Source organism: Cervus canadensis, chromosome 6, assembly GCF_019320065.1.
Source record: "Cervus canadensis isolate Bull #8, Minnesota chromosome 6, ASM1932006v1, whole genome shotgun sequence".
Lineage (NCBI taxonomy): Eukaryota > Metazoa > Chordata > Mammalia > Artiodactyla > Cervidae > Cervus > Cervus canadensis.
This window is the reverse complement of record NC_057391.1, coordinates 95,538,316-95,680,854: the sequence shown is the minus strand read 5'-3', so window position 1 is coordinate 95,680,854 and position 142,539 is coordinate 95,538,316. Positions and strand designations below refer to the sequence as shown.

Here is a 142,539-nt window from a genome sequence, read left to right as displayed (position 1 = left end):
CCCAGACAGTGTTATTAATCATGAGCAGATGGACCTGCCAGGAGTCCACTAAGCGCGTCCTTATTGTTAAGGTAGGACAAGTATTTATATCGGAAAACTGATGTGGAGCTTGATCTTTAGGGGACAGGACCACCAACCAATACATGCAGATTTTTTGTGTGTGTGGACAGAAGGTACTTTTGACATTCAGTTTTGCTATATAGAAACAGAATGAGTAAATGAACTTTTTTTTTTTTTTTTGCAAGAGGTAAGTAAAAGATTCAATTTGATTCTTCTAGAGGGGGGGAAAAAGGAGTTGAAAGTAGGTCTTCATTTTGCAGTCATCATCTGTACGAATTCTGAAAAGACAAATAATCATAACTTTCAGTTACCTTCAAAAGCAGCTTTAATGAACGTAACATCTCTAGTCTGCTAAGGGAAAAGCCCTCGCTGCAGCAGTTAACTTGCTCACAGACCCTAGAGGGAGGACCGTCACAGAGCAAGCTGAGGAGAGGCGGTGTCTTACCTTCGTAGTTGACTTGCCCGTCTCCATCGATGTCCGCTTCTCTGATCATCTCGTCTACTTCCTCGTCTGTCAGCTTCTCTCCCAGGTTTGTCATGACGTGGCGCAGTTCTGCGGCGCTGATGTATCCATTGCCATCCTGCGAACACGCCGCACTGTCAGGGGCAGGGACTCGGTGCCGCGTGGCAAGCAGGGCTCTGACCGAAGCGCTGCCCCTGTGTGCACGTGCCGGCTCTCGCGCTCCCCCTCCACCACTAAACACATGCAGGCAGGAGAAGCCGCAGGGGCTTTTACAAAGCAAAGGAGTGGCAAGTCACAGCCAAGAAATCCGGTTCAAAATTTCTCTGCTATTTTTTATGCTTACTCTCTTATGATAAGGTTACTGCAATAAGTCAAGATATTTGAAAGTGAGATTACAGGCGGTGAGGCAGGTAGGTAAAGTGTTCTAACTAGGAAAGCACGTGAAAGCTTCTACAAATGATGGGAAAGTCGTATTTCACTACAGTTAGCAATGCAGACACAGGGTTACCTTGTCAAAGACTCGGAACGCCTCGCGGATTTCTTCTTCACTGTCGGTGTCTTTCATTTTTCTAGCCATCATAGTCAAAAATTCTGGGAAGTCAATGGTGCCATTACCTCAAATTAAAAAACAAAACCTTGTGTAAAATAAGTGCTCCAGTTAATGCCACTCAAGAGAGGTAATTTTAGAATCACTTTATAGAACAGTAAACATTTGTAAGACAAACTGATGAACTGCTTTATCAGGTTGAATTACCTTAGATCTAAACTATTCAAAAACTTCCCAGGGCAATTTCACATGATTCATGTAATTCAAACTGGTAATCAATGGCCAGGACAGCATTTAATGATGCAAAGGAAGCTGTACACACAGCTTCTCGGCCACTGAAAGGTTTGTACAGTTCAACGGGGCGGGGGGGGAGGCCACAGCAGTGCTGGCTGAAATCTTTCCACTCCCAAGGGAGGCACCTGAGACCGCCTTCCCCCAAGTCAGGGAGATCCCTCGGATCCAAGTCTGCCTACACTAGTGATGCTGGTGAAGACCCATCACTGAGCCACCGAGGTTTTTAAGGAAACACGCAAATGGGAAAGACATGAGTGGGGAAAAGGTGACTCTCATGCGAGGGGCCATGAATGCAGGAGTCTTCTCCAGGAGGCGCTTCTCAGACACTTTATGGGAAGTCACCTAACTGTTTTCTCCCAACTCGGTATCTTTATTTCCTACTAAGGGCATGGGCTCGGAAGTGTTTCCTCAGCTCAGATCATTAACAATCAGGGAACTGTCAGCAGAATCTGTTCTGTGGCCAGTATTCCAAACTCCTCCTTTAAAACCAACAGCCGAATACGCCAGAGACGAGCCACCAGATCAACAGTGTGACTTGAACAGAAATAAAAATTAAGTTAAAAGGAAAAAAAGCCTTACGTCAAGTTCCTCTTTTTCACCAGTACCTTTAAAACAAAGTAATAATTCACAGATTCCTTCAAAGCGTTTTGGCCTCCAAATATTTAAAGCATTATTGATGTTCATGGCAAAAATCAGTTGTCTGAAATGATCTCTTATAGCCCTATAGCGATGTCCTTCAGCATTTCAACATATTCATTCACTGCGAATGTTAGATTCTATAGCTTGAGAAAACTTCCCCTCCTTGTTCCATACAATCGGAGGGCCTAATACATTTTGCCAGTCCCCAGACAGTTTCCTGGGCTAGACTATAAGAGAGCCACCCTATGTTCCCAGATGGCTGATTACCTTAGCAGTCAAATGAGACAGAACTATGAATAAACCTCTTTCTCCAAATTATTAACGATGAAAACAGTCTTTAGAAGTAGCTCAAATGGACTCAAACCACTGTTAAAGAGCTGACTCCAAACCCCTGCTTCTAAATATATGTGACCCGCAGTGTTAACTGTTTTATCACATTATACCATACTTTTTTTGTTATACCATATTTTTAAATGGCTACTATCAAGCTGATCAAGAAAGTCTAGATCCAAACTGTTCATTCCTATTTCATCTTTTCAAAATTTACTAATGTTCTACAATGTTATGTTTATAGATTTAATTAATTTACTTAAATGTATTACATAAACCAAACCTACTAATTTAATACTGTTTCCAAAGCACATGGTTCTTCTTTGGGGGGAGAGGGTAGTGATTAAAAACTACTTACTGATAGAAGCAAACAGTAAAACGGTCTCCTGTCCACTGCTCTGGAATCCAGAGAACAAATGACCGAACAGCCATTTGCTTCTGGCTCCGCGTCCTCCTAGTAGCTTCTATAAATCTAGTTCCTTTGGTCATCATGCACCCCACCTCCAAGCCTCACGTGATCCCTGAAATTCTCTTCAATAAACACATCGACAGCTCACACTGTACTCACTTTTATACATTAACATCTAAGAAGGTTCTTCCCCCACTTCACTTGGGGTTTGTCTCCTGAGATGACCAAGCTTTTTTAAAAGGTCTATGGCTATTTATTTTTACTTTCCCCATAGTACTCAGTGCAGACTCATGGGCCAGTTGATAAAAGACTGAGCTACAGGTCATGGCAAGCAAAAAAGAACAATACTGTGATCTGATCCAGGAAATGTTCTGGACAGCAAGCAGGGCTAGAGGCAGGCCTGAAATCTTCTATTTTAATTGTCAACAGCTGTAAGGAAACCACAGACAGGATCTTTCACACTTGCCTTGCTCTCGACACCTCAAAGACAACCTGGTAACGTGTCTGAACTTGAATTACACAACACTGCACTCCTTCACAGTTCCAAAGCCCTTACCATCAGCGTCCACCTCGTTGATCATGTCCTGCAATTCGGCTTCTGTTGGGTTCTGACCCAACGACCTCATGACGGTTCCAAGTTCCTTGGTTGTGATGGTGCCATCACCATCTTTGTCAAATAGGGAGAAAGCTTCCTTGAATTCTGAAAACACAAGTTTACCTTTTAGAATGAATGTCTTCACCCAACCCAGTCACAGCACGCCCATCCCCTGAACTTGCCAAAGCAAGCCAAGTTGTGCAAGTTAACAGAAACCACTTGCTCTTTATCTGCTGAAACAAAGACCACAGCAGTCACGTTGGACACGCCCTCACACAGAACACACGTCACTCCAGGCAACCAGTTCCATAAAACAAAATTCCCACATTTTTAAAGGCTAAGCTTCAACACAGTTTAGTGCCAGGTCCAATCCGACAAGGGAAGGTGGGTCCGCATGCTCCCTGAAGGTCCCTTCCTGTGACTTCTCCACAGCCGTAAGAACGCCTTGTTTCACAGCAACAGGAGAGGCAGGTCCCAGAAATGGACAATCCCTGGCAACCAGTGTGTTCTCTCTGCATGGCATTCAGAGTATTTCAAAGGCAATCCTGGTTTCCTGAAGAGAAACCATCTCAAAAACCCCTCCAGGGACTTCCCTGGCAGTCCAGTGGTTAAGACTCTGTACTCCCAATGCAGGGGGCACAAGTTCAATCCCTGGTTGGGGAACTAAGATGTGGCATGCCACATACCGAGGTCAAAAAATCACAAAAAAGTCCTCCAAGGAACATTAAAAGCTAAAATCTACACTAACTTCATTCCCTTCCCGATGATTACGGTGGTCTTCACTATCCTCCTCACCCATTCCCATTTAGAATAGCAAGCACAAGCTTTCATGGTGCGTTACAAAGAGGCGTAAGAATTCTAAACTACCTTTCTGAATAGCAGGCTCCATGCAGTCTCATTCCATACAAAGCCTAGCACACCTTGAAGTACCCCAGAGTGTAACAATTGTGTATCCTTAGTTCCACTTACTTTTACATTATCTGACAATCTTTACAAAGACTGACAAGGAGTAACATTTAACCTAAATATCTCTGCTTGTTGTGTGCGTTTAAATAAAGTCCTCAGAAAACTGCTCAGACTAAGGGGAGAGGGAAGAGTCACCAGAACTGAGTCTACCCAGTCCTGGTCTGCCGAGACCCCCTGTAGTCATCCACTTACCAGCAATCTGCTCTTCCGTCAGCTGATCAGCCTGCATAGAAAGAGAAAAGGTTATAATTCAACCTACGGGAGACTGGAGTCAGCACTGCTTTTCCAATTAAGTCTTTTAATAGTGATCTTTCTCAGCTGTGAAAATTTCAGCCATGTCATTTAAGAGAAACAATTAGAATGCAGGGAACCCTTTATCTGTTTTAAAAACAAAGGATGACAAGTTAGAGACAAAGTCTCACTTCAGGTTTTCTTCTCTGGGCCTACCGGCTCTCTGCTCTGCGGTGGGTCTAACGAGGAGAGTCAGTTCATCATTTGAGAAATGGCACCTCTAGTGGCAACAGGCCCACTGCAGCAGCCGCAGGGCCCGGCTCTGGGAAGAAGAGCGCCACCTACTGCACGGAGACGCCGCGATCCCCGCGGCCATCCACCGAGGGACCCAACCTGCCGCGGCTGTCCCTGCAGCCAGGACCCGGGCCAGGTCAGGCTTTCAGTGCACCTTGCGCACCGCTGCGGGCACTCCAAATCTCCAAACTGGCGTTACATAATGGCATTGGCTTGGATTAACAGGCTTTCATATCTATTTTATGAGATACAATTAAGTGGAAAAAATATACATACAGCAATGGGTTATCCTACCAACTTCATTTCCATGCTTTCCAATCACTTAAATTAGGCAGTTATTTGTTAAAAGCCTACCATTTAGAACAACTAAATGTCCTTCCTTAAATTATCCTATGATTCAAAAGTCGGGGGGGGGGGGAATAATGGAACGGTCCTACAATTGAGCTGTTACAAAACTGCAAAAATGAAGTACACAGAAACTACATAATAATTATGAGATTGTACCCTCTTTTTTTGAGAGGAACTATTAACTTTGTTAGAGGATATCTACTCTACCCATTTTAAGAGTGATCTAAGAGCTGCTCCTAATAAACACACTTTACTAGAGGAGGTAATGGCCACGAAGGTAATTCTCACTTGCATTATTTGGTCTCTGCAACGCTGATCTTGTGCCTCCAGCCATGGGAATTCGGCATCTCAAGGACAGTTAACATGTATTTTTATTTTAATGAAGGATGTCTTAACGAAGCCAGTTCCAAAACAAGTTCTAGTAGAAAGCTGATGGTAGTTTATCCGAACTCAAATGAAAACTTTCACAATAAGAATGATGTTCCAACATATTGACTTAAGGAGGAAACTTTTTTTTCAAATTAGAACTGTCTCCTCTCCTCCCTACCCCAGAAATGGCACGCCGGTTTTCTTACACCGAAGAAAGGAGACACGAGGATTTATGTAATGCTAGGACTACGTCTCTGCCTCGTACAACAGGAAGCGCTGCCGGCCACACCTCGCAAGAAGCTGTCACCTCGCCGGGGGAAGTGTCCTCTGAGAGTGGAGATCGAGGTTGTCGGCCCGTCTCGACACAGAAGGACACGCTCACCGCCACAACGCGTCGGCCTCGGGGCAGAGGTGCGCGGGCCCCGCCGAGAGCCGCCTCCCCGCCCCGCCGAGCCAGAAAGACGGGGGGTGATGTCAGCCCTGCCGGCTGGGGGATGGCACACCCGGAGAGGCGCACGGGCGCATCTGGCCGCCCGGGAGCTGCAGAGGCGGCGGAAACGGGGAGGGCATCTCCTCTCGGACGGGAGGGACCGAGGGCCGGAGAAAAGTGCCGGGCGAGGTGGCCCCGGGAGCAGGGTGCGGGGCGCCTCTCCTTCCAGGCCAGGGAGACCCCCACACCCGCCACGGGCGGGGCCCGAGCTCGCCCCGCGCCTCCCACCCGCTTCTGCCCTGCGCGCCGCCACCTCCCCCGGAGCACAAACTTCGCGTCTCCACTGGAGACCGCGGCGCGCGCCAGCGCTCCTCCCCGCCCCCCGCCCCAGTTAGCGCGGCCGAGTGCCTCCCGCGGGGGGGAGGCCCGCCTGGTGCCCCGCTCGCCTCCACCACCGCGCGGGGCGGGTCTGCAGGGGCGCCAGCCGCCGCGACGCGGGGCCCCGGGCCGCCGCAGGGCCCCGCCCGGGCAGAGCTGCCGGCCCGCCGCTTCCGCCCCCGCCGCCCCCCGCCCCGCGCCTTCCTGCCCCCACCCCACCCTCCCCGGCTCCTTCCTTCCCGACCCACGCCCGCGCCGCGCCGCGCCCCCCGGGAGGGAGGCGGGAGGAGCGCCCCGAGGGGACGGCGGCGGTCCCGCGCCCCGGCCGCGGCGACGTGCGCCACCGGCTCGCTCCGGCCCATTCATTCTCCGCCGCCCGCAAGCCGGAGTCGGGCCGCGGCCCCGCCCGGCCCCCAACCCCTAGAGCAGCCCGGGGGCGGACGGCGGAGCGGGCGGGTGCGGGGGCCTCGGCGCGGCCAGAACCCCCGCCGGGGGCCGGGCGCGGCCAACCCCGGCCCCACGACGGGCCGGAACGTAAACGGTGCTGCCCGGTCGAGAAAACCGGGAGGCAAACCCAGAGCGCGTCCTGAGCCGCAGCGGCTGCGCAACACCCGGAAGCCAGGAAAAGCCACCCGCGAGGGAAAGACGGGGAAAGAGACAGGATCGGGAGAGCCCGGGCAGGCGGCCGCGGCGCCGACACTGGCCGCGCCCCACCTACCATGGTGCGAGCGAGGCAGGGAGGCCGAGAGAGCGAGGGTGGCCGCGCCGGGGCCGGGACCGCAGGGCGCCTCCGCTACAGCTGCTGCCGGGGCGCCGTGTGCGCTGAGTGCTGTGCCGTCGCCGACCGCCGCCGCCAACTGCGCTAACGGCTCCGCGCCCGCCAGGCTACCGACACCACCGCCGCGCCGCGAGCCTGCGCCCCGCGGTATATATAGGGCGCCGCGTATCCCTCCGCCGCCGCGCCGCCGCCTCGCCCTGCGCCGCGCCGCGAGGGCTGGGCCTTGCTGCCTGGCCCCGCCTCCGGCCCCGCCCCCAGCCCTGGCCCCGCCCCCGCCGCGCCCGGCCTCCCGCCGACCCTGCGCGCGCGCGCGCGCCGACGGCGGGGCTGGGACCCCCGGCGCGGAGAGACGGGGAGGGGTGCGGGGCGCGTGCCCCGAAGAGTGCCCGCAGGGCCAGGACGGAGACAGAGCGGCTGCGTAGCCGACGGGGGGCGGCTCCGGCTTCAGAAGCCCCTGCCCCTCGCCCCAGGCGCACCCCGCCGGCGAGACCCCCTCCTCCCCTTCCTAACCCCACCACCAGCCCCTCGCATCTCGCGCCCCGGGGCAGCGGGCTGGCCCTGGCCTCGCGGTCTCCCGCTGGCCCCCGCCGCTGGGGAGACGTGGGCAATTCTAGGGTGGGGGCGGCCGCACGTTCGGCAGCCGAGGACAGGGGTCTGGAGGAAGCAAGCGTCCTCGCGCGAGAAACTGCTTAGACGTTTGCTTTTCAAGTAATGTCGAAGACAAATGAATATATATGCTCGGTTGCTAAATCCGTGTCATGCTCATATGTTTAGCCAGCTTTACCTTAATGTTTTTACATTTCCACTGAATTTATTTTTTTTGTATGTTTGAATAATCTCCCTCTCCTACTGTTATTTTTTTTTCCCCTATGGAAAACACTACTCATCCTGACCCTAGTCTTACTGAAATCAGTGTACCTGTACATCTTCTGTAGACTTGCAAACCCCATGCTTTGATTTGTGTGTGTGTGTGTTAGTTACCTGGTCCTAAGAGATCAGATCTTTATTCGTAGATCTACAGAAACAAAGAAGGAAAAAAATAGATACATAGAATTCCCTAGATTAGAGTTGGAACACACAGTTTAATTGACTCTACTATGGAGCTTGACCATTTTTAAATGCACAATCTTAATTATATTTCTTTTCAAGTAGTATTTTCATCTAAAATTTACTCATATTTTCAATTTTCTGTATACCAGAAAAAGGACCATATCAGTTAGAAATGCAAAGTCCAGAACTTTGTAAAAATCTTGACAAAATGCTGCAGTTTCTTTTCTTGCCAAGGCAGAGCACAGAATCTGATCTTTTGTTTACAGGGCCTGGCAACAGTTGAAAGTTATTATTTGCATACTCTTTCAGAGAATGTGGCAAAGTGTGTGACTGACAACCTCTGCTAGAAAAGGCTTTGCTTGGTTATGCTTGTTTCTGGCTTTGACACAGCCTGCAGAAAAGATGTTTTAAGACAATGGAAAATGTTTGGGTACATTGTAGGTGCCCAGGACTTGTGTGATGGCCTCAGACAAATATCTATGGAACTGTTCTTACTAATATGCCTTCTAGAATGTGGTAGAAAGGGGGAACCAGCTGTGCAATTTAAAGGGAGGCTGCCACAGAGAGCCAGGGAATGGTGCTGCCTTCCCTCTGCAGATGAGAAAGATAGCATCCACTGTACGTGATTATCACCATCATCCTGTCTTCCTGGGCGGAAACTTGAGTGGGAATAAACTGTATGTTAATAGGAGAGTTGGAAATAGGGGGAAAGGGATGAATACAAAGTCAATTAAAAGAATATTCAGTAATACAGTGAGTTACAGTCTAAATGGCCAAATATGCTAAGGGAATTGGTATTCTTTTGCCATGCTTTTCATACAGCAGTTAGTTAAATACATTTTAAAATTTGGTATACATTGTATAAGAAGAAGGAAAAATGGCCTAGAGATGAAATGTGTTTAATTCTTAAAGGTTTATTGGGTTCTGATAGTCTTCTGCTCCTTATAATTAAGTTGCTAGAATCTATGGTTTTGAAAACCAGGCAATTTCTAAAATAATGTTTCTTCTTCCATCATTTAACCTATTTCACCCAAATAAAACACTTTGAAACTTTATCATGACTTTATTTGCTAAAGACTGTATTTCAAAGTCATCTTAACTTATTATAGTAAAATTCATTATTGTGATTCTTTACATTTTACCAGCTAGAGTTCTCTTTTGATAATTCTTTATTAAAGTACAGCTTTCAAGTCTATCGGATTTGTAATGAGGTCATGCTTTACTCAGTTTTATGGCAGTTTGACACATTGAAATATAAGAAGGTCAAGTGACTTGCCCAAGATCTTGCCATGAATCAGAGATGGAGCATAAAATAGAGTGTGAGCCCTTATTCAGGGACTCTAAGATTAGATTATGTATTGATGAAACTAATATCTGAAAATTGAAAATGTACCATGTGAAGATTTATGTATTTCCTGAAGCAGGTTCTTCTGACCACCTGGATGATCACTGGGTTTTCATTAAAGATTTAAGTGAATAAACTTTCTAATTTATGAAAAGACCAGGAATCAAGAAATCCCTTGGATTGCAAGGAGATCCAACCAGTCCATCCTAAAGGAAATCAGTCCTGAATATTCATTGGAAGGACTGATGTTGAAGCTGAAACTCCAATACTTTGGCCACCTGATTCTAAGAGCTGACTTACCTGAAAAGACCCTGATGCTGGGAAAGATTGAAGGCAGGAGGAGAAGGGGACGACAGAGATGAGATGGTTGGATGGCATCACCAACTCGATGGACATGAGTTTGAGTAAACTCCGGGGGTTGGGGATGGATAGGGAAGCCTGGCGTGCTGCGGTCCACGGGGTCGCAAAGAGTCGGACACGACTGAACGACTCAACTAAACTGAACTGAAGCCACATTGCTGTGAAGTCATTGGCAGGTGGATTCGTCACCATTAAGCCACCCTGGCGGCAGTCCACGGGGTCTCAAAGAGTTGGCATGACTGAGCACAGCACTGCACTGTGAAGTCATAGTTTACTGAGAGTCAACAGACTATGGAATATTTCATGATATTGAGAGAGAATGACTATTTACATAAGTGAAAGTGTTACTTGCTCAGTCCTGTTCCTTCTTCGTGCCCCCACAGACTGCAGCCCACCAGGCTCCTCTGTCCACAGGATTCTCCAGACAAGAATACTGGAGTGGATTGCCATTCCCTTCTCCAGGGCATCTTCCCGGCCCAGGGACTGAACCCGGGTCTCCTGCATTACAGGCAGATTCTTTACTGTCTGAGCCACTGGGGAATAAAGTAATGTTAAATTGAAGAAAAATAGAAAGAATGCAACCCCAAGTCAGGAATCTCAAATTTTAATATCATTTTTGTCACTAACCTGATCACCCATTTGAGTCCAACAGAAAAAATACAAATGTAATCAATGTACATATTCAGGGGTAAGACAGGTTTGGATTTAATCTAGAAATTCCTTCCAACTGTAAACCCTGTCCCTGAGATTATAATATATATGATTGTAATATACATGTATAATATGTGTTATCATATATGTCATATGTATGTGTACACACAAACATACTGAAGGTGAAGAGGGCAAATGGAGAAATGGAAATAGCTTAAAGATTAACATTTGATGGGACTTCCCTGGCAGTCCAGCAGTTGAGACTCCAGGCTTTTAATGCAGGGGGCACAGGTTTGATCCCTGGTTGGGGAACTAAGATCTCATATGCCCTGTGGCATAGCCAAAAATTAAAACAAAAACAAACAAAAAAAAACATTTGCTGAGCATTTGGCTACCTGATGCAAGGAACTGACTCATTGGAAAAGACCCTGATGCTGGGAAAGATTGAAGGCAGGAGGAGAAGGGGACGACAGAGGATGAGATGGTTGGATGACATCACTGACTCAATGGACATGAGTTTGAGTAAGGTCCGGGAGTTGGTGATGGACAGGGAGGCCTGGCGTGCTGCAGTCCATGGGGTTGCAAAGAGCTAAGTAACTGAACTGAACTGACCATTGGCTATGGCCAGGCCCTGTGCTAACTGTATCATTCCATCCTCCTGCCCATGCTGTGAGGCCAGCGTCATTATCCTTATGTAGAAACCGAGGCACTGAGAGACTCAGCGATTTGCTTAATTTAAGTGTTGAAACGAAAAAAATCTATTTCAGAGGACCAAGCATGTAAGCACTACACTATATCTCTTGTAATTTAATAGAATTAATTTTTAATTTTTTTGGAAGAAAATAAGATTAAAATTTGATTTTTTAAGAAATACTTCTTACCCAGGGATTTAAAATTAAAATAAGATCATAGGAATGTAGTAATAGCTGTACCTACCACACCAGGAGCAGAGTGTATAAGAAAAAGCAAAACATTCACTTTATGATGCTTCCTGGCCAGAGGACATTTTTGATTTTGCAAATGAGATCTAACAGGTGAGGAGATTTGCTCACCATCAAACATGTAGTTGACAACTCTATGCTTTCATTGAAAGAGATAACCGAGAACTCTCTAATCCCAGTTCTACTCCATGATGCATCTCTCGGAGTTGGTATTTTATTTTTGTAAATGTTTTTATTTATTATTTATGGCGGTGCTGGGTCTTTGCTGCTGCTCCGGCTTCTCTCGAGCTGCAGCGGGCGGGGGCCTCTCTCCAGCTTGACGCACAGGCTTCTCACTGTGCTGGCTTCTCTGCTGGGGAGCGTGGGCTTTAGGGCGTTCGGACTTGAGCAGCTGGGACACGTGGGCTCAGCAGTTGTGGCTACCAGGCTCTAGAGCACAGGCTCAGCAGTCCTCCGCGGCACGTGGGATCGTCCCAGATCAGCGACTGAACCCCTGCCTCCTGCATCGGGAGCCAGATGTTTCACCACTGAGCCACCAGGGAAGCTGAGGAGTTGGTATTTTAAACTAAATAGAGAGAAATGGATAAATGGGTAGGCAGGTAGGTAGATAGACAGATCTTGTAGCCTTCATGGAGCTTACACTGTTCTGAGAAAATGACTCTGTATGTGTGTGGGGGCAGTGGGGTCGGGGGAGAGAGGTGGATGCTTGGCTTGATGGTTTTTATGAAGTAACAAGTCTAAATTCATTCACTATAACCATTGGCTGTTGTGTCTTCATAGATGGATTATCTAGTTAGAGAATTTTCTTTAAGAAATTTGCAGTCCCAAACTGGCGCTATCTCACAGGAAAGAAATCTTGCCTTCGACCTCTCCGCCATCCACAGCCGCCTCTTTCTCTGTCCCATGGTCCAATATAATTTGATGATGATCCACCATTTGGGATTTTCTTCCTCACTAATCATCTCCAATAGCCAGAACAAGCTCCTGCTGTTTGTGTGTGGATTTGCATTTTATTAAATGTTGTACAGGATTATTATATAAGCTTTACTATCTCTATCAATAACAAAATACCTCATTATTTTTCCACTTAAAATTTTGCTATTACAATATCTTTTTTTTTTTGCTATTATCCTTTATGAATGGCTCAGGTAAAGAAGTCAGGGATAATTCTAACATTACATTTAAATTTGAAATGTGTTACCATCATAAGTAAATAAGTGAGTTTTAAGCCATGACTTATTACCATGAGAAAAACATTATCAATTTTAGCATGTCTATTTTGCATGCATGCATGCTTAGTCACTCAGTTGTGTCCAACTCTTTGCAACCCCATGGACTGTAGCCCACCAGGCTCCTCTGTCTATGGGACTTTTTTTCAGGCAAGAATACTGGAGTGGGCTGCCATTCCCTTCTCCAGGGGATCTTCCTGACCCAGGCATCTAACCTGTGTCTTGTGCATTACAGGCGGATTCTTTACCTGCTGAGCCATCAGGGAAGCCCTATGTCTATGTAGAGTCCCAGAATTTTAAGTGAGTCATAACCAGACCACTGCACACCCTGCGATGTGTTTCAGCTTGCAGCAGTCCTCAGCATATTAATGATCCAAAGAGAAACAGCACCATTCCCCTTGAATGTGTGCCCCATTCTTGTTTGTTTTTAAATTCCTTTGTACAGTAGAGGACAAGTCTTGCCCAACATTCATAGCGCTTGTGCTTGTTTTGCTAGTAGCGGTGGTAACGGATCTGCAATATTCCCTCCACCTGGTCCACCCTTGGGACCAAGGTCATGAATATGCAACACAGCCAGCTGAGGTCAGGGATAGAGAACAGAGCAAAATAACCAACAAGGAACGAGCCTGGACCCCTGACTCGGGCCTCATTAGCTCTATGCTTTGCATGCATGCTCAGTCACTTCAGTCATGTCCGACTCTTTGCGACCCCATGGACTGTGGCCCACCACCTGTAGCTCCCCTGTCCCTGGGATTCTCTAAGCAAGAACACTGGAGTGGGTTGCCATGTCCTTCTCCAGGAGACCTGTGTTTTAATGGACTGAGATCTCAAGTCACAGGCAGCCAAGGGACCAAGTATGTGTATTCAAATTCCAAAATGCCCAGTGGGAGAAGATCATAGTTTTTTTTGCCTTAGTTGTTTACACTAAACTCAGACTGTTTTTTTAAAAAAATTGCTCTGACCAATCGAGCAAAGTGTTCTCTAAGCCATATTAATTTTGGAAACTTCCTGAGTCACCATTCTCCCCATTAATCCAAACATCAAGTGCCAAAGTTACTTCAATCAACATCTGAACAGTAAGCAACAATGTCTCATTTCTACCACTGTGTGCTAGAGTTGGGGACACTAGAGAGCATGTTTAAGACATTCAGGCAACAATAGGCATTTAGCAGTTTACAGATGATTTAACAACTAGGTCAGCGGAGGGCTCTGTGGCCACAGTGGTAAGCTGGAATGGTAGGTTTTGGGGTGACTCAGTTTGCCTGAAGGGCAGAGCCAGTGGTCAGCACAAATTGGTACTTTCATTGAGGTCCTGATATGCAGAAAACTGGACCACAACGATAAATCAGAGAAACTGATGCTGATGGTGGATTATACCAAAAGAATGGGCCTCACCAATGCCAACAGAACTAAGATCTACTCTGGTGACTGTGTGGTTTGGTTTTGACTCATAACGAGTAACTTTGTCCTGCCTCTGGAGCTGTGGTGTCCACTAGCCATGAGCGACATGTGGCTATCGAAATCAAAATGAATTACACTTTAAGTTTAGTTCCTTTGTTTCACTAGCCACTGTCAAGCACTCAGTAGGCTCACAGGGTTAGTAGGGTTACCTAGCGGTTACCTAGTTGAACAGTGTAGACCATTTCCATCATCAGGGAAGTCTTCTTGGGCTGCACTAAGCTATACTGAGAACCCCATTCTAGAACTTTAAGAAAGAAAAAAGGAAGGAACATCCATGTTTACCTGGATCAAGAATCCTGCTGCTGCTGCTAAGTCGCTTCAGTCGTGTCCGACTCTGTGTGACCCCATAGACGGCAGCCCACCAGGCTCCCCCATCCCTGGGATTCTCCAGGCAAGAACACTGGTGTGGGTCGCCATTTCCTTCTCCATCAAGAATCCTGAGGGTCCCCCAAATTTTTAGTCTCACATGTGTTATTCTTTGTTCATCCCTGACGACTTTGTTCCCTTCTGATCCATCCAGCACACAGTCACCAACGTAGTTTCATACAGTCTCTTCTCTGCTCAGAACTTTTCAGAGGCTCCCCAGTGCCTGCAGGAGATAAAATGTAAAGTCCTTGTGTCTAGCATTCAAAGCCATTCAACACATTGTTAATTAACTTTTTCAGCATTACTTTCGTTATCCTACAAACATGGACTTTCTGCTTCAAATTGGTTTCCCCTCTGACCCCTGCATACGCATTGTGTCCTCCCAACGCACTGCCTTTTCCATGACATTCCCAGTGTCCAGATACCTGTCCAGATCCATGAGTGTGTGTGCCCGCATGTGCGCGTGCTCAGTCATGTCTGACTCCTTGCAACGCTATGAACTGCAGCCCAGCAGCCTCCTCAGTCCATGGGATTTTCCAGGCAAGAATACTGGAGTAGGTTGCCATTTCCTTCTCCATGGGATCTTCCCAACTCAGGCATCATACCCCTGTCTCCTGAGCCTCCTGCAGTGGCAGGCAGATTCTTTACCACTGAGCCACCTGGGAAGGTGAAAGTCGCTCAGTCGTGTCCGACTCTTTGCGACCCCAGCTGAGCCACAAGGGAAGTCACAAGGGAAGCCCCGTCCATTTCATTACCACCTATCTAAATCCCACCAGTCCTTCATGTCCTGTTTAAATCACATATCTTTCACATTTTCCCAGTGATCATAGCTCTAAGTAGTACTTCCCTGGTGATCCGGCGGTTAAGACTTCACCTTCCAGGGCAGGGAGTGCGGGTTCAATCCCTGGTGGTCGCTCAGACCGTAAAGAGTCTGCCTGCAGTGTGGGAGACCTGGGTTCTATCCCTGGGTCAGGAAGATCCCCTGGAGGAAGGAATGGCAACCCACTCCAGTCTTCTGGCCTGGAGAACTCCATGGACAGAGGCGCCTGCCAGGCTGCAGTCCATGGGGTCACAGAGAGTCGGACACGACTGAGCGAGTAACGCTGTAGTTCAAAATAGTTCTTCCTGTCTCCTTAATTCCTACACCTTTTACCCATTTAAAGTGAAGAGGAACTAAAAAGCCTCTTGATGAAAGTGAAAGAGGAGAGTGAAAAAGTTGGCTTAAAGCTCAACATTCAGAAAACTAAGATCATGGCATCTGGTCCCATCACTTCATGGCTAATAGATGGGGAAACAGTGTCAGACTTTATTTTGGGGGGCTCCAAATTCACTGCAGATGGTGATTGCAGCCATGAAATCAAAAGACGCTTACTCCTTGGAAGGAAAGTTATGACCAACCTAGATAGCATATTAAAAAAGCAGAGACATTACTTTGCCAACAAAGGTCCATCTAGTCAAGGCTATGGTTTTTCAACTGGTCATGTATGGATGTGAGAGTTGAACTAGAAAGAAAGCTGAGCACTGAAGAATTGATGCTTTTGAACTGTGGTGTTGGAGAAGACTCTTGAGAGTCCCTTGGACTGCAAGGAGATCCAACCAGTCCATCCTGAAGGAGATCAGGCCTGGGTGTTCATTGGAAGGACTGATGCTGAAGCTGAAACTCCAATACTTTGGCCACCTCATGTGAAGATTTGACTCATTGGAAAAGACCCTGATGCTGGGAGGGATTGGGGGCAGGAGGAGAAGGGGACGACAGAGGATGAGATGGCTGGATGGCATCACCGACTTGATGGACATGAGCTTGAGTAAACTCCGGGAGTTGATGACGGACAGCGAGGCCTAGCGTGCTGTGGTTCCTGGGGTTGCAAAGAGTTGGACAAGACTGAGAGACTGTACTGACTGACTGAACTGACTTGATATTATATTTTCATATATTCCATCTCCTCATACTAGCAGAAGCTACCATCTTATACTCTGAACTCAGCTCAGTACCTGGTAATAAATATCAATAGATTATTTAATTGATTACTGCTGAGCTCAATTCACTATTGGGCTAGAGAGGATATGAGAAATGAACTTTCCAAAGCAGAGAGAAAAGGAAAAGGAAGTCCTCTGCTTTAATCCCGCCACCGGAACTACCACCGGAAACGAGACTCCCTAGAGTACAGTGGGTCATACTCCCTCAGGAATAGGCTGGACTGTTCCTGCCTTGATTCTGACCCGTACCCTTCTACAGCCCTGAACAAGTACCTACCTGGGCTGAGCCTTCCTTTCTTTGGCAGTTCTTTCCCTACTTTCATGTGACTGGATCCATTCCCAGCTTCCTGTGTGGAGAAAATACGGCCAAAGGCAGGTTGTTGAACAGAAAAACTGGGCCTATCTCTGTCCAAGTCCAGTGAAGATGCTTTTGAGTTTTATTCATTCTAAGTAGAGACTCTGAGTCATTGGCTAATAGACCAACTCTAGGCACCACCAGAGGATGACTGGATCGTTTTGGCCACTGGGAAGATTTGCCTTCAGGAGAGTTTTCAAGCTATACCACGAGTACTGGTGGGCGCCTTTCTTCCCACATTCTCCCCTATAAACCAAAGCGAGGCACAGAAATTTTGTCTTCTCTCAGTGAAGAAAGAAGGTTTTGTTATTTTTATTGTTCTGACAAAGTAAACAGTTATTTCCCAAGAAAGGGACAATATTGTGCAATATTATCTGCCAGGTTAAATGACTATTTCCTTAGCCAGTTAACCACAGACTCAGCCATGGGCTTGTGTGAGGGTTACCTAGGAGAAAAGAATGTCAAATTAGTTTGTAAACAATAAAGACCTAAACAAACTGTGGTTGTTCATAATATTTTATAACATCAATCAGCTAAATATGGCAAAGGTCAGATAAAAGGCAATTCAGAATCAGTCAGGGAATCAAGCAGTTTCGGTTAATTCCACAATCCAGCAGTGGGAAGATGCAAGGCTTCCCATTTTTCAGCGCCCCCCATGGGCTGGTACCCAGGGCAACAAGCCCTCGCAGCCTCATTTGCTCCACCACACCACTGGAATGCTGCTGAGTCATCACCCTCTCCTAGAGCAGCCAAAGAAATTGGTGACTCAGAGAACTGATTTATAGTTTCACGTTTCACTGCTCTAGCTCTCCTCTGACACACACAGTTTCCTTGTTGCACCTGTTTCACACAAAGCTTGAAACCTAGGTGTTAAGTCACTCAGTCATGTCCTACTCTCTGTGAATCCATGGACTGTAAATTCTCCATCCATGGAATTCCCCTTTACCTGTGGAATTCTCCAGGCAAGAATACTGGAGAGGGTAGCCATTCCCTTCTCCAGGAGATCTTCTTGACCCAGGGATCGAACCCAGGTCTCCCGCATTGCGGGCAGATTCTTTACTGTCTGAGTCACCAGAAAATGACCTTAAAACTGAATAGCAGCAAAATATAGAAGCCATGCTTTAAATGGTCTATTGACATAGTGATTCTAATAGAGGCATTTCTGACTTTCAAATACTAAAGAAAGGTCAAAAACTGATCAAAGCCATTCAGGACTCTGTACCTGTGGGAACTCTGTATTTTGAGGTACTTTGAGGTTTCAACCTCTGTTTTGTGTGGTGATACCACAGGCCCTCACAAAGCCATTTTTTACTTTCTAAACTCTGTTGCTTGTAACATTTGCAAGGTAGTCAGCTAGGTTAGAGGGTTAGGCATTGCTAAAGTCATGGAACAAGCTTTTCTTTCTGTGAAAAAGCACCATACTCTGAACAAGTTCAGTTATACCTGTTTTAATCAACTAAAGAAAAAAACCAAGTTTTTAGGAACCAGCTTATAAGTTGCATAGTGAAAAATGAAGATATAACCATGATTATTCTTTACTAGCATTTTGAATATCCTGAAAAACACTTCAGAAGGTTGTGAAAGAATTATAATTATATAACTACCTTTGCTTTTATTTATTACTCATCTCAAAAAAATGAGCTTTGTACAACACTGCAAATCAACTATACTTCAATTTAAAAATAATTAGCTTCTCTGAGCTGTTTTAGGAATAAAAAAGGGGACCTCTGCTAGCCTGAAGAAGCTGTAAGTAAATATGATAAAGCTTAACAAGAGGAAAGTGTCAGCAATTTAAATGAAGGTCAAAGATTTTAAACAAGCTGTATAGATAAGGCCTAGCACAGAGAACAATTCAGGACAGCCAATCCCTAAATGGAATCACAAAGTCCAAAGAAAAGTCATCCTGAGATTTTCCATCACTTGGAGGCCTTGCAGATGATAACATTCCTCTGCTCCCCTTAAAATGATTAATCTTTGATTAAAATGTTTTCAAAGGTCAAAGGAAAGTTCAGTCTAGTAAGATCCTAAAGGCTGCTCTGTCCTGAACTTGTATTTCTTGGAACGTAGTTTTCTTATCTGAAAATTGGAAAAGGGGACCCAGATGGACTTTGGTTCCTCCCAGATTTAGAATTTTATGATTCTAAATATGTTGCTTGTGAAACTTGTGAGGAACTTGTACCGAATTCCCTAGTAACTAGGAGACCCCTGGAGGTGTGGCTACAAATAGAGGTCACAGGGGACTTGACTCAAGATTTACATCTTTTTATAAATGGTAAAAATTAAGACCATTATAGAGTTCTTACTCTGTTGAATTATAGTTAAAATACTTAGAACAGACTAGGCCATGTTTACTCCAACTGATCAATCCTGGACATTTATTTCCAAAAATTGCCAAAAATAATCAAAAGCTGGGTAGAGGACATTATCTCTTTGCAAAGAACAGAAAAGCAACAATAAAAGGGGAAAGTAAGCATTTTTGAATGAGTCAGATTTTTTACAAAATCATTTTCTTCTACATCTGTATTGTTTGAAGAACATAATAGACTATACAAAGGGAAGCTTGGAAATAAACCCTGCTATTTTAAAAAATAATGTCCCATAACGATGATATTTCCTTAATTTAAAAGTGGAGAAAATTCAAATGGGAAAACAAAAAAACTGGTGTTGAAAGAAGAAACTATCCTTTCTATATGATAGATTCTCAGTAAGTACTGGTTGATCGATTTTTTGGAACCTTTCATATCCAGGTTTTCTTTCTACCTCTGTCTTAATTATTTGCTCATGTATTCCTTCAATAACCTTTATTGAGCTTATGGAAATGAAATTCACCAAACACTGAGAATATGAAAATAAATTTGATAGGTCCTGTCCTTGAGAAGCTCACAGTTTAGCGAGCTAGTTTTCTGACCACCAAAAAGTAGTGGGTTTAACATGTACCAGGACTTAAGTAAGCTCAGAGGAGTATTTTGTGGCACAGTGATTCACATGAAGATAAGCCTGGGATGCACTTTACGGTAAACCGAACTTCTTGGTAAATGGGGACTCTCCCTCCAGTGTGATAATAAATGTAAAAGGGACTTTCTGAGTCATCTCACAGTACAGCAAAAGCTCCAGAAGATGGGGTGTTACTATAGCACTAGCTTGGGAGACAGACAACCTGGCTTCTAGTCTGTGCTCTGCTCCTCAGGCGCGGGGCGACTGCAGGAAGGTGGATTGACCTTTCTGGATCTCAGACAGCTCACTGAAGAACGGGATGAGGGGTCTCCGGACAGACTCTGCACTAGGCAGACTGTGGGACCAGGTAGTTGGATGGCATCACCGACTGGATGGACATGAGTCTGAACAAGCTTCGATGATGGACAGGGAGGCCTGGCCTGCTGCAGTCCATGGGGTTGCAGAGTCGGACACGACAGAGCGACTGAACTGACTGAACTGATGGCTCATCTGACAGGTTATCTCGCCAAGCCTTCTCTAGCTAGAAGTCTTCCCTAAGGACTCAAGAAACTGCCCCTTGGTCTACCCAGGAGCTAACCGTCGGTTCTGTCCCCGGGCCCCCAGGCCGGCCCCTGGGGCGTCCCCCTCCGGCCCGGCCGGCTCCGGAAACCCGCGCCCGCGGGACGAGGTAAAAAAAAAACACGTGAGGGAAACGAAAACGGGTCTCTCTGAAACAAAGGTGCCCGCGAGTGCGCTCCCGGGAAGCTCGGCCTCCGCCTGTAAACAGGAAGGGTCGCCTTCGAAGGCCGAGTCAGGGTTTCGAGGTAAGGGGATGTTTTTCCTCATCTCTCCGGCGGCCCCTGACTGAAGGTGTCGTACGAGCCATCAGGGGCGCGACCTCACCGAGCCTGGAGGCAGGGCGAGGATGGCTCGAGATTGCCCCTCGGAGGGCCAAGAGCAAGGCAAAGGAATCCACTCCTCTCTATACAACTACTCGCCTCCCGTAGCTCCGGGAGCCAGAGGACAGCCGAGCCTCGCGCCGAAGCCTTTCAAGCGCGCGCGCTCGCGGGGCGGGGCGGGGCGGGGCGGGGCGGAGCGGGGCGGGGCGGGGGCACTATATCTCCCGGCGGAGGAGCACACGAAATCGTGACTCACAGCCTCCAAAACGCGCTGCCCTGGAGCCGGTTGCTTAGCTGGCGCTGCCGAGGCTGCTTTCCTCGCTCAATCAGAGAAGGGCGCTCTGATTGGCCAGCGCGACCCTGCAGTGGTTGGCCGGAAAGAGTCGAGGCGCCTGATTGGCCGCGCCGCACCTGCAATGCGTCAAGCCGCGGTGGGCGTGGAGGGCTTCCGCGTGAACGGCTGTGGGCCGAGGGGCCGCCGGCCGCCCAGAGTGGGAGCGGCTGCGCCTGTGGCCGCCATCTTTACTAGGGGCGGCGCGGGCGCCCCGGTATCGTCGGGGTTTCTCACGGTGCCCTTGGGCCGGTAGAGAAAGGCTCTGCGACAGAAGTTTTGTGTGTTGGGGGGTGGCGGGGGGGGGTGAGGTTCTCTTCCCTTTTTACGTTGCGGTGGGCCGCCTCGTGTGTGCGTAGGTCCCAGGAGGCGGCGGGGGCAGAACTGGAGGGCTGGCGGCGCCCCTGGGTGAGGCGGGCCTGGTAGGAGACCGAGGCCGCTGCCCTCAGACCGCTGGGTGTGCACTCCGTCGCGGGCGCCGGGAGGGTGCTTTGACTCCATTTCTAGGCGCGACAGGGAGATTCGCCCCCTGGGCATCTTGCTCGCGCTGGAAGGCAGTTCTGGAAATCTCTCCCGAATACGTCATGTTTCTTGCTCATGCCGAGCGCGGTCCCCGCCTGCAGGGAATGCGTTTTGTTTTTTTGTTAAGAGCTGTAACTCCTAACAGCCGTCTTAGAAACTATTTACCGGCTCCAGAGATCGTGGCCTGCGGGAGCGAAACGGAGTTTGCCTGACAGACACGCTGCGAGACGTTGGCTGAACATTATTTTGATCGTACCAGTTTGGTTGCCTTTTTAGGCAACTATTGTGTTTGTGTGTGCATCCGGCTTTCGTTCGTCTCTGATATCCACCCCTGCAAAAAAGAAGAAAAAGCCCGCTTTTTTTTTTCAATTTCTCTTTTACTGTAGCAAAAGTGGTCGTGGTTCAGGAACCCCTTCGGTGGATATGGGTGAAGAAAAAGAGCTATGTTCCCTGGGTGAATTAGTGCTAGAGAAATGGGAAAAGGCCACGGTCGTCTGCTTTAGTGGGAGCGATGTCTTGGTTGGGTTTTATTTGAGCCGCGTAAGTGCGGCGTGGCTATCCAAAGGTGAATTCTTTGGAGCTGCCTCGAGGTGTGGGCGTTGCCATGGCTGCAGGGTGAATTGCAGGGCCAATAAACGCAGCAACGCCAGGCCGCTCCCTTGTATGAAGTCCTAGTAGTGATTGACTACCCAGGTTTGTGTATCCAGGCTTTCACCTTTCCCATCCCTTTCCAAGATGCTGGACTGATCCTTACAGTCACGTGGGTCTGTGTTGATTGCAGTATTGACCAAGGTAGGCACAGCCTCTGCCTTACAAGATTTTCTAATTAGAGACTGCGGTTGGGAGCATGGGTTTGATACCATTTGCCATCCAGTTTGATCTGTAAGTTATTGTTCCTCTTAGTTAATCATACCAATTTTGAACACTTAACCATTGGCTTTTACGCGTTTTCCCATAGGCCTCACTTTACCTTAGGGTGCCTTCTGCCTAAAGCTAACATTGCATTTTACTGTGTATTAGTATAATGCCAGTTCATGGACACTGCAAAAGAAAGACAACTGCAGTTTTGCATCATCTCCATGTAGCAAGAACTCGTGCCGCTGTGGGACACGCAGTAATTCAGTATTCTTTAGCAGCTGCGCTGCTGGGAGTCAGCCACTTGGCTTGCACTGTGAGAGAGAGGGAAGGACGAAGTCTTCCAGAGCCTTGGTTTCTTCTGTAGTGTGAAGAGAACCAAGTCTGTCTCACAACCCCTGTGAGCGTTGCATAAGATAAAAATGTGCCAGGACTTGGTAAATGGTAGAACTATTGACAATACTATTCATCTGCTAAAGCATTGGAGTGCCCATAACTGTCTGACCTTGTGATAGGAAGATTTTCCTTCAATATTTTCTGCTTTGTGGGAAGAACAGATGGACAAACTCAGATCTAAAATAAACCTTAAATGGCCTGGTGTTTTTCTTAATTGAAGCATAGTATTAATATAGCCTTGTTAGCATGCAGTACCAGATTTGAGGGCCCTTAGGGTGACTAGCTAGCTCATCAGTTTGCCTTGGTCTTTCCTGGTTTTAGCATCAAAGGCACATGTCCTAGAAAGCCCCATGTCCTAGAAAGCCCCTCTGTCCCAGGCAAACCAGGACACTTGGTCACCCTTGGATTGTTTTCATTGTCACAAAGTGGGAGGATGAACAGAATAGGAAATGAAGATTCCAACTATGTAGAGGCAATTAGATTTCCCTGCAGCTGGAGGCCACTGAGCTCAAGAAAAGGGATATCCTTGTGTGAGACGAGTGTGGGGTGGGGCCTGAAACATAGCATGTCCCAGTCAAACATAATTTTATCCATCTTTATTCTTTCTTCTCTCAGTCCCCACACAGAATTTTGCTTTTATATTTTTGAAGTTTCTTATTTAATGCGAATCTTCATCTCTGGTAATGAATGAAAGTCGCTCAGTTGTGTCTAACTCTTTGCGACCCCATGGACTATACAGTTCATAGAATTCTCCAGGCCAGAATCCTGGAGTGGGTAGCCTTTCCCTTCTCCAGGGGATCTTCCCAACCCAGGAATTGAACCGGGGTTTCCTGCATGGCAGGCGGATTCTTTATCAACTGAACTATGAGGGAAGCCCAATCTCTGGTAAAGGCTTTCCCAAACGGTTCATCACTTGAGTGCAGAAGTACTTGTTTATGTCGTGGACCCGTTCGCTAGTCTGATGCAGCCTAATGCTGCTGCACTGCACTTAGAGGCTAGTGAAGGTAGATGTTCTGCTTTTCCACCCACGTTGATGGACCTGAATTATCTCCATGTAGGCCAGGTTCAGAACCCTGCTCCCTCTTCCTCACCCCGCTGCAGTTCTCTTTCCAGTCTCCTCCTTTATTCTCTTTCACCTTTGCATTCTTGCCATTATATGTCACCAATATAGTTCAAGACTGTTTTCTAACTATTGCAAAAGTTGGTCTTTCTCCCCTAGTTCCGTCTTATGCCCAGCTGATGGAGTGGTGTTTCTAAAGCATACATATGACTATATGATTTTTGTCCTCAACCGCCCATGGCTTCCTTTGGCCTTTTGGCTTAAGTCCAGTTTCCTTAGGAATTCCTACCGGGTCTTTCTATAATCTGACCTTTCAGTCCTAATAACCCACTACCCTTTACATCTGCTAAATTTCAGCCATACGGACTGTTCTTCAGTCTTTTCCCCCTCCATCTTTTATTCAGGTTGCTTTCTGGGCCTAGATTTCTGATTTCCATCATCTCTGCCTAACAGAGTTTTGATATCCTTAAAGACTTCAGATGCAAAGTTGGCTGATATAACCTCTCCCCCAGCTGGCCCCTCAGTGCTTAATCTTACCCTCTCTGTTCTCACTGTCTGGTGGGAATACTTGATTACTCATTCCGTAAATGGTTTTCAAGTCTCTTGTGAGTGTGGCCCTATAGCGTGGCCTCTCGAGGCCCTGGGGATATAAAACTGATTTGAACCTTGGTTTTTAAGGACTTACATTTTAGGTTGGGAGGTAATGTGACCCTAAGTAACACTTTTTTTCAAGGTGAAAGAAGACAAGTATCAGGCATCCAGAATGAGAACTCACTTTGCTAGAGCTTTGTGGAGGAGGTGGCATCCGCACTCACTTGGTGGGTCAGCAACTGCCATGGATGTACACTGGGAAGGCCTTCCATACAGAGGGACTGCAAGGAACGGAGCAACCGAGCTGAAAAGACCAGGGGCTGTTAAAGAAGGAGAAGTTGTCTGTTACTAAGGGGCCTCGTGGGAGACAGGCTGGAGGCAAGTTGGTTAAGGCTAGATAGAGAATGGCCACACACTGCAGGCCAGAAGATAAGACTCTCCTGTGTGCATGGAATCCATTGCAGAGTTTTGACAAGAGACTGACCGAGTCAGAGGTGGATTAATAATTACGTGGCGGCAAAGTGGTAGGTGAATTTTACCGAGAGACACTGTGGACAGAGTGATGAAAACAACGAGAATAATGGCAAACACAAGGTGCCATGCAATATCCTTACTTGCAGTATCTCATTTATAGCTCATAAAAACCTTATTATTCATTCCTTTTCACAAATAAATTGAGGTTAGAGAGTATAAATAACTTGCCTGGCTTCACCCATGGTGACAGAGCTGGAAGTTGAACTCATGTACTGTATACAGTAGTTGGTCCACGAATTAGCCTTAAAGTGTTAGCAGTGAGATTAGAGAAGGTCCAGGAAATGATACTTGTTCACTTACAGTACTTTATGTACCTTGAGGTGAAGAATAAAAAAGCAACAGATATTAGTATGGTTGGGCTGAATTCTGGACTGTCTTCTCCAGTGTTGGTTTCAGCATATATCTCCTACATGTTTTTCTATATGAAAAAGATAAGATCAGTAAGCAAAATGTGTTGTTCCAGTTTTACGAAAACTCATGATACCCAAATGAGGAAAGGGTATAGATGCCTCAGAAACATCACAGAGGAAGAGTGCCGACAGCCTGGCTTGGAGATGTGCCAGGTTATGCTTCCAGATACGACTCTTGATGGGGTGTGTTTCCTGAATGTGAACTAAAATTTTTCAAGGGATTTGCCTGCGGCAGAAAGACTTTGAGCTAGTACCCACTAAGATTTAACGGGTTCAGAGCACTGGAGGGGTAATTTTCCTACGCTCCGGTCACATCAGCATCCCTCACCTCCACCACTGTAGGTGCTCAGTTGTGTCTGCCTCTCTGCAACCGCAGCCCGCCAGGCTCCTCTGTCCACGTGGGCTTTTTCAGTCAAGAAGACTGGAGTGGGTTGCCATTTCTTCCTCTCCACAATACCCCCTCCCCCCCAAAAAATTGGTAAAATTAATGAAGAAGAGCTTCAAGAACAATTGCCCTTCAAGAACCGCTGGGTTATTTTGTGTTCTCCTTGGTGCTCTCTTCCCTACCAGCTAAGATGGTCAAAAGAGAAGCAGGGAGAAGGAATTTTCATTTATTCCAACCCCTTCTATTCCACCTCTTCCTACCCTTTGTGCTTCTGGTTTTGTCAAAAATCCTTCAAACCTAGGAAATGCTTTTCCTCTTCAGTAATTCTAGTATACATTTTAGGAGTTTCCCTGGTGACTCAGTGGTTAAAAAAAATCCTCCTGCTAATGCAGGAGGCGAGGGTTCTATCCCTGAGAGGATCCCACATGCCTCAGGGCAACTGAGCGCATGCAACACGACTACTGAGCCTGTGTTCTAGAGCCTCGGGGCCACAGTCGCTGAGCCCATGCGCCTGAGACCCTGTGCTCTGCAACAAAGGAAGCCACCGTAATGGGAAGCCTGCACACTGCAGCCAGAGAGTAGCCCCTGCTTGCCGCAGCTAGAGAAAGCTAGGGAAGCTGTGAAGACCCAGCACAGCCAAAAATAATTAATAAAATTAAAAAAATAATTCTAGTATGCATTTTCGAATACCCTGGCTACCTTTTCCCCTTTGCTAATACTCTTGCCTAATTTGTGTGTTTTTATCATTCTGATTAGATTATAAGTTCATTAAAAACTGAAAATACCTTTTAAAAAACTCTGCCTGCACCATTGTCCTGCATATAGTAATCACTCAACCTTGATTCGTCATCTTTCTTCTTGTTTTTTCTGGTTTTTCTAGTCAACACATCTCTGATGATAACGTTGAAAATTCAATGACACTCTAGAAAAAGGTTATTCATTCAAGATTCATTCCACACTGTTTATTAAATTCATTCTATGTGTCAGATACCCTTGAGTGTGAGGGCTTATTACTCTCTCCTGCGGTCATGGTTATTAATGGTTTTTGGGTCATCAACACCTTTGAGAGTCTAATAAAAGCCATAGAAACCTCCCAGTAAAACATATAAAATAATTCTGCAACTCCTGTCAGAGTCTAGACTTTCAGACTTGAAGTCTGAAAAGCCTGCTCGGTGTGATATGTTTAGACTTTACCACTGTATGGTAACATGTGATGTATCTGTGTAGGCATTCATGTGTAGTACAGTTGACTAAATGTATAAGTCACACTATACTACTAGAAATAGTTCAATACTTGTTGGTTTTTAGTCATAAGACTTTAAAGCAAAGATAGGTATCTTTTGCTACTGAAATTTGGGAGGCAAAATATAGCATCACTTTTTTCATTACAGTAAAAGTTCTGATTTGTCACTGGTACAAGCATTTTTCAAATTATAATATGCCATGTTAGTAAACCTAGTCTTTGAAGTTTTTAAGTTCTGGTTTCTCTTGTTTTAAATTTTGTGTAACCCGAAATATATATAATTAAATTCAGGTAAGCACTGGAGTACATAAACGAGATATTTCACAGAGCATTTTCACATGAGATCTAGTACAATTGATGTTTTGATCAATGTTTGTTTATTATCTTGAAAAAATATTTTCATTGAAGAGAATGAATAGTGATTGCATGAGTTATTTGCAGAACAGTTTACCAGTGGGTTTTTTATATTCCCTTGTGCTGTTCTTCCTAATTAGCATCAGGAACAGTTAGAACTGGACATGGAACAACAGACTGGTTCCAAATAGGGAAAGGAGTTTGTCAAGGCTGTATATTGTCACCCTGCTTATTTAACTTATATGCAGAGTACATCATGAGAAAAACAGGGCTGGATGAAGCACAAGCTGGAATCAAGATTGCCGGGAGAAATATCAATAACCTCAGATATGCAGATGACACCACCCTTATGGCAGAAAGTGAAGAAGAACTAAAGAGCCTCTTGATGAAAGAGGAGAGTGAAAACGTTGGCTTAAAGCTCAACATTCAGAAAACTAAGATCATGGCATCTGGTCCCATCACTTCATGGCAAATAGATGGGGAAACAGTGGCTGACTTTATTTTTTGGGGCTCCAAAGTCACTGCAGATGGTGATTGCAGTCATGAAATTAAAAGACACTTACTCCTTGGAAAGTTATGACCAACCTACACAGCATATTAAAAAGCAGAGACATTACTTTGTCAACAAAGGTCGTCTAGTCAAGGCTATGGTTTTTCCAGTGGCCTTTGTGGTTTTTCCAGTGGAGGTAAGAGTTGGACTACAAAGAAAGCTGAGCGCAGAAGAACTGATGCTCTTGAACTGTGGTGTTGGAGAGGACTCTTGGGAGTCCCTTGGACTGCAAGGAGATCCAACGAGTCCATCCTAAAGGAGATCAGTTCTGGGTGTTCATTGGAAGGACTGCTGTTGAAGCTGAAACTCCAATACTTTGGCCACCTGATTCGAAGAACTGACTCATTGGAAAAGACCCTTATGCTGGGAAAGATTGAAGGCGGGAGGAGAAGGGGATGACAGAGGATGGGAAGGTTGGATGGCATCACCGACTCAACGGACATGAGTTTGAGTAAACTCCGGGAGTTGGTGATGGACAGGGACGCCTGGCATGCTGTGGTTCATGGGGTCGCAAAGAGTCTGACACGACTGAGTGATTGAACTGAACTGAACTTGCTAAATTTTGTTACAGAAAGACTGATAAAGCCTGTTATCTGGAACCTGAAATTTATGAATTTGTGTAAAACTCGTGTGTGTAAAAGGTGTAGTGAGGGAACATGAGCTGTCACTTGAGAAATTCTTCTCTGTGTATATTATTAATGGTGGTATAACTGGATACCAAGCCAAGTTTACTAATGTCTACAACTCTTTACTTCTACCTGAAAACCTGTTGCAGTGATTATTATTTCAGCAAGACAAGGCTGTTGAGATTTCCCAAAAGGATGCAATTTCCAGTGGCCTTTAGTAATCCAGTATGACAGATTTCTTTACTGCTGGACGAGGTCTATTTTAAATGGTAACATGATCTAATTAAAACATAAAGAAGCTGGTGCAAACATCATCAATGTCATCAGTGAGTATTATTGAGGTTTTTACTTGGGCAAAGCATTCTGAAAGTACTGAACTTGCAAAGAATTACGCATAGCTCTGCCCTTATTCTCACAACTACACTGTAACCTGCATGCAGGCAGGGACCATGGTTTTCTTTCTTTATTTAGTTACATTTATATTTGCTTACACCCTCAATATTTACAACAGTCTGGCATATAATAGTTGCTAAATAAATAAAGGTTGAACATCTGAATCAACAACTATTAAAATAGTTGAGAAATAGGAGAGAAAGAGAAATGAAAGAAAAATTCTATTTTGTAATGTAGCTTTTAAAAGGGAAAATGCTATATATGTTCTTTTAAAACATCTTTATTATCTGATATTTGATAAATGTAAAATAGTATATAGTAAATGTAAACTTTTAAGCATATTAAAATAAGCCCCAGTGAATGCACTGCCTACTCAGATAACCAGAAAGTCACCAATAGCATCCTCCTGCCTTCCCCCTCAGCCCAAACTGCAGTCTCAATTCAGGGGCATTTTACCTGTGAGATGTGTAAATCATAAATAAGGATTTACAGAAGACAAAATCTATGTAATTCTTTACTAAGAATTACACATTTAATGATTGAAAAATATATTTATTAATAATCATATGGAAAATCATTTATTACCAGACTCTTTGAATTCTTTAACAAATAGTAAGCAGGGTTATTTGTATGTGCTAAATCCTGGGGACATCAGAATAGGCTACCTGTGCACTCAGGGAAGGCACATATTAGAGTTCATTTTTTTGTTTGTTTTGCTTTTCCTCCCCTCTTTTGGTGTTGAATTTCAAATTCAATTTTTTGAAATAAACAGTAGAAAATTCTGAAGGAGATGGGAATACCAGACCACCTGACCTGCCTCTTGAGAAACATATATACAGGTCAGGAAGCAACAGTTAGAACTGGACATGGAGCAACAGACTGGTTCCAAATAGGAAAAGGAGTATGTCAAGGTTGTATATTGTCACCCTGCTTATTTAATTTATATGCAGAGTACATCATGAGAAACGCTGGGCTGGAGGCAGCACAAGCTGGAATCAAGATTGCCAGGAGAAGTATTAATAACCTCAGATATGCAGATGACACCACCCTTATGGCAGAAAGTGAAGAAATAAAGAGCCCCTTGATGTAAGTGAAAGAGGAGAGTGAAGGAGTTGGCTTAAAGCTCAACATTCAGAAAACTAAGATCATGGCATCCAGTCCATCACTTCATGGCAAATAGATGGGGAAACAGCTAACTTTACTTTTTGGGGCTCCAGAATCACTGCAGATAGTGATTGCAGCCATGAAATTAAAAGACCCTTACTCCTTGGAAGGAAAGTTATGACCAACCTAGACAGCATATTAAAAAGCAGAGACATTACTTTGCCAACAAAGATCTGTCTAGTCAAGGCTGTGGTTTTTCCAGTAGTCAGGTATGGATGTGAGAGTTGAACTATAAAGAAAGCTGAGCACAGAAGAATTGATGCTTTTGAACTGTGGTGCTGGAGAAGACTCTTGAGAGTCCCTTGGACTGCAAGGAGATCCAGCCAGTCTCTCCTAAAGGAGATCAGTCCTGGTTGTTCATTGGAAGGACTGATGTTGATGCTGAAACTCCAATACTTTGGCCACCTGATGCGAAGAGCTGACTCATTTGAAAAGTGCCTGATGCTGGGAAAGATTGAGGGCAGGAGGAGAAGGGGATGACGAGGATGAGAAGGTTGGATGGCATCACCGACTCAGTGGACATGGGTTTGGGTGGACTCCAAGAGTTGGTGATGGACAGGGAGGCCTGGCGTGCTGCAGTTCCTGGGGTCACAAAGAGTCGGACACGACTGAGCAACTGAACTGAACTGAATTTTGGAAATGTCATTTTTTGGGGGAAATTTAATTGCTTTTCTATTTGTTGTGTATGTTTTCTATTTCATAGTCTCAAAATTGTCTAATTATTTGGGGTATGCTTTTACATAGAATCTTAGTGAAACTTCATGTGAATTGTCTGTGAAGAGATTTTAAGTTATAACACTGGCTATTGGTAAAGATTTGCTAAAGCAGAATATAAAAATAAAGATGCAAGCCACAGCAGAATGACATTATAGCAACATTTATGCTATCAAATAAGAATTCCTCTACCAATGATTGCTAGGAGCATCCTTTTCTACAGTACATAGAATACTGTATTAAGTCTAGTATCATAAACTCAAATTCCAGAGAATATAGTATTGTCAGTGAATAGGCTTTCTTGCCAGGACAATTTTGCCCTTCCATTAATCTTTCTACTTCTGGTTTCCATTGTAGTTCTACATGCAGCCATCAAAAAAGTTGTCTTTCTGATTTCTTTCTTTTAATTTTTTATTTTGACAATTTCAGACTGACAGAACAGTTCCATGGGCAGTGCAAAGAATCCTCATGTACCCTTTATTTCCCAAATGTTAACATTTGCCACAATGGCACATTCGTGTATGTTCTCTTGTGCTCGCTCTTTCTTGCGGCAGACATAATAACTTTGTCCCTAAACATTTCAGTGTATAGTTCCAAAACTAAGGTCATTCTATCACATAATTATAGTGCAATGATCAAAATCAGAAAGAGGACGTAATAACATAACGTCCAGTTTACAGTCTTCACTCAGTGTTTGCAGGTTGTCCCAGTGCAGGTGGTTACAGCGAAGTGAGATCCCAGATCACGCGTTGTGTCCAGCGGTCGTGTCTCTATTCTCAGGTAACCTGAAGTCCCTCCTCAGGCTGTGTTTTTCATGACATTGATTAATTTACAGATTTCTAGCCCATCAATATGCTGAGAATTTTTAAGGAAGTAAGTATATTTCAAGTAGCAATCACTGTCAGGATATCTAGAAAAAAGTTTAGGCGCTAAATATTTTATGTTACATTCATTAAAAGGGCTTCCCTGGTGGCTCAGATAGTAAAGAATCTGCCTGCAATGCGGGAGGCCTGGGTTTAACCCCTGGCTTGGGAAAATCCCCTGGAGAAGGGAATGGCAACCCACTCCAGTATTCTGGCCTGGAGAATCCCATGGACAGAGGAGCCTACAGTCCATGGGGTCGCAAAGAGTGGGACACAACTGAGCAACTTTGACTTCACGTTCATTAAAAAATTATGAATTATGACTTCCCTGCTGGTCTAGTGGTTAAGGATCTGCCCTGCAATGCAGGCGACGTGGGTTTGATCTCTGGTCGAGGAACTAAGACCCCACACGCCTCAGAGCAACTGCGCCCACACCCTGCCACTGCTGTATCTGCGCCCCAACAAAAGAGGCTGCACAACACGAGGAAGATGCTGAGGGCTGTCGCCGAGACCCCACACAGCCAAAGAAGCAATCAAAATTTAAGAGAACTATGCCAGAGATGGGAGAGCAAAAGATGAGAAAAAACAATTTAGAATTCTGTCTCTGCTGACCTTGGGCAAAGCGCTGAAATCTAGACTCTGGTTGGTTTCCTTATATGGAGAAAGGCAAGACTAAAATAGGTGATGGGAAGATTTCTTCTGGCTGTAGTATTTTATGATTCGTTATGAACTAATAGAAGGCATTCGCTCGTTAACAGTTCCCTTGCTTCTTAATTTACAAATTTAATCTGATGGATACGCTTAATATTATTACTAGCCACACACTGCTGATAATATGCAATATGTGTTTCAAGGCAACCAGTATTCATACACTTCTAAGACTATCACTATGAAATCCAGGCCTGCCATCTTATGGATCCTAAATGGTACTACCAAAATACAGGGTAGTTAGTGTCAGGAGATGATTTTCGAACAAATCAAGAGAATACCTACTTATGTATATGTAGCTTACTTCCAAAGGAGTTTAAACTACTTTGAAATTTATTTTCTTTGATAATTCTTAATTTAGCTTTCTAGGAAAGAATCCAAGTAAATCTAAGAACATCCTGCCTCCAGTTTTTGGGTTTTTTTTACTTCTCGATCTATTTCATTTTACTTTATTCATTTGTTTTTGGCTGGGCTGGGTCTTCACTGTTGCATGAGAGCTCTCTCTCGTTGTGGCAGGCAGAGCCTGCTCTTCGTCGCCGTGTGCAGGCTTCTGATTGTGCTTGGGGGCGTCTCTCGTGGAGCACGGGCTCCAGGTGATTGGACTCGGTAGTGGCGATGCACGGGTTTAGTTGCTCTGTGGCACGTGGAATCTTCCCAGACCAGGGATCGAACCCATCTCCCCCGCATTGGCAAGCAAATGCTTGCCAATTTTAATTGTTTATGGATCCCAATAATTATTTTCTTGGCAGCATTTAATTTCATTTTCGAAGTTTAATTTTCCTAAATAGCTATAGGTCGTTCCTTTGCTTTTGAAACTGTTTGAAACAAGAGAATGGCTCTTTGAAGTGATTGTGGGCAAGTGCTGGCATGCATATTTCATGAACGCTGTGATCAGCTACTCATCCATGGTTTTAAAGTGTAACAGCCTTCCTTTTTCCTTTTTATATAGCTATAGATTATGAGAGTTGATGGTTTCCCACTGCAACGAGGATGAGTGTTTGTGGAATTCACTCCTTCCGTCTCCTGCTAGTATTTATCTTCTGTCATGTAAAGGATCCAAAACACAGAGCTTTTGTCCACAGTGAACACGGGAGAGTTAGTAGGAAACAATTTTCAACTCTTTCAAAGCTGTAACTTTAAAATATTGCAAATAAAACGACCAAGGAAAAGAGACTCTGGTTCCTAAGTAGATTATAGAATTTATCTCTAGTTGAATTTTGTTTTGTCCCAAACAAATCCAAATAAAATTGTTATGCCCCCCTCAACTTCCGACTAATATACAATTTGAGACACCAAAATGATCTAAGGATTAATTTTGAAGACCATTCTGAAATTTTACGTGGGGCAAGAATGGTAATTCTCTTTAAGGTTGCTGATCTCATGAAGCTTTTTAAACCATGCTCTATTTCCCACTGGTTTTCAATTTATTTTCAATATCCTTCAGTATTTGTGGAGCTTCTAACCCCTTTCAAGTTGAAAAATATCATGGTGTGGCAGAAGGCAGCGTTTGGACACGGCTGATGGTGCAAGCCCTTGCTATAACTAATTGTCTTCAGAATGGAGCCTTAAAGCCCGAATCAAACAGCAGCAGCCACTGTCAATCACAGAACAGTGGGGAGGTCCAGCCAAACCTTTCTAGCTTCTCAGGGGGGCCCCCTTTTTGCTGAATAGAGGTGTTGGCTGAGATTGCCTTCTTCTTGCTGCCTCTTGGAAGGTAAATGCTTTTGCTACTCATCTCAAATTTAATTATCAGATCCCCTTTCTTTAGAATTTTCTGTCTTGTTTTGACTAAGCCCTATCAGTGAATTTCAGGAAATAGTGTGAAGTCTTATTTGCACATTGAACCCAATCAGAAGCCTGTGACCTCTATATTTTTCTGTTTATTTTGGTTACGTATTTTAAGATTTTTATGAATATTTAAAATGTTTTAAAATTCTGATCAAAGTTAAAAGTTTTCTTTTTAGTTCACTTAACACATGTTTGAGAAAGCTTTTGGTTTTTACTTCCAGATGCTCAGCTCATGTTCCAGAATTTCAGAATCATCTATATTTGCTTTTACTCTTAAAATAAACTGTCATTATAAAACTAAATGACTATACCATGTGCCAACAATATATTTTATAGAAATGAGATTGTTCATAAAAATGAGTCACTGTAGGAAAGATACCTCACAAATAAGTGTTCTGTGAAGTAAAAGTTTCACTAAAAAAGGTGAAGATTGAAATAACTCTAATGCTTAAACCTGGTTTTGGGGAAAGACTGTAACTGTGTAATTCACATGTTGAAATTTAAGTGCGTAGCTGTCTATTACATTTCAAAGTCTAGCTTAATTATACTCCTGCCATAGGAATATTCCAGAGGCCATGAGTCCAAGATAAAATCATTGCCAATTTTGTGCCTTTTGCTTAAACATGCAATTAAGTAATTCTTTAGGGAATTACTTCTGGAAGAAAAAGTTACCAGTCTAAAATTTAAATGGAGCCAACTGGTTTTATAGGGCTTCCCTGTGGCTCAGATGGTAAAGAATTTGCCTGCAATGTGGGAGACCCAAGTTGGATCCCTGGATTGGGAAGATCCCCTGGATAAGGGAATGGCTGCTCACTCTAGTATTCCGGCCCAGAGAATCCCATGGACAGAGGAGCGTAGTGGGCTAGAGTCCATGGGGTCCCAAAGAGTCAGACACAACTGAGCGACTACACTTTCACCTGGTTTTATAGAGCTCCACGGGCTTCCCAAGCGGGGCAGTGGTAAAGAATCTGCCTGCCAATGGAGGAGATGCCAGAGATATGGGTTGGATCCTTGGGTTGGGAAGATCTCCTGGAGGAGGAAATGGCAACACACTCCAGTATTCTTGCCTGGAAAATTTCAAGGACAGAGAGGCCTGGCGGTTACAGTCCATGGAGTCACAAACAGTCGGACACAACTGAACATACACACATAAGTAGTAAGATGTATATCAGTTTTTAAAATCTTGAGTATAATTGCTCAATAATGGAATAATTTGGCTATAAAAGAAGTAAACTAGACCGTTGCTCCTGTGAAAACTCAAGCATAAGTGGAGGTCACTGCTAGAAATTTTGTAGAATGTGTTTTTTCACTGGATATGCTCGGAGTTCACTTCTAACTCTAAAAGTCTAAGATTTTAGTAAACTGTAGACCAGTCCTTTAAGTAATAACCTTAACACTTTCAGAGAGTATGAATGGGAGGCATTTGGGGGATATTTAGCCATTATTCTGGAAACATATCCTGAGTTGGGGGAGCGAAGAAAAATCTTTACCCCTTTCTGTTGCCGTTAAAGTCGTGTCAACAGTAGAGAAAAAGAAGTTGAACTCCTGTAGCTCTACAAATGCTTTATAAAAGAAATTACTCATTTCAACATTCTCTGCTATTTCTGCTCATCTTCAGCAAGTCCTTTTTAATAAAACATAAAGATCATTTCCTGTCATTGTTGGATGCTAAAGTTTGACCTCCCCTAAAAGATGACTGCTCTTTATTAACTGGCTGTGTGCGGTGGCCTGTACCTTGTGGGATCTGGATGTTGATCAGTGATGAAGATTTTTCCATTTTAATTTCAGAAGAAGTACCTTGTGCTCAGAACTGAAGGGCTTGATTCTTCCCTTCTGGGTGGGTGCCAGCTACATGTCCTCTCACCGTCCCCCAGCATCGTCTCAGTTCAGTTCAGTTCAACCGCTCAGTCGTGTCTGACTGTTTGCGACCCCATGGACTGCAGCATGCCAGGCCTCCCTGTCCTTCACCAACACCCGGAGTTTACTCAAACTCATGTCCATTGAGTCGGTGATGCCATCCAACCATCTCATCCTCTGTCGCCCTCTTCTCCTCCTGCCTTCAATCTTTCCCAGCATCAGAGTCTTTTCAAATCAGTCAGTTCTTTGCATCAGGTGGCCAAAGTATTGGAGTTTCAGCTTCAGCGTCAGTCCTTCCAATGAACACCCAGGACTGATCTCCTTTAGGATGGACTGGTTGGATCTCCTTGCAGTGCAAGGGACTCTCAAGAGTCTTCTCCAACACCACAGTTCAAAAGCATCAATTCTTCAGCGCCCAACTTTCTTTTTAGTCCAACTCTCACATCCATACATGACTGCTGGAAAAACCACAGCTTTGACTAGATGGACCTTTAATGGCAAAGTAATGTCTCTGCTTTTCAATATGCTGTCTAGGTTGGTCATAACTTTCCTTCCAAGGAGCAAGCGTGACTGCAGATGCAGTCACCGTCTGCAGTGATTTTGGAGCCCCCAAAATAAACCTGTCACTGTTTCCACTGCTTCCCCATCTGTTTGCCATGAAGTGAAGGGACCAGATGCCGTGATCTTAGTTTTCTGAATGTTGAGCTTTAAGCCAACTTTTTCACTCTCCTCTTTCACTTTTACCAAGAGGCTCTTTAGTTCTTCTTCACTTTCTGCCATAAGGGTGGTGTCCTCTGCACATCTGAGGTTAATGATATTTCTCCCAGCAATCTTGATTCCAGCTTGTGCTTCTTCCAGCCCAGTGTTTCTCATGATGCACTCTGCATATAAGTTAAATAAGCAGGGTGACAATATACAGCCTTGACGTACTCCTTTCCCTATTTGGAACCAGTCTGTAGTTCCATGTCTAGTTCTAAGTGTTGCTTTCTGACTTGCATACAGATTTCTCAGGAGGCAGGTAAAGTGGTCTGGTATTCCCATTTCTTGAAGAATTTTCCACAGTTTGTTATGATCCACACAGTCAAAGGCTTTGGCATAGCCAAATTGACTATTGGCATAGTCAATAAAGCACAAGTAGATGTTTTTCTGGAACTCTCTTGCTTTTTCCAATGATCCAATAGATGTTGGCAATTTAATCTCTGGTTCCTCTGCCTTTTCTAAATCCAGCTTGAACATCTGTAAATTCACGGTTCACCTACTGTTGAAGCCTGGCTTGGAGAACTCTGAGCATTACTTTGCTAGAGTGTGAGATGAGCAATTGTTCAGTAGTTAAAACATTCTTTGGCATTGCCTTTCTTAGAGATTGGAATGAAAACTGACTTTTTTTCTGTCCTGTGGCCACTGCTGAGTTTTCCAAGTTTGCTGGCATATTGAGTGCAGCACTTTCACAGCATCATCTTTTAGGATTTGAAATAGCTCAGCTGGAATTCCATCACCTCCACTAACTTTGTTCATAGTGATGCTTCCTAAGGCCCACTTGACTTCACATTCCAGGATGTCTGGCTCTAGGTGAGTGATCACACCATCATGGTTGTCTGGGTCATGAAGATCTTTTTTGTACAATTCTTCTGTGTATTCTTGCCACCTCTTCTTAATATCTTCTGCTTCTGTTAGGTCCATACCATTTCTGTCCTTTATTGTGCCCATCTTGGCATGAAATGTTCCCTTGGAATCTCTCATTTTCTTGAAGAGACCTCTAGTATTTCCCATTTTGTTGTTTCCCTCTATTTCTTTGCATTGATCTCTGAGGAAGGCTTTCTTATCTCTCCTTTCTATTCTTTGGAACTGCAGCTTCTTCAGCATTACTGGTTGGGGCATAGGCTTGGATTACTGTGATATTGAATGGTTTCCCTTGGAAATGAACAGAGATCATTCTGTTGTTTTGAGATGGCATCCAAGTACTGCATTTTGGACTCTTTTGTTGATTATGATGGTTACTCCATTTCTTCTAAGGGATTCTTGCCCACAGTAGTAGATATAATGGTCATCTGAGTTAAATTCATCCATTCCAGTCCATTTTAGTTCACTGATTCCTAAAATGTCGATGTTCACTCTTGCCATCTCCTGTTTGACCACTTTCGATTTGCCTTGATTCATGAACCTAGCATTCCAGGTTCCTATGCAATGTTGCTCTTTACAGCATCAGACCTTGCTTCTATCACCAGTCACATCCACAGCTGGGTGTTGTTGCTTTGGCTCTGTCTCTTCATGCTTTCTGAAGTTATTTCTCCACTGTTCTCCAGTAGCATGTTGGGCACCTACAGACCTGGGGAGTTCATCTTTCAGTGTCCTGTCTTTTTGCCTTTTCATACTGTTCATGGGGTTCTCAAGGCAAGAGTACTGAAGTGGTTTGCTATTCCCTTCTCCAGTGGACCACATTTTGTCAAAACTCTCCACCATGACCCGTCCGTCTTGGGTGGCCCCACATGGCATGGCTCGTCATTTCATTGAGTTAGACAAGGCTGTGGTCCATGTGATCAGATTGATTAATTTTCTGTGATTGTGGTTTTCAGTCTGTCTGCCCTCTGATGGAGAAGGATAAGAGGCTTATGGAAGCTTCCTGATGGGAGAGACTGACTGAGGGGAAACTGGGCCTTATTCTGATGGGTGGGGTGCTCAGTAAATCCAATTTTCTGTTGATGGGCGGGGCTGCGTTCCCTCCCTGTTATTAGTGTTAACAGTGAAAGTGAAAGTCGCTCACTTGTGTCAGACTCTGCAGCCCCATGGACTATACAGTCCATGAAAATCTCCAGTCCAGAATACTGGAGTGGGTGTCTGTACCCTTGTCCAGGAGATCTTCCCAATCCAGGGATTGAACCCAGGTCTCCTGCATTGCAAGCAGATTCTTTACCAGCTGAGCCATAAGGAAGCCCCAGCATCATCTAGTTGAATAGAAATGTTTCCCTGGCTGCCTGTGCATGCCAGGTGTCAGTGAGGCGTGTGTTAGAATTCTCTGGGAAGGGTGCTTCAGTCGTGTCCGACTCTTTGCGACCCTGTGGACCGTAGCCTGCCAGACTCCTCTGTCCGTGGGATTCTCCAGGCAAGAATACTGGAGTGGGTTGCCATGCCCTCCTCTAGGTGATCTTCTCAACCCCCGGATCAATCCCTAGTCTCTTAGGTCTCCTGCATTGGCAGGCAATTTTTTACCACTAGTGCCACGTGGGAAGCCCCTTGTTGACACTTGGTAAGTGGTAATCTTGCAGTTTATTTCTGACCAGTGGTAAGCTGACTCTTAACAAAACCATGACATAAGAAAGGTTATTTTTCACACCAGTCACCCTGGCTCCCATCATCAGGTCACAGCTCCCATCTTCAGACATTCAGAGTCGTGATTTAGTGTTTCTCCCCCTCTCCCGCAGCTTACTTTCTGGGGAGGGTGTTATTAACATGCTAATGAAAATTTAGGTTAATGTCTTATCTCTCTCAGGGATGTGTGCATTTCAAACTTTTCTTCTTATGAATGGATAGCGTCAGCTGACAGCAGAGGTATTTGGGGGCCCTTCTGGAAATTACTTCTTGTTAAACTATCTCCCTGATTGTCTGCTAAGGTCTTAGTCTCCAGTCCCAACTCCAGCATGCCCCTCAGATTTCTTTCTCTGGTTCATTTATTCAGCAAATATTTGTATGTGTGATGTGCTAGGCTGGGCACAGGGTGTACCACAAGAAAGTAAAGAAAGGCACAGTTCCTACTGCAGTGGACTTTATAGTCTAATGAGAGGTTCTGTCAAATAATTGTATAAATAAATGTCAAGTTAAAACTGTAGGAAGTGCTAGGAAGGGGAGAACAGAGTGCCCTATACGTATAATAAGGGCTTCAGCCAGAAGATCCAGGACATATTCCCTGGGAAAGTCCTGGAATGAGACAAAAGAATTGATAAGATATGTTGTTTTCCTAGGATTGCCATGAGAAAGTACTGTGGTGACCCAAGGACAAAAGAGCAGATAAAACCAAGGAGGGTCTTGAACCTCAGGAAAAACCAGACCCTTATCGCCCTTCCCTCCCCCATGTTGTTACTATTAACAGAACAGAATCACCTGTCTCCCCTCCGTCCCCACAGGGAGGAGGTATTTGCCCTGCTCTCCCCCACCCAGTATACCTGCCTCATCCAACCAGCAAATGACCCGCAAGACCCTTGTACCCTGGGTATAAAAGTGGACTAAGGACCCCTGTTCGACATCGGTCCTCCCTTGAGCTGGCCCGCTGTTCTAACAATGTCTCCCACTCTAATAAACTTTATTTTCCTCTCATTCTGTCTCGTGTCTGGAAATTCTTTTCCAACCCGCGCCCGGACCATGACAAGTACCAAAAATTGGGTTGTTTAAAACTCCAGAAATGTATCATTTCGTGACTCTGGAGGTTGGAAGCCTGGAATTGAGGTGTCAGCAGGGCCGTGCGCTCTCTGACGGTTCTGGGGGAGAACTTTGTCTCTGCCAGCTTCCAGTGTGCGCTGGCAACCTCAGGTGTGTTTGGCTTGTGGGTGCAGAGCTCGAGGCACGTGGCCGTCTTCTCTTCTGTCTTCACATTGCCTTCCCTATGGCCTTGTCTGTCTCTGCCCAGATGGCCCCTTTGGAATAAGAACATCGGTCCTATGGGATTAGGACCCACCCTAATGACCTCGTTTTAAACTTGATCACCTCTATAATAGTTTCCCTGCTGGTTCAGAGGGTGAAGCATCTGCCTGCAGTGCGGGAGACCTGGGTTCAATCCCTGGGTGGGAAAGATCCCCTGGAGGAGGACATGGCAACCCACTCCATTATTCTTGCCTGGGAAATCCCTTGGATGGAGAAGCCTGGCTGGACTACAGTCCATGCGATCGCAAAGAGTCGGACATGACTGAGCGACATCACTTTCACCTCTATAAAGACCCTGTATTCAAACCAGGTCACATTCTTGGGACCTGGGGGTTGGAGCTTCATCATATCTCTTTAGGGGCCAGAATTCAACCCATAACAGGAGTCGGAGTAGAGGAACAGAAGAGTGTTCTAGGCATGGGACGCAGTACACGCCGAGAGGAAGCGTGGCCTCCGAGTTTTACAGAGCAAGGGGACGTGTGGTGCCAGAGGAAGCTGGAATGGAAGTAAAGAGTAGTGGTTAGGCCTGCGTTAGGGACTTTGGTCAAAATGTGAAAGCAGTGCAGCTTCACTGGAGAATTTCAGCAGGTATTAGACATGATCCGATCTGCACTTTGAGAAAATCCCCCTGGCTGCAGTATGCAGAGCGGGTTGGTGACCCCAGAAAGGGTGCAAGTGCACCGCTTAGGAAGCTTCTGCAACAGAGCAGGTGAGAGAAGAAGGGGTGTAGAGGGAACTGGTTGCAGAAAGTAAAATCCGTGAGCCTCAATGATCGACCAGATGGAGGATGGAGGAGGCAATGGTCAAGGATGATTCCGTCCTAGATTTCTGACTCATTTGCCTAAATGCACTAATGAAGCAGGTTAGGGGCAAAATTGGGAGATCAGTTTGGGTATGTTAGGCCCGGGGTGCCCCGCTTGGAATCGTCGGCATTTATAGATCTGGGGCTTAGAGGGAAGGTCCCAGCTGAAGATGAAAATCAGAATCACTGGCATGTATGTGATAACTGACGGTGTGCAAGAAAGCCCGCAGGGGGACGAGGAGAGGGCTGAGGGCAATGATGGGAGAACGCCCACAGAGGAAATTAAGGCTGAGCAGCCAGAGGGGGGAGGGGGAAACCAGAGAGCAGGTGGCTTCAGAGAAGCCGGGAAGAAAGAGGGAGGGGTCCAACAGAGCCGAGAGAGTCCAAGCCTCCCTGGGAGGCAGGAACGCGGAAGTGATCCATGAGCTTCAGCCAGGCTGAAGGGGTCTGAGGAGTGGGAGGAAGGGGATGAAGACCTCTGCACGGACACCCGCACTTTGGGACTTGCCCGGTGGTCCGGTGGTTAAGAATCCAGCTTCCAATGCAGGGGACACAGGTTTGATCCTCGAGTAGGCAGCTAATCCTGCATGCCAGCGGGGCGGCTCAGCCCAGGGGCCACGACCAGAGAGGCCAGCACGCTGTCGCTGTGTAGAAGCAGAGCAGACGGCCAGCGTCTGCATGTTTTCCTACAAGTGTCCACGCAAATCATTTTTCCCTCCTCTCACCCCTGGGCAAGGGGAGGGTGGCAAGTGGGAAGTAAGTGACATTTTCTAGAACAAGACCTATAAAAGGTGGCGGCCGCAGCGGTGTTCGTCCACTGCTTGCACGCCCCCCCGCCCGTTTCCTGTGTGTTTCCCTCGTCGACAGGAGTCAGCCTCCGAGGAGCAGGGTCCCTCCTTGTGACCGCTGACGGAGGGGCGCCCACGGCCTCCCTCCCGGGGGCTCCCCATGCCTCTCTCTCAGAGGGCCCTGGGAACTGGGCTGATGCTTCAGGCCAGGGCAGGTGTTTCCTGCTCCTGTCTAAGAGACTCTAATCTGGCACCTGCTGTAAATATAAGACCCAAAGGCCAAGTCTTCAGTCAATCAGTTTGCTAAGATACACCCCCGTGGCAAAAGTGAAAGTTACTCAGTGGTGTCCAACTCTGCGACCCCGTGGACTGTAGCCCGCCAGGCTCCTCTGTCCATGGGATTCTAGGCAAGAACACTGGAGTGGGTAGCCTCTCCCTTCTCCAGGGGATTTTCCCAACCCAGGGATAGAACCCAGGTCTCCCACATTGCAGGTGGATTCTTTACCATCTTAGCCACCAGGGAAGCTAATCATTTCCACTTTGAAAAATAAAACTGTGATTTTCAGTCACTTCAAGGCACATCTTTTGTATTTTTATTCTGAGGCAGTAAAAAAAAGAAGTTTTATATATATATATATATATATATTTTTTTTTTTTCCCCATGCCATGGTCTAATTATGCCCAACCCAGCACAAAATCCACCTAGTCCTCTTCATGAGGGTGATGATTCTTTTTGTCCTATTCCCCATGTCTGGCTCCTTCTATCTTTTAAAATTCTGAGTTGACTTGGTCCTTAACATAAGCGGTCCTGGGGCTCCTCCTGTGCTCCATCCTGCATTTCACGGACAAGGCTTCACGTCATGGGCGTGAACCTGTGGACCAGCCTTCGGCCTCACCTGCTGGTAAAAACTGAACCCGAGCTGGAGGCAGGTCAGGAACATGCTGGTTCACACTGGTGTAAATGGGCTTAGGGTTTCTGCGAAAGTCTTCCTTTCTTATACTTTTATTTTTCTCTTGAAAATATTGCATAAACATTTCCTGTATTTCTTTTTACTGTAAAAGATTTTTTAAAATATGAAGTGTTTAAAGCAAGATATAAGAAAAATGTATCTGCTATCTCTCTTCCCTGCACTCCCCTTATCAACTCCATTTGTGATTTCCTTAGTGGGATTTACATCTTTTCAAAATCGTTTCTGGGTACAAACACTTAAATGTTCTAAAGGTATACTATATATTACATATATAAGTCTGTATATGTTTATTTTACATATCTTTATATATGTATATAGCCCCATGGGAAGATGACTCAGTGATGAAGAATCTGCCTGCCAATGCAGGAGACGCCAGAGACACGGGTTTGATCTCTGGGCCAGGAAGATGCCCTGGAGGAGGAAATAGTAACCGGTTCCAGTATTCTTACCTGAGAAATCCCATGGACAGTGTAGCCTGTTGGGCTCCAGTCTATGGGGTCGCAAAGAGTCAGACTTGACTTAAAGATGGAGCATGAATGCATATGTGTATATATATATACATATTTTATATATTTATCATATTATATTTTATATATAATACATATAAATGTGTACATAGGTATATTACATAGATATATATACACATTCATGATGGTTCTTTTTACATGAGCAAGATCAAATCATACATATCATTCTATGACTTGGTTTTAATTAATATATTTTTGCAGACTTTCCCTCCCTCTCTGCAAAGTGTTCCATAATATATATGTATCATTCTGTAACCAGCTTCCTATTGATATTTTTGCTGTAATTGATAATACTGCAGTGGTCAGTGTTTCTCTTACTTTTTGTCCATATGCAGAAGTATTTCTTTCAGTTAGATTCAAAGAAGTGGTATCCCGGGCACATGCATTCAGATTTTCAGAAGACGTCGGTAGCATCCTTTCTCCTCCACATGTTCGTTCACGTGGTGCTGCCTGGAACTCCCCATCCTGGCTGGACTAACCCTCCCAGCTTCTCAGGGAAGGAGCCAGCGTGGGGGCTGGGGCCTGGTGGGCGGCATGGCCCACACTGCTGGAGTAGTTCCTTCAGACAGAGAGCAGAGAAAGCTTGGAACCGTGGCAAAAGCAAAAGACCAGGAAGAGCTGCCAACACAGGTACAATCTTGGTTTGCTTGCATGTAAATTAACTTCTTCTAAGGCTTTACCCAGTGGTATAAGCTGGGATAACTGGCTAAACTGTATTTAGGAAAAAAATAAAGTTTGGTTTCTATTCTACACCATACCTTGTGTGCAATTTCAGATAAATTAAAAAATTTAGTAGTTATCTGTTTGGGGAGGAATTATCACTGATTTTCATTTTATTACTCTTGATTGTCTATAGCTTCTGAATATTTCACGTATTATTAAAGTTATGTTTTGAAGAATTGAATATCTTCCATGTACTATTTCTAATTCATCAATCTCTCTTTAACTCTAAAATTATTAGAACACTACCCTCTTTCGTAGAATCTCCTATTTGAGGGTCATTTTTTGGGAAATCTTTGGTAAGTAGAGGTGATAAGTCTTGCCTTAAAAATGTGAAAGAATAGACCTAGACAAAAGAAAACCTTTGTAATAAAATTGTATTATGATTTATGACATGAGACACATTGTATAATGTTTAAATGGATCCTAGAAATACAGACATGCTCCCAGAAATACATTGTGAGTATATTTCTGGCTCATTATTATGCGTAAGTAAATACTGTTGTCAATGTCCAGGAATGTAACAAATATTAACACCACTCTTTTAACTCCCCCAAATATTTATGGATTATATTGTGAATTAAGAAAAACCATATCGGGATGGGGAACACGTGTAAATCTATGGCTGATTCATATCAATGTATGACAAAACCCACTGAAATGTTGTGAAGTAATTAGCCTCCAACTAATTAAAAAAAAAGAAAAAAAAAGAAAAACCATATCACTTTCATTTGTTAGCCTTTCTTGAACTGAGAATTAGTTCACTCATGCAATTTACTTTTTTTTAAATTTACTTTTAATTTACTTGGTTTTACTCAAAACTATTTTTCTGCAAATTAAAACTGAGCTCTCCTTGCAGAAGGATATCCCTCAGACGCCCTGAACATGACTCATTCCCCCTCTTGTTCTCATCTTTGATCGTGGCTGCAGGATATGCTTTCCAGTGAAGATGGTTTTGCTTATCAAGTCCTCAAAGAAAAGTGTCATTTCCATGTGGATGAATAGTCAGTTTTAATTAGTTTATTATTTGGGGTTTGATGAAAGACTTTCATGGATATTTGAGATACCCAAGTGGAGGACAATTGTTAGACAGTCACGTACTCTTTATTCTATACACTTTATGTGGGGCCTACTGGGTGCCAGACTCTGTGCAGCGCCACCCACTGCCTCAGTCCTCTGTTCCCTCACGCCGACTGGGTGCTGAGTGTGGTGTCAGACCCTGAGGACCTGTCCTGAGAGGACCAGTCCTGACAGGTCCAGTGCTGAGAGGGGACCAGTCCTGACAGGTCCAGTGCTGAGAGGGGACCTGTCCTGAGGGGACCAGTCCTGAGAGGGGACCAGTCCTGAGAGGACCAGTTCTCAGAGAACCAGTCCTGAGAGGGGACCAATCCTGAGAGAGAATCAGTCCTGAGAGAGGACCTGTCCTGAGGGGACCAGTCCTGAGAGGGGACTTATCCTGAAAGGGGACCTGTCCTGAGAGGACCAGTTCTGAGATGGGACCTGTCCTGATAGGGGACCTGTCCTGAGAGGACCAGTCCTGAGAGGGGACCTGTCCTGATAGGGGACCTGTCCTGAGGGGACCAGTCCTGAGAGGGGACCAGTCCTGAGAGGACCAGTTCTCAGAGAACCAGTCCTGAGAGGGGACCAATCCTGAGAGAGAATCAGTCCTGAGAGAGGACCTGTCCTGAGGGGACCAGTCCTGAGAGGGGACTTATCCTGAAAGGGGACCTGTCCTGTGAGGACCAGTTCTGAGATGGGACCTGTCCTGATAGGGGACCTGTCCTGAGAGGACCAGTCCTGAGAGGGGACCTGTCCTGAGAGGGGACCAGTCCTGAGAGGGGACTTATCCTGAGAGGGGACCAGTCCTGAGAGGGGACCTGTCCTGAGAGGACCAGTTCTGAGAGGGGATCAGTCCTGAGGGGACCTGTTCTGAGGTGGCCATGTTGCTCTTCACCCTCGCTGGGCTCCCTGTGCCCCAGATGCAGAGGAGCGCCGACAGGGACCCTGAGCAAAGTTCGCGGGGGCAGCGGAGTGGGGAGTGGGCTCCGAAAGGCTGAGGGGTTGAGAGGAGTTTTCTGAGTCCCACAGCATGAGAACAGGCTTTGTCGTGAAGGTGAGGTTATCACCCTGAGGGCAATGCCAGAGAAGGAGATGCTGGAGCTGGGCAGGGGCCCAGGGATGGAGGAGGGGAGAGGACAGCACAGTGTGTGCTGAAGGTCAGACACGCAGTCCTGGTCCCTGCCTTTGGGAGGTCAGAAAAACGGGAAAAAGCCCACATCCCCAGGAGTCCAGTGGCTTCACTCCGCACTCCTATTGTAGGGAGCCCAGGTTCAATCCCTGATCAGAAAACTAGATTCCACATGCTGCAATTAAAGATCACGCAGGCCTCGACTGAGACCCAGTGCGGCCAAATAAATAAATGAATGTTAAAAAAATAAATAGAGGGCTTCGCTGGTGGCTCAGTGGTGAAGAGTCCGCCCTCCAACACAGAAGACACGGGCTTGATCCCTGGTCCGAGAAGATCCCTCGTGCTGCGGAGCACCGAGGCCTGTGTGCTGCAACAACTGAGCCCAGAGCTACAACGACCGAGCCCAGGACCGCAGCGACCGAGCCGTGTGCAGCAACTGCAGGAGCCTGTGCGCCCTGGCGCCTGTGCTTTGCAACAGGAGAGGCCCCCGCAAAGGGAAGCCTGCGAACAGCAGCTGGAGGGTGCCCCCCACCCTGCCCCCTGCTTGCTGCAACTAGAGAAAAGCCCGAGCAGTAATGAAGACCCGGCACAGCCAAAAATAAAAAATAAATAAAATTTTAAAATAAACAAAAATTAAAAATATATTGAAAATAATATAATAAATAAATTCCAAGGCTTTGTGACTTGGGGGTCTTCCTTAACTTTTCCTGTGTGTGTGTGTGTGTGTGTGTGTTTTAATAATTTTATTTACAGGAATAGTTAAGGAAGACTCCCAAGTCACAAAGCCGTGGAATTTCCCTGGGAGGGTGGGTATCGGTAATGTCCCAGGACATGGGGACAGGCTTGGTAGAAATGAACACTTTGAGGTTTGTGAGAACCTGGCTGAGTATACAACAGTTCGAAGGTAGTGGAGAGGCTGGCCCAGAGAAGGTTTGAGAGGCGTCTGTGCCTAAGAGCTTCACTTACGTAAGAGTTAGAAAAGAGCCTAATGTCTTAGACTCTCAGACTCTCATTCTAATGATTAGACTGACAGAGCCACTCTCTCATTTCCATTGTTTCAAATGACTTATCCCATAAAGGGACACTGCCAGCAGTGGGTAATCACAGCCCTATAACTGAATTCTATCATCTGGGGAGTTTGGAAATGTAGTGTCCTAGGTCCTAACCCTGGAGAAGATTCAGTGAGTGAGACAGACAGAGACATTTCATGTTCACCAGATATCCACCCTCTTCACCTTTCTTCTCAGCTCTTGGCAGTGGATGAGGTCATGCGACAGGTTCTGGCCGATAGACGATGAGTCGATGTGCCAGGAGTCACCCTGATGGGCTTCACCTGCTGCATCAACAGCAAGAGGCCTCATCTCCATGGTGGAGCCACCAGAGAGAAACAACCTGTGTCCCTGAGCCCTGGTGAAAATGAGACGCCCAGAAGGACTCTCAGAGCTAGAAGGAAACCTTTCAAGGTGGACTCACTGACTGTCTAGTTTGTGTCTATTTCTGCAGCATGGTCTGGCCAGTCCTGGCCAGTACAGCCTGACTTCTGCCTGCCAGAAACCAGTTTTACAAATGTACACTATTGGTGATTCTGGGGCAGTGGCCCACGGACCACACTTTGTGACGAGTGACCACACTGGCCTATTGTGATAGCGTAAGTCACATGGGTACCTTAGACTCTTCCTCAACACCCAGAATGTTAGATCTTCCATAAAGGAGGTTTGGCTAGCAAAGGGTGCACTCTTTGAAATGTTAATGATGTATGTCATTGAAGGAAGCATGATTCATTGGAGTGATTAATATATTGGTCACAGTTTGTTGAGCATTTGCTATGTGCCAGGCAAAGTAGATAGGATTGTACACAGGCAGAAAGTGGTACAGTAGGATTTGAGCCCAATTCTGTCTGATTCCAAACTTTTGCTTTGACTCATATGCTCTTAATTTGCAAACTCTACTCCCCTAACCTTTTAGAGCTAGGGTCCTGTGATTGAGGGTGACTTTAGTGCCACTTTGTGGATTGTGGCTCCGATGATAAAGAATCTGCCTGCAGTGCGGGAGACCTGAGTTCAGTCCCTAGGTTGGGAAGATCCCCTAGAGAAGGAAATGGCAACTCACTCCAGTCTTCTTGCCTGGAGAATCCCATGGACAGAGGAGCCTGGCGGGCTGCAGTCCATGGGGTCTGTACACGACTGAGGGACTTCACTTTCTTTAGTGCCGCCATCAGAATGACTTGCAAAGGCTGTGGTAATACTCAGTGTTGTGTAACATTAAATAATAAACATTTTCTTAAACCTACTTTATGATTTTCAGCTAAGCATTTTTCAGGGTTTGAAGACAGTTATCTAGCATCCTTTCAACTTCCCTAACAGTAAATGAAGGTTTTTGATTCCCGAGAGCTGCAAAGGAAGTTTGCTGTGGGGTTACAATTCCTTCTGTGGGGATCCCAGACTCTATTGAATTTGTGTATCAATAAACCAAACTGACAGCAAATAATTCCTGGATCCGTAACAGGTCTCTATGCATTGATCATATGTCAAAAAGTCCCAGAAATAGTCTCCACAGAGGAAGACAAATAAGAAATGATTTCACTTACACATGAAACCTGAACAAGCCAAGCCCAAGGAAACAGAGTATACCAGTGTCTGCCAGGAACTGGGGTGTTGTGGGGGGATGAGATGTCGATCAAAGGGCACAGCCTCCCGGTCGTGAATGTGAATGAGTTCCAGGGACTGCTGTGCGGCGTGGAGGCTGCAGTATGGTTCACAGTCCTGTATTGTCTATGCTTCCCCGGTGGCTCGGCTGGTGAAGAGTCTGCCTTCGAGGCAGAAGACCTGGGTTCCATCCCTGGGTTGGGAAGGTCCCCTGGAGAAGGGAATGGCAACCCACTCCAGTATGCTTGCCCAGAGAATTCCATGGACAGACAATGAGGTCACAAAGAGTTGGACACGACTGAGTGGCTCACACGCACATTGTATATTTGAAAGTTACTAAGAGGGTAGGTCTTAAATGTCCTTACCATAAATACACACACACAAATGGTAATTATGTGAGATGATTAACCTTACTGTGGTATTTTGCAATATAAATGTGTATCAGATTATCATATGATACCCCTTAAACTTATACATGTTATATGTCAATTATCTTCTTTTTATTGATTTTATTTATTTTGGCTGGGTTGGGTCTTTTTTGCTGCGAGTGGGCTTTCTCTAGTTGTGGTGAGCAGGGGCTCCTCTCTAGCAGCGGCTTCTCGTTGCAGGGGCTTCTCGCTATGGAAGTGTGGGCTCTATGGCTCCCAGGCTCAGGAGTTGTGGCACTCGGGCTTAGTTGCCCCATGGCCCGTGGGATCTTCCTAGTTCTGGGATCGAACCCATGTCCTCTAAATTGGCAGATACATTCTTAACCACTGGACCACCAGGGAAGTCTAATTATCTTTTAATAAAGCTGAAAAATGGTCTCCAGATGAACAGTCTATATAGTTCATCCTCTCTTGATTCTCAACAACGCAGTGTTCTCATCTACTTAAAAGTAGAACTGTCTCTCCTTGTGCTACTAGACCCAAGTCTTCTCCCAAGTCATGTAGTTTTGCATTTTGCTCCTTCTCCTGGGAAGGTGCCAGGACAACCTGATTCATGGATGCACAGTGAACAGCCACAGCCACTCAGAACCAGAGCTCAACTAATCAGTGGATGGCAAAGCAGGAAGTGGAAATGCTTAAGTAATCATAACAACAACAACAGCAAAAAAATACCTTTAATGTTTTCTCAGTAAAAGAAACTGTTGTCCCAACAGACCATGGATGTGCTTTTTAAACTCGGTTAAATGTCAGATCAGCTAACAGGGTCCAACATTGACAAGCATTCAAAGGGACTTTTTCTTATCAACAGAGAATCTTGTTGCAAAATCATTGTCTACAGTTGTTGGTACTCTTGTTAGAAACCTTGACTAAAAGGCCCTCTGGGTCTATTTTTCCCTTGACTTCCCTTCAGAAATGGGTAGCATGGAGGGAAACGTTACCGTGGGATACCATGCCAGGAAAAATTATTTACCCTGCTGTTGCTACAAAACTTGGCTAGTTGGTTGATATAATTTAATGCCAACTCCCAGAGTAATCAAAAATTAGAAGAATGATTTAGCACCGGCTGATTTTATTTTCTAGGTCTCCAAAATCACTGCAGACGGTGACTGCAGCCACAAAATTAAAAGATGCTTGTTCCTCGGAAGGAAAGCTATGACAAGCCTAGACAGCATATTAAAATGCAGAGAGAACATTTTGCTGACAAAGGTCCATATAGTCAAACCTGTGGTTTTTCCAGTAGTCATGTATGAATATGAAAACTGGACCATGAAGAGGGCTGAGTGCTGAAGAATTGATGCTTTCGAATTGTGCTGGAGAAGACCCTTGAGAGTCCCTTGGACTGCAAGGAGATCAAACCAGATAATCCTAAAGGAAATCAAGCCTGAATATTCATTGGAAGGCCTGATGTGAGGCTGACACTCCAATACTTTGGTCACCTGATGCGAAGACCCTGATGCTGGGAAAGACTGAGGGCAGGAGGAGAATGGGGCGACAGAGGATGAGACAGTTGGATGGCATCATCGACTCAATGGACACAAGTTTGAGCAAACTCCAGGAGATAGTGAAGGACAGGAAATCCTGGTGTGCTGCTGTCCATGGGGTCGAAAAAAGTTGGATACAACTTAGCATCTGAACAACGACATGAAATATCAGGGCTTCTTAGGCAGCACTAAGGTTAAAGAATCTACCTGCCCATGCAGGAGACGTGGGTTTGATCCCTGGGCTGGGAATATGCCCTGGAGAAGGAAATGGCAAACCACTCCAGTATTCTTGCCTGGAAAATCCCATGGACAGAGGAGCCTGGCAAGCTACAGTCCATGGGGTCACAAAGAGTCAGACACGACTTAGCGACTAAATAGAACAAACATAAAATATTTCCAAGTATGATTTGCTCAAGTTCCATTTTCAAACAAATGGTCCTGGAAGAAAATTACTCCTGCTGTTCCAAAGGGTCCCATCCAGGAACCCACATCTTGCCTGCCGTGAGAAGCCACAGAGACAGGAATTTATCCCGGGTGGAAAGTTCACTGAACATGCTGTGCTGACTATTTGAAAATTACTTGTTCCAAAAGCCCTTCAGAAACCAGTAATTCTATTAGCTTGGCTTCTGGAATGGTTTCCTACCTGCAGTAAAAAGTAATTATGACTGTCAGCCAGCAAATAATTGCTCCAATGTCTAAATGAATGGCGAGTTTTCTCTGGAAGAAATAACTGTTCCTCAGTGAGTCAGCTCAGCCCATGTCTCAGCTTCAGTTGCTGATGACCTGGGCCACCTGCCTGAACCAAAGAGGAGAGAGGAAAGGGCCGCGGGAGCTCTAATTGGTGGAAACAAGGCAGGATGGGGACTCTCCAAAGCCTGTGAGCTGCCAGGCTTTTGTGAGCCAGCCAAAGGAGCCCTCGGCCATCACGGCTCTTGAGGCTCATGAAGACACGGCACCTGAGGCAGCTTTCAGGTCAAAGACTTGGTCACTGACAGGGAAACCGAGTCCCATAAAACTGAGCTCCCTTACGGAATTTATGATTAACCTCTCCATTCAAAACCTCAGTCCCTTTCCTGTCCCCTCTGACCTCAGTTCTTTGCCAACTGAACACTTCATCAGAGTCAGATGACGAAGATCGCTGTTGTCGCTAACTCTAACATAGTAAAATTGCTGTTAGCCAGATCATTGCTAACAGAAAGTCTTAGGGCAAGATGAGCTCACAGATGCCTGAACCATGGATCATCTGGCCAGAGAATCGCAAACAGAGACATCCTGACTCCCGAAACAACGATTAGGAAATGTCACAGAAATGTCACAAGAAGATGATTAATTCCAGGTTCTTTGTTCTTCCCCTTGAACACAGTCCTGACTCAGAGACCAAGATGGAGTGGATCTGAGATTGATTTCCTACTCCCTTGCGTGGTGGTGGTTTAGTCGCTCAATCGTGTCTGACTCTGTGTGACCCCCTGGGCTGTAGCCCACCAGACTGCTCTGTCAGTGGGATTTCCCGGACAAGAATACTGGAGTAGGTTGATATTTCCTTCTCCAGGGGATCTTCCTGACCCAGGGATCAAACCCGGATCTCCTACCTTGCAGGCGGTTTCTTGATCGACAGCCACCAGAGAAGCCCTTGCTGCAAGTAAATGCTGCTGCTGTGAGCACATGCTGTCGGAGTTTGGCTTTCTGTGCGGTGGGCCTCACTCTAGAACAGCATCGAAAACTGCTGTCGCCCCGGCCTCCTCCTCCCATCCTCTGCCAGGCTCACTGCATTTTCAAGGGAGTCTAGTAGACAGGAGTCCTGCGCCCACAGCCGGGTGATGTTGGCAAGGGGCATCCAAGACCGTTTCCAGAGGAAAGGAATGGAAAGGTTTGGCAGGGGCAGGAGGTCACTTTGTGAAAGGGAAACTTCCAGTCGACTGGAGCCAGGCTTTCCCCATCATCCTCAAAGGCCCAGGTGCTCAGGAGTCCTGAGGCACCACACCCTCACTTCCCGAGCGGCCGGCTCCCCCACGTCACTGTCAGCTGGCCGCACGGGGAGTCAGCACTCGTCCTCTGGATCAGGGTGCGGTCCCAGCTTTTGGATCTTCCAGGCATCTGCCTCGTCACGTGTGCGACGAGAAGAGCCGTGATGGCCGAGGGCTCCTACTTGGAATTTCTCTAGATGTGGGGCAGAGCTGGGCGGTGTGGTCTGAACACTGATGGGCTGCTAGGAAGCCAGCTTTGGGGCTGAGGATGTTTCAAGGACTCCCGGGATTTCCTGATGGTCCACTGGCTAAGGCTCCGTGCTCCCAGTGCTGGGGGAACCGGGTTCCATCTCTCGTCAAAGAACTAGATCTCGCCTGTCACAACTAAGAGTTCGCGTGCCCCAACTAAAAGGTCCTGCTTGCCCCAAGTAAGACCCGGCGCAGCCAAATACATAAATGTTTGTTTTAAAATAAATAAATAAAAATAAAGAGCTCGGCCTTCCCTGGTGGTGTGGTGGATGAGACTCTGCCTGCCGACGCAGGGGACGTGAGTTTGACCTCGGGTCTGGGAAGGTCGCAGCCAGCCTGTGAGTGACAGCCACTGACCCTGCGCCCTGGAGCCTGGGAGCCCCACCTCCTGACGCCCGTGCTCCCAGAGCCCGCGCGCCACAGCACGGGGGACGCCGCAGTGAGGAGCCCGTGCAAGCCTGCGCACAGCAGCCGAGACCCAGAGCCGCCAAGTCAATAAGCAAATACGCCCGAAAAACAAATGAATAAAAATCAGGGGCTCCTGTGCGTGGCGGTCCAAAGAGCACAGCGAAGCCCTGCGGGGACGGGCGGGGAGTCCAGAACCTGCCTTCAGCTTGGTGGCCGCTCGGTGATCAGGCAGAAGCAGCCTAGGGGAGGCTCTGTGCCTCGAGGCCGGGACCCCGGTCGGCTGCCGCTGACAGACGCGCCCAGCCCCGGCTCCGCCGGTTGTCCTCCGCAGCTGGAGACAAGCGCCGGTGGAACGCGGCATCGCCCGGGGCCTGGAGGAGGCACAGCCCCGCCTGCCGGGCCGCCCGCGTCCTGCTTGTTCCGCCGGCGCAGTGACCCCTACTTGGGCGGCTCCCAGCTGCCTGCCTCGGTAGCAGCCTCTTCCGCTGTGCGCCGGCCTGTTTCTTGTTCTCTCTGCGGCCCTAGTTTAATATTAATATTGACTCATAATATTAAACACCTAGCTTAACTGCGGACACAGTTTCTCCTTAGAGACCAACAGTGATGGTTCAGAATGTGTTGCTAGGAAGACGTGAATTCTTTCCTAAATAATTATGCCTGGGGTGAGTTGCATGGGTAACAGTAATTAAGGAAACGCTTGTGATACTGAGTTACTAATCATTAACGCAACGTGTACTTTTCCTCTCTCTACTGTAGATTGACTTTATCATCATATCCCTGAAAAAGGTTAATAGAAAGATGTATATTTAATAGACACCTGTTAAGGATGTCAATTGACTTTTTGTTCACCGCTTTAAACCACTTTCAACTCCAGTTGAAAGTTTTTCTAAATTATAATTTTTGAGGCAAAGACTAGGGAAATAATTCACATACTTTTTGCAAAGTACTTTGTTCACAATATTTTGCAGGCAAATTTTAACCGTATGAAGCTCCCATGCCCCCATCAGATGTCTTGTGTCAAATGTAACATTGCACATTTTTTCTGTAAGGGTTCAAATGGGCTCTTTGCAGAGCCCGGGCCCGGCCCCTGAGTGCTGCAGACACACTGGGCTTAAACACTTGACTATTTTCGCTTGTGTTTACCTTGGAGAGCTCTTTCACTCGCAAGGTTGAAACCTTGGAGAGCTCTTCCTTTTTCAAGGTTTTCAACTCCATGGAGACGTTTCCAGTCCTGTAGACCCCAGGGCCCACATGTTGTGTGTTTGGCTGGTCCTTGAACTGTGGGGTGGGGATGGGTGTGGGGAGAGACAGGGGATGCGTTCTAGGCAGGGAAGCAGCTAATTAGGAATAAGAGGGGTGTGGTAGAAGCGCTGAGTGGCTCCTGTGGGCTGGAGGATGGGAGAGAATCAAGGATGGTGACCCTCCTGTTCCACTGATGGTCTGTGGAGTGGTATTAGTAAGCAGGAAGGACAGTGAGGTCAGGGGGTCAGCCCAGAGGCTGCCTGACTGTTGCAAGTATAACTTAAGGAGAGTATCGATTAAAATGACAGGCCATTTCCAGCCCTGTGGATCAGAGGGTCATGGACCCTTTGAGAATATAATGAAAACCATGGGTGATTCCCAGAAAAATATTCACACATGTACCAAGTGTGATGTGTGACCTTGGAGGGCTGGTTCATGGATTCCCGTAGGGGATTTGGGATCCCCAAAGAATACAGGAATGTTTGCAGTGAAATTGGTCGGAGTCAGTAGGGAGACTCTGGGAAAGAAGGAAACACATTTTCAGACAACGGGACAGGTGAGTGAGGTGTGCTCGGGACACCTGACACCTGTCTGGGGCTGTGGGGAAAGGCCAGGCAGCCTAGCTGGAGGTGAGGACCTGAGTCATTTGATTCCATTACAAAGAGTTTACATTTTGAGAATGAACGGGTTCCCTGAATAAACAATAAGCAGAAAGCAATCGAGTATTTCCCAATATAAATGCTAGAGGCAATATTTATGCAGATGATCCTCCTAGAGGAGTTTGCAATCCTTGTGATAAAAGTCACACAAAAGAAATAGACACTAAGTGAATCCTTAAGTAAGTGCGTTCATTCATATTCATAATGAAGCTTAAAAATTAAATGTAAGATGAAGGCTACATAAAGATCAGGATAAAAGCTGACCATCTAAAATCATAGTTACTAAGACAAGCTTAAGGTGAACAGGTACATCAAGAGGTCTCAGGCTGTCAACGCTGCTTTCACAGCGTCTGCAAGGGAAGGGGTGGTGGCAGGTCAGCTCAGCAGGCCTCTGCCATCCGGGCTTCTCTGCCGATGTCACCCCCAGTTGGCAGCTGGGGCAGCAGCATCTTTTGACCCCGTCTCCTGCAGTCCAGGTGGGGCATTTGGGGACTGACCTCTTGGGAGCAAACATGTAGCAGTAAGCTGCTCTCCCGGAAGAGATAAGGGGAAATGATGTGATTAGTTCCCCAAGTATCCAGGGCTGCTGTCCACTCTCTGCAAGAAATCACAACTCTGACATTTGTTTGGGGAATTCACTACTTCTAACTGGGGCCAAAGTGAGCCACCTGTCTTGGAGACTAAGGGTGGGACATATCCCTGAATCTTCCCTCGGTCACCCTCCCAGGTTGTTGCCACCTTCTTGCAGGGTCTGGAGGTCACCAGGCAGGCTGTGCAGGGCCCTGAGTAGGTCTAGGGTGGAGCTGACCACAGTATATCCACAAGTCACCCAAGCTGGAGATGAAAGAGTTGTGACTTTCTAGGTACCTTTATGGAGAAGGCAATGGCACCCCACTCCAGTTCTCTTGCCTGGAAAATCCCGTGGATGGAGGAGCCTGGTAGGCTGCGGTCCATGGGGTCACTAAGAGTCGGACATGACTGAGCGACTTCACTTTCACTTTTCACTTTCCTGCATTGGAGAAGGAAATGGCAACCCACTCCAGTGTTCTTGCCTGGAGAATCCCAGAGACGGGGGAGCCTGGTGGGCTGCCGTCTATGGGGTTGCACAGAGTTGGACACGACTGAAGAGACTTAGCAGCAGCAGCAGCAGGTACCTTTAACCTCTGTTCACTACAACCTATGCTGGGTCTTTTCATCCAGGCTCTTCAGATAACCCAAAAGCAGAGACTTTAAAACGAATTTCCTGGGTACTTCCGGGTAGTGATTTACTCGCCAAGATACTTGTGCCACTTTCCAGGGGCTGCGTCGCTTTTAGGACCCATTTGGTGGTTATGGCACAGAAAGTCTAATAGCTCTTCTGCTCCTCACAGCTTGCAACAACTGGATCCTGTGGCTTATTTGTTTTTACAGCACTTATCTCTGATCAGAGAACAGCGAATGACAAGAGAGGTGACTCAAGCCAGGGATTCCAGTGTCTGGTCATGTTAATGGATGAACCATCTTATCGGATGAACTGTAACTGTACAACCTTCATATGAAAAGACCCTGATGCTGGGAAAGATTGAAGGCAGGAGGAGAAGGGGACAACAGAGGATGAGATGGTTGGATGGCATCACTGACTCAGTGGACATGAGTTTGAGTAAAGTCCGAGAATCGGTGATGGACAGGGAGGCCTGGCGTGCTGCGGTCCATGGGGTCGCAAAGAGTTGGACATGACCGAGCGACTGAACTGAACTGAATTGAACTGAATGTTTGGAGTGACGACTCTGAGATACATACCATCCTGCTTTACTGAGGAAGGATCAGGTAAGAAATCCACCAGGTCTTATAAACGTTATTTACAAGAGTTGACGTAGGGCTTCCCTGGTGGTCCAGTGATAAGCGTCTGCCTTGCGATGTAGGGTACGCTGGTTCTCGCTCTCGGCCGGGAAGGTCCTGCATGTGGTGGGGCAACGAAGCCCGTGAGCCACGACACGTGAGCCTGCGCTCTGGAGCCTGCATGCCACGGCCGCTGACGGCCTTGTGCCCGAGAGCCTGCGCTTTGTGAAAAGAGAAGCCCCTGCCAGGAGAGGCCCGTCCATGGTAACCAGAGAGCTGCCCCTGTGCAGCAACCAAGACCCAGAGCAGCCAAAAGACACATTTGTAATAGATATATATTTTAAAGAGAGTTGATATAAAATAAGATTTTCTTCTTGACTCAAAAGCAAAATTTCCTGAACTGCCTTGCTCTTCTCGGCTGGAGGAAGCAGGGCCGGCATGGTGCAGACCTGTCCTGGGTGAGGAGCTGCAGGAGGGGTTTATACAGGCCTCATCAAAGGGCTGGTTCAAATCAAGGAGGGGGCGGGAGACTGTGACCATCAGAGAGGCCACCCTGAGCGTAGGTGCAAGGGTCTATGCTCTGCTCAGTCGTGTCTGACTCTCTGTGACCTCATGGACTGTAGCCCGCCAGGCTCCCCTGTCCCTGGGATTCTCCAGGCAAGAATACTGGAGTGGGCTGCCCTGCCCTCCTCCAGGGGATCTTCCCCACCCAGGGATCGAACCTGGGTCAGGAAAGATTGTAAGCAGGGAACAGGATTGGGGAAAAGAAAGGAGGGGTCATGAGACTTCCCTGGCAGCCCAGTGGTTAAGACTCCATGCTCCTGATGCAGGGGGCATGGGTTCAGTCCCTAGTTGGGAAACTGAGATCCTGAATGTAGCAGAGCACAGCCTGAAGAAAAGCGGCGGACGGCAGGGGAGGGAGGTGGTCAGGCCAGGTGGATGCTTGTACGACAGATAGTGACTGAGGACCAGCCCTGTGCCCAAGGAGGTGATGGCTTTGCAGGGGCACCTGTTCTAATTGGAGGTGACCAAAGGACTGAGGGCAGATTCACCAGCTAAGAGAAGCCAGAACAGAATGAAGAAAATTCTAGAAAACAGAGGTTATATTTTTGAGACAGGAATAAAATTCCTAACACTAGAGCTTGAAGTCTCTTGTGTGAGTTGAACTTTTGCATCAGAGTATTGGAGCTTCAGCTTCAGCATCAGTCCTTCCAATGAACACCCAGGACTGATCTCCTTCAGGATGGACTGGTTGGATCTCCTTGCAGTCCAAGGGACTCTCAAGAGCCTTCTCCAACACCACAGCTCAAAAGCATCAGTTCTTCAGCGCTCAACTTTCTTCACAGTCCAACTCTCACATCCATACATTACTATTGGAAAAACCATAGCTTTGACTAGACAGACCTTTGTTGGCAAAGTAATGTCTCTGCTTTTTAATATGCTGTCTAGTTGGTCATAACTTTCCTTCCAAGGAGTAAGTGTTTTTTTATTTCATGGCTGCAGTCACCATCTGCAGTGATTTTAGAAACCAAGAAAATGAAGTCTCTCACTGTTTCCATAGTTTTCCCATCTATTTGCCATGAGCTGATGGGACCAGATGCCATGATCTTTGTTTTTTGAATGTTGAGCTTTAAGCCAACTTTTTCACTCTCCTCTTTCACTTTCAAGAGGCTCTTTGGTTCCTCTTAGCTTTCTTCCATAAGGGTGGTGTCATCTACATATCTGAGGTTATTGATATTTCTCCCAGCAATCTTGATTTCAGCTTGTGCTTCATCCAGTCCAGCATTTCTCATGATGAACTCTGCATATAAGTTAAATAAGCAGAGTGACAATATACAGCCTTGATGTACTCCTTTCCTAATTTGGAACCAGTCTGTTATTCCATGTCCGGGTCTAATTTTGCTCCTTCACCTGCATACAGGTTTCTCAGGAGGCAGGTAAGATGGTCTCGTATTCCCATCTCTTTAAGAATTTTCCACAGTTTGTTATGATCCACACAGTCAAAGACTTTAGCATATTCAATGAAGCACTAGTAGATGCTTTTCTGGAACTCTCTTGCTTTCTATGATCCAACGGATGTTGGCAATTTAATCTCTGGTTCCTCTGCCTTTTCTAAATCCAGCTTGAAAATGTGGAAGCTCTCGGTTCACGTACTGTAGAAGCCTGGCTTGGAGAATTTTGAACATTATTTTGCTAGCGTGTAAGACGAGTGCAATTGTGCGGTAGTTTGAGCATTCTTTGGCATTGCCTTTTTTGGGGATTGGAATGAAAACAGAACTTTTCCAGTCCTGTGGCCACTGCTGAGTTTTCCAAATTTGCTGGCATATTGAGTGCAGCACTTTCACAGCATCATCTTTCAGGATTTGAAATAGCTCAACTGGAATTCCATTACATCCACTAGCTTTGTTCGTAGTGATGCTTTCTAAGGCCCACTTGACTTCACATTCCAGGATGTCTGGCTCTAGGTGAGTGATCACACCATCATGATTATCTGGGTCGTGAAGATCTTTTTTGTACAGTTCTTCTGTGTATTCTTGCCACCTCTTCTTAATACCTTCTGCTTCTGTTAGGTCCATACCGTTTCTGTCCTTTATTGAGCCCTTCTTTGCATGAAATGTTCCCTTGGTGTCTCTAATTTTCTTGAAGAGATCTCTGTGTGCCGTGGTTAGTCACTCACTTGTGTCCGACTCTGTGACCCCATGGACTATAGCCTGCCAGGCTCCTCTGTCCACGGGGATTCTCCCGGCCAGAATGGAATGGATTCCCATGCCCTCCTCCAGGGGATCTTCCCAACCCAGGGATCGAACCCAGGTCTCCCGCATCACAAGGAAATTCTTTACCTTCTGAGCCATGAGGGAAGCCCCGAAGCAATCCTAGTGAAGGTTTATTAGTATGAGCTACACAGCTACATCTCATGCACAGGCTTCCTTCTGGTGTTTCATGTGGTTTGCTCTCAAATTGCCCGAGTAATCCAGGGGCAGCCTGGCCTTCTGGGGTATTAGTGGTGTAGCGCCTTGTCGTCAGGCCTGTTTTTTCTGAGGCACTGACAGGTCTGTCCTTCCTGCCTGTGTTCTCCCTTTTGAAGTGAACCCTTCACGCCCGGTGAAGAGCTTCCCTTTCTATTGGCACATGCCAAGTTCCTGTGGGTGTGGATGCCTGGGCAAGTGGGCCAAGCTGGCTGATGAGGCTGGGCCCCCTGTGGGACAGCTTGTCGGGGCTCCGTCTGGACTCCCACTGAGCCCGTCCGCTGCTTCTGTCGCCTCGCCAACAGCTTCTCTGCGCTCCCCACTGGGCAGCTCACTCTTCCGTGATTGTGGGAGCCGAGCCTCACCTCCCTGTGAGTTTGCTCGCCGGGGCCATGTTCTACACGGATGCTCCTCCTGGCAATGACATAGGACTTTCAAGAGACTGAAAAAAACAAACCAAGCAGCTCTGGAGGACTGCCACCTCTGTGTTCTGTCCCCTCAGCTCTTGGAGCCGAGGGCAGGGCTAGGCATCTTGTCAGTGCTTGTGAAAGAAACAGGGAAAGAAGTCAAATGCATGGTCATGGTTAGGTGTTGGTGCAAACCATGTCCACCACCTCTGGCAGTTCCAAACACTGATAAGAAGATATGACATGTCAGGACTTTCAAAATCTCGGCTGCCACTTGCTCATACACTGAATCCTAGAAATTCTTGCTCTTTAGTTTTGTGGACGACGATGGTTTGTCATGAATGTTTGCAGTGACTCAAGGGCGGGAGATCAGGCTTTCCTGAACCTTCTGTTTCTCAAAGACTCAATTCTGCAAGGTCATTCACAAGCCGACCAACATGGAGTTCAGTGTTCCTGGCTGGCATATTAGAGGTGTTAATTTAGTCCTCTGTCTTTATTACATGATCCCATTTAAAAGAAAAACTCCCTTAGTACCTTTCATCTGATTGCTCAGGGTCTCATGCCAGGATGCATAAAGTTTTACAGTAATTGAAAAATCAGTGAACAACACCCCAGGCAGTAAATAAATCACGAAGTTCATTAATTCAAAACACTGAACGTCAACTTGTAGAACACTATAGCACAGTGTAAAAAACATTACCTAAAGTGTAAAAATGGGAAAGTGGGAATTAATTTTATTTTAATTTTTAATGTACTTTTGACTGCTCAAAAGATATTAAACATTAACATAATTCAGTATATATGCTGGCATTTATTAAACCACTGATTCATGAACAAGTTAAGCAACATATATTTTTTTAAGTATTAAAGATTCAATAGTGATAATTAACTTGAATGTCAAAGTGGAAAACATTATAAGCACATTCTGCAGGATTTCCTGAAGATTATGCAACCCATATGCTGAAGGATTGTGAAAGGTTGCGATTAGCTACTTGATAATCCCAAGAGAGGTTGAAAGACATTATGCTTTCGCTGTTTCAATAAATCAGTTAGTTAAATATTTGAGGATGGTGAAAAATCAGGACATGAGTTTCCATCCTTGATGCCACCTTTCAGCCTAACAGAGAAAGACCTGTTTCTTCTGTTTAGGCAAATCAAGCTGTATCGTGAAGCTTCTGGCTACAACACAACCATCAACCATGCAGAAGAGAGGCACGCTAGAGTGTTGCTTAGTCTGAAGGCCATCACACCAGGTGACATTTCCTCATGAGGTCTTTAAACTTGAGGGACCTAGTCGTGTATGGATGTGAGAGTTGGACTATAAAGAAAGCGGAGCGCCGAAGAACTGACGCTTTTGAACTGTGGTGTTGGAGAAGACTCTTGAGAGTCCCTTGGACTGCAAGGAGATCCAACCAGTCCATCCTAAAGGAGATCAGGCCTGGGTGTTCATTGGAAGGACTGATGTTGAAGCTGAAACTCCAGTACTTTGGCCACCTGATGTGAAGAGCTGACTCATTGGAAAAGTCCCTCATGCTGGGAAAGATTGAGGGCAGGAGGAGAAGGGGACGACAGAGGATGAGATGGTTGGATGGCATCACCGACTCAATGGGCATGAGTTTGGGTAGACTCTGGGAGTTGGTGATAGACAGGGAGGCCTGGTGTGCTGCAATTCATGGGGTCGCAAAGAGTCGGGCATGACTGAGTGACTGAACTGAACTGAACCTTGTATTTTGGTTCTTTAAGTACAAAAACTACCTCAAAATTAGTAGAAAATTGCGATGATTTTTTCACTAAAAAGAAAGAACTGTCACTCTGGGGACTGAATTAGTGGATAAACCAAACAGGGATTAAACTAACATATGCTGTTATGTTGGTTCTCTTTCCTGGTTGTGAGAGTGAATTTATTTGTGAAACTCCATTTAGTTGGTGTTGGAATTGTGCAGAGGAATCCACGTTACTAAAAAAAGAATCTATTGTCTTTGAAGTTTGTCAGCATATTTGTCTACTCTAACAGGGCTTTTTGGTTTAAATTATTTAGTTTGACAGGCTACAGTAATCAAATTAAGCACATGATTTCCAGTGTCAACTAAACACACCTATGAGTTCCATTGGTTAATTAACTTTTTAAAGATTTATTTATTTTTCACTGCACGAGGTCTTCATTGCTGCACAAAGGCTTCCTCTAGTTGCAGCAAATGGGGGCTACTCTAGAGTTGCGGTGTGTGGCTTCTCTTGTTGCGGAGCAGACTCTAGGCACGCAGGCTTCAGTAATTGTGGCCTGTGGGCTCAGTAGTTGTAGCCCACGGGCTCAGTTATTCTGAGGCATATGGGATCTGCCCGGATCAGGGATCAACCCTGAGTACCCTGCATTGACAGGCAGACTCCCCACCACTGGACCACCAGGCAAACCCTAATGAACTTATTTTAATGTTCATAATTTTTTTGCAAATGAATCACTTCCACTCAAGATTGTAATCTGCCTCACATCAGTGGCCTCTGTGTGCATGCACCCTGTAGAGTCACTTCGGTTCACAATTCGCAATTATTTATGCAAAAAATTAGCAATCAGAATTTGCCATTTCTTTAAATAATCCTGGGAGAAATAAATTTAGGACTGATCTGTTCTTTCAAAAATAACTTTTTTCTCCTTTATCATAAAGGTTAAGATATTCATTATATATAAAAAAGATATTCATTATATATTATTCATAAAAATATACAATTTAATATGTATTTTTTCAGAACTCTACTCTCCAGATGTCACTTTATTTACCTTGGCATGCATAAGCTTTATTTTTCAAATATACACAGATGTTTTTGCAAAAGTGTGATCATACTATGCCTATTGTTTTAAAACTTGTTAAGTAACAAGTCATAGGGAATACCCTGGCAGTTCAGTGGTTAAGACTTCCAGGTTTCACTGCTGAGGGCTTCGGTTCAATCCCTGGTTAGGGAACTAAGATCCTACAAGCTGCAGGGTGCGGCCAAAAAATAAACAAAAAACAAAAAACAACCATGTGATATATCATGGCAGCTTTCCATGTTAATAAATATAAACTGACTTCATGACTTGTGCAGCTGTATAATATTTTACTTTCTGTACCATTAGGTTCTTTCCGCTTTTTCACTATTTGGCTCAGATGGTAAAGAATCCGCCTACAATGCAGGAGACCCGAGTTTGATCCCTGGGTGGAGAAGATCCCCTGGAGAAGGGAATGGCAACCCACTCCAGTATTCTTGCCTGGAGAATCCCATGGACAAAGAAGCCTGATGGGCTACAGACCATGGGGTCACAAAGAGTCAGAGGCAACACTATCACACTTTTCAAATCCATATGTTGAAGTCTTAACCCTCAATATGACTGTATGTGGAAACAGGGCTTTAAGAGTAATTCAGGTTAAATAGGGGTGGAGCCTTAATCTAATGACTGGTGTCCTTGTAGGAAGAGGAGACAATGCCAGAGCAAAGCCACTTGAGGACACAGGGAGAAGGTGGCCATCCGCAGGCCCAGGAGGTCTCTAGAGAAACCCGCCCTGCTGAAACCTTGACCTGAAGCATATATTAGATAAATTATAAGATAAATTTCTTGAAAAGGGCTAGTTCAAAAATATTCCCTTCAGCATCTCCTCTTCCCATCAACCTGCCTCTATTTTCTTTGCTCCTTTTACTCTTTTACACGTATTATACCAAATTCTTATCTAGAGGATTTCTACCGAGGTATCTTACCACCATCGGCACATAGTAATGTCTGCTTTCTGCACAATCTGGTATTTTCAGGCTTAATATCTTCACCATCATTTATTGAGATGAAATTTGCATTTCTTTGACTATTAAAAAGAACACTATCTTCCCACATGATTATTCGCAAAGCTTCTTTTTGTGAATTGCATTTTCATGTTCCCATTTGATCAGGGAAGTCACATTTTCCTTATTCATTTATAAGAGCTCCTTCTATGTCTTAGGGATATTAGTCAGATGACCTAGGCTTTGCTTTGTTTTGTTGGCTACACCACAAGGCTTGTGGGATCTTAGTTCCCCAAACAGGGATCAAATCCGGCCCCCTGTAGTAGAAGCATGGAGTACAAACCCCTGGACTGCAGAAGAATTCCCTTAACGTAGGTTGCTTTTTGTTTTGTTGTTGATTTGATTTTTACCTTTTTTTTTTTTTGACAGTTTTGTATCATTCAGAAGTTTACAAATTTAACCTAATCAAAAATCTATGAGCATTTTCCTTTTAGAACTTCTAACTTTGGTGTCATGTTTAGAAAGATCTCATTTGACTCAAGATTTTTAAAATACTGTTTTCTTATAGTTTTTCATGTGCTTTAAAAATACTTAATCTTGAGGGTGATGGGGATGGGGCAGAGAAATGCATTAAAAAAAAATACTTAATCTTTGATCCAAGTAGAATTTGTCAGTAAGAAAAACTAGGGATATGATATAATTTTTCCTCCAAATTAAAATTTATTTCTGATCATTTCTTGAATAACCCATACTCTCTTCACTGATTTGGAATACCATACTTATAACATCATATTCTGTTTCTGTACTCTCTATTCTATTCTGTCTATGTAATTTTAAACCAGTGTTATGCCATTTAATTTACAATGGATTATTGTAGACTTTTGTGATTATTGTGGACCATTTTAAATCTGGTAGGGCAAGCTGAGTGAAAATGAAAATACTCGAGTATTTTCATTTAAATGGCATTCTCAGGTCCTAGTACAGGGATAAAAACAATAGTTTGAATGGGATGAGGAAGGGCGTCGCTATTACCAACTGGGTCTTTAATTTTATCTCTGCTGCAGTTATACTGAAAAAATCTCTTTCATTGTCCCACCATGTCATCTTACAAGCATTATCTATCTGCTAAGTTTTGTGTTCCCCTTCTGAATTATGAGATCCTTGAAGGCATCTTGAATGATATTTCCCTCACTTGGAATGAAAGTTTATCATCAGCATAGAGCATAGTACTTAGCATGCAGTTAAAAGATATTCTTGCTTTTTATTTTTTTTTAAATAAAAAACAATGAGCTATTTTTTGTTCTCCATTTTTTGGTAACTTTTTCATTTGGGTTTCACTTGGGTTGTTTTTTTTTTTTTGAAATATCATTTCAATATGAACTGTGAATTCTCATAAATTATTTGTAACACAAACATCTGTTTGTAAATTTTTTTGTAAAGCTATGACTTGAATTAGATCATCTTTGCTTAATAAGCCTACTTTGAGTGACCCTCTTCCAGTGGATATTATTAAACTCATTACGTTCTGTAATCAACCCTGAATATTCATTGGAAGGACCGATGGTGAAGCTGAAGCTCCAATACTTTGGCCACCTGATGTGAAGAGCTGACTTAATGGAAAACACCCTGACGCTGGGAAAGATTGAAGGCGGGAGGAGAAGGGAGAACAGAGGATGCGATGGTTAGATAGCATCATTGACTCAGTGGATATGAGTTTGATCAAACTGCAGGAGATAGTGACGGACAGGAAATCCAGGCGCTGCAGTCCATGGAGTCACAAAGAGTCAGACATGACTTAGCAACTAAACAACACCAGGTGTGGCCAGGGGCCACCATGAGTAACAATCACTCAGGAAATTCCAAGGGTGTAGTGTTTACACCGGAGAAGGCAATGGCACCCCACCCCAGTACTCTTGCCTGGAAAATCCCATGGACGGAGGAGCCTGGTAGGCTGCAGTCATGGGGTTGCTAAGAGTTGGACACGACTGAGTGACTTCACTTTCTTTTCACTTTCATGCATTGAAGAAGGAAATGGCAACCCACTCCAGCGTTCTTGCCTGGAGGATCCCAGGGACGGGGGAGCCTGGTGGGCTGCTGTCTGTGGGGTCGCACAGAGTCGGACACGACTGAAGCGACTTAGCAGCAGCAGCAGCAGCGTTTACCACTGAGATAGGATCAGAAACAAGGGCCAGGAAAATTCTTTTTTGTACAACACACAGCGTCAGGGCTCTCCAGAACCTGTCCCCAGCCTCACTTTACTGCAGCCACATGCCCTGGTTGAGGGCCCTAGAACATACCTTTTTTTTCCTTTCTCTAGTCGCAGCTCTCAGGCTTAGTTGCTCCACAGTAATGGGATCTCAGTTGCCCAATCAGGGATTGCACCATGTCCCCTAGTTGGAAGGTGGATTCTTAACCACCAGACCTCCAGGGAAGACACACCTTGGCTCTAAGACCAGGTTTCAGAATCTGGACTTCTGCACGTGCTGTTTCCTCCGCCTACATGTGTTTTCTCCTTTGTCTAGCCAATGAGCTCCTTATTTGTCAAGACCTAGGTGAGTAGCCCTCTGAGGCAAGTTAATCCCCACCTCCCCAGTACTGCTAGCACTCCTTGTTTATTTATAGATTATCGCTGCCCTTTGTTCCTTGAGATGTCAGTAGATACTGTGGGCATGTAATGTGGTCACTGCTGAGGGAATGTTCCATGGAGTTTTGCCTACGTCATTTGAAGTTCTATTTGTCTTTCTAGAAAGTGTCCTCTTGTCCTCCTTGGCTTCCATCTTGGCCACCTCACTCCTCATGCTGCAGCACCTTACCCAAAGCTCAACTTCTCTGCACACTGATGCTGAACTGAATCTTGGAGACAGTTTTGGGTGAGAGAGGAAAGGACAGCTTGATTACTTAACCAGTCAAAGGGGGACACAGCAGACTCCTGCCTCCAAAAACTATGCTTCCCTAGTGGTTCAGATGGTGAAGAAACCGCCTATGATGCAGAAAACTCGGGTTTTAATTCTGGGTTGGGAAGGTCCCCTGGAGAAGGAAATGGCCACTCACTCCAGTATGCTTGCCTAGAGAATTCCATGGACAGACCATGGGGTCATAAAGAACCCACAGGACTGAGTGACTCACACACACACACCAACCCATACGGATTTGATGAGAAGTTTTAAAACAACTGTTCCAGGGTTGGGTTGCTGACAAGATTAGAGGGTGAGCAGGTTTGTAATCCCTTAATCTCGTCTCAGGGCTTCTCTGATGGCTAGGCCTGCAATAAAGAATCTGCCTGCAAAGTGGGAGACCTGGGTTTGATCCCTGGGTTGGGAAGATCCCCTGAAGAAGCAAATGGCTACCCACTCCAATATTCTGGCCTGGAGAATTCCATGTACTGTATAGTCCATGGGGTCGCAAACAGTCAGACGCAATGACTGAGCGACTTCCACTTTCTTTTCTCTCAATCTCATCTCAAATGATTGATCTCTTAATCTGATGAGCTCCTTGGGTCCCTTTTGGGGCTTCCTTTGTGGCTCAGAGGTTAAAGTGTCTGCCTGCCATGTGGGAGACCCGGGTTCACTCCCTGGGTCTGGAAGATCCCCTGGAGAAGGAAATGACATCCCATTCCAGGATTCTTGCCTGGAAAATCCCATGGACAAAGAAGCCTGGTGGGCTACAGTCCATGGGGTCGCAAAGAGTTAGACACAACTGAGCGACTTCACTTTCACTTTTCACTTTCATGCAGGAAGTGGACCAGAGCAGGAAGTGGTTAAGTAGAATATTTCATTGGATGAAATATTATGCATCAAATGGATATTTATGAGGCTGTATATTGTCACCCTGCTTATTTAACTTACATGCAGAGCACATCATGAGAAACGCTGGGCTGGAAGAAGCACAAGCTGGAATCAAGACTGCCGGGAGAAATATCAATAACCTCAGATATGCAGATGACACCACCCTTATGGCAGAAAGTGAAGAGGAACTAAAAAGCCTGTTGATGAAAGTGAAAGAGGAGAGTAAAAAAGTTGGCTTAAAGCTCAAGATTCAGAAAACTAAGATCATGGCATCTGGTCCCATCACTTCATGGCAAATAGATGGGGAAACAGTGGAAACAGTGTTGGACTTTATTTTTGGGGCTCCAAATTCACTGCAGATGGTGATTGCAGTCATGAAATTAAAAGACGCTTACTCCTTGGAAGGAAAGTTATGACCAACCTAGATAGCATATTAAAAGGCAGAGACATTACTTTGCCAACAAAGGTCCGTCTGGTCAAGGCTATGGTTTTTCCAGTGATCATGTATGGATGTGAGAGTTGGACTGTGAAGAAAGCTGAGCGTCGAAGAACTGATGCTTTTGAACTGTGGTGTTGGAGAAGACTCTTGAGAGTCCCTTGGACTGCAAGGAGATCCAACCAGTCCATCCTAAAGGAGATCAGTCCTGGATGTTCATTGGAAGGACTGATGCTGAAGCTGAAACTCCAATACTGCGGCCACCTCATGCGAAGAGTTGACTCATTGGAAAAGACCCTGATGCTGGGAGGGATTGAAGGCAGGCGGAGAAGGGGACAACAGAGGATGAGATGGTTGGATGGCATCACTGACTCGATGGACATGAGTTTGGGTAAACTCTGGGAGTTGGTGATGGACATGGAGGCCTGGTGTGCTGCAATTCATGGGGTCACAGAGTCAGACACGACTGAGCAACTGAACTGAACTGATGAGGTTTGTAGTAAACAGACATGCTTATGTAGAACCTTAAGAGGAAAGGTAATCACAACTATGATGAAAAAATATAAACTAAGACCCCAGAAAAACAGAAAAGAAAAGAAAGAAAGGGCCTTTGTAGAAGAAATACTCTAAAATAGTATTTGTCATTGGGTAATGCAAAGAGTTGGACACAACTGAGCGACTGAACTGAACTGAACTGAAAGAAAATATGGGCAATTATTCCCCATATTCTTTGCAATTTCCTGTAAAACTTTTTTCTTGTACCAAGCATAGATAGCATGCTTCAAACGCTTGGCATGGTAGTTCTTCTCTGCACTGCTGAAAAGGTGGATATGATTTAATTTAGATACTTTCATTTGCAACTGGAAACTACTGGTGGAAAAAAACGCACATTTTTGTTATTTTGGAAATGAGAGGAGGCAGTGAAAAGAGAAGTGTAGAAGGGAATAAGAAGGGAACGGAAAAGCCAGTCACACTTGTCCCATACTTAAAAAACATGACACCACAAGCCTGGAGAATCACTAGGGCGAGAAAAGTCAACAGGATAAAGGAAGGTTTGAACGGAAACTACCAATTCTTAAAAATGACACTTTCCTAGTCAAAGAAATGTAGCCTGAATATTGGGAATTTAGCTATTTGCTAATTAAAAATTATTTAAAAAGAATAAAAGACTTGTGCTGTTTCACTGATCCCTTTCATTATCAGTTTAACTTATAAAACACCACTTTGTGAAAGAGCTCTACTCATAACAGAGACTGAAAACTCTTTCAGGGCATCTTGGGGAGAAATCTCATGCAAAGAGCTGACTCATTTGAAAAGACCCTGATGCTGGGAAAGACTGTGGGCAGGAGGAGAAGGGGACGGCAGAGGATGAGATGGTTGGATGGCATCACCGACTCGATGGACATGGGTTTGGGTAAACTCCCGGAGTTGCACAAGGAGGCCTGGCGCGCTGCAGTCCATGGGGTTGCAAAGGGTCGGACACGACTGAGCGACTGAACTGAACTGAACTGGGGAGAAATGTTAGTTTGAGTAAGCTACCCAAGAAAATTAATATTACCTTTTTAAATACCTAGTTAGAATCCCTTTTCTCCAAGGCTCTTAGGTAATGCCCTCAGCCTGACCACAGAGCCCCCCGTATAGGAGAGTAAACCTCAGTGTCCTCCTAAAGACTCTTCTAAATGCTGACATCAAGTGTTATTGCTAATGTGCACGTGTGTGCTCAGCTGCTTCAGTCCTGTCTGACTCTTTGCGACCCCATGTCTCCCCCCTTCATCAAAACCTTCCTCTGAATTCCAGTATTACTGTATACCTTCACTAGTCAGGTGTCATCTGTTTTCCAACAATCTGTGTACACATTCTACCTTGTCGGCGATGGTGGTGGATTAGTCACTCAGTTGTGTCTGCCTCTTTGTGACCCCATGGACTGTGGCCCGCCAGGCTCCTCTGTAAATGGGATTCTCCAGGCAAGAATACTGGAGTGGGTTGCCATGCCCTCCTCCAGGGGATCTTCCCGACCTAGGGATCAAACCCGAGTCTCCTGTGTCTCCTGCACTGGCAGACAGATTCTTTACACACAGGACACAGAAATTAGGGAAGAGGGTCAGCAATGATGGGCTTGCCTGGTGGCTCAGTGGTAAAGAGGCCACCTGCAATGGAGGAGACACAGGGGACTCGGGTTCGATCCCTGGGTTGGGAAGATCCTCTGGAGGAGGCAGTGGCAACCCACTCCAGTGTTCCTGCCTGGAAAATCCCACGGACAGAGGAGGCTGGTGGGCTGCAGTCCACGGGGTCACAGAGAGTCAGACAGGACTGAACTGGACACACATGAGCGACTGAGCACCATAAGGCATCAATAGGCCAGTTAAGCTATGACAGAAGAACTATTGCTGGGGGCTGCGTCCACATACTGAGGCACTCCAACCTAAGACATGTCACCCTTTCTTCCCTTAAAAAAAAAAAAAAAAGCAGATCACAGGAACGAAGTGGCTTGGAGTCTTTTACTTCTGTTTTCCAAAGGCACACTGTCTTCCTTTTACTGCATAGGGACTGACAGAAAATTCCTTAAGATTGAAAGAGTTGATTGACTCGTTACTCCAGTTTGCCTGAGTTAGTTGTTGAAGATTCCATCCTTCTCAAGATGAAAGAGTTCGTTTTTACATGTTCAGCATAGACCAACGTTGACCTTAAAAATCAGAGCCAGTTAGGGAACTCAAACTAGGGCTCTGTGACAACCTAGAGGGGTGAGAAAGGGTGGGAGGTAGGAGGGAGTCTCAAGAGTGGAGGACATATGGCGAATTCATATTGATGTATGGCAGAAATCAAACCAATATTGTAAAACAATTATCCTTCAATTAAAAATAAATTAAAAGAAGTAAAAATAAAAGTTATTTAACGAGCAAAAATAGGTTTATTTGGGAATAAAGGAGGAATTGCAATTTGGGACAAGCAAGCTATAGCCAGAGCCATATGTAAGTCCAATAAACCAAGGAGAGGAAGGTTATTTATAGGGAAAAGTAGGACATTGGGAGGGGCTGATAAGACAGTGAAGGACAGGGAAGCCTGGCACGCTGCAGTCCATGGGGTCACAAAGAGCTGGACAGGACTTAGTGAGTGAACAACAACGAGAGAACAGCATGATTCTGGGGTAAGGACAATTTCTCATTGGCTGCATTGCTGGAGTATTGGATTTCTTGTCGCAGACACAATGTCCGTCTTTTTCCTATTGGTACATGTAATTGCTGGCTCCTTCTCGATGATTCTTCTATTGGGGTCTGTAGTAGACAGTTCTTCCTGTAATTGAGCTAAGTGGTATGTGCTTGAGAGACCCTTCTGGCCTCCCAACTCCATTTTAGTGAGGTTTCCCTTCTGTGCTATTCATACCAGTTTAAAAGTCTCGTCATCACTGAAACTAATTGAACAACCTCTAGGCTCTGGGATTATGACCTTGAGTGTGGAAATGTTGTCAAATATTCATTCTGTTGTCACTCATTCATTCTGTATCATTTAGGACTCCTGGTTGTAAGTGAGAAAGTCACGTGGCATCTGCTTAACTGAAATGAGGGGTCCGTGATAGAGAGAGATACCGTGCTGTTTCCAGAATCCATGCATAGAACCGAGGCTCCAGGAACAACCAGGTTCAGAGTTCTAAAATCTCTATGTCCCTCTTCTTCAACTCATATCTGCTTTCATCCTTCTCTCTCCACAGGTAGCTTTTCTCTGCTTGTCTGGACTATAGTATCTTGCAGTCCAGACACACACAGAGGGACCAGCTTCTCTTTTTCAGTTCTAGCTCCAAACTTCCTAGAAAAGAACCTTGCTCGGCCTAACTTGGGTCAGAGCTGGGTTGAGCACCGACCAACGGAAAATGCGGCTGATTTGGGTCACATCCTTACCCTGGCCAGTCAGATGGGGCCAGAACAGCAAGGCCACGCTGTATTAACAGGACCACCCTGTGGGTTCAGAAAAGAGAAGGCAAATGAACCAGAACAAAACGTGTCCATCACCTAGTCTTTTTTCTGTGATTTGTTGTTGTTGCTCAGTTGAAAAGTCATATCCATCTCTTGGAGACCCCATGGACTGCAGCACACCAGGTTCCTCTGTTCTCTGTTATTTCCTGGAATTCACTCAAATTCATGTTCATTGAGTCAGTGATGCTATCTAACAATCTCATCCCCTTCTCCTTTTGCCTTCAATCTTTCCCAGCCTCAGGGGCTTTTCCAACTAATCGGCTCTTCGCATCAGGTGGCCAAAGTATTGAAGCTTCAGCTTTAGATCAGTCTTTCCAGTGAATATTCAGGATTGATTTCCTTTAGGATTGACTGGTTTGATATCCTTGTTGTGAATTATGTAGGTGCTATTTTACCAGAAAACAAGTACTGCGCACACACACCTATCTACTCGGTGTCTAACTGTCTCTTGACAATCTTTCTGTTCATGTTGTGTCTCAAACAACATTTCTTAAAGACTCTTCTATGGCTTTCAGCCCCTGTCTCATGCCAATGTCTTTTTCATTCTTCAAGGCCAGTCTGTTCACTTTATTGAGGTCAAGATTTCTGGGGCAGTTTTTCCTGTGCAGAGAAGACATTCAAAAGTTTACTTTTATTTTTGTTTAACGGTAAAAAGTTTGCAAGGGTCCAATGAACTACCCATGTGGCATTAGTGGTTAGAACTTGCTTGCAAGTGCAGGAGACTTAAGAGATGCAGGTTCCATCCCTGGGTTGGGAAGATCCCCTGGAGGAGGGCATGATAATCCACTCCAGTATTCTTGCCTGGAGAAGTCCATGGGCAGAGGAGCCTGGCGGGCTGCAGTCCATGAAGTGACAGCATGGCATGGCAAACTATGAGTGTCAGACTGGCCCACACTGATTTGCATGACCCATTAGTTAAGAACGGTTTTTACATGTGCCAGTGTTGGAAAAAATAGAAAGGAGAATAATACTTTATGACATGTGAAAATTCAAATTTCAGTTGCCATAGAGACCGTATGTTCCGGAATGTCTAAAATAATTTCTATGTGACCCTTTTCAGAAAGTTTACTGAGTCGTAGTTTAAAAGATTAGTGTTCAGTTTATTGAAACAACAAATTCAAAACCTTAGTGTAAGGTTTAAAAAAAAAAAGCTTTAAGCTTAAAAAAAACATGGTTACATGTCCATGAAACCGCTACTACCACAATCAAGATACAGAACATTTTTATCACCCCCAAGAGATCCTCCACACCCCCCGCCACATAGAATATCCTTCCCTCTGCTCTCAGAGCCAGGAAACCACTAATTCTTTTTCTGTCACTATATATTAATTTCCATTTTCTAGAATTTTACGTCAACAGAATCATCCAGTAAGTACTCTTCTATGTCTGGCTTTTCTTACCCAGCATAGATTTTTAGATTCATTCATATTACTGTATCTATCAGTAGGTTGTTCCTTTTTACTGCTATGCTTCTTTAAAACTAAGTTTTTAAATTTCTAGTTTAAAAATTTTGTATTATGAAACATTTCAATATACCCAACAAAAAAGGCAAAATAGTCTTCCTGCCACGCTCACATCACCCAGCTTTCAGTTCAGTTCAGTCGCTCAGTCGTGTCCGACTCTTTGCGACCCGACTCATGGACTGCAGCATGCCAAGCTTCCCTGTCCATCACCAACTTTTGCGCTTGCTCAAACTGTCCACTGAGTCAGTGATGCCATCCAACCATATCATCCTCTGTCGTCCCCTTCTCCTCCCGCCTTCTGTCTTTCCCAGCATCAATGTCTTTTCTAATGAGTCAGTTCTTATCCAGCTTTAACAACTATCAACTCAGGGCCAATGCTATTTCAACCATACTCTCACCCATTAGCTCCCTTTCATATATGCCAATCCTAGGCCTCACGCTAGGCCTTGAAGAAGGAAATGGCAACCCACTCCAGTACTCTTGCCTGGAAAATCCCATGGACAGAGGACCCTGGTAGGCTATAGTCCATGGGGTCGAAAAGAGTTGGACACGACTAAGCGACTTCACTTTCACTTTTCTTTCAGGCCTCACACTACTTTACCTGCAAACACTTCAGCTTGTATTTCTAAAAGATATGGTGTCTTTAAAAATATATAACTGTAACACCTTTATCATGTCCATAAAGTCTGAACAATAATCCCTTAATTTTGTCAAATATCCAGTGTTCAAATTCTCAGCTGTTTCATAAATGTCCTCATTTTACTTACAGTTTGTTTGAATCAGAATCCAAATAAGATCTGAGCATTACTATTGGTCAGTATGCCCCTCAAATTTCTTTTACTTACTTTAAAATTTTTATTTAGCTACTTACTATTTATTTTTGGCTGCGCAGGGTTTTCACTGCTGCATGGGCCTTTCTCTAGTTGCAGGGTGCAGGCGTCTCATCGCGTGGCTTCTCCTGTGGGGAGCCGGGGCCTCAGGGCATGCGGGCTCAGCAGTTTCGGCCCCCAGGGTCTAGAGCAAAGGCTCAGCGGTGCAGGGGCTCAGCTGGCCCGAGGCATGTGGATCTTCCCAGACCAGAGACCAAATCAGCGTCCCCTCATTGGCAGGCGGACTTTTAACCGCTGGACCACTTGTGAAGTCCTTCAAGTCTCTTTTCCTGCATATCTCCTTTTGGCTCCTCGCTTTATTATTATTATTTTTTTCTTGTACTTTATTTGTTGATGAAACCAGGTAGTTTGCGCCACGGTTTCCCAGAGTCAGAGTTGTGCTGATTATACCCTCTACTTGTGTTTAAGACGTTCCTTTGTCCCTTCATTCCCTGAAAACTGGTTGTCGGGTATAAAGGAATAAATATTTAATTGTAGAACAATGCTTTAAAATGTTCAAGTTCAGATTACATAATTTATTTTTTTAGCAATAATTTTTAGGAAACTTGAATAATGTTTGCTCTCAGTTTATAAAGGTTGCTAATGAAACACTCCTCAACAAAATACAGGACCTCTTGGGGTAGGCAAATGACAGTCTGTGGGCTCGCCGTCTGTTTTTGTAAATAAAGTTTTATTAGAACACAACCATGCCCATTCATTTATATATTTATTATCTCTGGCTGCTTTCCCAATATAGTGGCAGAAACTAGGAGTTGTGGCACAGACCCTCTGGCCCACAAAACCTAAAATATTTACTCTCTGGCCCTTTAAGAAAAAGTTTTGCTGACCTCTGCTCAGCATTTATACATTTTACATAAATTTATAAATTTAGTACATTTTACTTTCTCTTTGGGTATTTCAATTGCCCAAAAATACTCAGTCTTCTTCAAGTATTGATTTTTACAAAGATAATGAATTATATACCTAAACGTGTGGCAAACTTTAAATTATTACATCTTCTGAAACTCTGCCTAAACTATACAAGATTTCGACTTAGAAGCAGAAGTCTAAAGCAATTCCTCATTTACACACTTTTAAATTGTTCTTATAAGGGGTCTCTTAGGTCTCAAATTTTCTCACACATCCATAGTAGAGAAAATATCAAATATGTCCAGGTATCTTCTTATTCTTTCTTGTATTTATTTATTTGGCTGCACCAGGCCTTAACTGCGGGCATGTGGGATCTTCAGTCTTCACTGTGGCATGTGGCATCCTCAGTTGAGGCATGTGGGGTCTGGTTCCCTGACCGGGGATTAAACCTGGGTCCCCTGCACTGGGAGCAGACCACCAGGGAAGTCCCTACCCAGACCCCTCCTTATGATGGAAGTTTTACTAGTATGGTCCTGATTCTTCTAAACCTTCCACATATTGTTTTCCTGCAGTGGAAGGAAAGTAGTGGGGAAGACGGCGACCGGAGGGGACCTGCTAAGGGAGAGAGGAGCTGCCCCAATTAACTGAGGTGACTTAGAGCCGGAGATTTTGATAAAACCTGAAAGTGGCAGATTTGCTTCTCTAGTTCTTAATGCATTTCGTAACTAAAGATCTTTGAGCTCCCTGGAATTCTCACCCCCAATATATTTCAGTTCAGTTCAGTTCAGTTCAGTCACTCAGTCGTGTCTGACTCTTTGCGACCCCATGGACTGCAGCACTGCAGGCCTCCCTGTCCATCACCAACTCCTGGCCTTTACTTATATCCATCGAGTCAGTGATGCCATCCAACCATCTCATCCTTGGTCGTCCCCTTCTCCTCCCGCTTCAATCTTTCCCAGCATCAGGGTCTTTTCCAATGAGTCAGCTCTTCACATCAGGTGGCTGAAGTATTGCAGCTTCAGCTTCAGCATCAGTCCTTCCAATGAACATTCAGGACTGATTTCCTTTAGGATGGACTGGTTGGATCTCCTTGCAGTCCAAGGGACTCTCAAGAGTCTTCTCCAACACCACGGTTCAAAAGCATCAATTCTTTGGCACTCAGCTTTCCTTATGGTCCAACTCTCACATCCATACATGCATTTACATATTTATACCTGCAAATACTTCAGTATGTATCTCTAACATATAAGAACTTTAAAAAAGTAACCTCAGTGCCATAGTATGTTAGTATAGCTAACAGATTTAACAAGAATTACTTGATGTCATCTAATACCCTATCCATTTTTAATTTTACCATCTATCTCAAAAAAGGTCCTTTTACAATTTTCCCAACCAGAATCATAAAGGGGTCATATATCTCATTTGATTGATACAACCCTAAAATCTTTAAATCTACTGCAGTCTCTCGTACCCTTAAAGATGTTGATTCATTGAAGAAACTGGGCTGTTTTCTATAATTTCCCACTCTACAAATTTGGCTGATTGCTTCTAGATAGTAAAATGAAATGAAATGTTAATGTTCAGTTGTGTCCCACTCTTTGCAACCCAATGGACTGTAGCCTGCCAGGCTCTTCTGTCCATGGGATTCTCCAGGCAAGAATACTGGAGTGGGTGGCCATTTCCTTCTCTAGGGCATCCTCCTGACCCAGGGTTTGAACCTGGGTCTCCTGCATTGCAGGCAGACTCTTTTACCATCTGAGCTACCTGGGAAGCTCCACGGTTAGGGGTTCTAGATTAGTATGAACTCTTTAAATTGTTCCTTCACCATTTATTTCTGGTAACAGTCTCCATTAGATTCATTTTTTTCCTAAGTCAAGAATAGTTCATAAGTGGGTGAATATATTTTCTAACCAGCAAAAATCTTTGAGCTTGAAATGACCTTAAATTCTTTTACATTCCTAACATATTTAAAATGATATATTGTTTGAAGTTTGGCTATTTCACACAGCTTTGAGTCAGACTTGCAGTCACAACTCACGTAATAGCTAACTTGTATTAAGTGCGTTTGATGAGCCAGGTATAAGTCTAAGCACTTGACCTCTGTGCTCATTTAACCTTCTAAACATTTTGCAGAGGAAACTGTCCACACACACACAAATAAATAATCAATAGTCAATCCAGGAAAGAAATGGAAAATTTTGTTTGAGTCAACCTGAGGATTATAATCCAGGAGATGATCTCCCAGATAACTCTGAGAACTGTTCTGAAGGGGTATAGGAGGCAGCATGTATGTGATTTTGATGAACGGTTATGTGCAATTAGGCCTTCCCCAGTGATTCAGATGGTAAAGAATCTGCCTGCAATGCAGGAGTGAAAGTGAGTGAAGTCGCTCAGTCGTTTCCGACTCTTTGCGATCCCGTGGACTGTAGCCTACCAAGCTCCTCCGTCCATGGGATTCTCCAGGCAAGAACACCGGAGTGGGTTGTCATTTCCTTCTCCAGGGGATCTTCCCGACCTAAGGATCGAACCCGGGTCTCCCGCATTAGAGGAAGACGCTTTAACCTCTGAGCCACCAGGGAAGCAATGCAGGAGCCCCAGGTTCAATTCCTGGGTTGGGAAGAATCCTTGGAGAAGGAAATGGCCACCCACCCCAGTGTTCTTGCCTGGAGAATCCCCATAGACAGAGGAGCCTGGTGGGCTACAGTCCATGGGGTCACAAAGAGCTGGACACAGCTGAGTGACTAACACTTTAACTTTCTTACGTGCAATTAAGTCTCATCTTGGTAGAAGGTTATTGCTATTTGGGAGGAACAGATATCTTAGTTAATGGTTTAAGTGCTTTTCTAAGTATAGGAAGATGCAAGAAATTAGGTTCATAAAATTTCCTTCTGAAAATCTCTAACTGCCTGAGGGTCAGTTCCGTCAGCTCTCCCAGAGCACAGTCTCATCCTGATACTCACCCTGAATTCCTCTCACAGATTCCTTTCAGTGGCTTCAGTGCCTAGTGACTTGTTGTAGAACTGGATGGTGGGCGACATTCTTTGTTTTACAATCCCCACCCTTTTGGTCTGAATTGTGACCAATCTGGGAGGCATTTCATGACCAGTTTGTCATGAGCTAAGAATGCTCATTCCCAGGTCAGGCAAAGATTTTCTTGATAGGCCACTCAATGTACTGTTACTGGACTAGGCCCCTTTAATAGTAACCAAAAGCCTATGGATGCCCGTCTTTAAGATGATTTGTTTATTTTTAGCTGCGCTGGCTTTTCACTGCTGCACGTGGGCTTCCTCCAGTTGTGGCAGGCAGGAGTCACTCTTCACCGCGGTGCTGCGGCTCCTCCTTGCCTCAGAGCACAGGCTCTAGGCGCGTGGACTTCAGTAGTTGCAGCCCGTGGGCTCAGTGGTTGTGGCTCTTGGGCTCTAGTGCTTTAACTCAGTAGTTTTGGCATGCAGGCTTAGTTGCTCTGAGATGTGTGGGATCTTCCTGGACCAGGGATAGAACCTATGTCCCCTGCATCAGCAGAAAGATTCTTAACCACTAGACCACCAGGGAAACCATGGACAGCCTGTCTTACTAGTCTGCTACAGTCCAGGAAACGGTCCTCTCTTGTTGCTTCTTCCCATTTCCAGAATTACACTATTACAATCTTTGATCTTATAGAACTATGCATTTGATCAATCACTTCAGGTCACCTAATCACATTAACTTTATCTGAGGCTCAGTCGCACACTGGGTAACACAAGAAATGATCTTATAGATTAGGCAGAATATAAATAATATGGCTAGTAACACTAATAAAGTCATAAGTACGCATTTAAGCCAAGAATTTCCATAATATGTGACCCAGTGTTCTCCCAAGTTCCTCTGGCCAGTCTGTTCTGCACCAGTCACCATCTTTAAGGGAAATGATATATTGGCATTGTATATAGAGCTCACCAAAGAAGTCTGCACTTACAAGCTGTGTGGTGGGTCATCGGTGACTCCCTTACAGGATTGTGAAACGAATGTTATCTTCTAAGGAATTACCTAGCTGGCAACAGAAAAAAAAAAAAACCAAACACAATAAATAGATGTTCATGATTGAGCAGGCATCTCTGTCATTGGAAGAGAGAATGAGGCTGTGTGCTTGCACTCAAATCTCTCAGTCATGTCTGACTCTTGGCAACCTAACAGACTTTAGGCCTCTAGGCTCTTTTGTCCGTGGTATTCTCCAGGCAAGAATACTTAAGTGGGTTGCCATTGCCTTCTCCAGGGGATCTTCCCCACCCAGGGATCAAACCCTGGGCTCCTGCATTGCAGGCAGATTCTTTACCCACTGAGCCTCTTGGGAAGTCCTTCTGTCACTGGGAAGGGCTCCTTAGTGCAGAATGCAGATACACAAGGGACACTAGCGGGGAGGGAGGACGTACAATTGGCAGAGAAAAATTTCGTTTCAATTTCTATCTTGCCTTAAAATATGAATTTTCATTTCATCAAAACAAAGCTTGGGGAATCTGATTAATTCGATTCACTCAGGAAGTCAGGGTGTGAACTCAGGAGCGGAATCAGAATTCCAAATTCCTAGGACTTTCTGCTCTGAAGAACTGGCACCTCCAATCTCAGTATTTCCTGGTTCCCAAAGCAGCAAGCAGGTACTGATTACTGGGAGGAGGTCCCTTCCGCCCCGCCCCGCCCCGCCCCGCCCTACCCCGCCCTTTCCGTTCCGCCCCTTTTTTATTCCGCCCCGCCCCCATGGCTGAGGACTAGGCTCAGGGAGCGACAGAGAAAACCACAATTCCCAGAGTGCACCGCCACCGCAACGGCCTTACGGTCGGCCTCGGGCTCCCGGCGCCATCTTTGTGGGTGAGGAGGCGGTGCGGCCTGTGACCATGGCGCTCTTCCCCGCCTTTGCGGGTGTCGCCGAGGCTCCGGACAGCGGGAGGAAAGGTGAGTCCCCAGGAGGGATGAAGAAGGCGCTCGGCGGGCTTGGAGGGGAGTCCCTCGGGCTGGCTCTCGGCGCTTGCCTTGGGTTTGTTTATCCGCTTATATCCCAGAGTTCTCCGCGGCGCTGCAGGGCCTTCTGGGAGGCCGGCCTTTCGGCGGGCTTCTGGGCAGGAGTTCAGGCGTCCAGAGGGGAGAGAGGCGGGAGAGGCGGCGGGCCGGGGGCTTCCGTACAGCCGTGCCTTTCCGCCCCACTTTCTTCTCGAGGCACCGTTACTTCACCCATGAAACGGAAGCGGTGGTGTTTTCACTGATGCAAGTGCTGGGTGTGCTTCATCACAGCTTGCTTTCTTCCCCGTTTTACTTATTTCTGAATCGCTTACTGGGTGCCTGTCTTTTGGCCGAACCAGAGCTAGAAAATTAGGGTCCGAAGCCAAATCAAACGTAGTGGGCACAGCTGCTGGGAATAAGCACTGGCATCTATTTATTGAAGGCTGATGGTAGGCCAGGTAATGGTGTTATATACTTTATGCAAGCCTTGATCATTACCAAGAGCTCTGCATTGTTAAAAATTGTGGCACACAGTGAGCAAACTGGGTCCTTTGTCCGACAGACGTTTTCCACCAAATCCTTATGGTGTCATGTAACATACTTCTCTACCCTAGTGTTCAACTCTATGATCCCACGGACTGTAGCGCACCAGGCTCCTCTGTCCACGGGATTCTCCAGGCAAGAATACTGGAGTGAATTGCCTAGACCTCCTCCAGGGAATCTTCCCAACCAGGGATCAAACCCACATCTCCTGGTCTCTCGCATTGGCAGGCGGATTCTTTTATCTCTGAGCCACCAGGGAGGCCCCTCTCTACCCTAGAATTTCCTGTCAGTTCAGTTCAATTCAGTCGCGTCCGACTCTCCATGGACTGCAGCACGCCAGGCCTCCCTGTCCATCACCAACTTCCGGAACGTGCTCAAACTCATGTCCATTGAGTTGGTGATGCCATCCAAACATCTCATCCTCTGTCCTCCCCTTCTCCCACCTTCAATCTTTCCCAGCATCACGGTCTTTTCAAATGAGTCAGTTCTTCACATCAGGTGGCCAAAGTATTGGAGTTTCACCTTCAGCATCAGTCCTTCGAATGAATTTTCAGGACTGATTTCCTTTAGGATGGACTGGTTGTATCTCCTTGCAGTCCAAGGGACTCTCAAGAGTATTTTCCAACACCACAGTTCAAAAGATCAATTCTTCGGCGCCCAGCTTTCTTTATGGACCAACTATCACATCCACACATGATTACTGGAAAAACCATAGCTTTGACTAGATGGAGCTTTGTTAGCAAAGTAATGTCTCTGCTTTTAATATGCTGTCTAGATTGGTCATAGCTTTTCTTCCAAGGAGCAAGCGTCTTTTAATTTCATGGCTGCAGTCACCATCTGCAGTGATTTTAGAACCCAAGAAAATAAAGTCTGTCACTGTTGCCATTGTTTCCCCATCTCTTTGCCATGAAGTGATGAGGCTCGATGCCATGATCTTAGTTTTTTGAATGTTGAGTTTTAAGCCAACTTTTCCACTCTCCTCTTTCACTTTCATCAAGAGGCTCTTTAGTTCTTCTTTGCTTTCTGCCATAAGGGTGGTGTCATCTGCATATCTGAGGTTATTGATATTTCTCCCGGCAGTCTTGATTCCAGCTTGTGCTTCATCCAGCCCAGCGTTTCTCATGATGTACTCTGCATACAAGTTAAGTAAGCAGGGTGACAATATACAGCCTTGACGTACTCCTTTTCCTATTTGGAACTAATCTGTTGTTCCATGTCCATTTCTAACTGTTGCTTCTTAACTTGCATACAGATTTCTCAGGAGGCGAGTCAGGTGGTCTGGTATGCCCATCTCTTTATGAATTTTCCACAGTTTGTTGTGATCCACACAGTCAAAGGCTTTGGCCTAGCCAGTAAAGCAGAAATAGATGTTTTTCTGGGACTCTCTTGCTTTTTTGATGGTTCAGCGGATGTTGGCAATTTGATCTCTGGTTCCTCTGCCTTTTCTAAATCCAGCTTGAACATCTGTAAATTCACGGTTCACGTACTGTTGAAGCCTGGCTTGGAGAATATTGAGCATTACTTTGCCAGCGTGTGAGATGAGCACAATTGTGTGGTAGTTTGAGCATTCTTTGGCATTGCTTTTCTTTGGGATTGGAATGAAAACTGACCTCTTCCAGTGCTTGTGGCCACTGCTGAGTTTTCCAAATTTGCTGGCATATTGAGTGCAGCACTTTCACAGCATCATCTTTTAGGATTTGAAATAGCTCAGCTGGAATTCTATCACCTCCACTAGCTTTGTTCATGGTGATGCTTCATTAGGCCCTCTTGACTTCGCATTCCAGGATGTCTAGCTCTAGGTGAGTGATCACACCATCATGGTTATCTGGGTCATGAGGACCTTTTTTGTATAGTTCTTCTGTGTATTCTTGCCACCTCTTCTTAATATCTTCTGCTTCTGTTAGGTCCATACCATTTCTGTCCTTTACTGTGCCCATCTTTGCATGAAATGTTCCCTTAGAATCTCTAATTTTCTTGAAGAGATCTCTTGTCTTTCCCATTCTATAGTTTTCCTCTATTTCTTTGCATTGATCACTGAGGAAGGCTTTCTTATCTCTCCTTGCTGTTCTTTGGAACTCTGTATTCAAATGGGTATATCTTTCTTTTTCTCCTTTGCCTTTTGGATCTCTTCTTTTCAGAGCTATTTGTAAGGCCTCCTCAGACAGCCATTTTGCCTTTTTGTATTTCTTTTTCTTGGAGATGGTCTTGATCCCTTGCCTCCTGTACAATGTCACGAACGTCTGTCCATAGTTCTTCAGGCACTCTGTCTATCAGATCTAATCCCTTGAATCTATTTCTCACTTCCACTGTATAATCCTAAGGGATTTGGTTTAGGTCATACATGAATGGTCTAGTGGTTTTCCCTACTTTCTTCAATTTAAGTCTGAATTTGGCAATAAGGAGTTCATGATCTGATCCACAGTCATCTCCCAGTCTTGTTTTTGCTGACTGTAGAGAGCTTCTCCATCTTTGGCTGAAAAGAATGTAATCAGTTTGATTTTGGTATTGATCACCTGGTGATGTCCATGTGTAGAGTCTTCTCTTGTGTTGTTGGAAGAGGGTGTTTGCTATGACCAGTTTGGCAAAACTGTTAGCCTTTGCCCTGTTTGATTCTGTACTCCTTGACTTACTATTTTTGTATTCCAGTCCCCTATAATGAAAAGAACATCTATTTTAGGTGTTAGTTCTAGAAGGTCTTGTAGGTCTTCATAGAACTATTCAGCTTCAGCTTCTTCAGCATTGCTTATCGGGGCATAGACTTGGATTACTATGATATTGAGTGGTTTGTCTTGGAAACAAATATTGATCATTCTGTCATGTTTGAGATTGCATCCAAGTACTGCATTTTGGACTCTTTTGTTGACTATGATGGCTACTCCATTTCTTCTAAGCGATTCTTGCCCACAGTAGTAGATACACTACTATCTACTGTTTAACCCATTGCAGTCCATTTTAGTTCAGTGATTCCTAAAATGTTGACATTCACTCTTGCCATCTCCTATTTGAGCACTTCCAATTTGCCTTGATTCATGGACCTAACATTCAAGGTTCCTATGCAATATTCATCTTTACAGCATCAGACTTTACTTCCATCGCCAGTCACATCCACAACTGACTGTTATTGCTTTGGCTCTTCATTCTTTCTGGAGTTATTTCTCCACTGATCTCCAGTAGCATATTGGGCACCTACCAACCTGGGGAGTTCATCTTTCAGTGTCCTATCTGAAATAATAGGGAGGGAATGCAGCCCTGGCCATCAACAGAAAATTGGATTAAAAATTTACTGAGCATGGCCCCATGCATCAGACCAAGGCCCAGTTTCCCCCTCAGTCAGTCTTTCCCATCAGGAAGCTTCCATAAGTCTCTTATCCTTCTCCATCAGAGGGCAGACAGACTGAAAACCACAATCGCAGAAAACTAACCAATCTGATCACATGGACCACAGCCTGGTCTAACTCAGTGAAATGTGTAGGGCCAACCAAGATGGACGGGTCATGGTGGAGAGTTCTGACAAGACGTGGTCCACTGGAGAAGGGGATGGTAGACCACTTCAGTACTCTTGCCTCGAGAGCCCCGTGAACAGTATGGACAGTAGAACTTCTGTCAGCTGGTAGTTAGATCTAGAGAGTTAGGTCCAGTTTGAAAATCCCTCGTTGGGTTCGCTCTGCACTTGCTTTTGCTCCAAATCAGGAGGCTGAGCTGTCTGGTTTTCTTTCCTTCAGCAGTTAAGGTGGACCAGTGGCTTCCTGGACAGTCTGTGACATCCGTTATGAAGCTGCCCATGGGTCTGTCTCCTAAAAACTTCCATGCCTGTTCTCCAGCCTTCCCCTACCGGTTAGAACTTCCAATAGTCAATGATATCCTTCCATTTTTTTATCCTCAGTATGAACAACTGCATTTGCCTTCCTTTTCTTCTTTAAAGTCTAGTTGATTTACCATGTTTCAGGTGTAGAGCAGAGTGACTCAGCTATATATATATATATGTATATATATATATATATATATTCTTTTTCAGACTTTTTCCACTACAGGTTTTTACAGAATACAGTTCTCTGTGCTGTACGGTAGGTTCTCTTTCTCTATTTTATATAGAGTGTGTATCTGTTAATGCCAAGTCCCAGGTTTATCCCCACTCCCCCACTTCTGCTTCTTAACTGCAGAGTATTCTGCACTTTACCTTAAATCCCAGAGATCACTCTACACTGGAGTACGTAAATCTTTCTCAGTTCTTTTGACTGGTATCTAGTGCTCCATCAAGTGAATGTCACTTACTTTATTCTGACAGTCCCTCTTAAGGACATTAGAACTGTTTCTGGTGTTTTGCTGTTAAAAACAGAAGTACTGTATTTTTGGCCTGATGCTGTAAAATGTTATGAAAATGTAAGATGGTGTTAGTACTGATGTGTGCAGTTTTAATTAAAAAAAAAAACAAACACAACTCCTGGGCAGCAATACCAAAGCAAGTGAGAGAGGCTCTTTCCTCCACTCTCTCAGTTCTGTTAGGAGTTAAGCCAGGATTAAAGTAGGCATCGTACTCAGTAAGCGTTTTGGGGAGGCTGAGTTCAGCAGAATTCATTCTCTCAACAAACAGGTGTCCAGCGCCTCCCTTGTGTTAGGAGCAGCAGAGAGCTCCTCCAGTCCTTGAGCTTTTCTTTCTGCATCATCAGATTGATGAGGATTGTCTACTCTGATAAAACACTGTCGCTTGGGAGTCAGACATCTGGACAGAGCTGGGGGGAAAGAGATGAGGCTTATGAAGGAATGACTGAGACTGTGCTCCTGCACTCACTCGCTCAGTCGTGTCTGATTCTGCAACCCAATGGACTTTGGCCTGGCAGGCTCCTCTGTTCTTGGGGTTCTCTGGGCAAGAATACTGGAGTGGGCTGCTGTGTCCTTCTCTAGAGGATCTTCCCAAACCAAGGGTCCAACCTGGCTCTCCTGCATTGCAGGCAGATTCTCTACCAGCCGAGGCAGAAGGGAAGCCCAAGAATCCTGGAGTGGGTAGCCTATCCCTTCTCCAGCGGATCGTCTCGACCCAGGAATCGAACCAGGGTCTCCAGCTTTGCAGGCAGGCTCTTTACCAACTGAACTATCAGGGAAGCCATCTCTGACATAAATGCTATAGTGTTTTCTTAGGCAGTCTCCCAAGGTAATAGAAATAAAGAGAAAACAAGTGGGACCTAATTAAACTTACAAGGTTTTGCACAGCAAAGGAAATCACAGACAAAAGGAAAAGACCGCCCACAGAATGAAAGAAAATATGTGCAAATGATACAACTGACAATGGCTTAATTTCCAAAATATACAAATAGCTCATATATAATTCAGCAACAAAAACTAAAGGACCCAATTGAAAAATGGTCAGAAGACCTAAGTAGACATTTCTCCAAAGAAGACATACTGATGGCCAATAGGCACAATGAAGAGATGCTCAGCATTGCTAATTATTAGAGAAAAGCAAATCAAAATTACAATTAGGTACCAAACTGGTCAGAATAGCCATCATCAAAAAGTCTACAAATAACAAATGCTGGAGAGGGTGTGGAGAAAAGGGAGCCCTCCTACCCTGTAGGTGGGAATGTAAGTATGTGCAGCCACTATGGAGAACACTGTGGAGCTTCCTTAAAAAACTAAAAACAGAGCTACCATATGACCCAGCAGTCCCACTCGCAGGCATATATCTGGAGAAAACAATACTTTGAAAAGATAGATGTACCCCAGTGTTCATTTCAGCACTGTGTATGATAGCCAGCACATGGAAACAACCGAACTGTTCATGAGCAGGTGAAGGGATAAAGAAAAGCTGGTACAGATATACAGCGGGATGCCCCTCAGTCATGGAAGGAACGACAGGACGCCACTCACCGCTGTGTGAGTGGACCTGGGGATCATCTAAATAAATAAGTAAAATGCTAAATAAAGTGAGTCAGAAAGAGATAGACAAATACCGTATGATACCACGTGTGTGTGGAGTCTAAAGTATGGCACAGATGAGCCTGTCTGTGAGGTAGAAACAGGCTCAGTGGTGGAGAGCAGACGTGTGGGGCCAGAGGGGCAGGGGTAGGGGCGGGGTGGACTGCGGGTTTGCGGTTAGCAGACACAAACCATCCTGTGTAGAATGGATAACAGCGAGGTCCACTGCACAGCACAGGGACTAGATTCAAAATCCTGAGGCGAACTATCATGGAAAAGAATATATAGTAGAATGTGTATGATGTGGGCTTCCCAGATGGCGCTAGTGGTAAAGAACCTGCCTGCCAGTGCAGGAGACATAAGAGGTGTGGGTTCAGTCCCTGGGTCAGGAAGATCCCCTGGAGGAGGCCTTGGCAATTCGGTCCAGTCTTCTTGCCTGGAGAATTCCATGGACTGAGGAGCCTGGCGGGCTGCAGTCCATAGGGTCGCAAAGAGCGACTGAAGCGACTTCACACACACGTGTGTATAATGGAATTACTTTGCTGTACAGCGCAAATTAGCACAACATTTTAAATCGTCTACACTTTGATAAATAAACTATGTGTGATTCACTGGTGATGCTTTACAAACATGTATTAAGTCATTGAATCCTCATAACAACTCTATGAAGTCAGTACTGTCATCAGCATTTTTCAGAAGGAAGCAGAAACACAGAGCTGGGATTTGGGCTATGACTTGGGCTCAAGCAATCTAGCTTCAAAATCATGGACTCTTTTTTTTTTAAATTTTGCATATTTTAATTTCAGAACTAAAAAACCACAACACACAACATTTAAACCCTCCTGCTGTCTCTGGCTTCTCACCTGAGGAGCCCCAGGCTCACTCCACCACACCTACCCCAGGACCAAGTTGGGCCTGGGCGTTAATGGAGATGAAGCAGCGTGTGTTCTCGTAAACATGCATCTTTGCTGCTGAGCTTTTGGACCGTAGGCCCGATTCTGTCCATGGGATTCTCCAGACAAGGATATTGGAGTGGGTTGCCATTTCCTTCTCCAGGGGATCTTCCTGACCCAGGGATCAAACCCAGGTCTCCTATGTTGGAGGCTGATTCTTTACTGTCCAAGCCACCAGGGAAACCTCCTCTATCTATAATGGAATTGAATCAAAGTATTTTCCCTAGTGATGGAGAAATAAAATTGTATAAGAAACTGATATAATCACAAAAAGATTTGTACTTGAAGTATTCATGATGGTTCGTATTATTTTGTGTAAAGTCACAGATAATGTGGTTCTTACAGTTCCTGCCTGGTTTTGTTAGGCAGTGGGTCTAAAATTGTTTTTCTGCCTGGTACTTTCCCCCTTCTTCCTTTCTTAGACATGTGTATGGGTATAGCAGGGTGCTAATTTCCAGGTCAGTTTCAACCTGTGATTTACTTACCTGCAGGGACAAAAGGTTTATCAGCCAGTCAGCTTTTCTATCTTAAACCCTCGGCATGTGGTTTCCTGCCAGTCTTCTCTGAAACATGTTACATCCTGCTTGGTATTAGCACAATTAGCTAGATACATAATTGGCATTTGTAAATTATTTGAGGATGTAAGTAAATATAGAAAAGGACTTTGCAACCTGATTTATAGTTATCTTTTGATCTCAGCTAGCTTTCCAGGATTCTGTGTAGTTAAAATTTAACAATGCAAATGTGTCATGTGAAGTGTTAGGATTAAACACAAGCACCAGGTGAGCAGGGACTTGTTCACCACTGTGCCTCCAAAGCCTGGACCTGTGCCTGTACATGCAGTAGATATTCCATTCTTTAGTTATTAAACCTGCATTTACAGTGAAGACCAGAGAAATTATAAAGTTGAGCTTTATACCTAGACAATCTCAGACTCTCTCAGTTCTGTAAGTCAGGTGCGGAGGCACGAGGATGCAGATGTGATTCACATTCTCATTCATTTTATTGATTCAGCAACTCCTCACTGACTGCAGCCACTTTGCGCCTGGGTCAGGCACTGCACCGGGAGTAGAGAAGGCGGCTCCTGCCCTCCTGTGGCTCTTGCTTTGGGGAGAAGGAAGTGGGAGGCGCGGAGGCAAACGGGAACCTTGGCAGCAAGAGTTGCAGGGCAGTCAGTGTCGTCGTTTGGCTGCGGAGTAGTGTCGTTTGTCGTTTTCGTTTCTTCTGTTGCCACTCTCGATAGTGTCACAGTAATCTCTGCTCGCCTGGTCCCTGTAAAGGTCTGGGTTGTTGGCCTTTGGCTTAGAATTCCATCCGAAGACTTGACATGCAGGTACTGAGATACAATAGGAAAACGCCGTAATAGTCCCCTGTGCCACCTGCAAAGAAACTTAGGAAAAACAGCGCCTTTGTTGAGGAGGAGGAGTTAGCGCCGTGGTGGTTAGAAGGGGCTGGGTGGAGGGTTGAGACGTAGGGTGGGGTGTGTGTGACTTCCCTTCCCGGGGCCTCTGACTGCTGATCCGTAGGGGAGGGAGGGGCATCAAGGCTCTGCTCCCCGTGAGCCCTCAGCAGCAGCAGCCTGCTGCTTCTCTCCTGCATCTTGGACTTCTTTTGAAAGACTGCATTTCAACAGTGAGTTCCTTGGTAAAAAATTAGAAAATTTCTGGACTAGGTGATCTCCCCAATTTTTCTAAGCCTGATATCCAGTGAATATTAAATATTCCACATGTGTTCACTGCTAATACGCTAGCTGCCCTGCTCCCCCCCCCAAAAAAAAAAGCTGCAGCAACTTCTTATCAGGTCAAAATACCTTTTTTTTTTTCCTACAAAAGGTCATTTGATTGAGATGAAGGTCACTCAGTGGGTCAACAATGATTTGAGTTCAAAACCCAAGAGTTTTAGTTCTTTATAAACTCCTTTTTTTCCCTCCACAGTGGCCCCATGTGGCGAAACCTTAAACACATCCTTGTGTTCAGTCGCTCAGTCGTGTCCAGCTCTTTGTGACCCCATGGGCTATAGGAGCCCAGACTCCAGGGGCCCACCAGCTCCTCTGTCCGTGGGATTTTCCGAGCAAGAATGCTGGAGTGGTGGCCATTTCCTTCTAAAAAGCTCTTTTTCAAAACCTCCTGAAGGACTCTGGAGAGCCACGCACTTTGTTGTTTTAACGTGGGTGTTTACTTTTCCTCTAGGCTGTTCTCACTATCTGAATATTTATGTAAGAATCTAACAGACTTCTTTGAGAGCATCTCTCCTTGCATATCGTTTGTTCCCTCTTTCCCCACTTTTCCTTTGCTCGTGATTGTTGTCTTTGCTCAGTCGTGTCTAACCCTTTGCTACTCCACGGACTGCAGCATGCCAGGCTTGCCTTGCCTTCACTGTGGTAGAATCCAATTATTGTGAAAATAACTGGCTCTCAGTGAGCGGCAGGAACTGTTTTCACATACCTCTTGCCAGAAATCAGGCCCAAGGGAAGGGAACCCCCACAGGAGGAGAAAGGAGACAGCAGAAGAGAGAGCGCGTGAGCAGCCGTCTCCGCGCCCCCTCAGTCAGGCTGCAGCTGTGACTCCATCCCTGAGTCTCCTGCGCAGTGAGGATTGTGGTTCCTCCCGCAGAGGGTTGTTGTGAGGATTAAATGTGTCTGTTGCTTAGTCTCTTGCTTGGCCTGCAGTCAGGCCTCTATAACCTAGGTTCCCTCTCTTCTTTCCCTTTTCTCCTGCGCTTTTTCTCTTCTCTCTTCAGGAGCTTTCCTTCCTTCCTCCACCCCCTCTTTTCCGCAAATATTTATTAAACTCCTACTGATGCGTGCCAGGCATTGGTCTCAGTGCTGGGGATACAGCAGTGAGTGAAACGTCGGAATGTGCGTTCCAATATCCCCTCCTCACTACGATGCACTTAGCATCAGGGACTAGAATACAGAATGTGTAAAGAAGTCTTACAACTCAATAGTAAAAACACAACCCAATTAAAAAATGGGCCAAAGATTTGAATAACTATTTCTCCTGAATTACGGAGGGCCAACAAACACATGAAAAGATTCTCAACACTGAGTCACCAGGGAAACGGAAATCAAAACCACAGTGAGAACACAACACACCCAGGAGGATGCCTGGGATCCAGAAGACAGAGGGACGGGCTGGCAACGATGTAGAGAAATTGGAATCCTCATACATACCTTGTTCATGGGAGTATGAAACGGTGCAGCCAATTTGAAAAGCAATCTGGCAGTTCCTCAAAGTGCTGAACATAGGTTCCCATAGGACCCAGCAGTTCTGCTTCTAGATGGTTGCCCAAGATGACTGAAAACATGTGTCCACATAAAAACCGGTACCTGAATGCTCACAGCAGGATTTGCTACAGCCTCCAAAAAGTGGAAGCAACCCAAGTGTCCCTCAACTGACAGTGGATAAGATGTCCCTCAACTGAAAATGGATATCCATAAACTAAAATTATTGTTGTTCTTCAGACCCTAAGTCGTGTCCAACTCTTTGCGACCCCATGAATTGCAGCACGCCAGGCTTCCCTGTCCTTCACCATCTCCCAGAGCTTGCTCAAACTCATGTCCACTGAACTGGTGATGCCATCCAGCCATCTCATCCTCTGCTGCCCCCTTCTCCTCTTGCCTTCAATCTTTCTAAGCATCAAGGTCCTTTCCAATGAGATTATTCTGCAATAAAAAGGAGTGAAGTACTGATACATGCTACAGCGTAGATGAACCTTGAAAACATTATGTCAAGTGAAAGAAGCCACTTACAAAAGAACATATATTGAATGATCTTGTTTATATTAAAATGTTCAGTTCAGTTCAGTCTCTCAGTCATATCAAACTCTTTGCAACCCCATGAATTGCAGCACGCCAGGCCTCCCTGTCCATCACCAACTCCCGTAGTTTACCCAAACTCATGTCCATTGAGCCAGTGATGCCATCCAACCGTCTCATCCTCCGTCGTCCCCTTCTCCTCCTGCCCTCAATGTTTCCCAGCATCATGATCTTTTCAAATGAGTCAGCTCTCTGCATCAGGTGGCCAAAGTATTGGAGTTTCAGCTTCAGCATCAGTCCTTCCAATGAACACCCAGGACTGATCTCCTTTAGGATGGACTAGTTGGATCTCCTCACAGTCCAAGGGACTCTCAAGAGTCTTCTCCAGCACCACAGTTCAAAAGCATCAATTCTTTGGTGCTCAGCTTTCTTTATAGTCCAACTCTCACATCCATCCATGACTACTGGAAAAACCATAGCCTTGACTAGACGGACCTTTGTTGGCAAAGTAATGTCTCTGCTTTTTAATATGCTATCTAGGTTGGTCATAACTTTGCTTCTAAGGAGTAAGCGTCTTTTAATTTCATGGCTGCAGTCACCATCTGCAGTGATTTTGAAGCCCCCTAAAAGAAAGTCAGCCACTGTTTCCCCATCTATTTGCCATGAAGTGATGGGACCAGATGCCATGATCTTAGTTTTCTGAATGTTGAGCTTTAAGCCAACTTTTTCACTCTCCTCTTTCATCAAGAGGCTCTTTAGTTCTTCTTCACTTTCTGCCATAAGGGTGGTGTCATCTGCATATCTGAGGTTATTGATATTTCTCCTGGCAATCTTGATTCCAGCTTGTGCTTCTTCCAGCCCAGCGTTTCTCATGATGCACTCTGCATATAAGTTAAATAAGCAGGGTGACAATATACAGCCTTGACGTACTCCTTTTCCTATTTGGAACTAGTCTGTTGTTCCATGTCCATTTCTAACTGTTGCTGCCTGACCTGCATACGGGTTTCTCAAGAGGCAGGTCAGGTGGTCTGGTATTCCCATCTCTTTCAGAATTTTAAAATGTTCAAAAGAGGCAAATCTATAGACAGTAGATCAGTGCTTGCCTAGGGCTCATGGGGGGGGTGGGGAGGGCAGGAGGCGGGTGCTGGAGAATGACTGATGACAGGTGTGGGGCTTCTTTGGGGAGGGTGGAGATGTTCTAAAATTACGGGGATGGTGGCGGAATTCTAGAATCACTAGAGACCATTGACTGGTGCACTTTAAATGGGTGAGCCTCGTGCCTTGTGTCCCAGTACAGCTGTTACACAGTGTAATTCCCCGTGCTCTCTTCCCACTTCAGCCCACTTCACTTCCCACCTTGTGCATCCTCTCTCCTGAGCGTGGGGTTACACCCTGGCTCCCAAACAGAGCAGGGCGAGGCACCTGCCCCCTATGGGCCGCCTCTCGGCCACCCCTGTTTCTCCTTCCTTCCCAGCCAAGACTGCTAAATGTTAGAAGATAGGTAATTTAGAAATTGTAAATTGTAGAAGAGTCAGATATGAATGGATAAGCAGGAAGAAGAAATATTTTGGACATTTAACCTCACTGCCCAGAGATAATCATTATTCATGTCTTATATAATTTTAGCATTCATTTAAAAAGTTGACACCTTCCGTTTTTGTTTTCACAGAGCACTGTTATAAGGGAAAGCTTATGTTAAGTTCCTCTACTGAGATTATTGTTGTTTAGTTGCTGACTTGTGTCCAACTCTTTTGCAACCCCATGGACTGCGGCCTGCCAGGCTCCTCTGCCCGAGGGATTTCGCAGGGAAGAATACTGGAGTGGGTCATTTCCTGCTCTAGGGAATATTCCTGACTCAGAGATTGAACCCACGCCTCCCGCCTTGGCAGGTGGATTCTTTACCACTGAGCTACCTGGGAAGTCCAAAGTTAGTGTATAGCAGGTCAAAGTAACCTATACTAAGATAGAACATTGTAGTTTTTTTAAGAATAAGAATACCTGAATCTTCTGTATTACTAAGTATGATAGGTTTTTATGCATGTTTTTTTTTTTTTTTTAACTATTTAGAATTGTCTAAATAAAATTTGGGGTCAGGAAACCCTAATGCTTTGGGAGGTTTATGCTCATTAGCTTGTGGATGGAATACATACAGTCTCGTTGCATTTTAGGCCACACTTCTTATGAGGCTTTTGCTTAAGCCGCAGCCCAATATCACAAGAGGATTTCAGTCTTAAATATTTTAGAGTGTGTTAAAGCCCCATGCCCTGTGAAATAAGAATTTCATGGGTTCCCTTCAGCCTCTGTGGACTGTTCAGAATGTCTGGCTGACGTTTTTTGTGAATTAGGATGTCAGCTGGTAAGACAGATTCCCAGCGTGAGAAAGCCCATTGAGCTAATTTCACTCATCTTTTCTCCCTTTTGCCCATGTGCAGAATTAGACTGGCTGAGCAACCCAAGCTTTTGTGTTGGAGCCATAACATCTCTGAGCCGACAAACTGAAGAGGCCAGCAAAGCCCCAGTTTCTGAAGGGTCACCACTGACAAGGTAGATTTTGTTTGTTTTAATGATTGTATTTATTCCTGTTTTACTTTTGGCTGTGCTGGGTCTTCATTACTGCACAGGCCTTTCTGTAGTTGGGGAGGGCAGGATCCCCTCTCTAGGGACGGTGTCCCGCCGCTCACTGCAGCGGCTTCTCTGGCTGTGGAGCAGCGGCTGTCGGCCCATGGGCTCTGGAGCGTGGGCTCGGGAGTCGCGTCTCCGGGGCTCTGGAGCGTGGGCTCGGCAGTTGCGTCTCCGGGGGTCTGGAGCGTGGATTCGGGAGTTGGGTCTCTGGGCTGGGGGCATGGGCTCGGGAGTTGGTTCTCCGGGGCTCGGGGGCATGGGTTCGGGAGTTGGGTCTCCGGGGCTCTGGAGCGTGGGCTCGGGAGTTGGGGCTCTGGGGCTCTGGAGCGTGGGCTCGGGAGTTGGGTCTCTGGGGCTCGGGGGCATGGGTTCGGGAGTTGGGTCTCCGGGGCTCTGGAGCGTGGGCTCGGGAGTTGGGTCTCTGGGGCTCGGGGGCATGGGTTCGGGAGTTGGGGCTCTGGGGCTCTGGAGCGTGGGCTCGGGAGTTGGGGCTCTGGGGCTCGGGGGCATGGGTTCGGGAGTTGGGTCTCCGGAGCTCTGGAGCGTGGGCTTGGGAGTTGGGTCTCCGGAGCTCTGGAGCGTGGGCTTGGGAGTTGGGGCGCACGGGCTTTAGTTGCTCTCTGGCAGTGAGATCTTTGCTGATGGACCAGCAATTGAACCCATGTCTCCTGCATCGGCGGGCAGATTCTTTACCACTAAGCCACCAGGGAAGCCCACGATAGTTTTTTGATAGGCGGATTTTTAGTCTTTGTCAGCATACCACCTATAGCTTAGCTTGAATAGTGACCCTTAGAAAACCTTGTGATGAAGGAGTTAAGTAAAAACTCTTTGTTTTACGAAACGTAATGGGGTGATCTTTGACTGTTTTTCCCTTACCTCACTCTTTACAGATCATCCTTTTTTTTTCCCCCTTTGCATTGCAGTGGCAAGTACATGACACAGTTACTGCCAATAATTAGGCCATGAGGGAAATAGCATCATTGTGATTCTTAAGTAACTTTATTAACCTCATTAGTCACCTTTAGAATATTGTAATTCAGATATTTCTTTAGTTGCATAAAGATGGAAGTTGCATGCAAAAATAGGTTTTGTAATAACATAGGATAAAAATCTCATGAAAACTTTGGGGAAAACAAAGGCACACATCTCTACCCAGCTTTGGAAGAATTTTGTTACAGATCACTGGACTGAGAGATGAGCTCCCTCACAAATATAGACCAAATGGTCTCATTAATATGATGTAACCTAAAAGTGTGGGAAGCCTTTAGAAATTGAGACTAGTTCATGCATGAGAGGGAGTAATGAGAAAGAGCTCATTCTAACTTTGAAAAACAAGGACCAACTTTAAACCCATTTTCTTTTTCTTTTTGGCCTTAAGAACATCCTGGCATAATATATAGGACTGAAAATAAACCTTTTGTAGATTTTTTAAGATACTGTATTTGATAACTGGTAGATTAAGAATGTATAGCTATGAAAATATAGGTTTAGAAGCCATAAAGATTAGAATCTCTTCAGCCAATGTTATTTTAGGTCCAACTCTTAAATCTTGAAGGTAAATTTATAAGCCAACTTTTAAATCTCCAAGATAAGTATAAGCCAGGAGGGTACTGTATAATGTATGAGCAAATAGTAAGCCTGAGTGGATGTTTATAGAGAATTGCCTTTTGCATGTTTGTTTACTTGCATATTATTTCCCTAATTCTCTTTTGAAAATAATTCTAATGTTGACCTTCCCAAACAGGAGTCCTCTAAAATCAGAGCCTTCAGATGAAAGCGACACTAACAGAAAGCCCAAAGAAGCAGGCAGGAAAAAGAAGAAAGAGAAAAAGAAGAGAAGGCAGCGTGAGCACCACAGGGAAGCCAGGAGCAGGCGCAGGCGCTCGGGCAGCCGTGGGTCTGAGCCAGGCGCCGGTTCTGAAAGGGACCGACCTTCCGGAGGCATCAGAGACAGTAAAGGGGCGTCAGAGAAACCGAAGTAGGTTTTCTATTCCCAGATGTTTATGGTTTTTCAAATCTTGGATTTTTCTCCCTTCCTTGTTGCCACAAGTGAGACATTTGAATGGTGATTTAGCCACTCAATCAAAATGGAGTGAATACATATCTCAGTAAAATTGGGGGAAAAAAAAAAAAACCAGAAAGAGCTGTGTCACTAGGTCAGTGAAAGAAAGGAAAAGAAAAAAGAAAACTTTCATTAAAAAAATAGGGCCATGATTTTATTTGAGAAATGTTATCTGGGTGCAGCAATGATTGTGTCAAAATCTGATTCAGACAAAAAGCCTACAGGATTTTTGAAAGATGACAGATAGGCCTCACAGTGGGCATGTGGGCCAGTTGGCTACTTAGTTTTACACTTTTGTGAAGAGTAAGAAACTTGTCTTAGCTTTCTCTTTCTCGATACATCTTTCTTTCAGTCACTCACGTCAGAACGCCCGTCTGCAGACACAGGACAGACTCGTGGTTGCCACGTGGGCGGTGAAGGCAGGGACGGACAGGGAGGGGGTGAGCGACGGGAGTTGTCATGTGGGGGGACACGCACCGGGGCCCCGCTGCACCGCCCAGGGAGCCGTTCACATCCGAGAGAGACCGTGACGGAAAGGAGTGTAAGAACAGAACCCCGTGTGTATTCCAGACACACTCTCTCTGTCTGGCTATGGTCCACAGAGCCCTGAAAATGATCATTGCGCTTGTCCTTCTCTCACGTTTGTTTACAGCCGCTGTGCTGAAGGTGCGGAGTGGCTCCTGACCGCAGCACTTCCTCCCCTTGGGGCCTTCCCCCCCGCCTTTCTCCCCGCGTCTCCCCTGGCCACAGTGGCCGAGGCGCGCTGCATATCAGCCCCCGTCATAGCTTTTCCTCTCCGCTTAGTCTAACGTCCCCCTGCATGAGGGGCACTTTGCTCACACATGGGACAGGTGGTATGTGGTGACAGTACTTGAATTATTCCTCGTTTACCTTGTTTTTTCTTTTTGTTCGTGTGGTCTAGATGAGAGAAAATTTTAAGTCCTACCCAAGGCATACTTGAAAAAATTGAGTGCTGTTAAGGTTTTTGCAGCTCTTCAGGGATTATCTGTTCTTGCTGTGTGCTTAGGAGTCCCCGTGATGTCAGTGAGCTCCGGTTGGAGCGCGTCTGGAGTCGGGCCTGTGGTCTCCATCAGAGACACAGACACCGTGCCTCCCAGGGTCCTCCGTCATCAGAGCCGCGTTGAAGAATGCTGCGGGCCTCGGGGCTCAGAGGGTCCGCATTTCTTTAGCCCACTCTGTCTCTTAGGTGCTGCACCTGTGACCCTAGAGAGGAAGAGATAAAGGAGTCCAGCAATGAGGTTCCAAATCGGGCTGGATTTCTGGGGGCAGGAGGGCTTCCCTGGGGGCTCAGTGGTCAAGAATCTGCCCACAGTTCAGGAGAGGCAGGTTTGGTCCCTGGTCAGGAAGATCCCCTGGAGAAGGGAATGGCAACCCACTCCAGTATTCTTGCCTGGAGAATCCCATGGACAGAGGAGCCTGGCGGGCGGCTGTCCGTGGGTTTGCAGAGTCGGACACGACTGAGCGACTCAGCAACAACAGCATGTGGACAGAAACCACTCCCGCCTGGCTCGCCATCGAGTCCCCCCGGCAGTTGGCACAGGGCCCGATGCGTAGTAAACACGCAAGTACGTTTTTGCTAGTGTGAATGAGTGAATGAATATATCACTGATGTTCTTGCTTTTTAGTATGTCTTCAAAGCAAAGTACATTAGTTGCTGTGTGTTCCAAAGACTCATCTTTAACTATTTGTCTTTTCTTTTATTTATATGACTGAGGAAAATGAGTTTTAAAGGATTTCCTGAAACTGTACAGAAGCAACCATAAGAAATTTGAAAGATAGTTATTTTCAGCCTGTGCCTAACCACATCAGAAGTGATCTTTACAGTCTCTTGGCAGCTGTATGACCCAGACAGCGTTTTTGAGTCTTGGTGTTTTGTAGAGCGGCCCCGTGAAGGTCGGAGCGGCTGTCCTTGTCTGTTTCGTTCTTACTGCTCTCTTGTGCAGTCTCTTCCTGGGAAGGCGACCAGGAAGAGGTCTTGTTTCCATTTAGACAAGGGGCTAAGACATTAGTGAGTCGTGAGTGTCTCCCATGAGGTCAGGAAAGCAGCCTGGGGCCGGTTGAGGGGCGTGTGTCCTGTGTGGGACTCTGAGTCCAGGGTGGTCAGGGACAGCCCCCTGCAGCTGCTGATGGCCTCTGTGTCCTAGGGTGAGCTCCTCTTCACTTCCAGGTGGTGGCACTTCCTTCTGGCGCACAGCCCAGACCGCATCCTGCTTCCTGACTGTGGGACCCAGGAGGGGAGGCGTGAAGGGCTCGCTGCTCCCCAGGCGTGGTCTGCAGCCAGCCCTTCCCACCCCCAGCTGGCTTTCCATCTCTTTCCGGAATGCATCGGTCTCTTTCTATCCCTTTTGCTGCTGATTTCGGCTTTTGTCATCAGAAAACCCTCCACAGTTGTTCTGGAGGGGCGTGAGTTAAACCTCACCATGTATTTTAACCCGAGATGCATCATCCTGCAAATATTTATTGAGTAGCTACTTTGCATCCCTGGAATACCATGCCCTTGCGTTCCCAGCCAGGAATGGTTTAGAAGCCTGGAGAATCTTGATTTCTATCTGGGTGAAGCCAGAAAGCAAAGATGGAACAACACTTAATGGCTGTTGTGACTCCTTTGGCAGCCTCTTTTGTCAGGACCATTATGGATGATTTTCTTTAGAGGAAGAAAGATGTTAGATGCCAGAAAAACCTTTCCCCTCCTCTTAGTTGACTCCTAGGGAACTGGTTCTTTTTGTGTCTGAGCTGAAGGTCTGCCATATCGCAGATTGGTTCAAAGTGATAAATGAGGGTCCTGTTTTACAGTGGACTCTCTGCCCTTTCGGTCAAGGTCCGTGTGTAGGCAAAACGCCCTGCATAGAGCCCAGACTGTAAACAGGAGCCTGGGACCGCGTCTTGGCAATGCTGGAGACTGAAGCAGTCAGAGCTGTGGCTTTGTTTCGTTGTTAAGTTTTCAGTTGAAATCAATTATCTGAGCACTTTCAGATAAATGAGGCAAAATAAGGGCAGCCTTATTTTCCCTCCTTCATTTATTCCTTTCTTTTTCTTTCTTCCTTCCTTTCAAGAAGAAACCTTGTGTGTAAATATGTTTGAAAGTCAAGTTATGATCATTTAAATGAATTATTACTGTTCTTTTTTAAAGACACCTGTATCTTTCATGTTTATTTTTGGGATCAGTTGACTTCTCTTCTTGGTAAAGTGTCACTTAAGACAGTCTTCGCTTTGTACTTTAACGCACTTTCCAGAGCAGGAGCCCGGCCCCGTCTTTTTGGCGGATACACATCGTCTGCAGGAGGTGTGCGCGAGGCCGTAAGGGCTCTGACATGTTTCACATTCACGCGTCCGAGACGTGAAGTATGTAACTGGGGGGTTTCTAAATGCCGCTCCCTTTTCCTTCTTCACCCTCCTCTGTCCCACAGTCAAGAAAATAATGCCGCCGCGGATACCGGACGTCACTGTGTTTGGCTTGAGGACATCCAGGCTCTGACGGGAGAAACCTTCCGAACGGATAAGAAACCGGATCCTGCCAACTGGGAGTATAAGTCTCTTTACCGAGGAGATATTGCGAGGTGTGTGTCTCAGCGTGTTTCTCTGGTCGTTCTGGTGGGAGGGGACTTCTGTCTGCTGTGAGCTCTCAGCACTGTCTGTGTCCCCCCGACTCCCCCCCATTGACTGTTGAGCTTTATCCACTGTTCACTTGTTTAGGCATACACAGTAGAAGGTGAGTCATCTCACGCTGTAAAATAAAAGTTTAAACCTGGAGATCAGGATCCAGGTTGGATTAATCTTATTCAGCCATGGTACTTGGTGTAGTGTGTGACACAGTAGGTGTTCAAAGAATATTTGTAGATTGAATGGGTCTAAAAATACCTTGAACTGATTGTGACTATCCATAAATCATGTGGTTTAATCTATATGCCTTGCTTAAAAGTTACAAAAGCCTTTTATTTATCCAAACCACCCCCCACGCATGCCATTTTAAAAAATGACATTAAATGATAATGACTTTTTCAAAATGTTTCTGGCATATGTCACCAGATAATCATAAAAACAGGTGATGGTATCTGCTTCGGCAATGAGTTTAAGCTTTTTTCTCTATCCTATATTAACGCATATATGTAGAATCAAGAAAAAATAGTATAGATGATCTTATTTGCAAAGCAGAAACAGAGAGAGCCGTAGAGAGCAGACATACGGACCCCACGGGGAAGGGGGTGTGTGGGGGAGGACGCGGGGCGGGACTGACGCGTGCACACTGCCGGTGCCGAGTCTGAAGCAGACCGCTGTCCCGCACAGACAGCCCTCCTCGGCGCGCTGCTGGCCCCAGCGGGAGCGGTCAGCGAAGGACGGCCTCTGTGCGGGTGCAGAGGCTCACCGTGTGGGACAGGAGCCAGCATCGCGCGGGAGAGGAGCTCTCCGCCCGTGGAAGGGGCTCCTCAGAAGAGCAGCCTCTCTCCTCGCACCTGGCAGTCAGAAACAGCTGAATCCTCAGTACACTCTTCAGACGCTTGGTACCTTGTAGGACATAGTGAACGATGACACACAGTCTCTTGCTCCCGAACAGCTAGGAGGCAGTGAAAACTGGAGGTAGAGAATCATGGGATTTACGGCCAAGAGGAGGCCTTGAAGTTGGTGATCATTCTTCATGGGCTGACTACCTTTTAAAGTAAATTTTTGCTCCCATCCGTTCGGCGCCCCTCCGCCTTTTAATTAGGGTGTCACTCAGCGTGACATTGTAGCTCACCACATAAGCAACTCCAGCGATAATTCCCTTCATGATGAGCTGACATCAGTTATTTTTTGGTGCATGTTTGTGTCTGCATACGGTCTCCTGAAGCCTCGTGGCAGGGTTAATACCCTCATGTTTATGTATTTTGGAGTGATACCAGTGCTCCCTGAAGCCCTCCGTGGTCTGTCATGCCGCAGCGAGGGGCGACCCTGTGAACGCCGGCAGGGCACAGAGGGGGCAGCGCCAGCCTGTGCTTTTCTGCTGCTGGAGTCAGCCTGCTGGCTCCCAGCTGCTCCACGAGGAGGCTCTCTGACCTTACCCAGCCAGGAGAGGAATCTCAGGGATGCAAATACCTTCGGAAGGTCATACACCAGGAAGTAAGAGGGTTGGGATTCACGCCTATACTTCTCTGATGCTCTTCCACCATCCCCAAGGAAGAGATGGGTCCTGTGGTTGGACATTTTCTAGGTTGGGAAACAGAAGATGCTGGTTCTCCTGACTTTGCCAGTGACTAGTACCATATCCCAGGCAAGTCACTTAACCCAGGGGTCCCCAGCCCCCGGGGCGGCCCTGTGGGGAACCCCGCCACACAGCCGGAGGTGGGGGGCGAGTGAGCACAGCGTCTGCTGCTCCTCAGTGCTGACCCATCCCTCCCGTCGATGGAAAAAAAGTCTTCCAGGAGACAGGTCCCTGGTGCCAAAAAGGGACCGCTGACTTAACCTTTCTGAGCCCCTGTGTCTTCATTTGTAAACTGGAAATTGTAACTCCTACTGTGCCTCACACTCAAATATCAGAAATATTTGATAAGGAATTAGAAATTGGTGTGCAAAGATAAAGGCTTACTATCTAGTACTAGATTAAAAAAAGGAAGCAATATTAACAGAGAGTGGCTCTTGAACCTCTGCTAGTGAGTGGCCCAGAGCTGAGGAAGAGAGTGCTTAGAGACAGCTTTAATTCTTCTAAACTGCAAAGAGACTACTCCAAAGGGTGTAGGACATTGGTGAGATTTCATAGTAATTCGCTAAAGCTCAAGTTGGGTAAAGTCTTGCCCAGAGTAACAGCTATACAACTGTTAGTACCCTGATCTGTGAAGGTGGTCCCGTGGCATGCTGAGCTGGTCAGGACGGTGGGAATACGGTGTCAGGCCCTGAATTTTCACATTTGTTAAGAGAGATCCTGACAAACTATGAGCTTTGACAAGACAGTGAGCAGACACGTGGCTAAGACCGTCACGCGAGGACGGTGAGGGCTGTGGGTACCAGCCTGTGTCAGGGACACGGTCTTCGTCTTGTAGGCTTTGCTGCACTTGGGAAGGTGGGTTGGCAGAGTCCTGTGTAACTTGGGAAGCGGCACCAGGACCGGTGAGTGGAAGTTTGGCTCGGCATAAAAGCAGATCTAAGAATGTGAGCATCCCAGCAATGGCGTGCAGTGTGTTGAAGCATTGTGGTAAACAGGGGTCAGGTTCTAAAGTTAGTGTGGAACGGGTCCAAGTTACCTTTGGAAAGTTCCCTAGGACTAATGCACTGTCAGTGAAGTTCAGCTATCTTTTTTTTTTTTTGCCATTTTTGGAAGAGTTTATTTTTTCTTTGGCTATCCACCAGCTGAAATAGTTGGCTCTTGTTTAGGAGCCAAGTTGTATGAAATAATACTGATAATTTAAATTCACCTAGTCCTTACTGTATGGCTTAGCCTGTTACATATATAAACTTTTTTGATCATCCTAGCAATTCTGCGACATAAATTACTATTATGGTCACCGTTTAACAGACGAGGAAACTGAGGCAAACAAACAAACTGTTTGTTTTTTAAAACTTGATTACGGTCACCCAGCTTAGTAAGTGAAGGAGCTGGAATTTGGACCAAGGCAGTCAAGACTCTGAGAAGGCCTGTGTGAATTGAATTCGCCAAAGGAAAGGCAGATTTGTGTTGCCCAGCCCAGCTCACTCCGGGACCCAGACCCGCTGAGTGGGCTCAGGGCAGAACTGGGCACTGGATTTAAACACGTTCACTTCCCAAGCCCTTGTCCTCTCTTGTTTTCTCTTTTCATTTCTCTCTCTCTCTTTTTTCTCCTGGTGACTAGGTGCCTAATGTGTGTGCTCAGTTGCTAGTCGTGACCGACTCTTTTGCAACCCTGTGGACTGTAACTTACCAGGCTCCTCTGTCTGTGGAATTTTCCAGGCGAGAGTACTGGAGGGGGTTGCCAGGCCCTCCTCCAGGGGACCTTCCCGACCCAGGGATCGAACCCACGTCTCTTGCCTCTCCTGCATTGGCAGGTGGGTTCTTTACCACTAGGGCCGTCTGGGAAGCCCCTGAGTGCCTGTCTGGTTTTATAACAGATACATTTGATATCATTCACTAAACCTCCAAACAAAATGGGTGTTCCCACCTCTGGAATTATTCAACTGAAGACTAGCTGATTATTTGATAAGGATTTTATAGGAAAAGTGCCTTTATTGGGGGGAACTATTGCATTAAATTACATCCTAGGCCCGGTCCAGTAATTTAGATCTTATAATAAGTGATAAATTGGGTAGAACCTAAATGTACAACAACAGAGAAATGGTTAAATAAATTATGGGACACTTCTAGTGAGCCGGTTTGAAGTCAATAAAAATGGTTGTTTTCTGAAACTAGTGGTATGAAGAAATGCTTAAAAGTAGGGAGAAAAGGCTGAAGCTATTTATCAGCTATTTAAAACCAGGGTATATAAATGAATGTGCCTAACACACATGCACATTATCTGAGTGTTGACACTTAATAGCTGCATGCTTTTTTCTCCTGTATCATCTTCATCTAGTTTGCTACAAAAGGAAGCTATTAAAATCACCTTTACAAAATACAGTTTTAAAGTCAGATAACTCAGCAACCATTTTTTAAGAGATCGCTTGAATATCTAAAACACTGTTGACTTTCAGTAAAAATAGTCATTAGGGAGAACAAAACTCGTTTTTAACTTAACACTTGTTTCTTAGGGCAGCGGTCCCCAAACTTTTCGGCACCAGAAACCAGTTTCCACGGACAGAGGTGTGGTGAGGGGAGTGGTTTCGGGCTGACGCCTGCACGGTGGGGCCCGCACCCCGCGAGGGTCTCACGTCCCGCTGCTGCTGGCGGACCCGAGGCGGGGCTCAGCAGGGCCGCGAGCGCTGGGCAGCGGCTGGAAACACAGGCCGCACGTCCCTCGTCCACCCGCCCCTCAGCCTCCTGCAGAGTTTCCCCAGGCCCCTTTCCACTCTGTCCACACCCCACCTCCCGGAGAGGATCACCGTCCTGAGTGTTTTCCGTCAGCGGTTACGTCTGCTTCAGAATTGCACGTAAACGGAGTCGAGCAGCGCGCCCTCCTCCGTGTCCGACTCCTCCTCCCTGGGGGGCGTGCCCCGTCCGCGGCCACACCGCCGTCCTGTCCCTTCTCCTGTCGGGCACCTGGACGTCCTCCCGCGTCGGCTGCGACGAGTAAAGCTGCCGAGGACACTTGTGCACGGCTCTTTGTGTAGGATTGTGGTTTCCTTTTTCTTGGGTAAATACCTAGGAATAGAATTGCTAGGTCATGGGTGAGGTCTATGTTTAGGTGTTTTTTTTAAACTGCCAGACCTTTTCCCCAAGTGGTTGTGCCGGTTGACGTCCCCGCAGCGGCGCGTGAGGCCCGGCCCCCGGCGGGCCCCTCGCTGGGGTGTCCATCGCCCTGTCCTGGTGGTCTGTGCCCCGGCGCGCCGTGGTTCCCGCTTGCCTTTCCTCGGTGGCCGGCGAGGCTGGCCGCCTGTTAGTGCTTATCGGCCGCGCGTGTCTTTCCTGCCGCTTCTGCTCAGGTCGTTTGCAGATGTTTTAGTTGGATTGTTTGCGGAGCGCGCACACACACGGAAAAGGGCCCTGTCTTCCTTAGCTTTGTACAGATACTCAGTAGTCATGCGTTTGGAGCTCCGGGGACGCCTACACGATCCATAAAAGCGTTTTAGAACCCAGCCTCTCTTCCTGTGGAGTAGAAAATAGCCAAATGTAATTTTATTTGACACACTTTGTCTCAGGATTAAAAAAAGAACCTTAGACCTCTCTGTTATCTTCTGAAGTAGACAGCAGAGAGGAAAAGGGCCTGGTCCCGGAGCCAGAGGACCCGGTGTCACCTGAGGCCTCAGCGTCCTTACTAAAGAATGAGGCTGGGGGGAGACGATGGCGTCCCTTCGCCCGTCACACACGATGCGGCCTGAGGGGACGTGATGACACCCTGTGCAGAGCTTGGGGTAGATGATGGCGTCCCCTCACCCGTCACACGCGGTGCGGCCTGAGGGGATGTGATGACACGCCGTACAGAGCTCGGGGGAGACGATGGTGTCCTCTCTCCCGTCACACGTGGCGCGGCCTGAGGGGACGCGATGACATGCCGTGCAGAGCTCGGGGGAGACGATGGTGTCCTCTCTCCCGTCACACGCGGTGCGGCCTGAGGGGATGTGATGACATGCCGTGCAGAGCTCGGGGGAGACGATGGCGTCCTCTCTCCGTCATACGCAGTGTGACCTGAGGGGACGTGGTGACACGCCGTGCAGAGCTCGGGGAAGACGATGGCGTCCCCTCTCCCATCACACGTGGTGCGGTCTGAGGGGACGCAATGACACGCTGTGCAGAGCTCGGGGGAGACGATGGCGTCCTCTCTCCCGTCACACGCAGTATGGCCTGAGGGGATGCGATGACACGCCGTACAGAGCTCGGGGGAGACAATGGCGTACCCTCTCCCATCACACGCAGTGTGGCCTGAGGGGACGCGATGACACGCCGTGCAGAGCTCAGGGGAGACGATGGCGTCCTCTCTCCCGTCACACGTGGCGCGGCCTGAGGGGACGCAATGACACGCCGTGCAGAGCTCGGGGGAGACGATGGCGTCCTCTCTCCCGTCACATGCGGTGTGGCCTGAGGGGACGCAATGACACGCTGAGCAGAGCTCAGGGGAGAAGATGGCGTCCCCTCGCCTGTCACACGCGGTGCGGCCTGAGGGGACGCGATGACACGCTGTGCAGAGCTTGGGGGAGCATAGGTACTAAGTTCTGGGAGACAGGCGTGATCTGAAACTCCTGAGACATAGATGAATGGCACAGTAGAGGAAAAGTCCTGGAACTTCTCTGAGTAGAAACAGTTTGAAGGGAAGATGAGTTTGAATACGTGAACTTCACTGGCGGAACGAGAGTGTCTGCTGGGCCTTCGGTCTGTGGAGCCAGTGTGCGCGTTCTCTCGGTAACCTGTTTTCTTTTTCAAACATTAGATACAAGAGGAAAGGAGACTCCTGCCTCGGCCTCAACCCGAAGAAGCAGTGTGTGTCTTGGGAGGGGACTTCCACAGAAAAGAAGCGTTCCCACAAGCACACTGAGCGCTACTTCACCAAGAAGAGCGTGGGGTTAATGAGCGAGGCCGGCCTCTCCGTCAGCAGGCAGCCTGTAGCTCCGTCATCCCAGCCGCTCTCCTTTATCCCGGTGGGGGGCGTGGACGACGCGGCTCCCCCTCCTGCCAGCTGGCTGAACCCGCTGGGGATTTACGATCAGGCCACAACGCAGTGGTTACAGGGACAGGGTCCTTCGGAGCAGGAGTCCAGGCCACCAGACTCACAGCCCGACCGAGAGAGCGTGCTCCTCAAGGCCAGGGTGGAGGAGTTTAACAGGAAGGTTCGGGAGAACCCTCGGGACACGGAGCTGTGGATGGCTTTTGTTGCCTTCCAGGTAAGCATCACTGTCCCAGTTCTCCTGCCTGGGAATGATGGCCCTACTGTTGGGCACTGGTTTATCCTGCAGTGACTGTTGAGCTCCTGTGAGGAACCCTGGTGCTGGGCCTCTAAAGATGAGAATAGAGCCCTTGCCCTGAGTCTGCTCAAAGCCCAGTGATGGAGACTGATGTGTGAGGGGTAGCTGCAGTCTGGGGCAGGACATGCTGTGACGTAGAAGCTGGGGATGGAATGAGGGGGTGACTGGCCACTCGGGAGTAAGAAACAGCCTCCAAGAGATGGTGAACTGTGAACAGAAAGGGGGTGGGTGTTCACCACGCAGCGGGGAGGTGTTCCTGAAGTTCAGGAGAACATGCGGAGTGCACAGGGTGGTCGGCAGTGACGTGGCTAGAGCTACCAGCTCCCTTTCTGAAATATGTGGTTTTGTCTTTGTCCCACTTATTTTTGGAACCACTTATGTAATTACCACATTTGTCCCACATTCGGCTGTGTTATTGGTAAAATCGGCTTTTCAGAAAAGATTTTCAAGACACTGCATGCTAGTTATTGATACAGAAATCTAAGTTTAAAATGACGGGGACTCTCGAGGTAGTCCAGTGCCTAAGTCTCCGTGCTCCACGTGCAGAGGGCTCGGGTTCAATCCCTGGCCAGGGAACTAGATCCCACAAGCTGCAGCTGAGACCTGGCGCAGCCAGGTAAATAAGTAAGTAAATCAGTTCAGTTCAGTCGCTCATTCGTGTCCGACTCTTTGCGACCCCATGGACTGCAGCACGCCAGGCCTCCCTGTCCATCACCAACTCCCAGAGTTTACCAAAACTCATGTCCATTGAGTTGGTGATGCCATCCAACCATCTCATCCTCTGTCATCCCCTTCTCCTCCTGCCTTCAGTCTTTCCCAGCATCAGAGTCTTTTCCAAATGAGTCAATTCTTTGCATCAGATGGCCAAAGTATTGGAGTTTCAGCTTCAGCATCAGTCCTTCCAATGAACATTCAGGACTGATTTCCTTTAGGATGGACTGGTTGTATCTCCTTGCTGTCCAAGGGACTCTGAAGAGATAAGAGAGTGGATAGGGCTTTCCAGGTGGTGCCATTGGTAAAGAACCCTCCTGCCAGTGCAGGAGACGTAAGAGATGGGGGTTCAATCCCTGGGTCAGGAATATCCCTGGAGGAGGAAATGGCAACCCACTTCAGTATTCTTGCCTGGAGAGTCCCATGGACAGGGGCGCCTGGCGGGCTACAGTCCATGGGGTCTCAGCGAGTCGGACATGTCTTACCGACTAAACTCCCAACCCCAAACACAAGACCAGAGCTACCAACCCAAAGAGCAGTTGGTCGTGTGGAGTGAGCAGCCCTGTGGGCCTTGTAAGACTCCTCGAGCAGCGTCGACACCCTGGGCCCCCGGTTCTGCTTGCCTGTGTGAGTGGGTGTTTTTGTTGTCAAGGACGAGGTCATGAGAAGTCCGGGCCTCTACGCCGTGGAGGAAGGAGAGGCGGAGACACGGAAGCGGTCCCTGAGGCTGGTCCTGGAGAAGAAGCTGGCCATCCTGGAGCGGGCCATCGAGAGCAACCCGAGCAGTGTGGACCTGAAGCTTGCCAAGCTGAAGCTCTGCGCTGAGTTCTGGGAGCCCACCACTCTGCTCAAAGAGTGGCAGAAACTGATCTTCTTACATCCCAACAACACAGCCCTCTGGCAGAAATACCTGTTGTTTTGCCAGAGCCAATTCAGCACCTTCTCCGTATCAAAAATTCAGAGTCTCTACGGGAAGTGCTTGAGCACCCTGTCCGCCGTGAGGGACGGCAGCATCGTCTCCCACCCCGAGCTGCCGGGCACTGAGGAGGCCATGTTTGGTAAGAAGACAGCGACCCAGTCCAGTGACGTGGGAGGGGTGGGTCTTTCTTTTGGCTTCATTGAAAATAGTTTATCTTTGATTTATTTTAGGAAAGTCTAAGTTGATAAAACTGATGCTTAAAAAAGGGTATTATGACTCCTTTTGATGACGGGTTACCGCCACCCCCCCCCCCCCACCTTCTGGGCAGCGGGAGGCATTAAGCCAGTATAGTTCGGAAAATATCGCCAGACTAGAAGCTCCAACTTTTCCACTTGTTATTCGGGTAAATGCAGTCTCTTAACTGCTTTGGCTGTTGGTGGCCTTATCTGTTGAGATGCCCACGTCTCACCCCATTGTGGGGGCTTAGGTGGTCACGCTTGCAGGGTGCCCTGGCTGGCCGGAAATCACTGATAGATACAGGTTACTGGTATCATTATACTGTTAACATTTTCAGTAGGTCCCAAAGGAGACTAGACTATGTTACACATTTTGTCCAGTAATGCGATCCCAGAGACGGCGTGTTACACTGGAGTGTGCCACTCCTGACCTGAATGCTGGGTTTGCCCTTCACAGGTTCCTGTGTGACCTTGGGTAGGTTCCTTAATGTGTGTGAGCTGTAGTTTCTCCCCCAGCAACAGCGGTCCAATACTTGCTTCACAGGAGGGCCGTACCTGTCAGCTGAGACGGCATATGGGGAGCCTAGCTCAGGGTCTGACTCAGCAGCAGGCGTTTCTTTGATCAAATCCCTGCTATTGAATATTGCTACTAACTTCTAAAGATAGAAGAAATATATTGCTCTAGAAATAATAAACATTTGCGTCACTGCCTTAAAGGGGCTCATGTCTGATATTATGTGTTGATATGCTCAAACAGCTTAATGGTATCTTGTAGAGAGAATTGAACCACAGTTTATTTTAAATGAACTGAAAATTTCAGACATGGAACCCAGATTTGTTTACAGCAGGAGTGAGTCTATGATGGAAATTGCTGGTGAATAATGCCATCTAGTGATCAACTGAGTACAGAGCTTGGCTCTCTGATTTAAAAAAAAATCTACTGCGCCATCCTTTTCCCAGAGTTTTTCTCATAATAATGAGCTCAGAGTACTTGATAACCAATATTCAGACCATCCACCGGTCTTGTTTTATCGTTACTATTTGTACTCTGTGGCTGTTTCCTTTAAAAATGAGAATAAATGTACTATGACTGCAGTATGTTACTTGGGTCCTTTAAAGTCAGGACCTGCTTGTCTCTCCAATTGGAAGCTACGACAGTCGCTGGTTTCGGGGAGAAGACGGCCGGGTGCCGAGCTGCACGCTGTGGGAGCTGGCCTCTCCCCGTCCAGGTGCTCACCAGGCTTGTCCCCTCTGCTCTCCCGCCCTCAGCCCTCTTCCTCCAGCAGTGCCACTTCCTGCGGCAGGCGGGCCACTCCGAGAAGGCCGTCTCTCTGTTCCAGGCCATGGTCGACTTCACGTTCTTCAAGCCCGACAGTGTGCAGGGCCTGCCCACCAAAGGCCAGGTGCGTGTCCTGCCCGAGTCCCGGCTTCTGTCTCCGCCCCTCCCTCTTTTAGGGAGGGGCGTGGGTAATAGGAGTTGGTGGTAGTATTTTCAAAATATTTATATCCTCCTTACATCAGTTGAGGGTTGTCTCAGAAATATCCTGGCAATGCTAGGAAAATTCCGTCACAAAAGTAGTGAAGCATTGAGAGCTGAAAGACGCTCTCTCCACCTCCCCAGCTATAAAGACTCACTGATGTCCTTTTTTTTCCCTCTTACTATCAGCCCCTGTTTAAATGCTAGTTACCACCCACCTCCAGGAAAGCAGTTATCATGCCTTGTATTTTTTTTTTATTTTTTCATAATTTTATATTTTATTTGACTAGGTCTCCGTGCAGGCTGTTCCCTAGTTGTGGTGCTTGGGCTTCTCATTGTGGTGGTGTCTCTTGATGTGGAACAGGGGCTCTGGAGTGTTTCAGCTTCAGTACTTAGAACCCTCGGGCTCTGGGGCGCAGACTCAGGAGCTGTCGTGCACAGGCTCAGTTGTCTGTCTGAGGCATGTAGGATCTTCTTGGACCAGGGATCGAACTTGTGTCCCCTGCATTGGCAGGCAGATTCTTTACCAACGAGCCACCAGGGAAGTTGTATCATAGCTTTTAAACCGCGGGTCCTCTCTCCTGCCTCTGCATTCTAACCCGCATCTCATGTCTCTCCCAGGTTGCCATTTCCTCCACCTAAGACCTTGGCTGAAGTTGCAGTGAAATTACATGTTGGTGCTTTGTCAACACTGATCCTAATTTGGGTGGTAGGGGAGGGATATAAGAAAACCTTTTTCCACTTAAGAAAACTAAGTTTTCTACTTGATGAAGAAGGTCTGGTAGGAGATGGACAGGGTATCTCAGTTTATGGTGGACTTTCCAAGGTCTTTCGTGACAGGCTGAGGTCTCCATCTTGTGGAGCTTTCATGAACAGCCTGCAAAAACTTTTTTTATCATCATTATTTTTAACCTTTGTTTTCTGGACAAAATTGGGTTCAGGAATATTGGTTAATATTGACATAACTGATTGTTAGTATAGTAAGCCAGGTAACACAGTTACTTTAAGACGTGTTTTGCTATTTTAAGAACGGGCTGTACTATAGAAGTGACTCAGTCTCTCTGCAGAGCCCGGGGCGTGGTCAGGGGTTGGGGTCAGAGCTCCCCTCATTCCTACCCCTTGACTGACAGTCTCTGTGATGGGAGGGGTTGCTGACGAGGGTCGGGGCACCGCCCTGGGCTGAAGCCTGGCCCAGGACCAGTCCACGGCGCTTGAGGCTTCGATTACTCTGGAGCGCATGACCAAACCTCAATACAGCTTCCCAACAGACGGTAGGGACTCGGTGCTTGTTGGCACAGAGCTGAACGTGGCGGCTAACCTCCATGTTTTACACCTCGACAGGTGGAGTTCTTTGAGCCCTTCTGGGACAGCGGCGAGCCCCGGGCCGGGGAGAAGGGTGCCCGAGGCTGGAGAGCCTGGATGCACCAGCAGGAGTGGGGCGGCTGGGTGGCCGTCAGCCCAGGTGAGGTGCCTCTCCGCGCAGAGGCCGCTGCCTCTTCCTCGCGGGGTGTTTACATCCTCCTGGTTTGTTTATGTGTGTAAGCGATTCACCAGTGACTCAAGAACGTGATACAGATCCCCAAACGTCAGAAATGCATGCGGTGAAAGACCAGGGAGCGTAGGCTGTTCTTTCCCTAGACACCTTAAAGCAGCCCCCCTACCCCCCGCCAAGAAGCTGGGGAGCAAGTACACCGGGAGGTTCTGTGCACCCTTCACCCGCTGCCCCGGGCGCGGGAGTCACTGCTGGTCTGTCCGTCCGCAGCATCGCTCAGATTTCGCCCGCGTTGTAGGCGCTCATTTCCGCCTGTGTCTGCTCAGCACTCTGCATTTACCACGCAGCCCCCGCCTCCCTCGAGGCCCTTGTGCGCCCCCTTCTGGCCACCCCACCGCGAACCCCGTCTCCGTTCCCGTTCACTACTGTGTTCTCTCACCTGTTTATATAGGGAATCATATGTGACCCTTTTCAACATTTCTAGTTGTAAAACACACACACAGTTTACCATTCTGGCCATCTTTAAGTACGCAGCTCGGTGACATTAGTCACATTCAGACGCTTGCCACCCATCATCACCACCCATCTCAGCTCGTCCGTCTCCCCCAGCGGCCCCACCCCGGTTCAGCTCGCTCCCCGCTTCCCCCTTTGGCCCCCTGCACCGACCGCCGCCCCCGGGCGCTGAAGAGCAGCGCATGCGCAGTCAGTGCTGCCTGTTCGCCAGCGTCGTGTCCTCGAGGCTTACACGGCGCGGAGCACGTGTCAGTGTTTCTTCCCTTTTTAAGGCTAAATGATTTCCCACCGCATGCATATATCACACACACGACGCATCGCTTCACCTTTCGGCATTTGTGAATGTACCGCCCGGACCGTGGATGTGCAAATACCTGTCTGAGTCCTTCCTTTCAGCTCTTTGGGAAATACACCCAGAGGTGGAACTGCCAGCTCATGTGGTGATTCTGATTCTTTGAGGAACCTCACACAGTTTTTCCACATCAGCTGCACGATTTCACATCCTCAGCACCAGCGCACCAGGGTTCCGATGTCCTCACATCCTCACTGACAGTTGTTTTCTGTATAACTTTTGAAGATCGGCTTTTTCTCATTTGGCAGAATCCCGACGAGATCTCTCCACATTGTGCGTTTATCAGCAGTTTTGCTGTGGCATAGCTGTACCATACTTTCTCTAGTGGCCTAGTGTAGGACACCTGGGTCATTGCCAGTTTTTGGCTTTTGTGAATAAAACTGCTGTGGGCATTAGTGTAAAGGTTTTTGTGTGAATGTAGGTTTTCATTTTTCTGGGATCAGCACCCAAGAATACAATTTCTAGGTCTTATGGTCAGTGCATTATAGTTTCATAAGAAACTGCCAGACTGTTTTTTGGGTGGCCGTACCATTTTACATACTCTGTTTATTTTTAAATATTGAACTTTAATGGAAGACTCTTTTTTATTCTGCATGTTCAGGGTTAGGAAACAAAGTAAAATAAAATATAGGATATCTTGAATTGCCTCTTTCTTTAAAAGAAAAAGTGAACATGCATGATAATCATAGGGCCACTGGCTAGATATTCTGGCAGCTTAAGAAAACCTAAAGCAGTGCTATCGTTAAATGTCCTTTAGCATTCTAGAATGTGTTGTGCAATACAGTAGCTACTAGCAACACATGGCTGTTTTAATTAAAATTAGTTGAAATAAAATTTGAAATTCAGTTATTCTACCGGCTACGATTCAAGTGCCCAGCAAGTCACATGTGGCTACCATATCACACAGAATTAGAACATTCTCATCATCACAGAAAGTTCTCCTGGACAGTTCTCTTCTAAAATATGTCATTCCCATTTTTTAATTGCTGTGATAGCATAAAAAATCATCTGATTCATCGGCTCACCTTCCTTTCCTGGGAACCTGACTGATCATGGGAGAGTCCGTAAATGCCACTGAGTGGCCCAGAAGGCCGGGCCTGGGTCACGTTTGTCTCAGCCTTCCGGGTGTGACCCCGTCCCTGGCCAAGCAGGTGGGTTTAAGGGTTGAGGGCAGCGCTGTCCGCTGGTTCGGTTGCTGGAAGTTTCATTTTTGCCTAGATGACGAGGATGAGGAGCCAGAGGACGAGGAGCAGGATATCAGAGACAAGACTCTGCCCCGGTGGCGGATCTGGCTGGCTGCCGAGCGGTCCCGAGACCGCAGGCACTGGCGGCCGTGGCGCCCGGACAAGGCCAGGAAGCAGACGGAGGAGGACTGTGAGGATCCCGAGCGACAGGTGAGGCCCCTGCACCCCAGCGGCGCGCCTCTGCTGCGCTGTGTGAGCCCCCGCCTGGCTCGGGAGTGGCTGACCTGCTCCCGCTCCCATCTCAGAAACGTCCTCTCCCGGGAAACGGGCGGGGCTGCGCTGGCTGCTGGTGATGGAGGAGCCTCGAGGCGCTCACCCTGACTGTCCCCGAGGAGGCGGTTGGGTCTGGTGGTCAGCCCTCTGGAGACTGGCTTCCAGGTTATTCAGTCAGTTTTCCACATTAAGCCTTGAGGGCTCAAGGTTGGAAATCATGGAGTCACTGTCCTAGATTCTTCCTCTGTGTCCACGTTCCCCGCTCTTGATCCTTGAAGATGCGTGTGTGTGTGACTCGGGAGATGGGGGCAGGAGGTGCAGGCCGAGTGGGGACAGTGGGGGACCAGGCCCGTCCTCCCGGGGAGGAAGTAGCATTTATTGAGCGCTGGTGCTTGCCAGGTACTCAGGCTCCCTCCCTCAGGGCCTGGTGCCCTTCTGTACGGCTGGCAGCTCTGCAAGTTTCTGTTGTTGTTCAGTCGCTAAGTTGTGTCTGACTCTTTGCGACCCCATGGACTGCAGCATGCCAGGCCTCCCTGTCCATCACCAGCTCCCGGAGTTTACCCAAACTCATGTCCATCGAGTCAGTGATGCCATCCAACCATCTCATCCTCTGTCGTCCCTTTCTTCTCCTGCCTTCAAATCTTTCCCAGCATCAGGGTCTTTTCCAGTGAGCTGGCTCTTCACATCAGCTGGCCAGAGTATTGGAGCTTCAACATCAGTTCTTCTAATGAATACTCAGGGTTGATGACCTTTAGGACTGACTGCTTTGATCTCCTTGCAGTCCAGGGGACTCTCAAGAGTCTTTTCTAGCTCCACAATTCGAAAGCATCAATTCTTTGGGGCTCAGTCTTCTTTATGGTCCAACTCTCACATCCATACATGACCACTAGAAAAACCATAGCTTTGATTATGTGAACCTTTGTCAGCAAAGTGATGTCTCTTCTTTTTAATACACTGTCTAGGTTGGTCATAGCTTTTCTTCCAAGGAGCAAGCATCTTTTAATTTCATGGCTGCAGTCACCGTCCACAGTGATTTTCGAACCCAAGAAGTTTTACATTAAAATAAAGGAAGAAATTCTATTTTGATACCTGGAATTGAGCCACTTTGACAAAATACCAACCACAGTCTGCCCCAAACGACGAGGGGGTTAGGGTTAGGGGTAGGGGTAGGGGTAGGTTTAGGGTCCTCGGCCCCCCGGCAGTTGGGTTAGGGTTAGGGTCCTCGGCCCCCGGCAGTTGGGTTAGGGTTAGGGTCCTCGGCCCCCGGCAGTTGGGTTAGGGGTTAGGGTTAGGGGTTAGGGTCAGGGTCAGGGTCCTCGGCCCCCGGCAGTTGGGTTAGGGTTAGGGTCCTCGGCCCCCGGCAGTTGAAAATCTGAGTATAACTTTGCAGTCAGCCCTTTGCATCCAAGGTTCCGTAGCCTCAGATTCAACCAGCCGTGGGTCATGTGGTCCTGGGGGACATGCTTAGTGAAAAAACCCATGTGCAAGTTAGGGTCTGGGTCCACAGTGTGCCTGGCCTCTGACAGTCACGGGTACAGACCGAGAGGTTTTACAGCAGCTAGGCTCCCAGGCTCTGACAAAGCACGAGCCTCGAGGTGGGGACTTTTCCTGTTTGCATCTGCGTCCCCAGTGTCTGGACAGAGGATGCCCCGTGACAAGGCCTCTGCCAATCCTCGATGTCGAGTGAGCATCTGTCTGATCTGGGTGCTTGCACTCCAGCAGAGGGTTCGGGATGGCTGAAGGCCCCAGAGGACTGGGGTGTCCCAGGAGAGGTGAAGGGGGTGGCCAGACTGGGGTTAAGCACCCAGGATCGGGGAGAAGGAGAGAGGTGCTCTCTGGGCAGGAGGGAGCGGCCGGATTCCCAGGGAACTGAGTCTGCATGAGAGGTCCCCGCCCTGGCTGAGTCGAAGTTTTCAGAAAGTGGGTGGGGTTTGTCTTTGGTGTGTGAGGGTTTTACATGGCTGACCTCCAGAAGTTAGTTCTCGAGGCTCAGCAATTTGACGATTTCCCGGAAGCTCATTCCTGGAGCCACGTACTGCTGTGAGCAGTTTCGTAGATTTCTTTGCTTTGGTGAAAACCTGGAGCAGAAAAGCTTTTTGATTAATTGATGGTTCTGATGGGTCGAGTCCCAGGTGGTCCAGTCTTATCGTGGTCCTCTTTGCTGAGGGCGGCAGACACCAGGTGGACAGGGCCGGAGACGGAGTGTAGTCCCCGAGGCCTCACGGTTTAAAGCTGTGACGTGAAGCCAGCAGTGAGCACAGTTAGTATGAGGCCCTTATAATCGCTCCCAGCATGGCCCGTTGCTCCCGCAGTCTCCTTTTTCCTTTGCTGCTATTTATATATTTTGGAGCATATTTTTCATTTCCTGAAGCAATTTGGTACAAAGAAACCACAAAACAGTAACGTTCTTCTATCTTGAAATAAAAATTTTTCCCAACTGTAACTTTTGAAAGTAACTATAAAAGCGACGCCGTGTGTTCTCAGAAGCGAATGCGATTCTGGATTTCCTGTGAATCCATCAGGTGACCTCGGCAGTCCCTGCTGTGGTGTTCCCTCCCGCGGAGGGCGCCCAGGAGGGGTGAGACCCTGCCCACGGTGCCCACCCGCCCCCCTCAGCTTGCCTCATCTCACAGAAAACCTGGCTCCCGTGTGTTTAAAATTGAGTAACGCTGGCGCACATCCATGTAAAAACAATTGCTGGGGGTGGTGAGGGGCCGCCCGGTGGCTCAGTGGTCGGGAATCCACCTGCCCAGCAGGAGACGGGCTCGGGCCCTGGTCCGGGAAGAGCCCACCCGCGTGGGGCAGTGGAGCCCGTGTGCCCCAGGGCGCGGGCTCTGCAGGGAGACGCCCGGCTCCGCGGCTCGAGGGGAGCCCCGCTCACGGCGACAGGAGCGCCGCCCAGGCAGCAGCAAGGACCCGGCACGGCCACACACAGTTTACAAAGGCGGTGGGAAGCGTCTGTCTGTTCGCAGCATTCGGTCACACCGTCTTTGTCCTCGCAGGTGTTGTTTGATGATCTCGGGCAGTCTCTGATCCGACTTTCCAGCCCGGATCTCCAGTTTCAGCTGATTGCAGCCTTCCTGCAGTTCCTGGGGGTGCCTTCCGGCTTCAGCCCTCCCGCCTCATGCCTTTATCTGGCCATGGATGAGAACAGCATCTTCGACAACGAACTTTATGACGAAAAGCCCTTGACTTTCCTCGACCTCTCCTGCTCCGGCGTCGGCTGTGTGGGCCGCATGGACCCTCTGGGTGGCCGGCACTGGCCCCGGGGTCCCAGTCGAGAGGGTGAGGAGTTTATCCGCAACGTCTTCCACCTGGTGCTGCCTCTGTTTGCAGGCAGGGAGCGGTCTCAGCTCTGCGTCTTCTGGCTACGGTACGAGATCACCAAGGTAACGCCGGGCCCCCCTCCCTGGGTGGGGACCTCAGCTCCTGTGGCTCTGTCGGCAGGGTGGCGGGCTCTCGGTGTCCTGCAGGGCGCCGGGCCACAGCACCTCCTCCTTCAGGGACCCGAGGGCACTGCGTGTGGGGCTGCCCCGTCTCGGGGCCGCAGGGAAGAGGGGGACTGAGCCCAGCTGTCAGTGACCGGAGCTGTTTGTTGTGCTGACTCCGTTACCGATGTCTGTGACTGTCAGCAGTTAGTGTTAAGGACCACGCTTAAGCTTAAGCTGGGCTAGAGGATTTAAGGACTTAATAAAATAGATAAAATAAGCTACTTACTCTGCTTTTTAGTATCCATTACCCCCTGGAAATTTGTCTAGGATTGACTCTCCTGCCCTCTGCTGGCCACCAGCTAGAATTAAATTTTAACGCCCAAAGTTCTGATCCCTTAATGGCAAAGGGCACACACCAGGCTGTGTTGTTAAAATAGTGTCTGGTAAACTCTGATGGGGCTTCCCTGCTGGCTCAGCAGTAAAGAATCTACCTGCCAATGCAGGAGATGCGGGTTTGATCCTTGGCTCAGGAAGAGTCCCCTGGAGGAGGAGATGGCAACCCACTCCAGTGTTCTTGCCTGGGAAATCCTATGGACAGAGGAGCCTGGCCTGCTACAGTCCATGGGGTCCCAAGTATTGGACACAACTTAGCGACTAAACAACAACATTTGTTGATCACCTATCTTTGAAGAAGGCTGTTTGGGGTGTATAAGCCTTGTTACAGGAGTGTCAGATGGAAACCTGGGCGTGTTCATTTCAGGGCTCCTGTGGCCTTGGTAGAATCCTGACCTATTTCTCAGGGAGCCTATGTGTTTACCAGTTATGTGACGGAGGCAGGCAGTGTAGATGCCTTGTGTGGCTTCCTGCAGCTGACAGTACAAAGAAAAAACGAAAGTGTAGTCACTCAGTCTTGTCTGACTCTCTGTGACCCCATGGACTGCAGCCCGCCAGGCTCCTCTGTCCATGGGATTCTCCAGGCAAGAAGACTGGAGTGCGTTGCCATTCCCTTCTCCAGGGGATCTTCCCCACCCAGGGATGGAACCCAGGTCTCCCACATTGCAGGCAGATTATTTACCATTTGAGCCACCAGAGGACTCGACAGTACAAAGGGATGTCTTTAACGTTTCGGAGCGTTTGAAGTCATTCTTTTCCTTTTTACCTTTAGGTCATTTGGTGTCTGCACACTAAAAACAAGAAGAGATTAAAGTCACTAGGAAAGAACTGCAAAAAACTAGCCAAGAATCTCCTCAAGGAGCCAGACAACCGCAACAGCTCTTGCCTCTGGCAGCAGTACGCGCATCTGGAGTGGTTGCTGGGCAACACGGAGGATGCCCGGAAGGTCTTCGAGGCGGCCCTGGGCACCGCGGGCGGCGGCCTGGCTGACGCGGACCTCTGTGAGCTCGGCCTGCTCTACGCGGCGCTGGAGGCGGAGCTCTCGCCGCCTGTGGGCGGGGCGGCGCCTGCGCGCGCGGTGCGCGTGCTGACGGGGCTGGCCGAGCGCGGCCCATCCGGGCCCTGCCCCGGACAGCCCTCGGCCGTGCACGTGTTGAAGGCTCGGAAGGCGTATGAACACGCGCTGGAGGACTGCCTGGCGGAGCGCCGCGGCCCCGACCAGGGCCTGCCCGACCGCCTCAGCCGCCTGGTCACCCTGGCGAAGTGCTTCATGCTCTTCCAGTACCTGACCGTGGGCGTTGGCGCCGCTGCGCGCGTCTATGAGCAGGTGTTTGCAGGGCTCAGGGGCTCCGTCTCCGCCGAGGGTGCTGGCCTGGAGGGCGCCCTGGAGGCCGTCACCCTGATGCACACCAGCCTGCTCAGGTTCCACGGCCGGGTTGCCGCCCACCCGCTGGCTCCCCTGCGAGAGGCGCTCTCAGAGGCTTTACGGTTGTACCCGGGCAACCAGCTTCTCTGGAGGTCGTACGTGCAGATTCAGAGCAAGTCCCACAGCGCCAGCAGGACCAGAAGATTCTTCCAAGCCGTCACCAGGTCCGCCAAACACCTAGAGCCGTGGCTGTTCGCCATTGAAGCGGAGAGAATGAGGAAGAGACTGGTGGACGCCGTGCAGAGGTAGTTACAGAGCACCTCGTCCGTGGTCCGCAGGCCCCCCATGTGGTCATGGTTCCCACAGCCCAACAGCCTCTGGAAGACACAAATGCTCGCGGCCCAGGGCCTGGAACGCCTGCGGGGGTGGCGGGAGCGGTGCGGTCTGTGTTACCGGAAAATGCCTTGAAAAAGGAAAGAGATATGCAAGGAGCGGCAGGAAAGTGTGCTGAAAAAGGAGTGAGGGCAGAGAGCGGCCCCTTTGCCAGGGCTCCTGGGGTGTCTCCCAGGCCTCGCTCCGGGGCGTCCTGGGCTTTGCTTCTGGTGCCTGAGTCTGACGGCCCCGCCTGCGGGGTCTGAGACCTTGTAGAGCAAGTGTCGGGCAGGCACTCGGGCCCGGAGTCAAATCCCAGCGCTTCCACTTGGCACCTGTGTGATCTTGGGCAGGGCGGCTCACAGCTCTGGTCTGTTCCCTTTCTGTAAAATGGGAATAATTAAAGAGCCTGCCTCAGAGGTTTTCTGGGAAGACGGAGTGCTGAGCACAGACTCCAAAATAATTACTAGCCTGTGTTATTATCACTGGTGATAACGGGGTCACGCTTTAAATGTCTTTTTAGATAACACTGTTATGTCTGAACATTAAGCAGTATAGGCTTGGGCACGTGTTAGCTGAGGCATCGTTTTTCCTTCTAGAACCTTTGTTGTTTTACTCTGACCTGAGAGAGGCGGTGTTCAGATTGCCTCTGAATAGTGTTTCAGTTTCCTTGTGTTTTACCCCTCCCATTCGAATTTTATTCACTGTGCTTTGAACTGAAAGGTCTCACGTAAGTGTGCACTCTGCGGATGAAGGGCAGGTTCTCCTGAGAAAAGGAGTCCGTGTGCCCTCAGGGTGGACTCCGCGGGGTGGAGGCACCACCGAGCCTGGGTGCTGCGCTCCGCCAGCCCTGGAGGAGCCGCGTCTCCCCTGCGCCACGCGCCCCCGCGCCCCAGACCCGGGGCAGCACTGCCCGCCACACCCTCCGACCGCCCGTCGCTGACCCCGCTGCGGCCGCAGCCCGAGCCGTTGTCCCGGAGTCACGTGAGCCTCTGTCTTGCAGGGTGGACGGCAGAGAGGTCCACGCCACCCTTCCCGAGATCGGCCTGACGCACCGGATCAGAGCCCTGTTTGAGAGCGCCATGCGGAGCGCCCACGGCAGCCAGTGCCCCTTGCTGTGGAGGATGTACCTGAACTTCCTGGTAGGGACGGACGCCGGGGCTGTTCCCTGCAGAGCTGCTTCCTCTTACAGAAGAGCGGGGCAGGGGCGCCCGGGACCCGGGAGGGGCCTGGTTCAGTGAGGGGGGCGCTGAGGACCCGGGAGGGGCCTGGTTCAGTGAGGGGGGCGCTGAGGACCCGGGAGGGGCCTGGTGGAGTGACTGAGGAGGACTGCCTGGGCGGTTGGCGGCCCCAGGATATCTGTGGGTTTCTGAGTTGACTTCATTGAGGAAACAACTTGGAAATTGGTCTGAGAGCTTTTCATTCAAAAGAGACCTAAATGTGTTGCTATTCTGCTTCTAAGAATTTCCAGGTCCTGATTCTATTTTGTTACTAAAAGGTAATATTCAGTCTGGACTGTGGTTTTTAAAATAGGCATTTCCAAAGTAACTTTGCTTTTACTTAGAAGCACCACAGCCATTTAATTTTGTCAGTGTGTTCTGCAGGCCGAAAGGCAGTTCCTGGGCTTCACTGGGTCTGAGTTGGCTTTGTCTTTGGTTAAAGGCCTGACATTGGGCTGGACTTATATAATGCATTTACTGCGGAGTTTTGTGGTTTTTTAGAAACAGCGTCTTCCAGGCCACTTGTCTAGACAGTGCTCAAGGCTGTTGTCATATCAAAGTGCCTTCCATTGACTACTGTACCTTTCAGAAGCCCTGAGTGACCTTCCCTATTCATAAATATGTATATTTCTGGTTATTTCCATAGGATAATTTCTCAGAAGTTGATCAAAGTATTTGAACATTTCCCAATGACATTTAATAGAGAGGGGTGTAAAGAGACGCAGAGAGGAAGGTAGGGGCTAGGAGAAGTTTGGGGTTAGAAGTCTGGGCCTCCCCCAGCCTCTTAGAGTCTGTAACTTATCTGGGAGCGCCTCCCCCGAGCTCTGAATGGCCTGGGTAGCTTGTCTCAAGACAGCAGCTCGCAGGCACACACCCAGCACAAACGGGCAGCAGGCGGCTCCAGGATGAATTACCACCAAAGTTTCTGTGGTTTTAACGTTTATTCTTATGCTCAAAAGCGTAGATTTCATGTCTTGCCTCCTGGTGTGGGATGGGAGCCTCCAGAAGTCCAGACTTCAGCTCCACGAGCTCAGCTTGTGCCCACTCATAGCTGTGGGTGCCCGCCCGCGGAGCTGCCTGGGGGCCTGTGACTCCTGGGGGAGGGGCTGGTCCCTTCCTGGGACCTGGGAGAGGGGAGCTGGTGGGGGAGGGGGTGTAGGGGAGCCGGCTTCGCAGCAGGTGTGGGAAGAGCATCTGTGAGGTGAGACTAAGGCTTCATACCTCAGTGTTGTATGAACACTTCCCAGGCGGCACCGGTGGTGAGCCCGCCTGCCAGTGCAGGAGACACGAGACATGGTCCCGTCCCTGGGTCAGGAAGATCCCCTGGAGGAGGACATGGAAGCCCGCTCCAGTGTTCCTGCCTGGAGAATCCCATGGACAGAGGAGCCGGGAGGCTACAGTCCATGGGGTCACACAGAGTCAGACACGACTGAAGTGACTTAGCGTACATGCATTGGATAAAAACATGCTTAGAGTAGAAATGTGCTATTTGCACACTCTCAAGACTGAAATTCCTGATCAGAAATTTGCTCTTGACAAGGTTGTTGACTCAGTTAATCCTGGTTATCTCATTTCTGTAAGATAGTTTTCAGAAAATGGCTAGTGTTAAAGCAAGCCTTTTCTGTCATCACCCTCCTTCTCGGCACATGGGAGAGGAGGAGAGGAAGACAGGTCAGCCGTGTTCAGGGCCCGGTTCAGGCCCGCGGACGCAGCGGAGGCCCCGAGGGTGTCCCATAGCGCGTGGCCCCTGCACCCCTGCCCCGTGTGGGCCAGCGGCTGACGGCCTGAGATTCTGCCTCAGGTCCTCAGTTTTGTATTTTTTTTCCCCTTGCTTCAGGTTTCCTTAGGAAATAAAGAAAGAAGCAAAGGTGTGTTCTACAAAGCACTGCAGAACTGTCCTTGGGCAAAGGTGAGTTCTCCAGGCGTGGTCTCTGGATTCTCAGGGACCTTCCCGCCAGGCCTCATGCGGTCAGTGCCGTGGGCCCGGCCCCTCAGGGCTTCCCACGCCCCCCTGCAGCCGAGGGGCCTGTTTCCTGTCTGGGGGCACAGCTGGTTCCCAGCAGTTGCCAAAGCCCAGCCCAGACCCCGGGCATGTTGGGACCCACGTTCAACTCTGCCTGCAGCAGCCGGGTCAGGGGACGCTCAGAGAGCAGACGGGTGGGGACCGCCGTGTCAGCAACTTCCAGCCCAACTTGGAGAGAGGCTGCGCGCCCCCCTGTGCCCCCTGGGGCTCACTAAGGTGCCCCCTGGGGCTCGCTAAGGTGCCCTGAGTTAGGGCAGGAGGGGGGTGGGGGCCGCCCGCTGACTGGTGTCACCCCGCCCAGGCGCTGTACATGGATGCCGTGGAGTACTTCCCTGACGAGATGCAGGAGGTCGTGGACCTGATGACGGAGAAGGAGCTGCGGGTGCGCCTGCCGCTGGAGGAGCTGGAGCTGCTGCTGGAGGACTAGACGCCGGGTGGGGTCTGCCCTGGGGGCCGGGACCAGCCCCGAGACACGGGCACGCGTGTGCCCAGACCTCTGCCCTGCAGGGTCTTCCTGCCAGTCTCACCTCTTGCACAGTTTTTGCACGTGCAGATGACACAAAGCTGTTGTTTTGCACATACGTGTGAATATGTATGTGCACAGACAAGAATCACGCCAAAGCCGTCATGCTCCGGGTGGGTCCTTTTGGCCCACTCTCCCCTGCCCAGCCCGGCTGAAGGTTCTTTCTGTTGGCATCCTTGGGGATCCTGCCACGTCTCCCGGCTCTTGCTGTCGAAAGAGAGGTCTGGTTACTCACCAGGCCCTCCTCCCTGCGGCTGGTGAGCCCGCTCTGCCCCTCTTCAGACCAGAGCAGCAGGGAATCGTGTCCACCTTGGGGTCCTCAGCTGCACCACACGTGTCCTTCCTGTTCCCGAAGCTCCACTCGCGGACCTCTCGCCTACGGACTTGGCGGCCAGCGTCGCCTGGAGTTCGTGCCGTGGAGACCCTGGGCCCGTGGCCCTGCCGAGTCAGATCGGGCTCCAAGAGGGAGGACCCCTGTCAGGGGACTGAACAAACAGGGACCCCGCTGCAGGGGAGCAGGCCCGGGTCCAGGTGCAGAGAGCGTGGCCTGCTCCTCCGTGGGGAACCCGTCTCTGCCTGAGACGCCGAACGTTCGCTTCCGGCCACATCAGCCGCGCTGCGCTCGTTCCGATTTCCAAGAGCGGTGATCGACAGCCGACGGAGCGGAAATGCTATGTCTTCTCTGACGTCCCTTTTTAAACACAGTGGACTTCTCTGCGTTGCGCTTCTTCGTAAATCATGCTCTCTAGAACTGCTGAGAACTAATTTCCTTGGCCGCTCGTCCAGAAAAGCAGGCGTTGTGGAACCTGGGCTAGAAACGGAGGGACACCAGCTAGGGGCACGGCGGTCTCGGGCTCCGACGCTGCACTGAGCAGAGCGCGGGGCGGAGGGAGCCAGGCGAGGGGCGGCGCCGGCGCTTCTGAACTCTGGTGAGAGGGAGGGGTGCTGACCGCCGCGGGGCTGCCCCTCTGAGACTGCGTTGGGAACCGTCTCAGCAGCACCAGTCCTCCCTTCCTGCCCCAGACCCTCCAGGGGCAGCCCCGGCCGGGGGGTCGCAGCCTTGTTGCCTCCACAGCAGAGGTGGGCGGCCGTGTGCTCACGAGCCAGCGGCTGCTGTTTAGAGCCGCCGCCGGCGGAGCTGTGCCGCGGGGGCGGCAGGGACGCGGCCTGCAGTGCCTCTGGTCCCCCAGAGGCTTCCCCACTCCTGGGCCCACCCACTCCGGCACGGAGCACCCAGCGTGTGGACAGGACTCCGTGTTAAGAGAAAGAACGCTTTATTGGGACGCCGGCAGCCCGCCAGGGCCCTACACGCGTGCTCCGGAGGGACGCTGGATGCTCTGCCAACCGTGGCCAGCGGCACACGGCGCCCAGGCGGCTCCCTCCCACCCTCGCCCCAGGGGCCGGGACCTTCCCAGCCTTTCCTGGAAGGCAACTCTGGTCCACTACAGATAGAGCCCCTCCGGGGTGCCTTCCTGTTTTTTATAAAGAACATTTTCCTTCGACTTTTTGAAGTCTTCATTTGTTACTTTCATTCTGCGCTCTCTCAAGGCCATCAGACCAGCTTCTGTGCAGATTGCCTGTATGAAAGAACAGTGTATTCAGAGAAGGAAATACTTTTTATACTAACAATTCAGAGAGCACTATTTGGAAATCTGGTGTTGGCATCCAGGCCAAACAGATTTTTTCAAACTTAAATGTTTCAAGCATTCTAATTATTTTCTCAAAGGACCTGAGGTGGCTTAACCTGAGAGTATCTCATTAAGGAAAAGGCCTGTCTTAGGCTCTAACTAGCTGTGTAGCCTGGCAGGTCAATAAATCCTCAAAGCTCTGCTTTCGTTAAAGGGAATAAACCTAAGAAATAGATAAAATGATATCCAGAGGCCACATACAGTGACATCCATTTCATTTACCTACAGTCTTAAGAGAAAATATATTCTGGTTAAATGTTTACAAGTTTCAGACAGTATATATTCGAATATATTCTCTTTCTCAATAATTACTTGCCAAAAGTAAAACAAAAACCCAAGCAACACGATAAAAACACAATCCTGGCATTGCAGATTCTATCTGGTTATGGCCTTCAGCGGCACATTTACTTCAAGTGATCTGGAAAAGAGTATTTCTGCACACAAAAAACAAGTAGAAGGGTAACATTTGGTAAATGGAGGTGATGAGTATATGCGTGTTTACTATTGTTGCAACTTTTCTGACGGCTTGAAAATTTTTTTCTAAATAAAAAATTAAGATTTTAAAATAATGTCACCTCACTCCCCCGCTGAGACCAGCCTAGTTCCATAGATGTCACTGAGACACAGTTCAGTGCAGGCAGCGGGACCAGGCCTGTGTGCGCCCCCACCTAACCGGAGCGTCACCCAGGTGCCCCTGCAGGGAGCAGGCCGTGCCCAGTCACCGCTGCCACACCCCGCCCCTCAGCGTCTGGGAACACATGATAAAACAGGTACAAATCCAGCCCAGCGCCTCACCTTGATGTCGGCACCAGAGAGGTCGTCTTTAGCCATGATCAGGTCATCCAGGGTCACGTCGTCGGCCAGTGTCATCCTGCTCGTGTGGATCTGGAAGATGCGCTTCTTGGTCTTCTCGTCGGGCAGGGGGAACTCGATCTTCCTGTCAATGCGGCCTGTGGACACACGAGGTTTTCAGTCACAGCCTTGGTGCCCCGGCCGGCCCTGGCTGAGAGAGGCCTCCGTCTCCTCACATGAGTCATCTCAGTCAGCGTCCTGTACCAAATCTTAAAAAGCGTCTCAAGGCTAAAAAGGTCGGGCTATACAGAGTACATCACAATCCCACTTAATATTATCTCAAGGGGACACAGTTTTGGTAAGTTGCTTCAAGGCAGTATTTGCCTTTGTACATATCACCTGTTAACCCATCCTCCCCAAAGTGCCCTTTAGAGATACAAAACCACGTCAGCGCATTCACGCTCCCTGATGGAGCCCGCGAAGACTGACCTGGTCTGATGAGGGCCGGGTCCAGGGTCTCTATGCGGTTTGTGGCCATGATGACTTTCACGTCTCCCCTCGAGTCAAACCCGTCCAGCTGGTTCAGCAGCTCCAGCATCGTGCGCTGAATCTCCCTCTCCCCGCCCGAGTTGGAGTCGTACCTGAGAGAAGCAGCCAGGGGGCATGAGGACCCTGCCCGGCTGGTGAAGGCACTCGAGACACGGCTGTCTCCACCCGTGTGTCTCTCCACCCAGAGCCCAAGCTGAACACCACAGTATCTTCTTTGTGGTCATTTTCATGCCTGAAATTGTATCACTTTTATTCAATCTCCACGTGTGAGCTCCTCGGGGGCAGAGACTCATCTTCACCGCTGTCTCCAGAGTTTGAAGGGTGCCGGGCTCCGAGCCGGTGCTCATGGCACGGCTGTGGACGGACCGAATCCACTGACGGGGAGTTGCTGCCTGTGCACGGGACGGCGGAGCCCCCCGGCACCCGCGGGGAGCGGCGCGGGGGGACCTCGGCAAACCAGCACGCAGCCTCTCCCGGGCCTGCCCACAGTCCTCCTTCTCAGAGCAGAGGGGCACGATCTACCCCTTAATGACACAAAAGAGGGAAGAGAAAGTCTACCTTTTCGTCCCAATAGCATCAATTTCATCAATAAACACGATGGATGGTGCGTGTTCTTCGGCAACTCGAAACAGTTCCCGAACGAGTTTGGGGCCATCACCCAGGTACTTCTGAATAAGTTCAGAGCCAACCACTCGCAGGAAAGTGGCCGAGGTTTGGTTTGCTACTGCTTTGGCTAATAAGGTTTTACCTATTTTAGATTGAAAAAGAAAAAGGGAAAAAAACCTTAAGTGAGGTTTTAACATTAAGAATTGGTGGATCCCTCTATGAAAAGCATGTTCTCAAAGCAGATAAGGAAATTTAAAAAAACCTAAAATACATATTTTGAATTTAGGAAGACAGTTAAAAATAATCATCATGATAACATCAGAAAATACTTTTATTGCAAGTTACTCAAAGTTGCATATAATATTCACCTGACCCCATTCAACCAGGGTTAGAGAACCAAACAACTCCTACAAAACTATGGGTGAGGAAAGCAGACCCGGGAGCACTGGGTTTGGCTGAAGGACAGAGGGTTCCTGAGCAGGCCTGCAGCCCCAAGGCTACCTGAGGGCGAGCCCAGGCTCCGGGCGCTGAGCCAGGACCCGCTCCTGAGGAAGCCCGAAGCTGAGCGCCGCTGGGAGCTCGAGACTTCCCTGTCTGTGCAGCGCCCTGGTGGGGTGCTCCTCACTGCTCTCAGGACAGCCCTGACACTTCTCTCTGAAGTGGAGAACCAGAGTCAGCAAGGGTACCCACCCTGAGAAGAGAGCGCAAGACCACCGCCCTGGGACGGCGAGACCTGGGAGAGGCCCACCCTCGGGCCTGTGGGGGAGGGGGGCTGGCCGGGGACACAAAGGATCCTGGGCCAGTGGGAAGGGGGGCAGAGGTCTAAGCTCTGCGCCAGTGAGGCAGTGAGCTCCTCAGGCGGGCAGCCAGCAGCAGGTTCAAATGCTCATGAAAGGGCTGGACTGCTCCCTGAGGGCGTAGTTAAGGGCGGCAGACAGAGACCAAAAGGGGGACCCCTGAGTGCCGCTGGCCTCTCCTGAAACCTCCCGTCCTGGGCGGTGAACGAGAGGAGCTCCCTGCCTCGGCACAGTCTCCCCGTCCCTCCCCGCGGCGGGCCTCCACACAGACCCTCCTGGGGACACGGCTCAGTTCACGCAAATGACCTCCCTTCCTCTGGAGCTTACAGAGCAGTGAATTTACTAAGCCCTGAACTCACTGAGGTCAACCCAGCGCCTAATGGACCAAATATGTACATGCGTTTTCATCTTTATCCGTTCATTCACCCGACGCGACACTCCTTCAGTCGCCAATGGCCCGGGAGAGTGCGCGGGTCTGAGCCGCACAGGACCGCTCTTACAGCCCTGGGCCACACCGCACCTCTGCTCCCCACCTCTGCTCAGAGTCCTCAGGGGAGGGAGCCGGCATCGGCGCTTTCTAAGGCTCCCAAGGGGATGCCAATATGCTGCCAAGGTGGAGCACCCTGTTCCTATTTTTTCTTACAGACAATTTTCAATAGACTTACATTACTGTTAACCTTGAAAAGTACTATTTTACAACATACACATGTAGCACATCTGAGTAAACCACAGGAGTGCTGGGGAACTGGACATGCATTCACACCAAGCAGGCACTTTTGGGGGGGTGTCTCCTGGTGTTTACTTTCTACTGTGATTCCTACGACTGTTGTTAACATACTAACTCTGTGAGGTCTACAATCGTGAGCCTGAGACAGTTCAGTTTCTTAGCACACCTATCAGACAGCATGATGTACTTTCATGTGATAAGTGTGTTTCCAGAGGAGCTGCTTATTCACAACGTCTAATATGTCACTTAGAGCACATTTTTAAACTAAGGATTTGAGGCTCCCTGACTCAATGGCTAAGTGATTATAACCAGCTAATGCTGCAGCTCAAGAAACGAGCTCAGTGCCTGGAAAGCGACCAATGCAGAGTACACACCTGTGCCGGGCGGACCATAGAGAATGACCCCCTTGGGGGGCTTGATCCCCATCTCTTCATAATATTCAGGATGAGTGAGAGGAAGCTCCACAGATTCCTAAATAAAACAAACACTTGGTAAAAATGAAAGGCTTTCCTACTGAAATGTATCCTATTCATTAACTGGCATCATGGGTATGTCACTTGCAACAAAAAAAAGCTAAAATTTCTATTGTTCTTGTCAGAGACAATGTCTGACTCCCAGCGGCAGCAGGGACACACTGCAGAGGGTCTCGGTCCCGCGGGGGCTCCCAGCGCCCTCCCGTCTTCCTAACCGCACCCGATTTCCCGGAAGAGTCAGCCTTGAGTATCATTTAACAGTAACATTTGCCCTTCCCGAGCAAAAGGAATTTGAAGCTTAAATTCACCCTTTTCAGTGAAACTGCAGGCAGCAGCTGGCAAGGTTTTCTGCTGCTGACCCACCTCAAGACATGATGGCTGTCTTCCAGCTGTCTGAGAGTCGCCATGGAGCTCTGTGATGGCTCCGAACGCCCTTCCTACAGATGAAAAGCCTGCAGAGGGCTGCCCCCGTGTGCCCCCACCCCAGGACCGTGGCAGGAGCCGGGACTACGTTCTAGACCCAGCACTGTGTGCACGCCACCACCCTACCCCAGACATCACTTGGGGGTTTGTGTAGCCACAGCTGGAATCAACAAATTGGAAACAAATTCACACACAGATAATCATTAAATGTTACACATAAAATGTATTAAGCGGCAGTAAGAACTATCATATAATTTATTCTTACTTCTGTCACTGAACTCAATATTAGCAACACAAAATCCTGCCACTGGCAAGCTCCGAGTCAGTTACTGGTCTGATAATAAAGAAAAAACAGGACTTCCCAGGTGGCCCTGTGGTCAGGAATCTGCCTGCCAACGCAGGGGCACAGGTTCGATCCCTGCTCCAATAGAGTCCACGTGCTAAGGCAGCCAAGCCCATGTGTCACAGCTGCTGAGGCCTGCCTGTTCCAGGGCCCTCGCCGAGAGAAGCCACATAGAGATGCACGCGCCACCATGGAGGCGCCCCGTTTGCCACAACTAAAGAAAAAGCCCTGGCACGGCAGCAAAGGCCCAGCGCAGCCCAAAACAAAGTCAGAGGAGAAGCGTGCCGAACAACGTCCAGCACCCCACAGTGAGAAAGCACAGGGCTAGACCCAGAGCTGCTTCCCAGACGTACCTTGATTTCCTGGATTTGGTTGTCCAGCCCCCCAATATCAGCATAGGTCTCCTGGGGCGCCTTTTCCACCTTCATCACCGTGACCAAGGGATCCGTGTCGTCCATCAGCACCCCGATCACCGCGTGCACCTGACAGGAACCAGGGAGCTTTAACACCGGATCCTGAGATGCACCGCCTGTTTACACAGAGGTGGCAACCACAGAATCCTTCTCTGCCCTCAGGAGCGCTCCGGGGGTCGGCGTCCACGGGACAGGTGGACAGACTAAGAGGAAGGAGACAGCGCTCGAGGGGCTTTCTGAGACCGCCACCTGACCTTGTGGTTGAGCAGGACCGAGCAGCCGGGCTCCAGCAGGTCCTTGTCTACAAACGAGAGGATGCTGACGTAGTGCTCCGAGCCCACCGACGTCGACACGATGGCGTGGTTGTCATCGATGATCTCCTCCAGGGTTCCTACCGACATCGGGGTCCCCCTCAGGTCATCCACCTTCGACCTTTCCTCCTACGTGAGAGCAGGCCAAGGAGAAAAAGCAGCTTAGACCGAAAAAGCAGATAAGCTGATGGCTCACTTGATTTAAACGCAGTTGGTGCTTTTAAAAAGCAGCTAAATAATAATTCATTAAAGCCTGAAAGGTTCAGCTATTTAGTTCTAAATAGAATTCAATTTGTAAAAGAAGTTATAATAATTTCTCAATTTACCTCTTGCTTTTCTTCTAAAGGCTTCATTTGCTCCTGATTTCTAATGAATTCTTCCTCCATGAGAAGATAGTCTTTAATTCTCTCCAGCTTCAGTAATTTTAACCGGCACTGAGTGTGAGGTGTCACTGTAATTAAAAAAATAGTCTTATTATACTTGGAGCCTGAAGGCTGCAATTAATTCAGTTCCCCTTGGAGAAGGAGAAGTTAACACTTAAAATAAGCCTGTTTTACTTCAGTTGGATAGTCTCGGAGAAATGCAGGTTAGTGACCCTAAGCAAGCAGGTGCCTAAAGGCAGAGGAGAGAGGGATGAACAGACAGAAATGCCACCTTTACCACAGACTAATTATCCGTAACTTGACTCTGGTTTTGAACTTTATATGCTCTTCTGCTGGCCTCATGACCTTTTCTTTATCAGTAACATCCTGATTCACTACAATAGGTTAATGGCACATTTTTAACTGCCTGACTCAATTATTAACTGAGCACTATTTTAAAAATCAGTTTACTGCACCTAAGTCGGAAGAGCCTGGTCTAGGTGGCAGATGAGGGTGGTGGAGGTTTCTGAACTGAAGTCTGCAGGGGCGAGATGCAGGCGGCTATGAAAGGACTGGAGAAGCACGTTTTAAGCAGGGGGAAGCAGAGTTCCTGATGCGCGAGGCAGAGTGTGAACGACACTCGAGGGGTGAGAGACCCGGGGTGGAGAGGCGGGCTGAGTCTGCCACCTGTTCTGAGTCTTACTCCTTATTTAGCAGGAAGACTTGAAAAATTTTACATTCAGGCATAAACTCATGCTGTGAATTCCAATACAGTGGCATTCCATTTTTTCATGAAATGTATCTCTAAGGTAACCAAGCTCAACCTGTGTTTTCTACCCTAACCTTGTACTCTAATACCCTAGAGAAGCTGCTTATCTAAAGGAAATTAATGGACTTTCTTGAAGTGAGACAGTGTTATCCTCTGTATACTGTTAGAACTAAAATATAGCTTCTACTCCAACCTAGAGAATGCCACACACAGTCACAGGCCTGGAGCTTCAACCTCGCGCTACCTCCTGTCTGTCCACACTCAGCCCTCTAAGCTGTACACAGAGACGGCGCCCCGGGACCTGGAGCCGCGTCATTACCCAGGGGCAGTTTGCTGGCAGCATCTGGTCCCTTTGTCTTCTTCTTCTTTTTCCCAACTCGAGTTGGTACCGGAGGTTCATATTTCTTTTTCTTGTCCTTGGGTTTTCAGAACAGCATAGAAAAAACAAAATCACAGAGATCATATTAAAACACAAATGTATTTCTGCAGGACCGTCATCTATTTCCAGGTGATATAATTTTCCCTGTCTTTTAGGATGTTATTAAAAACGCTCCTTAAAAAAAAAAAGAAAATCTGTTTTTCATTCTTTCCATTTTTATGTGTGAACGTAATTATCTTTTTTTAAAAATATATAATACACACTAATAGATCATTCAGCAGAGACATTACTCTGCTGACAAAAGTCTGTCTAGTCAAAGCTATGGATTTTCCAGTAGTCATGCATGGATGTGAGAGTTGGACTATAAAGAAAGCTGAGCGCAGAAGAATTAATGCTTTTAAACTGTGGTGTTGGAGAAGACTCTTGAGAGTCCCTTGGACTGCAAGGAGATCCAACCAGTCCATTGTAAAGGAGATCAGTCCTGGGTGTTCACTGGAAGGACTGATGCTGAAGCTGAAACTCCAATACTTTGGCCACCTGATTCGAAGAGCTGACTCATTGGAAAAGACTCTGATGCTGGGAAAGACTGAAGGCAGGAGGAGAAGGGGACGACAGAGGATGAGATGGTTGGATGGCATCACCGACTCGATGGACATGAGTTTGGACAATCTCTGGGAATTGGTGATGGACAGGCAAGCCTGGCGTGCTGCAGTCCATGGGGTCACAAAGAGTCGGACACTACTGAGCGACTGAACTGAATAGATCATTCAATAAGGAACAGAAGTCAGAATTCAAGAGTTACATGCCAGAAGTTGGAGTTAAATAATTTGACACAACTTTTCACACCTAAGGATATTAAACACTAAAATCACAGACAATTTAACACTTCTGGAATGTTTTTACTTTTATACCTCTAAAAATTATTAATTCCTTAATATCTACTTGATGGTCAATAATCTTTTGTAAAACATGAAAAGGGTATTTGAATTCCCAAAGAACTTCTCAGCTGAGATCTGACATTTCCCATAATTTACTCACATCACAGACATCTGGCTTCATGTTTATTTACCTTGTCATCCTTCTTGCCACCTCCAGGACCATGACCACCACTCTGACTTTGACCCTGAAAAAAAAAATTTAAGCAGAGGTATAAATTCAGGGGGGTTTCCCTGGTGGCTCAGTTGTAAAGAATCCACCTGTAATGCAGGAGACGCATGTTTGATTCCTAAGTCAGGAAGACCCCCTGGAGAAGGAAATAACAACCCCCTCCAGTATTCGTGCCTGGGAAATCCCAAGGATAGAAGATCCTGGTGGGCTACAGTCCCAAAGAGTCAGACACAACTTAGTGACTAAGCAACAACAACATAAATTTAGAATACCATCACTTCAAAAAACCCTTATTCTCCTGTGATTCTAAGACACCAACACTTCCCCCTCATTTTAACATTTCTGAACTCAAGATACACCTTGCAATCAATGTGTAAATTTAACGTGGCAAAATTTCTTTTTACCAAAAAGCTATTAGTAGATCAGCGCTGCACCTTGCCAGACTGCATCTTAAATCAAGGACAACTTTATTAAGAAAAAGATGTAATATGTTATAAGGGCTTCCCAGATGGAGCTAGTGGTAAAGAGCCTGCCTGCCAATGCAGGAGACAGTTTCGATCCCTGGGTCAGGAAGATCCCCTGGAGGCCATGGCAACCCACTCCATGGAGAATGCCTGGAAAATCCAGTGGACAGAGGACTCTGGCAGCCTATAGTTCATGGGGTCGCAAAGAGCTGGACACGAGTGAAGTGATTTAGCATGCATGCACGCACAATGTGTCATGAGACTGAGATCCTAACCATCCCTACTTGAGGGGAAGGTACAGGGCTGGACATTTTCTAATATAAAACTACCTAGCTGAGGCCACCAAGAGTATGAAATTGGGCCACGATGAGAGCTAAATAATTTAACCTATTCAACAATCACTTATCAATCACTCCTTACTAAGGACACACCAAGACCCAGGAGACTTTCCTCTCAACGGCAGGTCCATTGAGAGATCTCTCAGTGGCAGATCTAAAGTCTGGGCACTCAGGCAGGTCCTTCTTCCCAATTTAAAAAGCTGAATCACCTTAAGCTATCAAGAACTTAGTGTATTAGTAAGTTCAGGAGAATTTCTGATTTTAAAACAGACCCTTCAGGTACCGGACAATGTCTTACACAGAGTAAGGTCTCAGAAACAACAGCATTTTAAATAAGCAATAGTGAATTTACTTGATTAGAAAGCCCTCTCAGCCCCCTCAAATCACTTCCACATAGGCACCTGTAAGTTAAATCACAAGCTTCACTATCAAGACAAAACAACTCCCTAAAGGAATTAAGGTTGAATCTATTTCCCTATTTGCAAGATTCTTAAAACTTTGCACTTTCTTCTGAAGAAGGTAATTAAGGGCTCTGAGAAATTTGGGGAAACACAATTAGTTTTACTGCTATAAGCCGTCCAAGTTACAGGCCTTTAACAATTCCTTATACCCCTAAGGAAACGTGCTGGTGACTGGGGCAACTACTGTCTGTGGTATGTTGATTACGTGCCTAAGTCTGTACAAGACACTTTCCTTCACTATCATATTTACACCAGACAATTCTTAAAGGTAGGTTTCATTATTACTACTTTCTAGATGAGGAATTGCAATGCGCCTAAGAACATAGGCTATGGAAATAAATGCATCCAGGTTTGAATTCCGACTTCATTCCTAATAGTCTATGTGACCTCAGGGAAGTTAAGTCACCTCTCTGAGCCTTGGTGTCCTATCTGGAAAGCAGGGATAATATTAGCTCCTCTATGTTGCTGAAAGTGGGTAACGGATGTATAACCACTTTGAATCTGCATGACTCACAGAACCTACTCACCAACACAACGTTATGCTGAATAAGAAATGTTAGGGTCAGGACCTCAGGGTGGTTAAAAAGTCTGGGCTCCGAAACAAAATCCATCTTGGTTCAGGTCTCCCCTCTGTCCCCCACCCCCCCAATCTCTGTTTAAAATCCACCCTGGATCAGGTCTCCCCTCTCCTGTCCCCCCATCTCTGGCTTTGTCCAGGCCGCCGTATCTTACTGGACCGCTTGTCTCCCAACTGAGGTTTCCAGGTCTAGTCTCTTCCCTCATCCATTCGGATAGTACCTTCTACAACAAAGATCTGACCCTTTCAATCGCCTCAAAAACCTTCAACTACTCCCTAGCATTTATGGCGTAATGTCCAAACTCTCCAGCTTGGCACGCCTGGCCCTTGCCAAACTGGCTTCAATTAACCTTTTCCAGGTTTGTCTACCCGTCCCATGACCTCTAGGTCTGGCCCCACTGAAGGACATTTCCCCAAGTCAGTCCCAAACTTCTCCATGTCTGGGGCATTTACATGATGTTTCTCAGCCTCAAGTAACTATATGTGTTATACTAAACACTAAGCGGTGTACTAAACAAACAGATCCTCTGAAGTTGCCACTATCATTACCCCTAGTCTACAAATAAGGAAACCGAGGCTCAGAGAGGTTAAGTGACTTGACAGCTGTCACAAAGCTGGTAGGAGAGACAACACACTCCCGGCCACTGGACACCAGTATCTGTGCTTCTCTACTGCATGGGTCACTGCAGCACACCCGCAGGCCCTGTCTCAGGTTCTTCCTTGGTAACCTCCAGGGACTATTGACAAGAATAACGAGCAAATGTTGGAAAAGTACTTGCCATGTGCTTGCCAGGCCTGGAATACTGCTGCCAAAAAGTCCTTCCAAGACCTGCTTGAATCTGTGGTGGGACTAGCTGCTGCTCACCATACAGACCAAACACATTCCCCGCTCAGGCCCTTTGCACTTCCAGTCCTACCAGGACCAGTCTTTCCCGGATGTTTGCACAGGCTCCTCTCTCACTGGATTCAGGTCTCCCCTCCTCACTGAGGTTCGCTGACACCCGGTGTAAAACAGCCACCTCTCCCGCCCTTACATAAAGCAGCCACAAGCAAAGGCGACTCGCCCGTCCCCATCCCGCCCCGACATCCTATCACATGCTACTTCCTCTCTTTTTTAACCTGCCTTCTAGAGAATGCAAGTGTCAAGAGGCAAAGACTGGGTCAGTCTTGCCCGTCCTCTGTATGTGCAGCGCCCAGAGCAGAGCCTAGACGCCCCCGTCCCCCGCCCTCAAAGAGCGGCTTCAACCCGGGAGCTAAGAAACCAACGCGAGCTAAGCGAGGCCCCGAGGGGCCGTCCGCTCCGAGCGCCCAGTCAGAAGGGCGTCCTGAGGCGCCTGTCCACCGTCCCCGCGCCGCGCGGCCCCCACCACCCGCTCCCACCGCCGCCTCCGCCGCGCGGCCCCAAGGCGCTCGCCCCGGTGACTCGAAGAGGCTTCGGCCGAAACTCCCCACGCCGAGGGGCAGCGCCCGGCTGGAAAGGGACAAAGCCAGCCAACCTCAGCCGCCCCGCCGCCCCAGGGGCCCTCCCGGCGCCGAGACCCGGACTCGGGGAAACGCCAGCCGGCCCCCTGTGGTACTCAACACGCTCCCCAGGAGCCTTCGTGCCCCGCCCGGAGACCGGGGCGGAGGGCGGACCCGGTGCCTCCGGCAGCGGCCGGCTTCTCTCGCCGTGGGCCGCCTGCACCCATCGCCACGGCCAGCCGAAGCCCTTAGTCACTCACCATCTTGGTCCGGCCGCTCGAGCCGCTGCCGCCGCCGGAAGTGCGCTGCCAGGGCGGTGCGTCAGGGGCGGAAGTTACCGGGGGCGCCACGGAAGCCGACAGGGGCCAAATCTCGCAGGGACCGGGTTGCGCCCTCTGGGCCTGCGCGAGCGGAAGGGCGGTGATGCTCTAACTCACAAGGGAGACGTGGGCCTTATTGAACTTTCACTTGAAAAAAATGTCTAAATCGCAGTTATTAGGTTACTGTCAACAAGTTAAGACAATGACCTCGACTGTCAAAGACAATGATGAAGATATAGAAGTGAAATGAAGTGAAGTCGCTCAGTCATCTCCGACTCTTTGCGACCCCATGAACTGTAGCCCAGCGGGCTCCTCCGTCCTTGGGAGTTTCCAGGCAAGAGTACTGGAGTGGGTTGCCATGTCCTTCGCCAGAGGATCTTCCCGACCCAGGGATTGAACCCCGGTCTCCCACATTGTAGGCAGACGCTTTACCGTCTGAGTCACAAGGGAAACTATAAACAATTTTGAAGATATAAACAATTTTGTGAAAATATAAACAATTTTAAATAGGCCAAAATCAATCTGAGACCTTGCCTTAACTTCTCCACGAACCTGAGTAGCCTTTGGAACCGCGAGGTTGACATACTTTTGCACCAGCATTTCACGTCTAATTTGGTCTCTGGAATTAATCTGCTCATCTGAGATGGTGTCTCATGAAGCATCTAAATCTGGTGGTTTGTTTGTTTTCCTGATGACTTATATGACATCCGGTCAAAATGCCGAATGTTGTCTTAAAAGTCCTCATCTTGCACCGGGTTTGTACCTTCATTTATTACATCCGTCAGGACATCAAAAAGAAACAAAGCTGGGACTCCTGGGACTCCCATGGCTGTCCAGGGACTGAGACTCCCTTCCAGTGCTGGGCAGATAAGATCCCATGTTCAGTTCAGTTCAGTCGCTCAGTCGTGTCCGACTCTTTGTGACCCCATGGACTGCAGCATGCCAGGCCTCCCTGTCTATCACCAACTCCCAGAGTTTACTCAAACTCATGTCCGTTGAGTCGGTGATGCCATTCAACCATCTCATCCTCTGTCGTCTGCTTCTCCTCCCACCTTCAATCTTTCCCAGCATCAGGGTCTTTTCCAATGAGTCAGCTTTTTGCATCAGGTGGCCAAAGTGTTGGAGTTTCAGCTTCAGCATCAGATCCCACATGCCACCCTGCCAAAAATATCGAAAACTTAGAAGCAGTATTGTAACATTCAAAACAGCTTTTAAAAAAGAAAATAAAGATGGGAAGCAGCCTTTTAGTCTCCAGAAACTTCCATAGCAGGTGTTCAAAACACTGAACTGGAGAGATGGATTTGTCTGATCTGTCCCGCAACCCCCTGCCCAATTTTGAAACACTAAAAATATTTATCTAACACACAACAGGAAATTACTCTTTCCATTTCATCACCACTAAAACGCCGCTGTAATGGAAAGTGTTGATACTGCCAGGCTCCACTAACAAAGCTGGCATCTACTTCATGTATGAAATGATGCGATAGGTTAGGGGCAAGACAGCTCTCCCTTCACGAGTGCTGAAAACGATTCCAGAGCGGTACAGAAAGTCTAGACAATCTGTGTGTAATCTGAAGAAGTGTTGTGTTCCGGAGATGGCATCACATTTGAAGAACATGGGCTAATAGTCTCAACTTAAGTTATTCTGGAGGATATTCACTAAGAAGTGCTTCTTAACACAGGGCAAACCTGGTCGTCTCTTTTCTCCCCATCATGGACGCCCATATTCACTCAGCTGACAGCCATCAACGCATAGGAAGAAACCAAAAGTTCAGGATAGCTCTCTGCAATATGTTAAATCTTCTATTTGAAAAAGAAGAACAGTTGAACAGGCAATCAGCTCAGGAGTTAAGAGTGTGGGCTCCCACTTTCAATCTCCTTCCTGGCCTTCTCGCTGAGGAGCTGTGTGGTCTTGGTGAGCTATTTAAGTCCCTTTGTGACTCAGTTCTGCATTTGTGAAACTCAAATGTTTGCATTTAATAAATTAGGAGCTTGGGATTAACATAAACACACTATTATTAATGTGTGTGTGTATATATATACATATATGAATAGATAACCAACAAGGACCTACTATATATGGGGAAAGAATCTAAAAAAAGAATGAATATGTGTGTGAATATATACATTATTATATATATGGACACACAACTGAATCACCATGTGGTACACCTGAAATTAACACAACATTGTAAATCAACTATACTCCAATAAAATTTTTAAAAAACGGTTACTCCTTCACAGGGTCCTTGTTTCAGGGCTAAAGTGCCTAGAATTTTAAGCATCAGCTATAATTATTAGTAGTAGTATTTTTTAATACACAAGTTTCTCCTAGTTTCCTCATTCTCTTCTATATCAGATGGTCACATGTTGCTCACAAAATTTATAATCTGTTGGTGCAAAGCAGAGAAACATGAGCTTCTGCTTCCTAAGCCAGGATCAGAAACTAGCTTCACGGGGCAAGGAAAGATCCCAGGACCTAGAACATAGACTCAATAGAGTCCGTGTATTGTAGTTAGGAAGGAAGCCTGGGATTCAGAGCTTGGGACCAGACCTAGAGGGGCGGGATAGTGGGAATGAGAGAAAGGCTTAAGAGGGAGGGGATATGTGTATACATGTGACTGGTTCATGTTGTTGTACAGCAGAAACCAACACAAGATTGTAAAGCGACTGTGCTCCAATTAAAAAAAGAATAGATAATGTGTATGTGTGAAACTGAATCACTTTGTTGTACACCTGAAACTATCGTAGCAATGTTAATCAACTATACTCCAATATAGCATGTTCTTCTTATTGTTGAGTTGCTTAGTTGTGTCCACCTTTTTGTGACCCCATGGACTGCAGCACGCCAGTCTTCGCTCTGTCCTTCACCAACTCCTGGAGCTTGCTCAAACTCATGTCTGTCTCGTCAGTGATGCCATCCAACCATCTCATCCTCTGTCGTCCCCCTTCTTTTCCCGCCTCAATCTTTCCCAGCATCAGGGTCTTGCCCAATGAGTCTACTCTTCGCATCAGGTGGCCAAAGTACTGGAGTTTCAGCTTCAGCATCAGTCCTTCCGATGAACACCCAGGACTGATCTCCTTTAGGATGGACTGGTTGGATCTCCTTGCAGTCCAAGGGACTCTCAAGAGTCTTCTCCAACACCACAGTTCAAAAGCATCAATTCTTTGATGCTCAGCTTTCTTCACAGTCCAACTCTCACATCCGTACATGACCACTGGAAAAACCATAGCCTTGACTAGACGGACCTTTGTTGGCAAAGTAATGTCTCTGCTTTCTAATATGCTAAGTTGGTCATAACTTTCTTCCAAGGAGCAAGAGTCTTTTAATTTCATGGCTGCAGTCACCATCTGCAGTGATTTTGGGGCCCCCAAAAGTAAAGTCTGTCATTGTTTCCATTGTTTCCCCATCTATTTGCCATGAAGTGATGGGACCGGATGCCATGATCTTAGTTTTCTGAATGTTGAGTTTTAAACCAACTTTTTCACTCACAGAACTACTTGGTACTTAAAACAGTACCTGGCCTGTAGTAAGTACTGTCTATATTTATGTGAAACTATTTTTTAAATAAAAGGTGTAGGTAAAATGACTGAAAGTTCGATAACCTGCTACTAGAAGCAAACCCCAGGTTTAGCGCCCAGGCTGCTGTGACTGTGGGTGTGTTTCCTGAAGCTGGTGACAAGGACTGAGGTGACCGGTGCCTGCAGTTTAGAAGCTCACCAGCAGGGGGCGCCATGCAACCAAATATTCCCAGCAGTCGGATCATTAATAGATTTTCCTTGTAATTTTAATTATTATTAATTAAATAGATTATTATTAATATTTACCTTGCCTTTGGAGGTGCTGCTCCTCCGAAGTACCCAAGCTGCGCCCGCTCCCTCTCCGGCATGCCTTGCTCATCCAGTCCTCACTTGTGCCTGCTTCGGGCACTTGATCCCAAAGATACATGACATAAAGCTAAAGACTTTGGATTCCACTTGCTCTTACCCGGTGCCCACTGGCCACCTTGTTAGACAGGGGCTCAGATGACCCCACAGGATGCTCTGAGTTTATCCTATTACCCCGCCCCCACCCCCCTCCCAGTGTGCAGGTGAGAAGCTGGGGCTCAGAGACATTAAATGAGGTCCTCGAGACCACATCACTAATGGGCAGTCAGGTCCAACCTAGACACGCTGGCTCTCAACCTTATTTTCATCTTTTTTTCAGAGGAAAATACAGAGGGTTTTAGAACCGGGATGCAGCGTCAGGTCCACAGTCTACACTTCCCCAACGGTTGCTCGGTGTCTCAGCCAGCCCCTGGGGGGCCCATGACCTCTGCTTGGGGACATCTGTGCCTGGCTTCCTCCTACTTAACTTTCAGGTCTCAGACGCTGCGGGGAGCTAGCCAGAACTGCAGAGCTGGTACGAAGAGTATTTAGAGGCTCAAAACATGTGAGAGTCAGCAGAGGCAGTAAGAAATCGTGGAGCTGCCTTATCTGACTGAAAGCTGCAACTCCTGGGAAATGGGCCTTCCCTGGTGGCGCTAGTGGTAAAGAACCCGCCCGCCAGTGCAGGAGACACAAGAGACGTGGGTTCGATCCCTGGGTTGGGAAGATCCCCGGGAGGAGGGCATGCAACCCACTCCAGTATTCTTGCCTGGAGAATTCCATGCGACTAACACTTTCTGGGAAATGAGGCTGCCATGAATTTCCTCTTGGGGAGCTTATTTCCAGTAAACTTGCCATAAATCTTCCCTCTGGGGTAGTTTTATGGCCCTGAAGAAGACAGAAAGCCTACTCAAATCTGCATAGACAAATACCATCACAAACTTTCTTATCTCCTATTTGTTCTCCTAAAATATGTTTGTCTTTCCTAAAGAAACCTATTTGTTCTTCCATGGAAGCCTTTTCTCATCCCTCCCTTTCCCCACTACTAAATAAGGCATATAGCCTCTAACTTTGGGGTTGCCCAGGTAGCACAGTGGTAAAGAAGCCACCTGCCAATGCAGGAGACCCAAGAGATGCAGGTTCAATCCCTGGGTCAGGAAGATCCCCTTGAGGAGGAAATGGCAACCCACTCCAGTGTTCTTGCCTGGGAAATTCCATGGATAGAGGACTGAGAACCACCACCACCAAGCCTCTAACTTTAACAATTTATTGACTTACCTACTTCTTTTGTTAGCGCCCATATCGGTTCAGTTCAGTTCAGTCGCTCAGTCGTGTCCAACTCTGTGCGACCCCATGAACCGCAGCACGCCAGGCCTCCCTGTCCATCACCAACTCCCGGAGTTTACTCAAACTCATGT

The 142,539-nt window shown here is 47.3% G+C and overlaps 3 protein-coding genes and 2 long non-coding RNA genes across 7 annotated transcripts in view; 1 reads left to right on the top strand and 4 right to left on the bottom strand.

Moving 5' to 3' along the window:
- The window catches only part of CALM1 (calmodulin 1), a 10,522-nt gene extending 3,215 nt beyond the window's left edge, over nt 1–7,307 (bottom strand). Inside the window, exons 1-7 of one of the 2 annotated variants that reach the window (XM_043472769.1) lie at nt 7,072–7,231; nt 5,465–5,523; nt 4,496–4,526; nt 3,299–3,442; nt 1,032–1,138; nt 506–641; nt 1–338 (exon numbers count right to left, since the gene is read on the bottom strand). The exon at nt 1–338 is cut by the window's left edge and continues 3,215 nt beyond it. In XM_043472769.1, the coding sequence (XP_043328704.1) occupies nt 310–338; nt 506–641; nt 1,032–1,138; nt 3,299–3,442; nt 4,496–4,526; nt 5,465–5,470 (453 nt within the window). In that variant the 5' untranslated portion in view covers nt 5,471–5,523; nt 7,072–7,231 and the 3' untranslated portion in view covers nt 1–309. Of the gene's footprint in view, nt 339–505; nt 642–1,031; nt 1,139–3,298; nt 3,443–4,495; nt 4,527–5,464; nt 5,524–7,071 lie in introns of both variants that reach the window. The other variant, XM_043472770.1, reaches the window with a different exon arrangement.
- A 3,791-nt stretch (nt 7,308–11,098) lies between these two features.
- On the bottom strand, nt 11,099–21,015 carry LOC122443954. The gene is made up of 4 exons (XR_006270158.1): nt 20,956–21,015; nt 16,789–16,858; nt 14,451–14,757; nt 11,099–11,978 (listed from the first exon to the last, which is right to left on the bottom strand). It is a non-coding gene; the product is annotated as an uncharacterized LOC122443954 (long non-coding RNA).
- Nucleotides 21,016–71,701: 50,686 nt separating this feature from the next.
- LOC122443952 lies at nt 71,702–81,107 on the bottom strand. 2 transcript variants are annotated; one of them, XR_006270157.1, is made up of 4 exons: nt 80,882–81,107; nt 80,029–80,103; nt 75,206–75,662; nt 71,702–72,853 (listed from the first exon to the last, which is right to left on the bottom strand). It is a non-coding gene; the product is annotated as an uncharacterized LOC122443952 (long non-coding RNA). The 2 variants fall into 2 exon arrangements; XR_006270156.1 differs by lacking the exon at nt 71,702–72,853 and adding an exon at nt 73,137–73,471.
- NRDE2 (NRDE-2, necessary for RNA interference, domain containing) lies at nt 80,818–125,199 on the top strand. Its single transcript, XM_043472767.1, has 14 exons — nt 80,818–80,999; nt 94,643–94,754; nt 96,577–96,810; nt 100,323–100,472; nt 106,878–107,328; nt 108,773–109,178; nt 110,545–110,678; nt 112,094–112,214; nt 114,328–114,503; nt 117,569–117,955; nt 119,163–120,061; nt 121,132–121,270; nt 123,186–123,257; nt 123,673–125,199. Exons 1-14 carry the CDS (start codon nt 80,942–80,944, stop codon nt 123,796–123,798), a joined length of 3,465 nt encoding a protein of 1,154 aa, XP_043328702.1. The 5' UTR covers nt 80,818–80,941; the 3' UTR covers nt 123,799–125,199.
- PSMC1 (proteasome 26S subunit, ATPase 1) lies at nt 125,152–137,267 on the bottom strand. Its single transcript, XM_043472768.1, has 11 exons — nt 137,195–137,267; nt 133,596–133,649; nt 132,467–132,563; nt 131,343–131,467; nt 130,960–131,145; nt 130,646–130,774; nt 129,428–129,524; nt 127,482–127,671; nt 126,864–127,015; nt 126,378–126,532; nt 125,152–125,471 (listed from the first exon to the last, which is right to left on the bottom strand). Exons 1-11 carry the CDS (start codon nt 137,195–137,197, stop codon nt 125,337–125,339), a joined length of 1,323 nt encoding a protein of 440 aa, XP_043328703.1. The 5' UTR covers nt 137,198–137,267; the 3' UTR covers nt 125,152–125,336.
- Between the last annotated feature and the right edge of the window lie 5,272 nt (nt 137,268–142,539).

Excerpts from the sequence above, each read along its gene's own strand:
- PSMC1 (XM_043472768.1), bottom strand. Across the intron at positions 131,468-132,466 it reads TGCCAGCAAACTGCCCCTGG|TGACACCTCACACTCAGTGC; the intron begins GTAATGACGCGG and ends TTTTAATTACAG. Across the intron at positions 125,472-126,377 it reads TCTCTGGTGCCGACATCAAG|GCAATCTGCACAGAAGCTGG; the intron begins GTGAGGCGCTGG and ends TCTTTCATACAG.
- NRDE2 (XM_043472767.1), top strand. The coding sequence starts at position 80,942 with ATGGCGCTCTTCCCCGCCTTTGCGGGTGTCGCCGAGGCTCCGGACAGC. Across the intron at positions 81,000-94,642 it reads TCCGGACAGCGGGAGGAAAG|AATTAGACTGGCTGAGCAAC; the intron begins GTGAGTCCCCAG and ends GCCCATGTGCAG. Across the intron at positions 94,755-96,576 it reads GAAGGGTCACCACTGACAAG|GAGTCCTCTAAAATCAGAGC; the intron begins GTAGATTTTGTT and ends CTTCCCAAACAG.